The sequence below is a fragment of the Meriones unguiculatus genome, chromosome 9, assembly GCF_030254825.1.
Source record: "Meriones unguiculatus strain TT.TT164.6M chromosome 9, Bangor_MerUng_6.1, whole genome shotgun sequence".
Lineage (NCBI taxonomy): Eukaryota > Metazoa > Chordata > Mammalia > Rodentia > Muridae > Meriones > Meriones unguiculatus.
In genome coordinates this window covers 63,696,291-63,818,186 of record NC_083357.1, presented here as the reverse complement: position 1 = coordinate 63,818,186, position 121,896 = coordinate 63,696,291, and the positions used below count along the sequence as shown (strand labels likewise).

Here is a 121,896-nt window from a genome sequence, read left to right as displayed (position 1 = left end):
ATTAGCACAAGTAGAGTTATTTCCATATATCATATAGGAAAGCTGCTGGTGTCTGTATGCTGCATTTGTATCTTGATATTTTATGACAGTGTTTATCATATATAAGAGTTTTCTGGTAAGATCTTTAGTTCTCTTATGAATGGGTTCATATCATCTGCCTATAGTAGTATTCAGCTTTGTTCTTTTCTATTTGTGGTCCTTTTATTTCTTTCTCTTATCTTATTTCTCTAAGACTTCAAATACTGTACAGAATGACAGTATACTCTGCTCTTGTTTCTGACTTTAGTAGAAATGCTTTTAGTAGAAATGGGTTTTTCCCATTTATACTGTTGGTTGTAGGTTTGGCATATAAAGCCTTTATGATATTGGGGTACATTCCTTTCATTTTGTTTGTTTCATTTCTAGTTCTTTGGGGTTTTCATCATGAAGGGATTTTCGACTTCATCAAAGGCCTTCCTGCGTCTGTTGAGATGATCATGTGATTTTTGTCCTTTCGTCCATCTCTGATGTGTTACATGTAGTGATTTGTGCATGTTGAACCATCCCTGCATCCCTGGACTAAAGCTCACTTGTTCATGGTGAGTGATCTTTCAGAGAGACTATGGCTCAGTGTAACGGTGGGGGTCTGAGGTTCTGACACTGTGGTCAGAAAATAATCTCCATTGGTCATTTCTCCTTGGACTGACTTGCCCACATCTTTTCCTGAGCACTGTCTCCACTGATCTTTATATTGGCTTCCGGCCACTCAATACAACCTGCCCAGAACACGTTTACTATCTCCATGTCTGACTATAGTACTCTCGTCTCTTTCTGCTTTTCTCTACACTTGATGACCCAGTCTGTGTCTTGTGTCTTGAAGGCAGCCATTGTGCGGATTGCATGTTTATTTTCCCGTATGTAGCACAAACACCAACTTTACTAGTTTCAACTACCCACTGCCAGTAGCGCCAGCCATATTAACAGCACACAATAACTGAATAACGAAGGCATTATGTATTTAGAGAAAGAAGTTTAAAATATTTTATTAGGGAACACTCATCAATATCGAACAGAGCTTAAATACATGGCATCAATATTATAAGGGCCATATAAATTTTCATCATTGGGACAGTCACATTATGAAACAAATAAAATAAATTTTTAACAGTGGGCATGATCCATAAAGACTATATTTCAATAATTTATTCATTTGCTTAGTAGTATGTACATTTATTTTCATGAAAAACAAAAAAGAACATAAAAACCAACATGACTGTTTACCATGTCACATCATAAACAAATGGACCTGTAAAAATGGTGTGTAAAAAAATCCATAAACACTTAAATTGCACATCCCAAAGGGTATGGAGTCCATTGAAATGGAATTAAATGCTTCATAGCCATTGTAGATGTCTGGGCGTGGCCTATATGCATCAATACACAATGGTGCACACAATTCAAGGACAACAATGCACACACATGGATACATTATTTTCACATGGGAGGGAATTCCCCCCTATAGAGCATATAGCACATAGTAGGCTCTCAGCATGATTCCCCCTAACTGAAGGGAATGTGATCATCGACTCCACTGACCACAGACCAAACCTGGAGCTGGGGGCCACTCAGGGACGTAACTCCTGGGAATCGTAGGTATCACAATTGTCAAGGTTATGGGAGAGTAACGGCAGCTAAACCCAGCCAGGCAGCCCACGGCTCTGTCTCTGGCAGCATGGAAATGTTGTGTTTGTATTTTCAGCAGCTCCGAGGAAGAGGCAGGCAGAAAAGCTGCGTCAGGCCAGCAAATGTCAGGGTTCACGTCCGAATAACAGCAGCCTTATTTTATTTAGTAAGACACACTTTTCCCAAGCCCGAGCAAGTCAAACCTGTAAGCGCTGGCTGACTGTAAAAGAGTAGTCCAAGTACTTTACCTTTTCTGCTCTTTCCTTCACCTCCCGGGCTGTGTTTAGTTTGTAACAATCACCAAAAGCCATTGGCAGAACGCTTGTCCTGGTAGAACCAGCTGCCGAATGGTATTACAGGGATGCAGTTCACTGCTGTACTCTTTGCAGCCTACAACTCCATCTTCCCAAACACAGTGTGTGATATTTTTTCCGCTATGAGAGTTTCTCTACTTCTAATAGCACGGAACTGCTTTCCTTACAATTTCCTTGCTAAGCCTTCTTAAGCCTTTGGCTATTCTTTTGGATTAAATACCTCATGTTTGAGAAAATGTACAATGAGAAAGAAATTAGATTTTTTTTTCCCTGTTCAGACATCTCACTGTAATGTTGTAGAAAGCTTCGAGAACAAATGCAGGTTACTAAATCACTCATGCTTTTCCACTTTTCTGCCAGGCCAGACCTGGTGGCCCTACTGGGAAAGAGACCCTACATTCGCCATGTTCTGGTTTGTCCAGTGAGTTTTGCATTGTCTTAACAACAACAAAAAAGAGTGGGTAGGAAAACATTTGCCTGCAGGGCTAGGGAAATGGAGTTTGCTGAGCCGAGGGGCCACTGTGGTTTATAAGGCTGTTCCTCCCTGTTCCTGGCAAACTGAAGGAGAAGCAACCCCAGCCCCATACTTGGGATGTACCAGCCACAGGACCTTTGCGAGCATGTGTCCCTTCCTTTCTTTGACAACTTCCTACATTTCCCACTGTTCTTTTCTCTCAGGATCTGTTCGTGTTTTTGTGAAGCCTAATTTTGTGGCTAGTGGTCACTTCCCTCCAGAAAGCCACACAGGATCCTTCATTTGTATTTGGGTCACTGGTTTGTTGAGATGCCCCTCCCCTCATGGGGCATGGGAGCTCTGAAGGTGAGGGCTGCTCCTCTGTCACTGTTGTTCTCCACCCCGGGGTCCCAGACAGCCCACACTATAACCTAGAACAACGATGATGCCCATAGCTGGATGCAGTGGGAGCTTCCTCAGGCAGAAGGTGGAGATTTGTTTTGAACGCTGGCTTTCCCTCTGCTTCTATGGATGTGCTAGGATCTGAGGTATACTAAAGAAACTTCACTGTTTAACTGCGTTTTTGTAGTTCTAGGGATCAACTCTAGAGCCGAACTCCTGCTAGACAAGTGATTTACCCCCGAGACACACTTTCAACCTTTTGCATTTAACTTGTAAGAATGCAATGGGGAAATAGTCTAAGCTTGCTTTATGAACACTGAACTGCCTTTGCTCCAGTGTTGACAGCGGTGCTATGTCAGATTTGTGTCCCTGTCAGATGATGCTTAGAAAAGGGACAAGTCCACATGCCAGGCAGGACACAGCATCTTCTGAGGTGATCCCAAAAGGACAGAGGGTGATTTGGGGAGAAAGGACAGTGGTCACAACAGAAATCTGACTTCCTGTAATAGGAGTACATTTCAATAAAAAGCAAGGTATGTGAACCTTTGGGGAACCATATGATAATTTAAAAAATGAACTTTGTTTGTCTGTTTTACATTTGTTTGTTTGTTTGTTTGCTTATTTTGTGTGTATGCCATAGCAAGTGTGTGATGTCAGGAGACAACTTTCAGGAGTTGGTTCTCTCCTACCACAAGGAGGATCCCAGGGACTGAACCCGAATCTTCAGGTGGCAACTTGGTGGCAAGTGTTTCGCCATCTTGATGGTTCCCATATTCTGCCTTTTAGAATACTAAGCATCAACACAATAAAATTCCATCTTTTCAAACACTAGTAGTTTTTACTCCAAACCCCAGATATCCACTTTTAAGGAATGAGACCTTGGCAGAGAGGGTCCCCGGAATTGAGACACAGGTGCCCTGTCCCATGCTACCCTTCTGTCCTCTGTGTGGGGGTCACACACCAGCTTTCTCTCTCCGGGCATTCAGAGAACCAGTCATCTGGGTCAAGGCTCTTCCCTTGGCTCTTGCCATAACCTCACAGCTGCTCCCTAAAATCCAGAACTGAAATAGCCATGGATTATGTTTATCTGAAGCACAGTTGGGCCAAGAAACTCAGCTCAAAAACAGACTTTCCTCTTCTGCTTAGAGCAAATTTGAGATTTAGAGTCATGAGGGACTGCCTGTTGGCAGGGAGATGGCACCCGACCTCTGCCAGAGACAGCCTCTCGATGCGCTTATGGTCTCCTCCAGTCACGCCCAGCTGAGCTTGTGCTGTGGAACTTCCCATTAAGTCACCTGTTCAGAAGTTCCCAGAGGTCCTTTCGAAGGACTATCTGAGGAGGACATGCCGTGACCTACCGCACACATGCCAGGCACTCGGGCCCATTCAAACTCAAACTGCCTCTGCTAGCAGTTGGGAATGGCTGCCGGTCTTGTAAACATTTACTTCTGACAGTTGCCAGGCACTGACTGCTTAGCCCTGTTTCCTTGGACAAACTTAAACGGAAGCCCAGTGTCCAATCCCATCCCCCCTGTCCCAGTCTCGCAGTCAGAACGGCATCAGTTTCTTTCTCATGGCATCAGTTTTACAAACACACATGCCCCTCAAGTGTAGTGACTTCCACAGGACAGCTGCGATCGTGTAAAACACTTCCCAGCACCACGTTAGTAGCTGGGGAAAGTATGAAACACCAGCCTTGCCTAGACAGTCTGGAGCCTGGCGGAAATCTTCAGCGAAGTTCTGGGAGTTTGACTTAAAAGATATTAAAGTGGAATTTCCAGGTAAAGACATCCCTAATCCAAAAAGAAAAAAAAAATAGCACAGTGAGGAAGGGCACAGATAATTGAGAGCTTGCATCCGAGTTTCAGAGCGGCATGGCACAGCATGTTTCTAAATTTCTTTCTAGTAACAAGGAAATCCGTGGATGCTGGCGAATTCTGCAGCATCCTGAGGCAGGATAAAGGGTCAAGGAAAAACTTGCTCTCTAAAGAGTTGTTGTGTGTGGAGTGTTCAGGGCCTGCAGTTGCCTTGCAGGCCCTTTATAATTCTCATCCTGTGCAGGGAGCAGCTGGGAGGGGAAATGATGGAGATGGAGAGAGCCACGAGGACTGGATGGGTTTTATCATCTCATGAGGCATCTTCCTGAACCCACGTCTCATCTGCTCCCCATTTCACAGATGAAGGCCTGGCACTAGAGAGGTCAAGGAGCCTGCTCAGAGCCACTGTGAGGTAGGGGGCACACTGAGGCCCAGGACTGTCATCACCCCGTCTGTGGCTCTTTTCATACCAATCTGGATATCATTCTAGCTTTTTTCTTTCCCTCCCTCCCTTCCTTCCTTCCTTCCTTCCTTCCTTCCTTCCTTCCTTCCTTCCTTCCTTCCTTCCTTCCTTCCTTCCTTCCTTCCCTTCTTTTCTCCCTTCTGTTTTTCTTGTGTTCTGGGGATTTCTTGGTGTTTGCAAGGCAAACACTTAACCAGCTGAGTTATCTCCAAAGACCTAAAATCTACTTGTTATGTCTTGAGCCTTGCTTCTGCACTGCCCATCACAGACAGAGGAAGAAGTAAACTGATCTTACTATCTGCACCCTTGGGTTAACCTGCTATGGAAGTAGCTGGAGGCATGTTGTTTGTAACTTATTAGGCCCAGAGAATAAAATTACCTTCCCTTCACACCTGATGAGGAAAGCGTGTGTTTTGATTTGGGCTTTCGAAGCTGAGACAGGACAGGATGGTTGTTCGGACTACCAGCTCTCATTTGAAGTTAGGGATGAAGCTGGGGTGCAAGACTTAGCCGAGGAAGGCAGGAGCCAGGCTAGCTGCCAGGAATGGAAGCAAGAGGCTTTACCTTTCATTTCAGCTACTCCCCAAAAAGAGTTTTCCTCTTAAAAATACAAAAACAAATTTGTAGAAAACTGACACTGAATTTTTACTGAAGTACCCGGGGCTCTTAAGGAACTGTTAAGAGGAAAAGTTTATAAGAAAAAAAAAAAAAAAGGACAAAAACAAGAGACAAAAGATGATGATGGAGAACCAAAGTTGACTTTGACAGAGTGGGAAAGATGTCCAATGCATGAGAAGTTGATTACAAGTTCTGTAGAAACCATTCCAAGAAGCAGCTTTGGGGTGGGGGGGGGTGTAGGGTCCAGGTTAGGGTTGGGAGTCGGGGTGGGAGGTTAGGATTAGGGGCTAGGGTTGGGGTTGAAGTTAGGGTTAGGTTTGGACAGATGTCATGGGGGAAATTGCCCACTAAGCCTGGAAGACTCCTGGATTCACATGACTTCTGCTGACCTGCCTACCTCATAGTGCTCAGTGAGGGAAGTTCCCTCTGCTACTGCCACCTGCCTGGGAATCATGAAGCTATGAACTTGCCACTTTGTATAACAACTCAAAAAGGTTCAGAAGGTCGATTCAGTCCAGTGAATACATTAGTGACCTACTGTCAAAACTACGCTGATTACAGTTCGGTAGTATTGGCTCTATAACAGAAACTGGAGGTAGTTTGGATCAGGGATGGAAAATTGTGGCTCATGGGATAAACCTAGAACACACTTTGCTGTCTTTTGAGCTAACGATGGATCTATATTTTTAAAGGATTGTCCGTTGTCTCCCTCCAAAGAGCCAAAGCAGAGACCATCATGCCTACAATATGTACCATCTAGCAATTTATAGAAAAAGGTGGCCAACCTCTGGTATACATTAAACAGATGTTTATTTATTTGTTTTTGGTTCCTCTACAAAGGCCTCCCCATTTATAACAATGCCACTTGGAAAAACACATTCTTGACTTCTGAACTGATGAACTCAGAACGCTGCCAGCTCGTGCACTGGGGACTGTCTGCACCTCCCTTTGGCTTCATGCCAGGGTGGTGCAGTGAAGAGAGGCCACCTGGGACTGCTGACCAGAGTGTGCCCACTGACCCACAGGGTCTCTTTGGGATCTTTGTGTTCCTGAGGACCTTAGGGTGACAGCCAAGGCTGGCTTTGCCTTTACACGTCACCCGATCGAGCGAAGCAGCAGCCTTCTGTCCCTGACAATTTCCCTGGCTCTGTAGCAGCTTATCTATGGAGAAAGAACGGAATGACACGTGCCTGTCCGTTAGCCAAGAAACAAGAACGGGTGAGCATGCACTGCAAGTTCTTCCCAATTGTTGGCCAGGATGGGAGGGGAGAAGGCACAGGCAGAGCTGGAATTATGAGCTGGCACTGACAAAGGAGACTATGAAAGTCAGAGATGCAAAACACACGGCGGACACTGGGGACATGGAAGTCGTTGCTGATAAAGATTGAGCATGAGGGTGCTCAAAGAAGTCTTTAATTCACTACTTCCATTTCTTCGCACACCAAATGCAAACAAAAACTCCCTCCTTTTCCTTCTCCCACGCAGGAATGACCAAAGAAATATTTGATAAGTATGTGCCGATACACATTAAAATTAAATTCATGTTGGAGTTTCTGTCTTAGTTGCTTTGCTGTGACTTTCATATATACTTATTTTATTCAGCCTGTTTCATAGAATAGACCAGGATATTTATTCATCAATTTTTTTCCCCTAAACGCAGTGCTAAGTTGTGCTAAGACTTTTTTTTCCCACCTAATTAAGTCTGTATTTTCATGGCTTAACAACCATCACCTCCAGCTTAGACTGTGACTGCACCGAGTGTATGACAGGGACAGCCTATGGCAGTAACTCAGGCGCCCCATGAACAAAAAAAGGTCATTATTTTGCCCTTTGAAATGAATAAGCCTTCAGTTTCAGGGCAGCTCCTTGCTTATCTGTTGCAGCAAAGCATGACTAAACCTCCCTGCTTTGAGCTGCGGTCAATCTTCTCCCTCAGTGCTCCCTGCCACTCCTACAGCCTTTGTAGGTTCAGCAGCGGCGGTTTAAAACATGACACTCTCCTGCAGAGAGCAGGTGAGGCTCTTTCTCAGCTTTAGGGTCTGAGGGACACGAAGGAGATCCTGCCAATGACACCTTCGTCCAGGGGCTGCCATCATATGTTTCCTGGCCCAGCCCCACAACAGTCATGCCCACTACTTCATCTTGCAGGCAACTTGTAGGGCCGGAGCTCGCTGTTGCCATGGATTTTTGAAGACATGGCCTCAGCCCAGCTCCTCAACATTAGTTTGGAGGCCCAGGGCAGGTGCAGGGTTCAAACTGCGCTGTGTTAGAGCTGTGTCCACACAGGTGGCTTCATGGTTACAAGCCCCGGTGGTGTGAGAAAACGATGGAGTGAGCAGCGCATGTATCTCTGATGCCTGTACATCTGCTACCTCCATCTTCTCTTGTCTCCCTGGTTTTTGCTTGCCTTCCACCTGTTTGCTTTTCCCTTTGCTAATGAGCCAATCTCTTCCTGTAATTAAGTCAGCAGGCATTCATCGAAGAGGCAGCATCATATTTTGGCAAGAGGATGGGAACAGAACTATCCCCAGAAGCAATTAGGAACGTTTCTTAGTGGTGATTAAGGAATGGTGATTAACACATGAACAATTACCTGCTCAAGAAAATAGTTCCTATAACAGTTTCACTCTGAGGTTTTTTTTTAACCCCAAAACTTGCTGGTCTAGAAGATCTTCATGATGGCTCATACAGAAAAGAAAAGCAAGCTAAGATGCACAGCTGACTACCAATGGCCCATCTTTAAAAACTGCCACTGTCCCTGGCTACCTCAGCATTCTGAACCCTTCTCTCTGAGTGGCATCCATGAAAATCACATGCCCAGTGCATACCCTGCAAATTCCTGGTGGGACGCCTCCAGCCTCTTCCCTTTTTGCTAACTTGTGAAATAAAGGTCGGAATGCAGGCGAGTGAGGACAAGTGTTGGATCTGTCTGTATATCTATTTTGAAGAGGCATACTTCCTAAGTGCTCATGTAAACTGTGATTAGCAATCCAAACTATTCAATACGTGTCCCACTTATAACTGGACTTTTTCATTCTTGGCTGCTTCTACCCTGTTCTGTTCTATGCTCAGCTTGTCCTGGTTTGGTTTAACCTGCCCTCCTTGTAAGGCTTTAGCTGTATTTGGAAGCATTATGTCCTGGAGAGGGGAGAACCTCTACTAGTTAGAACTGTAGACACAGGGTTTGGTGGCATGTGTGCTAAGATCAATCTGTAGAAAAATCCCAAGGGAATAATTACATTAAAACTTGGGTGCCAACTGGTCTCCTGAGAACACTCAGTCCAAACTCTCCTGCCCCAGAGTGTGAAGCTACAGAGAGTGTGAACACCTAGTGGGAAAGCCAGGTTTGATCCACAGTTCCTTCTTGACCATGTGCAAGTCTGTACCTTTTCTCAACCATCAGAGTTTTATTTTCAAAACAGTAATGGAAGAGTTTATAGAGGGTTCGAGCCACTGATCCCTGACACGCAACAGAACAAACAAAAGCGTTAAGGGAGTATTTATTTACTCAGACATCACTGTCTATCTTGAATGAGCCAATCCAAGTCAGTGATGAGGGTCAGAGGCCTCAGTGTTTTGCAAAGTGCGTTGAATACAGGGTGATTCCATGCAGAAGCAGAATTGCCTGAGACTATGGCAAGGAAAGTGCTTTTCTCGGAGTGGTACAGCTTGGAATTTTGTTTTGTTTGGTTGTTGTTGTTTTGAGATGGGGTTTCGAGTAGACTAGGCTGACTAAGTATTCAAGGATAACCTTGAACTCTTGATCCTCTTGTTTGCCCTTCCTGAATGCTGAGTTTACGGTCCTGGTCCTAAGCCATCACTCTTGGTTTTAGGTGCTTCTGGGGACGTGCATGTAAGGCAAGCAGTCCACCAACTGAGCGGCATCTCGGATGCTGATGCCCTTGGAGAAAAAAATTTGAGTAAAGAGAGCCTTGGTTCTTCTTCAAACATACAGTCTGAATCTCAGATTAGTCTCAAATTTGCTACCTTAATGTCCCACTGATGACATGACATAGAGACAATCCCAAGGCGATCGTTTTTTTTGGAACACACAGGAGAGGACATTTTAACTGGGGTTACTCTGGGTAAATTCCTCAAACTCCAAATAGAAGCAGTAAACATGTGAATATAAATATGACAATCATTTGTTTGGCTGCAACCACTTCAGATAGTTTTTGGCACACTTAATGGTACAGACATTTTTGGTGGATGATTAAAACGCCATTCCACTTTTATGTTGTTTATCCCACTTTTGTCACTGATGTTTTGGGGGACACTATCAATTTCTTATAAGGTTGGTGTGTTTCTGCCTAGTGTCTTGCTGTTAGAGGGAGGGATACCATGGACTTTGCAGGCAATTGTTTGTGAATAACTTTACAAGGATATGATTGTCAAGGTTTGATCTGATGGCTCTTTTTCTAGTTGTTGTTTTTTTTGTTCTGATTAGAAGTGGCATCAATGACAGCTTTAACATTTGCATCTTATTCATCAGGGGATTTAAAGATCATTACTAGCGTGGATTGGTGCCCCTCTGACGAAAAGCTAAGATCTCTTTTCCCATGAAGAGGCTTCTCTCTGAAGGGATGGCAGAGCCAAGGGTGGGTTTTTTTGAATTTAAATTTAGAAGGAAGCTAACCTGAACAGTGAAGCATACAGAGAAGATGAGCCAGGCTTGCCTTCTGGAGCTCTCCCTAGATGCTTTGACACGTACATCTGGTAGAGCTGTTATGAGCTATGGAGAGAGCCCCAGAGCCTAGAATTCCAGCCAACTCTTCAGTGGCAGAAGCCAAGTTTGGATCACAAGGCCGAATAATGACCTTGCTGGCCAATAAGAAGATACGGCCCAGGAAAAGGTGGAGGAAGCAGCTCATACTCTAAGTCTCAAGACAACCAACCACAAAACCCAGTCCCACAGGCATACACTTCCTCCATTGTAACATGGAGGAAGATTTGCCTTTAGAAAGGCTGATGGGCAGAGTTCAGTTTGCCGAAAGGGAGGAAAGGGAAGGTGTGAAGGCATCTCATTAAATGAGATGGTAAATGGGGGAAGAAGTTATGCAAATGTTGGTAGTTGTTGTTTCTATTAGGGTAGGTATCACAAACATAAACCTTATTTTACAATTCTTAAGGTGGAGTGATAAGCATATTTTAATTGTTATGTGTGATTACGATAGTCACCGCCCATAATAATCTTAATTATTAAAGATTCAAGGATCTGGTATAAAATATTTGGGCATTTTTTTTTTGGCAATCAATTAAAGTGTTTGAGGGTAAGCATCAGTATGTCTGAAGGCTCAGGAGGGGTGTACCTGGCCCCTAAGACTCATTCTACATGCGATGGGTGAACTCCATTCACTATGCAGCAGTGAATTGAATGAAAGGTGACGGAAGCCATTATTTTGCCACTCCTGGGTTTCCATTATGGAGTTCTGGCAAAGGCAAGTAGCTTGTCACATCAAAGAGGCTGCAGAACAACAGGGCAGTGGGCAGCCTGATGTCGGTGCCCACCCCATTCCAGACTCCTGCTCTTTAAGGAGGTAAAAGAAGGAGCCTTCCTTCATCAGGTCTTTAACTACTGCCCCAGACATACCTCATTCCATTGATAAAAAGCATGCTGTCCAGCTTAGTCCTGGCCACACTCTTCAGATCCCAAGGACAGAGAATGTACCCCAGTTTCAAGTGTGGAAAAGCAGCCAACCAAAGAGCAAACACTGGAAAGCCCCCTGTCCAGGTCCACCCAAGCTGAGAATCTGGTGGTCTTTCCAGACTCACTCTACCTTCCACTCCTTTTTGTCTAGGTCCCCTCTCCATAAATGTCAAATGTGGTTGCCAGTGGGTTCAGCCCGAAAATAAAATCCCCTCCCTTCCATCAAGAAATAGCTCCAAACTTAGAGTGTGTGCTCAAAATATTCACAATGAAATCATCATCCTGTATTTATAGTCTTTTGGATTGTGTCTGAGATTTTCTTTCCCATGGTATTTCTTGTTGAAAGGATCAGTAGTGGAAAGCAGGACCAGAGAACGACTGAGTGTTTGAGCGGAAGGGAAATGGGCCTCCCATCATTCAGAACCGGTTGACACCAGACGCCCTGCCTCTTCCCCTGTGCCCTACCACCTGCCTGATAAACTGGAAGCCTCCCTCTCCCCTTTCCCAGACGGTCCCCTCCTTGAATGGTCCTGGCTTGTCCTTCAAGAAGAATTCACTGGCCTTCCGAGGGGCCATCAGCAGGACCTAGCGTCAACCCTCTTTCCTGTGACCTTTCCCATCCTCTAGACTTCCTCCCCGTTTTCGCCAAGGGAGATGGTGTGGATCTTAATGGTTGGAACCTGGTGATTTTCTTCAAGGCTGGGGGTCGAGGACCCCACACAGCAGCAGACCTGCAAAAAGCTTTTACTTCTCACCCGGGCGGTGGTGCAGGCAGATTGGTCCTTCGGCACTGTAATCCTGGCTGACCCCTGGGGCATGGAAGAGAGAAGCTTCCATTCACAGACTCCGTCCGCTTTGGAGATCTTATAGAAAGTCTCTCCCGAGCCCACCGGGATACGCACCATGCCTCTGTGCTGTCCTTCTACAGCCTGGCTGGGCGGGTGCAGGGTGTAGCCCAGGGCATGCTTGGAAGACGGCCTTCTGCGGAGACACTGGATTCTCAGGACATTCTGAAAGGCTTTCTTGAACTCTTGGCTGGAGCATGGGTATATGATGGGGTTGATGCAGCTGTTGAGGTACCCGAGCCAAAACACTATTTTGAAAACGGTTTCCGGAGGCTTGAAATCCGGGAAGAAGGACCCTGAAAGAGAACACGAAGGATTACACGTGTGATTGGCAAGTCAAGAAAGAGGCCGATCGGTTAGGACCACAAACCGACAGCCGTCTTTTCCTATCTTTAAAAAGTTTCTAAAGCTTCCGGATGCACATGAGTGTCTCACATTGGCTGGTAACCCCTTTGTTTCTGTTTTCGAAGCCCATTTCACACAGATAGGGTTTGCACCAGCTCCCTCCCTCGCTCTGCAGGCTTCCTCAAAGCTTTACAAAGTGCAGCATCACATTTTGGTTGAGTCTAGACCCTCCGTTTTCCCCGAGTTATAAAATAAGGCGAGGCACACACAAACCTACATCCACATTAAAATGTGATTACCTAGGCCAGGCATGGTATTGCACACCTTTAATCCCAGCACTCCCCAGCCAGAGGCAGGCGAATCCCTGTGAGCCCGAGGCCAGCTTGGTCTGCAGATCGAGTCCCTAGACAGCCAGGGCTACACAGAGAAAACCTGTGTTGAGGGTTGCCCGATCACACACCCTCTGTGAGTAGAAGGATCTAGAATGCCCAGCCCAATGTTCCTTATTTTTTCCATTCAACACTTACTAGTCCCTTGAAAAGGCCTTGTATGAATTGTGCGCCCCTGAAATGTTCCTCTTCACCCTTTACAGACAGGCCTGTAAGAATGGATTCACAGTCTTTTCACCTTCTTTCCTCCTTTCACTCTTGATCTGGTCTCCTTTCTTCCCTCAGTACCTGTAACAGTTTGATGTCCATTTACCTGAGTGGCCTTGGGGAAGTTTCATTCCACACGAGGGTCTCAGTTTTTCTTTGTGAACAAAGGGGAAGGTTGAATGAAAGTTTTCCTCATGGCTCCACGCAACATTTTCCCTTTCTTTCAGCCTGTGGTCTTTAGGATTATCATCTTAAGTTATTGCTTAGGAAGTTCATACTGTGCATATAATGTGTTTTGATAAAATATGCCCAGATTTCCTCCCTCCCCCCTCCTCCCATCCCCTCACCACTTTTCCCTCCAGGCTTCAAGTGCTCTTCCTATGAATCACAGAGCCCACTTAGTGCTGTATGTGCCCTGGAGCAGAGGCAGCCTATCAGTGGCTGAATCCCTGAGGAAGGCTGATTCTTTGTCTCTTCAGCAGTCATCAGATGCCCAAAGATCCTTGGCCAGGGTGAGATTTCATGGGCTACCTTCTCTATCCATGCCAAGAAGAGTATGGTCTTGATTTGCTTTCTTTCACTTCCTCTCTGATCTGCAGCCCCATCAGGGTCAGGACACATGACACACATGCTTGATGCTCTTACAGATGACTCCAGCGAATACTATCCTGAGTTCACTCAGAGACAAAACTTACACACCAGGGAAATCAAAACACAAGATGGTGGAATAGTTGGTAGGAAGAGTTATCGCTAAGCATGAATGTTGTTAAGTTCAATGTGTTTCAAAACACTTTCTCTCCTCTCTCTCTCTCTCTCTCTCACACACACACACTAGTTGATAGGTGTTAACTATGGAAAACCATGCAGCTGAGGAAGTTTTATTCTTTAGGTTCAAATTTTCAGGGTTTTCTAATCATTTAAAAGAAAGGTTTAGGTTAACCAATTATGTCTTAAGTCAGGCAATGTGATTAACTTTTAGCATAAATTTAACAATCATTAGTAATATTGTGAATTATATGATTTCTGGTCTGGAGAGATGGCTCGGTAAATGCTTGCCTTGACATTGGTCCCCAAAAATCACATAAAAAATATAGTTATGGTGACACGCGCTCATCCCAGCGCTGGGGAGGTGAAGACAGGTGGCTCCTGGATGCTTTCTGGTCACCCAGCCTTGCCTACCTAGTGAGTTCAGTGAGAGAACTTTGCACTCCTCCGCACACAGAGTAGACAGTGCCTAAGGAGCAAGACCTGAAGCTGTCTTCTGATCTTCACACTCCTGCACACACACATGAAAGTATAAACACATGTGTATGTATCTACACACATAAGAACCGTCACATAAACATGTACCCACATTGAATTACATGCTTGCTATGGATATTTTTATTTCACCAAAAACCTTTGTCACAAAATGAGATCAAGTAACTCAACCAACGTCATTCAGCTAGTCTCTGGCAGGGCTGAGACTTGACATTAGGCAGTCTAATATCATGGACTCTCCGAGTCTCCCAGACCAACACATTTCCTGGAAAGAGGTTGGTATACATGAACAGTGAGCTGAGTAGTCAGGGACGGCTGAATTAGAATCAAGCTTTTCAAAGCTTCCCTGGGAGCAGAGAAAGTGGTCTGTAGTAACATGAAGACTGGCTTTGTGCAAATATGGTCAATTCTCAAGAAAAATTCATTTTGCATTCCAATGTCTATATATTGTCCAATATTTCTCTCTCATGGTGACAGCAATGTGATTAAAGAAACCCATTTTACAAACCTCTGCCTTTTCCTGGGCTTAATGACTGATGGCTAAGCAGAGATGAGCTCGGCTTAGCAAAACCCACCTCATCTGGAGACTTCATTACAAACAAATCAGCTTGACATGGCAGATATTTTCCTTATTTGATGAATTTTCAGCTAACACCACCAATAGCACAGCCCATATGCCCTCTGAACACAAAACTATTAAAGTGATTTGAGAACCCCAGTTCATTCAGGGATGCTATTTCTGCTTACAGTCCAGGTTTGCATGCATAAATTTTGCTGCTCAACTTCTGATCCCCTCTCTCCTCCCCAACCCCACTTCCTTAGTCTTGGGTCTAGTTGACCCATGGCTGAGTTCTTGTGCTCCACACTGTCATCAGGAGATGCAGGTCTTCTGTTTTCATACCCACCATTTGAAATATCCCATTGGTTTTTCCTGACACTGAGGTACAAGGCAAGAAAAGGATTTAGTTAAAAATTAGGAAGAAGATCCAGACAGTCCTGATGGGACCTGATAGACTAGGATCAGACAGTAGGGGAGGGAGACTTCCGCTATCAGTAGACTAGGGGAGAGGGATAAGGGAGGAAGAGGGAGGGAGGACGGGATGGGGAGAAGATGAGGGAGGGCACTACAACTGGGATACGAAGTGAATAAATTGTAAAAAATTAAAAAAAAATTTTGGATGTAAGATGGTCTCCAGCCTCCATTCTTCAGGAACATTTTCTTTTTAATCCAAGAGCATCTCTGAATTTTGGCTGATCGAACAGTGAGTGGGAGATACTTCCAGGGCAGAGACCTTTCCATAAATAGCACCACTTGGTTTACCAGTAAGTGTGTGATGGTATCCGGATGTGTCTAAGCCGAGTCACACACTTGCTCACCCCTATTTCCCCAGAGGCAGGTGGACCACAGAGCACTGTCCTCACTTCAGAGGGGACCCATGTGATTCTCTCTGAGGAGCTGCTGATGGGCTGTGCTGAGGGGAGGGATGCAGAAAAGCACTTCCACCAGCAACTTTCCAGTGGGTGAGGAAAGATAGCAAAGGGTTATGGACAGGGTTGTGTTCTGTGAGGATGTTACCCACACCCTCAGCTCTCTTTCTTCACTTCACTTTTTTCTGTCTTAGGAAGAGTACTTGGAGTGGACATCAGGCTTGGGAAAGTTACTGCCACCTAGTTCCCATCAAAGTTCTCCATCCCACTGTCTCCTTCTTTGCCCAAACTTTTCCTCACAGACTCAGTCTTCTTTGAACTCCTCAAACTCAGTTTTTTTTTTTTCTCAGCTACCTTTCTTCCAGGTTACTGGTGATGCTTTTGAGAGTTTGAGCACAGCTAAAGAAGGCTGTTCCTGGTCCTCCATCTATCAGGAGCACCAGGGTAGAACCAGTCATGCTAAGGATGTGGGATGGTTAAGATTGGGTGTCAACTTGACAGGATCTAGAATGGCCTAGAAGAGACATCTCTGGTCACGTCTTTGAGAGATTTTATAAAGTATGTTAACTGAGATGGGAAGAGCCACTTTGAGTGTGGGTGACACCATTTCATGGGTGGGGGTCTTGGGCTGGATAAAAAGGAGGAAGAGAGCTGAGCCCCAGTATCCATCCTTCTCTGCTTTCTGGCTGTGTGGGCAACGTAACTGGCTGCCTCACACTCCTGCCTCCATGATTTACCCACCATGACAGGTTGTATCCCTCTGAACCATGAGCTAAGATAAACCCTTCCTCCTTTAAATTGCTTCTGCCAGCTATTTTGTTACAGCAGCGGAAAAGTAACTAATACAAAATATGTTTCTCTGACCCAGACAGTAGGGCGCGAGCGCCACTTGGTCACGACCTTGTTTTTGTTTGCTTACAGAGCTCTAGGACCCAGAACAATGACATGGATGTCCAACTGCCATTTCTATGGAAGGGTTGACCTGAATGAGGATGACCGTAGCTGACTGAATGGCTGAGCCTCCTTGTTTTCTCTATGCTGGTGGCCACCCTGTGGCAGGCAGCTGTCTTTGGTAACCACCCTAGCACCTTACTTTTCTCCCAGAGCTTGCTTTCTTCCTATTTGTTTATCACCTTTTCCTGGCACTTTTTTTGTAGCCCTTTGCCGTTGGCTGTCTTGGTATTTCTCTCTCATTTCTCTCCCATTCTGTACCATTTGCTGTCAGGTACCCCAGCATTTCTTGTCACGCTTCATAGAAAGAGTATGTTTTCTGAAACCCATATGTGAGAAACTCTTTTTTTTTTTTTTTAAATCACCATAGCTGTGCTTCATCCTCCTGTGACCTCTGTCCTGACTTTGCCTCTGGGGAGCCAACAGAAATCAGCTTAGTTCCCGGCACGTCTTGCCCTGTAGGTCAGGTCACCTTTTACATGTGAATTTGCCTAAGTTAATTCTTGGGCTTTGGAAAATTTTCAGTCCTTTGGAGCTTCTTATTTAAAATTTATTTGTTTATTTAAAATTCATTCATTCATTCTCAGAGTGTACTCTGTGTGTATGACCATGCCACAATATATTTGTGAAGGTCAGAGGAAAATTTTTTCATGGTAGATTCTTTGCTTCTCCTTATTGAGGCAGAATTTATTATTATTATTATTATTATTATTATTATTATTAGTTATTGTTTGTTCTGCCCTTGTTCTGTGTATTCCAAACCAGCTAGCCTATTGGTTTTGGATTTTGGCCACTTTGTCTTTGACTCCCATGTCACTGTAGGAGTGCTAGGATTATATGTGTGTACTACTGCAGGCATCTGGCTAAAAGTGGGATCCAGGGATTGAACTTGTGTGTCAGGATTTGACATAAAGTGCTTTTACTTGCTGAGCCATTGCCTCAGCCTTTGACAGCTGAATTTCTATCCACTATTAGTTGTTGCAGACTTTTGGACTCTTTCAGCCTAAACACCGTGACTACCTTAAAACCAGCTGGCGAGAGACAGGTAGAGCAGGTGCTCATGGCCAAATCCCAACATCAACAATCTTCTCACCTTTGGAAAGTCCACACTCCACTGTAGAAGCTTCTCAATTCCAAAGAGAAACAGACACTGGCAAATTAAGATAAAGCCTCCTGAACTTTCACTTAAAGTCCTAGCCATTAGGAACACCCGACCTCTCACTTTTGACCTAGGGCTCCATTGGTACATTGGTAAGGAGACACTAAAAGGCTTGGCTATTAGAGCTATGTTTCAGCTAGGAGGTGACAGCACCATTTTCCCTCAGTGCTCTCAGGAGAAGATCAACCAGTGTTTATTTCCTTACCTGAAATGGCTCCCTCAGCACTTCTCTTTACTCCCAAAGTCAGTGAGAACAGAAATGGAGTGCTTCAGTTCCAACCCAACACTGGTATTTAGAGGGCTCCCTTTTCTAACTCAGCTGTTCCTTCCTGAATCAGGGAAATGGAATACGGAAGCAGAAAGCTTTTGGCTTCCCAGTACATTTGCTTTGCGTTACCTATCCGAAAGCTTGAGGTCCTGATGACAACTTTAAGAGGCCCTAGATTGTAGTGAGTCCCAGGTAAGTACAGCCATAGAATGTCTAGGTTTCAAGGATTGGCAGGACTCTCAAGGGCAGTAGCCTCCCTCTACTCTGTAAAGATTAAGACAGTTTGAGAACAGGGCAGTGGTTTCTCCAAATTGCATGACTCTTCTGTGATTGGGTCAAAACCAGACCCAGATCCAGATCCTATTTCACTTTACCCATGGCCGCTCCCAACCTTCATGTGCCATTTAGCAATCTAACAATGACATGGGCAGTCGCAGTGACAATGCAGGCAGCTTCCATGGTGTGGCACATACAATAAGGAAGAGTGAACTGGTGTAATTAATACCTACGTTATTTAAAAGGTTAGAATGTACTGTTCAGAAAGCTTTTCAGAACATTCTTATTATCATATTTTGAAAATTAGAGTTTAAATGACTCTAGATTTAAAAAAAAAAAACAAAAAACAAAACTGATTCTAAAGGAGAATCTGATGTTTTGTGACCATGGGAGAAAATTAGCCTTGATTGTCGATTATTGTTCAACTGGTGGTCTGAGAAGAAGGCCTGGTACATATTCAATGAACACAGAAGAGAAACAATTGGCCAGATTTCTATGCCAAGGAGCTCTAGTGCCAAGTAACATCGGGGCCAAACCAGTTGGCACCTTAATGCCAGGGAGAAAATTGCCTCATCCAATCAAACCCCAGAGAAATGCTGTAGGAATGGCAGTTTAAGAACAAACTCAAGTTTCTCGGTCTCCTGGGGTCTACCAGATGACCTGTGTTGGGTTCCTAGTTGGCTGTGTCACAGTGACCTGACTGAGAACCTCATAGGGTTCATCTAGGTCACATTCGGAAAGTTCTCAATTACCAGAAATCATCAGAGTGTCCCCATGGAGGGGTGTCCAGGAATCCCTAGGAATGATGCCTGAATTAACCTGTATAGGACCCTAGGCTCACAGCTCAAGACCCATAGACAAATTCCTTGCGAACTTCAATTTGAGTTTTTTAATGTACAGTTTACATTTTCTTGGGAAGAGGCCTTCAGCTTCTGACAGTAACTTAAATTGGTCTGTGGTGATGGAGAACATGGCTAAGCCCAGGAATCTAGCCATGGAGGACAAGCTAAGCGTTTGCCTAGTACACCTCATTCAGTCTGTCCCATGACAGTGGCCAACTTAGAAGCAGGGCCAGCAGATGTAACTTGAGAGCCTTTCTGAAAGGATCTCTCCTAACCCTTCTCCCATTTAACTATAACCTGGAAACGGTCTGGTTCTTATTATATGCTTGAGTATACACAAGTGGTTCCCTACTTGAGAGAGTCAGTATGTTCGGTCTTTTCTGAACTTGCTGCAGGAAGGTGAGAAAGGGTGGATTCACGGGAGGACATGGAGAGTAAGAGGAATGTGCAAAGTGAGAGGAAGAGCAAGCTTGGGTCCTCTGAGTACATTCCCAGTGTGGGATGAAGTGGCTAGCTTTTCTCCTAGAGATAGATCCACCATCACTCTCAGATTAGGAAAGGCAAGAAGCCAAGAAATGGTAGATGAAATGTACTTCACAGCTGTCTCTGGTTACCCCAGGACAGCTCTACAGATAAAGGAAATTTCCCCCCAATACATCTAAGTTGCCCAAACCAGATCGCTTCAAAAGTCCTGTCTCCCCAGTTAACAATACCTGGAACATCACATCTCTCCTTCAAAATGGAAAGCATCTACCAGAGGACATGGGTCACACAGTATCTTTCTGTTGTTGATAATACTGGATCCAAGGTCATTAGATAACATCCTGTCACTCAAAACCCTTCATCAAGACCCTGTGCTCTCTCTATGCAATCTTCTCTTCAATCATTTTATTTTCTTAACAAATAATTTTCTGGGGTAGGCAGTGTGGTGGGGACTGGAGAGGAGGTGGTCAGAAGCAGGCATATAGGTCCTGCCTGTGGAGCTCAGAGTCTATACACATAGCCACTTAATGCCTGTACAAATGGGTTATGAGTTTTCAACACAAAGGCTTTCTTCTTGGCATGGTAGACTGTTACTGTCTGTTGATGCACCAAGACCACTACAGCCTCATAGAGGTGGCTACTGTTCTACTTTCTTTTCTTCTCAGTGATCTGCCTCCTACAGATATTTCACCATAAATGTCTTCTTCTCCTCCTCCTCCTTCTTCTTGTTTTCAAGACTCTGGTCAAAGTTCTACTCATCTATAATCCTCTCTATACCTGTAGTCTAACCTGCTTTCTCACCTTTCCCATTAACTATTGCACAGAGGCTAGTTTTTCCCTCTAGCATCCACTTCTATTTTCATCTGTCTGTCTATCTATCTATCTATCTATCTATCTATCTATCTATCTATCTATCTATCAGAAGACAGAGAATTGTTGTTTAGGCTTTGCTGCTATAGCCCCAACACTGGCAACATTATTTTTTATCATGTGTATGCTCCTGCCAATATTGTGGAATGGTATCCTTTACGACTCCAGTCTTTTTGAGGATGTATGTTACTTGTGGCCCTTTAGATCTGTCTTGGTGATGGGCACTGTGCTCAGTGAATGTTTATAGAGTCCATGGATGGCCTCTGTTGATGGAAGAAAATGGTATTTTGAGTAAAATTCCTGTTTCATCGACTCACAACTATAAATACACTGAGAGAGAGAGAGAGAGAGAGAGAGAGAGAGAGAGAGGGAATCTTAACTCAAATTCCCAAACTGTATCTTCCTGATCAAGATGTTCATATTAACATGAAAATGAGAGCATTTTCCAAGCAAGTTTATATGGTTAAGTTGCAGGCACTTCATAAAATTATTACTTCCAGTACTTATAAAAACATTTTACAGGGTCCTGAAGGAAGAGCTGAAGCCTGTAATTCAGCTGTGATAACCATCATCTCCACCCATATTTGTGGACCTGAGTCTGGAGCCAAACATCATGAATCCAAAGTGGTGACATAAATAACCAAAATCGGTCTTCCTAGGACCTTTTCAGGACTGTGTCCCTCTGCATTGAGCTGAAAGGCTGAGTGATGTCTAAGTCTTGGATTTCTCGGCAAGGTCATGGGTGAGCGGGCTGATGTCAGGGTAGTGAAAAGGCAGGAGAGCTTACAAAAGGGCTGCGGTTCTGGATGCTGTTTAACGTTTTCTGGATGATTTCTGGATGATTTACTTGGAAACTATGTGCCATGTACTTTTGATGCCTCCTGGGTAACCAACAGGCAGGTCCACTGAGTCTAGAGCCACCCTCCAGCAGCATGTAGGAATCTGGAGATGTTTTCCCTTCATGACTCCTGCATACTAACCTTTTTGTCCTACCTACAGCCCAGGATGAGACAGGGATGGGGTTGCCTTTGGCTCCCTGCCTCTTCTCTCCAGCCACAGAGAGAACCAGCCTGGGCTCAGGTTATACTGACTATCATAGTCCCTGACCTCTACTGGATATAGGTATTTTAACTGTCAGAGTAGATATAGCCAAGAGTTTTAGCAGCTCGTTTAAAAATTGCAAGATGTCTTTTAGAACCTATGATATGGCTTCTAAACGCAGTGCGGCTAGCCAGTTAAAAAATACTATAAGGAATTGGAGCAATGAAATTTTAAAGCAGCAATAGTGTAAGGTACTGTCTTGATAATAGGCTTCACAAATGAGAATTGGTTACAGCACTGTCTTTCATCACACATGCAGAATTTAGGGAGTTCAGCTTTGCTTGAAGGAGGCAATTTTTATAGTCTTCAAATTTAATAGAGTCTGCAGTCTCTCCTGTGAACTATGTGGGAATTCCAGGGAGAAGACTAAGTTTGGGGCAGCTCATTGATTTTTGCATTTTGACGTCCTTTGACCCATGGTTCTCACATCTTCTTCTTTAGATTCCATCTGAATCCCAAAGCTCCTGTCTCCAGTGCACAAACATTATCAGGCCTTCCTCCTGATGCTCACAAATTGTTTCATCCTTAACAAATCAAATTCAACTCATTGTCTCTTCTGGAACCTACCCTTCCTTCTTGATTCACATGCATTCAGTGGTAACCTTTCCCCTCAGTTCCTCAAGCCAGAACCTTCCTCACTCTCAATTCCTCCATGACAGCTAACAATGGGTCCTGACCACAGAACTTCCAATCTCCTGTCACTGTTTATCTCCACTAAGGCCACCATCTCCTTTTGCTAGGACCCTGTACTTACTCTCTGACTGGCTTTCTGTTGTTGGTCTTACCCCTTCTGTGGTGGCTGCTATTGGTTGTCAACTTGACTGCATCTGGAACTGAAACCCCAAGATGGAGGGGGACACTTGTGGGGGAGTTTCACTTCATTTGAAGCGGGAAGACCCACTTCTAATCCAGATCTGTGAGGTAGGAAGACACATCTTTATTTCAGATCTTTGGAGTTGGGAAAACCCACCTCTAATCTGGACCAAGCCTTCCACGAGGACATGGAAAAAGGAAACTTGTTCTTTGCCTGCTTGCTCTCCCTGTCATTGGCAAGACCATTCCTTCGCTGGCATTGGAGCCTACTACTTCAGGATTCCAGCCTATGCTGAAGGCCAGCTGAGACATCCAGCCTTGTGAACTGAACAACTATTAGATCCTTGGATATTATGTTTATGACAGCCATCATTGGATTAGCAGGACCACAGCCTGTAAGCCATTCTAATGAAACACACACACACACACACACACATACATATATACAGGTACACACACATCTATATTTATTCTGTGAGTTCTGTTACTATAAAAAACTCTGACTTATACACCTTCCACCATATTTTTCACATTATAGCCAGGAAAATTTAGAGAAAGAGAATAAATAATCCTGATTATAACTCTCCCTTGATTAATTAAGCTCAGTGACTCCTTCCCGATGAAGTGCAAATTCTAGATTGATCAGCCACTTTGTTTGATAACAAGTTAGTTACATTTTTTTCCAGTGCCTACCAAAGTCTCTCACAAGTATTCAAGAAGAAAAGTGAATTCAATCTACAAGGTTTGAGTACAGTGTGCTTGTTAGGTCAATGGAGCGATATAGAGTCTCTTATTCCTTATGATTGACTTAAAGCTAGAATGAGTGATGCGTACTGTGGCTGATCTGTTTAATTCTGGACTATAAATGTATTTTCTAGGCAGTAACACATGCACTAAAAATCTTCTTAATGCCAAAGAACAGAAACTGCTCAGAATGTCCAGTGGCTCCAGTGGAAGTTTTGACAATGGCTCAGAAGACGGAAGATAGAAATGAAGATTCATGGGAGAAGTGGTAAAGACAAATCTAAGAAAGCAACAGGGGCTTTCAAGGCTGCTTGAAAGATCTAATCTCAGAGCTGGAGAGATGGCTCAGTGGTTAAGAACACTTGCTGCTCTGGCTGAGGACCCAGGTTCTATTTCCTTCACCCACATCAGGCAGCTCACAGATACCTGTAACTACAGTTCCAAGGGATCCAGCACCCCCTTTCGGCCTTCATGTGCACCTGCATATGTGTGTGTACATACATACAGGCAGGCACACACACAACACGTAAATAAAAGTATGTAAAAATTTAAGGAGAAAAACCCAATCGTGGGTGCAGGATGTCACCTTTCTATTATTAAGGGCAGTCATGTTTGTCATAGAAGGTTGTTCTCCAATGTTATGATTCCTGCCTGACGTGTCACCTGATACCTGTCCCCACTAGGGGATTGCTTGAAATCACGTGACTGAAATCTTACTTATTGTGGATCACTTTACTGGAAAAAAAATAAAAAATGGAACACATGAAGTTGGTGGGGGTGAGGAGCATCAGGAAGAGCTGGAGCCTGAAGGGCAGTAATGGCAGATGGATATGATAAAAATGCATTGTGTAAATGCATATGAGATTTTTCAAAGGAAAAAAATAAAAATATGAAAATATGAATTAACGAGCTATGAAAGTGTAGCCCCTGGTAAGTTGATCATCCTACACATCCAAGAATGTTTTGGCAGCATAATTTGAGCTTAAAGGATTAAAAAAAGGGGGCGGGGCAGATTTAGGTGGGTAGGGAAGGGGGCAGATCTGAGAAGAGTTAGGAGATGGGGTAAATATCATCAAAACATGTTTTATGAAACTCTCAGGGAACTAATAAAATAAATTTGTGAAATAAAAATACTCTTTATGAAGGTTCTTAACCCTGAGGCCTTAGAACTTCCTGAAAAGCAAACAGCACAGAGGGAAAAGAAGTTAGTTGTTTAGGTTTTTTGTTTGTTTGCTTTTTATTTTTGTGTAGCCCTGGCTGTCCTGGAACTTTACTCTGTAGACCATGCTGTCCTTGAACACTGATCCTCCTGAGTGCTGGGATTAAAGGTGTATACCATCACATCTGGCTCTAAGTTGATTGTTTTGAATGTCTTGCTTTCTTTTTAATATTGTAACTAAAAATTTGTCCACTAGAAGAATTTCAAATATACCTATAAAATAATATGAGTATATTGTTTGCTATGACAAGTTACTTAGCTTGACTTACTTGCTTTTTAATTAATTAATTAATTAATTAATTTTTATTCTTTATTAATTACACTTTATTCACTTTGTATCCCCCCTGTGGTTCCCTCCCTCCTCCCTTCCCAATCCCTCCCTTCCTCCACCCTCTGCATGCATGCCCCTCCCCAGGTCCACTGATAGGGGAGGTCTTTTCCTTCCTTCTGATCCTAGTCAATTAGGTCTCATCAGGAGTGGCTGCATTGTCTTCTTCTGTGGCCTGGTAATGCTGCTTCCCCCTCAGGGGGAGGTAATTAAAGAGCAGGCCAATCAGTTCATGTCAGAAACAGTCCCTGTTCCTATTACAATGGAACACACTTGGATACTGCACTGCCATGGGCTACATCTGTGCAGGGGTCTTAGGTTATATCCATGCATAGTCCTTGGTTGGAGTATCAGTCTCAGGAAAGACCCCTGTGCTCAGATTTTTTGGTTCTGTTGCTCTCCTTGTGGAGTTCCTGCCCTCTCCAGATCTTACTGTTTCCCACTTCTTTCCTAAGATTCCCTGCACTCTGCCCAAAGGTTGCCCATAAGTCTCAGCATCTGCATTGATAGTCTGCAGGGCAGAGCCTTTCAGAGGTCCTCTATGTCAGGCTCCTGACTTATTCCCTCTTTTCTCCTTCTTCTGATGTCCATCCTCTTTGCCTTTCTGCATAGAAATTGAGCATTTTAGCAAGAGTCCTCCCTCTTGATTAGTTTCTTTAGGTGTACAGATTTTAGTAGGTTTATCCTATATTATATGCCTATATGAGTGAGTATATACCGTGTGCATCCCTCTGCTGCTGGGATAGCTTACTCAGGATAATCTTTTCCAGATCCCACCATTTACCTGCAAATTTCATGATTTCCTTGTTTTTTTTTTATTGCTGAGTAATATTCCATTGTGTAGATATACCACAATTTATGCATCCATTCCTCCACTGAGGGGCATCTGGGCTGTTTCCAGCTTCTGGCTATTACAAATAAGGCTGCTACAAACATGGTTGAGCAAATGCCCTTATTGTGTACTTGAGAATATTTTGAGTATATGCCTAGGAGTGGATATATAGCTGGATCTTGAGGAAGCGCTATTCCTAGTTGTATGAGAAAGCTCCAGATTGCTTTCCAGAGTGGTTGTACAAGTTTACATTCCCACCAGCAGTGGAGGAGGGTTCCCCTTTCTCCACAGCCTCTCCAGCATGTGTTGTCACTTGAGTTTTTGATCTTAGCCATTCTGATGGGTGTAAGGTAAAAATCTTAGGGTTGTTTTGATTTGCAGACTTACTTGCTTTTGAGAGTGGGTATAGCAGAAATGTTTCAAGAAATTTACAAATTTTCATCACAGATGACAATTTGACCTTAACAATATTGAAATTATTTACCATCCCTTCCTATGAACCCGTAAGTCGACTGGGCTACAAATAGGTGAGGATGTGACCATCCAGGAAAGGAAAGCCAGGTGAGATGCTATGAGTTTCAGATTCCTGGGTTTTAACGCCCATCCGACTCCACGGTCATTATTCAAGCCATGCTTCAACACTTGGCACCTGCAAGAGCCTTCTTATAGGACTTTTGCATGTTTGTATCACTGTCCCCTTTCCTAAGGATCATATTTAAAATGACAGAGTTTGGTGACACTTCTGCTAATCTGCCTGAAACCTCTTCCTGGACTCCGAGGTGAAATCTAGAATCCTCAACATGGTCTGCCAGGACATGTGACCTTGTGTGGCCCGTCGCTCCTTCCCATGACCGTGCTCTTGCCATTTGAGTCATGGCACGCTTTTCTTTCTTAACACCTGCTGTTTCCCTCTCGTGGAACACTCTCTACATCTCCATCATCTTTGTGATGGAAACTCCCATCGGCTGCTTAGGTCTTAGCTTAAATTCCACCTCCTCAGGGAGGGGCTCTTTGGGCCGCTGTACCCACCCACATTCTCCACACTCTAGTTTAGAAGGAGTTGTCAAGCCCTGTAAAGTCAGCCCCGGCTTTTCCATTACAGCACCTAGCACATTTGTTCCTCTCTGACAACGTGTGTGATGACTTCTTCAGTGTCTTTCTCTTTCTGCTTTTCATTAAGTAAAAAAAAAAATTGTACTTGATGCATTATAGATGTTTAATAAATATTTACTCATGAATAAAACATGTATTGAGGTGTGTGTGTGTGTGTGTGTACATATGTGTCTCTCTCTGTGCGTGCATGCATGTGCAGGTAAGAGGAAGGCACTGTTCATCTTTCTCTACTATTCTCTATCTTAATTTTTGAGCTAGGGTCTTGCACTAAACTCAGACCTCTCAGACTGGCTAGGCTGGTCAGTCAGTTATCCACCTATCTCTGCCTCCTAGTGGCTGGGGTTACAGATGCGTGCAATTACACCCACCTTTCAGCTGGGTCCTCATGTTCTTACGGAAAGTATTTTAGCCACTGAGACATCTTTCTAGCCCTTTACTGGAACTTTTGATAGGTGACAACATGTAAAATATTTTACAAGCCTTATCCCGTTTAATTCTATTGACAACTTCCTATGTGAACACTCCAGGAAAATCCATTTTATAGGTGAGGAGATTGAAGCTTAGAGAGTTTAATTCATAACTAAAATATCTGGCTGGGCTAAGACACAAATCTAACTTGGTGTTTAAACTAAGTTTTACTTTCTAAACTGTGTAGATCTATGCAATCTACCTCTGTTTTTCTGACTGTATGGTAAAACTGGTACCGTATCAGCAGTGTGAGATCAAAAGCAAGACAATCCTGCAAGAGGACAAGAAAATTAATCATGTACATTTTTGTACTTTTTTTTCCAGAAAGCAGAATTTTATACAATTTAGATCATTAAGCATAAAATAAAACCAATGAATGTTAATAACTATGAGTTCAGGGCAGACGTATTTGGATATTGGGTTAACTGCATACTTATGTTCTGTCAAAACTACTTATAAAATTTTGTTAATAAAATATACTTAAAGATAAGCAGGATTGGGTCAGGAAGTATGTTCTACCATTTTAATTAAAGCATTGGATGAGGTTCAAGGCTATAATTCAAGAGAATTACCTGTCATTTTTCTGTCTATATCTATCATCTATCTACCTACCTATCTATGTATGTATCTATGTATCTATTTAATCTATCTATCTAAATCTATCTTTCAATCATCTATTTTTATTTATCATGTACCTGCCTAATTTATAATCTATTTATCTATCTATCATCTACATATCCATTAGTCTATCATTTACTTAACTGTCTTTATCAATATCTAATCTGTGTATCCATTTTTCTTTCTGTCTATCCATCTGTCTATCATTTACTTATCACTATATTATCCCTATTGTCTATCATCTTTTTAGTTCTATCAACCTATTATCTATATGCCCATTTTTTTTTTTGTCTATTTATCTATCTCTTTTTGAGGGCCATTCTAGGAAGGTCAGATTGGCCTTGAACTTGAATACTAGGATAGCAGACATGCACCACTGTGCCACCAGAATATCTGTCTTCCTTAGATGAAAAGGCTTTTAAGAGTTAGAAATAATTTATTTTAGGTTTACAAAGTTTTCAGACACCTGTAGGAGCTCTTTAGCATTTTAGGTTGTGGTGGTGTCTACTGACAGTGGCTAGGAGTAGTGCAATTCTTCGGGCATTTTTGTACATCTGTGCCAGGGGCTTGCTCTGTGTCACTGAGTCGCTTCATCTCACCCCTAGAAGCTGCATACGGTTTGTCCGCATTTTACAGACAAGAAAACAGACAGAGGTAATTTCCGTAAGAATGAACTGAGTTCAGGGCCATGCTGCCTGGCTTCAGCCCTCCTTGTAGCCTTGCTGAGGGTCTGCATGATTGCAGCTTACTACCTCTCCCTGCTGAGTGCTCCTGAGTGCTGTGGGTGAACCTTCATCAGCAAAAATCAGGTTTCGAATCAGCAAATCAGGTTCCAACCGTTGAGTAAGATACTTGTAGAAACTCCTCAAATAGTAACGGGTGCTGGCTTTCCTTTGCGGATGAGTTTGCCTGTATCCAGGCACCAAAACCATCCGAAAGGGGTTATTTTAGCTGTCCTTAAAATCGTTGTGTTTGAGTTGCAAATGCCAAATATGTAGAGGCTGCTGGATTAACGCATGATCGCTGCGTCTTCCACCGTGAGCCTCTTTTATGCAAGAGAGCGTGTATGTGCAGGCATGCGCACGGTAAACCAGTCAATCAAGACGCTCCAGTCTGAAAGCTGGATGGGCTCTTCTCCAGAGCGGTCCTTCACTCCATTTCCTCTGGACCTGCCACACCTTGGCTGCTTCTTCTCATCCCCTTTGCCAAGAATTTGAATTTCTAAAGAGAAGTCTCACATCTGGAGACGTCGGAAATAGCCTTCCTATTCGTTGGCTGTGCTGATATAAAGTGCGACTTACAGAAAAAGTACAATTTTTTTTTTTTAAAGAAGTAGAGGAACAACCTGCCCCCTGCCCTTCCTCCACCCCTGAATAGAGAAGACCCTGAATGGCACAGTTCTGCCTGCTTCCTCTGTTCCTTTTGTGCCTCTGAGTTTGTGGGGTGGCACTTTGAGGTGACAGCAAATCAGTCTTCCCAAGGCACAGGCACCATCCCTCCCTCTCAACACCCAGTGCCCGCTCCCCCCTTCACCCCCCCCCCCCCGTAACACTGTAAAAAACCGGGATTGTATTTCTAGCGAATGCTTTTGTGACACGGCTTGCTTCATTTAAAAGCCACCAACATTCTTCTGTTTTATTTTCGCTTCGGAAAGCAATTTTTCACGGCATGACAGCGTTTCATCATATGGGTAAAAATGAAATTTATTGACCTGCTCTTGCTAATATGAATATTTTGCTTCATTCCAAATTCTGCACATTATAAGTCACCAAGAAAAAAAAAATGGTTGTTTGGTTTGCTTTTGGTTTTGGTTTTCATTTTTGTGGCTGGATTTGGAGGGGCGTTTTTTGACTATTTTTCTCAAGCTACATTTTTAGAAAAGGGCTTATGAGTCATGTAATATATCTTTTTCTAATTGTTTGAACCCATACTTGTAAATTTTTCTTTGGAGAGAGCACACCTATATACACTTGTGCCACAGGAATGAAAAACAACTGGAGTCACGATGAGGGGCAGTGAGTGTGCAAGCAGGACAAGGAGCAATGACATCACAGCAACAACTGGGTTTTCTGAACTGGGAAACGGCACCCTTCCCAAACAGGAGCTACTGCTGTGAAATTTTCTGCACTAAGTGATAGCAAGTAATGTATGTGTAATAAAACTTATTAGAAAAATTAAAATCTGTATTCAAAAGTCACTGTCTAAAATTATACACAAAACAAGCTATCTACTAATAATTTTTCAGGTGTAAAAGAAAAGTTGTAATGCTGTGGGCCAGGTAAGATGGCGCAGGGGTTAAAAATGCTTGCCACCAAACCTGACAACCCCAGATTGTTCAATCCCAGGACCTACATGATGGGCGAAGAGAACTGACCCCTGGAGGTTGTACTTTGAGCTTTACAGGCATACACGCACACACACACACACACACACACACACACCATACACATACATATGTACACACAAATGAAAAATGAAGAATCCTTCGGTGAAGCATACAAAAATAAAATTGCAACGACAGGCAACTTGTAGACTCTGACAGCGACAGCCTCATGCAAGAAGCCACAATGGTACTCCACAGAACTTTATGTGGTCTGTGTGCGGCCAGGGAAGACACCAAAGAGAGCCAAACTGATCATTAGTCTAACCAGCCTTAAAGAGACCAAAAAAACTAAAACACAGAACATTAAAAAAAAGTCTGTGATTAGAAAGCAGAAAATTATTAGGCTGAATTGACAAATTTAGGTTGACTTATTGCCATAACTCCCGAACTGGACAGTTTCCTGAGAAGCCTGGCTCTACAGAAAAGAGAATGCACAGTTGCCTGTGAATGGTGAGAAAAAAAGTGTATTTTCAAATGCTTAAAGCATTAAAGACAACTTTGGGAGAAAATTGTAGCTGATCTTAAAGTTTGGGATAATTTTATAGATGTTTGTAGAGTTTTGTTCAAGGAGACATAGAGTACTTGAATAATGGAGATGGTCCAAATTTAGCCCAGCTCGTGCTAGGTCCAAACTATTTATACGGATGCCGTATAAATATTTCCAAGTACCCCAAGTGTTTCCAAAGCTTCTTTGCTCATTTTTTTACTTTTATAAATGTAAAACCTTTGTTATTAAAAACGTTTTTAAAAACACAAAGAAAACTAAACAACAGCAAACAACAACAACAACAACAACAACAAAGCCCCAAACAAACAACAGTCCGCATTGAAATTAACCAGACTCATAGACCATTTAAATCAATGAACTTCTATGCAGTTAGATTAGCCATGTGCAGTGGACCCACTGGAGCTTCACATTGGGTTTTACACTTTGACTATTGACTGTTTCTTTGTGCACTTAGTCACCATGACAAATAAAAGCCTGTGACAGAATTAGAACTAGAAATCAGTTAACTTGATGTCCTTTTCCATAGTCCATGCTCATTGGCTGCATTCATTCTTTCCTCATCCCATAATATTTAGCTCTTTGTGGTCTCTTTCTACATGTTATACTGTACCTATACGTATGTTATTAGCTAGATTCTGCATAGGAGGGACGTATGCAGGGTATTTTTTCCCCGAGATTGTGTGATATCTCTTATAACAAAATCCATTCATTTCCTTGCACATTTTGTCATTACAGTTTAGAGAGGAATAGTATATATGTGAATTTTGTGTCTCTTTCTGTGTATACACACACACAGACACAAGCTTAATTGTCCATTTATCAGTTGATGGACAACTTAGGTTGATTCCAATTCTTTGCTGTAGTGAATAAAGCAAGTTAGGAGTGATCACTTTTAAAGACAGCAGAATTCTGAGGCCCAAAATAAGAAACATTCCCAAATCAAAGTAAAGGAAAAGTGAAATACTAATTATCCTTAATCACCAAAAGACAAACACCCCAAGAGCGTGTAGAATGGCATCAGGTTGAAGACAATATAGTAATATATAATATTTAATTACATAATAATTTAAATTTATTGAATGTATTTATATCCTTCCTGAACCACAACATGACCGAGCGTGGCAGAATCTGGCAAATGTTTTTGTGTGAACAACCAGACAGTGACTATTTCTGATTTTGCAAGCCCTGGATCTCTGTTCAGTTTTGCACGTGAAAAGCAGCTGTAGGGATGCGAATGAATGTATGCAGCTGTGATGCAGTAGCACTTTCTCTGTAGACGCTAAAATTTTAACTTTAGACAAGCTGTCATGAAATACATTCTGTTAGTTTTTTTCCCCTAGTCATTTAAAAATGCAAAAATCCTTAACTCATGGGTTGTGCAAAAAGAGGAGGTGGATTTGTCCGGAACTGACCCAGAGACCACAGTGAACCAACAATTTAGCAGGAATTAGCTCTTACTGAAAGTGGAATTCTTCTGTCTCCATTATTACAAACAGACAGAAGAATTTCAAAGTTATTTTTTTTTAAATAGCAACCAATTAATAATATCGTAAAAGATTAAACCAATGCAGTGAGAGAATGAAAACAGAAGCATAAATAAAAACTTTTCTTTCTTTTTTTATAGGCTGATGATTTGTCGCAAGGAAACATGGTATATTTAAATTTAATACAATTGTGTGTGTTTGTGTGTGTGCATGTGGTTGCAGGGGCGCATGTGCCAAAGCAAGTGTGTGTGTGTGTGTGTGTGTGTGTGTGTGTGTGCACTGAGGTGGTCACAGAACAACTCTTGAGTGCCACTTCTCTTCTGACACCTTGTAGGATCCGGCATTGGTTCAGGTCACCGGGTGAGCATGCGTGTACCTTCATCTCCTGAGCCATCTTCCTGCCCCTATGTCCGATGATATAGTTTATATTTAAAAAAGAAATCTCATTTCCTAAGTTTGGCTTCTAGAAATACCTAGAAACAATTCTCAGTGCAGTTGCACTGAACATGCCATCGGATGGCTCCATACAGTCTGAGGGGAACCACCAGGTCTGTGCAGGAAACCCGAGGTCAGACTCCTTGCCACAGGGAAGGCAGCCATGAGAGACTGCCTATGCATGTCACAAGCCCTTAACACTCATCCGTATGTCACCATTGGCCAAAGGTGAGACAATGCAAGTGTCAACAAGGATTTACAGAGGACAGATAACGGCAATGAGGATTAATAACGTGCTTAATTCCTTTAGTTCCTAATGGTTCTGATAGAAAAGAAAACTCTTACTGATTTTCTTTCAAGGCAGTTAAATAAACACCTGATAATTGAGGGATCAGATAAATAGGTAAAGGTTCAGCATTAATCCTGTCTGTGTTCATTGTCTATGCCTCAAAAAGTGGATGAGCAATGCTGTTTTATAGAGACTCTTCCGTCTAAGTAATGAAGACAGAAAACAGAGCTAGAAGTCACCACCTTTGTTAACCATTATTAATATCTTTTTAACAATCAATAAGTGGTACCTCATGAAACTGAAAAGCTTCTGTAAGACAAAGGACACTGTCATCAGAACAAAATGACAGGCTACAGAATGGGAAAAGATCTTCACCAACCCTATATCTGACTGAGGGCTAATATCCAGACTATATAAAGAACTCAAGAAGTTAAACAGCAACAAATCAAGTAATCTAATTAAAAAATGGGGTACAGAGCTAAACAGAGAATTCTCAAATAGAGGAATATTGAAAGGCAGAGAAACACTTAAAGAAATGCTCAATATCCTTAGTCATCAGGAAAATGCAAATCAAAATGACCCTGAGATTTCACCTTACACACATCAGAATGTCTAAGATCAAAAACTCAAGTGACAACACATGCTGGAGAGGATGTGGAGAAAGGGGAACCCTCCTCCACTGCTGGTGGGAATGTAAACTTGTACAATGACTTTGGAAATCAATGTGGCACTTTCTCAGACAATTAGGAACAGTACTACCTCGAGATCCAGCTATATCACTCCTACGCATATATCCAAAAGATGCTCAAGTACACAATAAGGACATTTGCTCAGCCATGTTTGCAGCAGCTTTATTTGTAATAGCCAGAATCTGGAAACAACCCAGACTTCCCTTAAATGAGGAATGGAAATAGAAATTATGGCACATTTACACAATGAAATACTACTTAGCAATTAAAAACAAGGAAATCATGAAATTTGCAGGCAAGTGGTGGGAGCTAGAAAAGATCATCCTGATTGAGTTATCCCAGAAGCAGAAAGACACACATGGTTTATACTCACATATAAGTGGATATTAGACATGTAATATAGAATAAACATACTAAAATCTGTACACTTACGGAAGCTAATCAAGAAAGAGGACCCTGGGTAAGATGCTCAATCCTCATTCAGAAAAAACAAATGGGACAGACAATGGAAGAGGGAGAAAACAAGGAACAGGACAGAAGCCTACCACAGAGGGCCTCTGGAACACTCTACCCAGTAGGTATCAAAGCAGATGCTGAGGTTCATAGTCAAACTTTGGGCAGAGTGCAGGGAATCTTATGAAAGAAGGGGGAGAGGACAGGAGCTCCACAAGGAGAGAAACAGAAACAAAATATCTGGACCCCGGGGTCTTTTCTGAGACTGATATTCCAACCAATGACCATGGATGGAGATGACCTAAAACCCCTGCATAGATGTAGTCCATGACAGCTCAGTGTCCAAGTGGGTACCCTAGTTAGGGGAACAGGGCCTGTCTCTGACATGAACTCAGAGGCTGGCTCTTTGATCGCCTCCACATGGGGGGGGGAGCAGCCTTACCATGCCACAGAGGAAGACAATCCTGATGGATGTAGATAGTCCTGATGGATGAGATCTGATAGGCTAGGGTCAGATGGAAGGGGAAGAGGACCTCTCCTATCAGTGGACTGGGGGAAGGGCATGGGAGCAGAAGAGGGAGGGTAGGATTGGAAGGGGACGAGGGGAGGGAGCTATAGCTGGGATACAAAGTGAATAAACTGTAATATAAAAACTAAGTTAAAAGAAAAAAAAAGAATTATCCACTCCTCAAAATTTTTTTTATTTTTATGTATGTGTGGGAGAGAGAGAAAAAAAAAGAGAGATATATACCAGGAGGTTGTGAGCATCCTGATGTGGGTGCTGGGAGAGAAACTATATTTCTTGTAGGAGTACCAGGTACTCTTAACCTCTGAGCTGCTTCTCCAGCCCTGTTTTTATTTTTTATTTTTTTATTTTAAAAACACAGTTTCTTTTCACAAATATAAATTCTTTATCTTACCACATGTAGGCTTATTAGTGTTGTCATTGCTGCTATTGGGTTTGTTCTCCATTATTTTAAATGATTTGTAAATAAAGTTGTCCTCAGTTTTAATTACCAATGTGGTACATACTGGAAGGCATCACCCTCAAAGGCAGAAGCTCCTTGAAGCCCTGTGTGATCCCAGGAATGCAGCAGGGCCTGGTGGTCAACAACAGGTCTAAAAACTACTGCCCATTTGTTGAGGAGAATTCCAGGGGAATTTCAAAGGAAAAGAAGTCAAGAGAGAAATAAATAAATAAGTCCACCATTGTTCTTTAAGCACAGCCTGGGTATGGGATGCTGGTGCGAAGGCAGGAGAGATAAAGTCATCTTCATGTTTTCAAGTTCACTGTTTGACTCAAAGTCAGATTGCTGCTGTTCCCACCAACAGACGGATGAGTCTTGAATAACTTCTTTTTAAAAATTAAATGTTCTAGTTAGGGTACAAAATAGCGGTTTTCATCATGAGTCTTTCATGCGTGTATATTATTGTACTTTGCTCATATTGACACCCATTTTCCTATCCTGTCTGCCCTCCTCTCTCACTGAGCCCAGACATCCCTCTAAATAGTAGAAATTCTTCTAACAATGCCTCAAGTGTCCACCTAGCTGGAAGGGCAGGCTTTATTTTTTAAATTATTTATATTTGTGTATTTAGTGTGTGTGTCTGTGGTTGGGTGTGTCACAGCTCAAGCGTGTAGTTCAAAGAACAACTAGTGGAAACTGGTCCTATCTAGCTTCTAACCTGGTCCTGGGGATCAAACTCAGGTCATCAGGTTTGGCAGTAAGTACTTTTACCTACTGAGCTATGTCCTGGGGTCAGTTTGGGAGAATGTTTGAACTTCTCCCATTCAGAAAGAGCAGTTTTCTTCACCAAGGTAAAAAGAACACTGTGTGGAAAGGGCTAAGGACACAGCCTGCAGATTTGCACGTGTGTGTCTCTCATGAGCCTTAGTGGGGCTTCTTAGCCACTTCCCGCTCACTCCTATTTACTTTTTATTCTTAGGACATTTTTTTTTCCAAATTATTTTCCCAGGCAGAGATAATAGTTCTGTCATCTTGACACGCCATGAAATGGCATGTATATGCCATGAAAGCAGGTTTGCTTCAGTCTCTCTCTGGAACCTAAAGAAAAATGGAGCTGGGATGATATCCAGAAGAATGTCTAAGATATGTGAAAGTTCACAAAAAGGGTATCTGGGGGATTATGTGGGTTACCATTGTTCAGATGGGGAGAAAACATTTAGAAGCAAATTTCTAAAACATACGCACATCAACCCCATGTCAAAACTGCGCCCTCTCTTTGTGATCCTAGAGGCCTTTGAGCATCCTATTTTACATGTGTCAGCAGAACCTTGTATGCACAAATTTCAATAATGGAGTCCAAAGTTAGTTAGTCAGAAGTTTCTAAGAGTTATCTGCATGACAGAAGAAGTTGATCGAAAGTTCAGTGTTGGGCTCCAGACGTGGTACAGTCATGGGTTCTGACATACCTTCTTGTTGTGAAAAAAATAATAATAACAGATAGAATTGGGCACTGCATAGACTTGCTGTCGTTTTCAGCTTTTAGTTTCGGGCTCCAGAGGCAAAAACACACAACTTGAGACGAGATGGAAGTGCACACTCTCTCATTCTCTCTCAGCATTTTGGATTTGTCACACAGGAAGGGAGGAAGGAGCTTGCACAGGAAGAATAGCTTCGGGGGAAGAGGCAGAGGTTGTTATTCAGGGATGTAGAGATGGATGAAGCGCCCAAGGCAGGGTCTAGGGAGGAGAAGACTGTGCAGGGATGCTCCAGCAATCTGAAAGTGAGTCCTTCTGAAATGGGCCAAACATTGGGCTGTGCAAGGAACAGGCAATGACTACAAGAGAATGAAGGGATTTGTTGAGACCTGAAGTTTTCTCCCTGCTCTTGGGTTCCTAAGAGATACTTTCCTGGGGACTCAGCTAAGTTCAGATTCTGGAATAAAGTTTCCACTCTGCTATGTTTCACTTTCCATGTGTCCACATGTGGGTATCCTCTTGAGTCACCCTTTAAGATACAGACAGTAAGTGAATATTTTGGATGTTTTCCTAATAAATTCAGTAGTGTACCTGAGCACATTCTTTGAAACAGACAAGTCTTCAGCACTGACTTAGGAAGATAAAACCTCACCTGATGGATTTATATGGATGTGTAAGAGATCTAGGATTGCCAATGCAAAAAGGGTGGTTTTGGCAGAATTAGACCAGCTTTGTGGCTTCTGAAGAAGATGTAGTGACCAGAGGATATTGTGTTAGTGAGAGGACAGGGGACTGGATGGACAAAAGAGAACAGACTCAAGAAGCAGACTGCACAAGTGCAGGCAAAATGTTTTTTTTTTTTTCCCACAAAAGTATAAAAGCAATTTGATGGGAAAAGAGAAACTGGGTATCATGATAAAAAAGATGACCATTTACTTGTTCTTTAAACTTATTATATAATATGTTTATCATACAATAAAAATTAACTTGCTGTGGATTTATGAACTTAAAGGAGTAGGCTATCAAGCTTTTTCTTTGTAAAGATCTGTTTTTATTTTATGTATAGGAACATTTGTCAGAATGTGTGTTTGCTCACTATGTGCATGTATGGTGACCTCAGAGCCAGAAAAGGTTTTAGATTTCTCAGAACTAGAGGTGAGGATGGTTGTGAACCACCAAGGAGATGCTGGAAACCTAACTTGGGTCCTCTGCAAGAGTAGCAAGTGTTCATAACTGCTGGACCACCTTTCCAGCCCCCTGACTACACAGCTGTTTACGAAAAGATACGGAAATCCTTTTGTGGTCTCAGATTTGAAGAAATTTTCATAGGACATAGAAACCAACAAACACAGTAGATCAACCAGCTCCATAAAAGAGCATTAAAAAGAAACAGATAAAATAAAACGTGGGAGAGAAGGCGGGCATTATGAACATCCACAGGTACTTGTGTCTAAAACGCATGTAGGGAGGTGACTACTCAGTAGTAAGAGCGACAATCCAAAGAATAGAAAAGCACTGTGAACAGACAGGCACTCAGGATGGGAAGACTTACTCACGGGTACACAAAAATATACATCACCTCTGTTAGTCAGCTTTCTGTTGCTATAACAGAACCTCTGAGATGCTGCCCCAATCAACTTAAAACTTGGCCCATGGTTTTGGAAGTTTTGACATTTATAATGGTTTGAATAAGAAAGTTTCTCATAGGCTTAGGTATGCCACCAACTTGGTCCTGTCTGTGGTGCTGTTTGGGAAGGTTTAAGGGGTGTGGCTTTGGAGGGAGTATGCCACTGGAAGTGAGGTTTGAAAGTTGAAAGAATCCAGCTACTTCTAGTTGGCTCTCTCTGCTTCATGCTTGTCACTCAAGATGAGAGCTCTCAGCTTTCTGCTCTTGCCACCACGCTTTCCTGTCACAAGGGATCCTAGAACTGTAAACCAGAACAAACTCTTTCTTTCTTAACTTGCCTTGGTCATGGCATTTAATCACATTAACAGAAAGGTAGCCAAGAACAGTATGTGACGTACTGGCCTCATGGCTTTAGCTTTCTAGGAACAAGGCGTATCACCAGGGGAGTGGATGGCGGAGGAGGTCTGTTTACCTCAAACCAGGTGCTGGACAAGGAGAAAGAGGAAGAAGCCAGTGTCCCATAATTCCCTTTAAGGGCATGATCCCCCATGACCTAAACCTTCTCATTAGGCCTCTACTCTTAAAGGCTTCTGCCAGATTCCTATAGCACCCCGAACTGGGTCTCTTTAATACACAGGCCTCAGAAGACTCCTTCAGTTCTGCACAACCAGGGGACCCTTAGTCATCGGGAAGGGACATGGAAATTACAATACGATATGAGACTACCATACGCTGCTATCACTTAGCAAGAGAATAAAAATGTGATTTTATGAAAAGTTAAACATATGCCACATGCCTCTCGCCTGTTCCAGCTGTTTCTTTCCTTTCTGCTTAAGGGAAATGAAAATACACAGCCACACAAAGGCTTGTACATGCACATTCAAACGTTATTTATAAACACACCAGATTGGAAATGCACACATTGAAAATTATTCTCCCTACACACATAGATTTATTGCAGAATAAAGAAAAAACAAACCGCACGCCTCACACGGATGCATCTCAATATCATTGTGGTGAGTGAATGAAAAAAAAAAAGAAAGAGGCATTTACTGTACGGCTTCTCCCATGGCCAACACTAGAAATGGATAGCTGATGTGACAATAGACAGCTCAGCAGCAGCTGCCTGGTGACAGAAATCCACATCGCTATGGATTGTATGGGCATCTGCTTTTGTTTGGAATCGCCTTGACACGTGTCACTGTTTAATGAACAAATGACCACATAAAGTAGAAATCTCTACCCTGAAATTTGGGTCTAGCTCCAGAATGACACAGATCACCTCTATGTATCGACTTGGCAGAAAAGAGGATGGCTATGGTAGAGTCCAAATGAAATGAGTTATGAAAATAATTGCAGAGATAAGTCGGATGGAAATTTAATTTATTCTTATTGCTTGATATTAACAGCTTGAGAGAAGCCACAAAATTGGAATTTCATAGCTCATCAGTGAACACAGCCATAGCTTTGTGTTTAAATTGGCTTTGAAGACTCTCTCTCTCTCTCTCTCTCTCAGGTTCCACAGATTTCTATTCTTACATTGAGGGAAGGCCTAGAATTTTTTTCTAATGCCATTGGTGATTCCAATGAGCACTGCAAGCTAGGAATCAAATCTTAAAAGATCAGATAGATGGCTGTTAATTGTTGTCACTGACAAGGAGATCTCAGGCTTGTCTAAACCACTTTTGTACCCTCATTCTCTCTTCCTAGTTTTTCCTAGGCAGTCTCAATATATTCCGGTCACCTTGTCATAGTAACTTATTGTCATGATTGGCTTTTTCAACTTGACTTAATCTAGAATCATGTAGGAAGACAATCTCAGTGAGGGATTGTTTACCTTGGGTTGGCCATGTCTTGGAATATAGTCTTAATTAAGGTAGTTGGTGCAGGAAGGAAGACCCAGTCCACTGTGGGCGGCACCATTCCCTAGGTATGGGTCCTGAACTAAATAAGAGTAGAGACATCAAGCTGAGCACAGGCAGGTGAGCAAGTTAGCAAGAAAGAATTCATTTCTTTTTGCTCTTGACTATGGATGTGAGCAATTGATTGAAGTTCTTGTCTTAACTTCCTCACAGTGGTGAGCTATAACCCAGAATTGTGAGCTGCAACAAACGTACTCCTAAGTTGATTTTGTCAGGGTATTTTATCTCAGCAACAGAACACTAATGGTGCTTTATTTCATTCTCTGTCTATGGTATCAGACAGCTGGATAACTAATTAACGTGAATAATGTTGACTGGTTAGGACCTCCAAAGAATAACCTACATCCACTTTAAAACAGATCAGCTGTGTTCTGGACTATCACATTGTTTTAACAGAGGGAGTATCACTCTGTGCCAAGAATGTTTCAAACGCTGTTGCCAGATCATCTCAGTTAGTTTTTCCAAAGAAGGATACTAATGGCTTAGAATTTCAGAGTAGAAACAGGAATGTGAGGCTAAATTATCTGCCCCAAACCTTGTAGGCACGGGAGGGTATGTACTCTGGCACCCTGGCATTCTTTCCTATGTTCTGTTCATACAACAAAGTGCTAAGTCCATCTCTGGTTTTCCTCCTTTGAAGAAAGAAAAAAAAATCTCCTCCTTTCTCCCTAGCTCTGTGCTCCCCTCCCTCCAAGCAGTACCCTGCTATGGGAAAATTACCTCTTCCCTACATATAACTCAATAAAAACTCCTCCTGTTTTAGAATCAAACTCTCTCTCCAGCCTTCCTGACCCTAGAAGCTAAACTCTCACACTTAAGTTGGTCGGCCGTGTCTGCTCTTCCTTGTGGAATGTGAACGCCAAGAGTGTAGGCAACCCTTCATCCAGTCCATAGTGCCTCTAGGTGGGAGAAAGCGCACAACTCAAGCTTTCTGCGACTTCTGGCTGAGTTAAGTGCAACACCAGGTCCTGACAGACATGAAAACTCTGCAGTGCACAGGGCCTTGTCCAGGCCGTAAATCACTGCTAAGATGGTTGCCATACACTACAGGAAAGATGTCAGGCCTCGATGCGTGGAAACCTCCAACACTGTGGATGGCTCTCTCAGTATCTTCGCTTTGGTTGCAACCAAGTTCATGCAATGTGCATGAACAGGTGCCTCTCAGCCCCTACACTCCCAGGATGAACCAGGAATGAGGCAAGGAGGAGTGGAACAGGGGCTGTGGCCAGAGCAGAAGTGCTGGATAGAAAACCTTGGGAAAGAAGAACTGGCCTTGGATCTTCAAGAGTGGCAAGTGGCTTTCTAAATCCAATTTAGGAGAAATATATTATTATTATTATTTACATTTTATTAACTCTGTATCCCAGCTGTATCCCACTCCCTTATTCCCTCCCAATCCCACCCTCCCTCCCTCAGCTTCTCCCTGCCCCTTTCCAAGTCCACTGATTGGGGAGGACCTCCTCCTCTTTCATCTGGCCCTGTTTTATCAGGTATCTTCAGGACTGGCTGCAAAGTCCTCCTCTGTGCCCTAGCAGGACTGCTCCTCCTTTGAGGGGAGTAGGGGGGTCAAAGAGCCTGCCATTGAGTTCCTGTCAGAAATAGTCCCTGTTCCCTTACTATGGGAAACCAATTGGTTATTGAGCTACCTCGAGCTTCGTCCGAGCAAAGGTTCTAGGTTTTATCCATACATGGTCCTTGGTTGGAGAAGAGAAGTATATTTTTTAAAAAATGAGAGAGGCTGTTGCCTCAGCTTATCAGAGCAGGTGCAGGAGGAAGCCATCTACACACAGGAGAGAAATGATGGCTCGGGGAAGAGGGCAGAGCACATTAGTCAACTCTCCAAACCTTTCCTATAGCTAGGGATAGGACCTTGATGAACCAAAGACTTCTGGAATTTTCTTCCTTTACTGTGTCTTTACAGTAAGGATGATCATGCCTGTATTCACAGGTCTTCCCAGTACATTTGTGTAACAACAGAAGCACAACGGTAAAGGAGGGAGACTGAGCATATGAGTGAGAAGAATGAAGACATCAAACATACACATGACTAGTGCCTTGAGGCTCCCTCACTGCACCTCCACTTCTTTCTGGCTTGACTGGAGGGGATTTCTCCCCTGGTGATTTTATGCTAATTAGAGTAAATGTCACTTATCTGGGAAGTCGTTTTAGAAGACCCTTCTGCATTATTCACTTCCTTGCCCTTCACTCCTACCCTTTTAAAGGAGGGACTGGGGCTTTTGTTCAGCTCTGGGGTTTCTGAGGTGTCTTGGGCAGGTGGAAGCTTGGGTGGATGAAGAGTCCTGTAGGTGGGAAAGGGCAGGAAGGATGTTCACTTTGCATGGCCCATAGTGAAAATGGCTCAGAAGGTTCAGGAAAGGACAGAGTAAAGACTGGGGGACTGAGGAAGAGATGAATGGGCCAAAGAGGCAAAGACACTTTTGGCCCTCACCTGCAAATTCTGACCCCGACTCTTCCTTTTCAAGCTCTGTATCTTGCAGGAAAGACAGGTTTCTCCGCGGTCACCTGTTCCTCTCTGGAAACACATGCTTCTTAAGCCCCACACACCAGACGCGTGGCAGTGCATTTTGTCCTGTCTTATTTTCCTAAAGTCATACCATGAGTAGTAACATTTCCTTGGTAAAAAAATTAGAACATTGTACACAATACACAAGGAGCTGTTTTAGCCTTGACCCTGTCTCTCCTGTTTCCTTCCATCCATAAACGTGATAATTTTCATTAGTTTCATGTTTGTTATTCTACTGTTTTATTTTACCGAAATGCAAGAAAATATGTTTATATGTTCCTACTTCTGACATTTTTTTATCAAAGAGTTAGCATGCTAAATGCTTCTACATGGAGTTTTAAAAACCTAGTACAACCCAGACGTCTTATCCTCCACCATTGCGTGAAGATCTTCTTCAGTTTTATAGGCAGTCGTGTGTGTGTGTGCTCCATTCATACTGTTGAGTGCCTAGGTTGCTTATTTTTCATGTTACATAAACTGTAGAAACATCACCCAAGCATGAAGACTTTGTCATCATGGTTCTTTGCATGCTTGTTTTCTTTCTTTCCATGATGATGTGGTTTTTCTCAGGACTCCACAGGTCAAGTCTGTGTCAATAACAAAACTCTCTTGCTCCTATTTGTCTCTTGGCCTGCTTCTGGATGTCTGTCTAATATTACAGTGTCAGGGTTTCACGACATCTCAACTGCCTCTAAACTTACCTTGATTATTCCTTTCATATTTCTCCGCCGTTGTCTCCTCACCCCCAAAAGGCTACCCTCAGGATGTCACACTAGCAGTTCTCACTGAGCTGAGAAAGTTCGGTTGTCGCCATCAAACGGAGCAATACACTCAGTTTTGATTCTTGCACAGGTCTTTTCATTCTCATTTGCTGACACCGTTCAACTACTTGGTCTCACTATGTATCCCTGCTTGATTTGGAACTCACTATGTAGGCCAGGCTGGCCTGCAACAATGCCCCTGCCTCAGCTCCTAAGTGCCGGGATTACAGGCTATAATACCATGCTTGACTATCCCTACATATTTGTATAACAATGAAATTGCAGAGAAAAAATCAGGAAGGCAATTCTAATTGCAAGGATCTCATGAAGAAAAAGATACTTAGGCATACGCTTAACCAAAGTGATAAAAACTGTTCACAGTGCAGACCACAAGTCACTGAAGGAGACATTGAAAGGAGAGCTCATGTCCATGGATCAGCAGGATCAATACCGTCAAAATGAGAACTGTCACAAAAACAAAACAAAACAAAACAAAACAAAACAAAAAAACCTATAGAGTCAATGTAGTTATCGTCAAAACACAATTACGTTTCTCACAGACTTAGAAAAACAATCTTAAAATTCCCTAATAGCCAAAATGACTGTGAGAACAAACAACTAATCCAAACCATTACCACGTGACACAAAGCAAACACTACAGAGCCACTGGGAGAACAGTTTAGTACTCAAGACTTGGTACCCAAAACTCAGTACTAAAGACTTAATACTCAAGACTTGGTACTCAAAGGCAGCAGTGGGGTGGAGGTGAGAACTCAAGACGCAAAGCTGAACAAATGTATCCCGCTGGTTCTCAGCAAGGTGCCTACACATTCCCAGGAGAAAGGCCAGCCTGTCACAGGTGCACCTAGGGAAATGGTGCATCTGCCTTAGAAACCGCATCCCTTTCTTTCACCATGTGCAGAAGCGAACTCAGAACGGAGCCAAGGGCTTAGCGTAGCAGGCTTGAAACTCCTGCAGGAAAACTTCAAGACAGGGGCATAGGCACGACTTTCTGAAGAGGACTCCTCCAGCTCAGAAATTGCAACCCAAACTGACAAATGGGATGGCATGAAATTAGAAAACCCTTTACGGCAAAGGAAACTAAGAGAAGAGACAAGGCTACAGAATCAGAAAAATACCTTTGCTAGCTGTATGTTCGATAGGATTAATACTTAGAACATACAGAGAACTAAAAATGGTGAACATCAAGAGATTAAACGAGCTGTTAAGTAAATGGACAAATAAACTGAGCAGGCAAATCTCAAAGAAGACACAAAAGGGGCCAGTTAATGCACAAAACAACAAACAAACAAGCAAACAGCATCCTAAGCCATGATGAAAGTGCATATCAAAACCACGCTGAGATTCCATCTCAGCCCAGTCAGAATAGCCTTTACCCAGAAAACACAAAGCCACACATGCTGGTGGGGATTTGGGGAAAAGGAATCCTTCTACACCAATGGTAGGAGTGTAAATTAGTCCAGCCACTGTGGAAATCAGTACAGGGGTTCTTCTGAGAGCTAAGGACAGAATTACCATATGATAAGCCATCCAGTTCTTGAGTTTCTAGCTAAAGGAATCTAATCAGCATACAGCACAGGCATCTGTTCTACCACAGCAAGCTACAGAACCAGCCTAGGTCCCTGCCAGTGAGATGGATGGGTAGCTAAAATGTATCAACACGCCCTGTTAGTATAGGAAGATGGGGTTGGGTACACATGATGGAGTATTACAGAACAGTGTTATTTTCAGGACAATGGCTGGAGTAGGAGGTCACAGTGTCACCTGGACTAAGACAAAGACAAGAAGACAGGTATTACATGTTTTCTCTCTATGTGGTGCTCAAGACAAAAGTTGATGGGAAAGTCGAAAGGGCGCTGGCAGAGAGGAGGGGCAGGAGGAGAGGGTGGGTGAGTATAAGGAAGACAAATGTTTCTCAAGGTCTGCCGTTTGGTGTAGAAAATGTCATGAGGAAACGGTGAGTTCTGGACAGTTAGTGAAGTGTGACCACAAAGCCAGAGCGCATACCCGGAAGACAGCATGATGAGAGAAATTCTCTGCCCCTCTCAGCAGGTGCAACAAAGTTTCATTTCTCTGGGATCGTCAGATCATCCTCCCCAAATCTCTTACTCTGCTCCAGTTTGGACTCGTCACCCTTCTTCCTCCCTCAGCACTAACTTCCCCTCTTCTCACCTCTGTGGTGCCTTTCCTCTGTCCCACATCTCAGAGCACGTATTGCTGCCTCTACCCAGGTTTTCCTTTGCCTCAGCAGATTCCCTAACGTTGGAGAACATGTTCTCCAGTGGCTGCTAATAAAAGTGGATACAGAATAAACTTTTTCTTGATTTTAATTAAGGTGAGGGGATACAAAAATATGTGCATCAACTTAAAAACAGTAACAACAGATTTTTTTTTTTATATCCCTCTCCTTCATGTCTCTACTACAATTGTACAAAAAGTGTTTTGGAAGAAAATCGCCACCCTCTTAGTGGGCCGGTGCCCCTCCCCCCATCATTGGAAATGGAGTTCTTGCTGGTAATGAAGGACGGTGTACTGCCGCTTACGATGAGAGTCCAAGGGCTCTCCTTGAGAATGGTGAGCTCTGGTAGACTGGGGCCTGCCCCATTCACCGCTGTCCTCTTGGCATCTGCCATGATGCAGAACAACGTACACACCTGCCCGGCACACATTTGCTGAGCTTGCCCCTACAGGGCAGCTTTATTGGGCCCTTCCATTCTCACTGCCTGCCACACCCGAGACTGAATGTTATGTCATAGCCCGTTTGGACTACTAACAAATGATGCCTCCTAGCTACCATGGCTTGGGCTATGCCATTTTCTCTGCCTAGAAGACTTCTTGGTTCTGATCTATCAGATTCCGGGGCCCAGCATCTCTGAGAGTGTTACCTTATTATCCTAAACTCACCAAAACCTGAAAGGAAGCCTCTTCCTCGGTAGAGGAATTAGAGCCAGAATCCTGCTGTCTCAGCTTCCACGAGTCTGGAATCAGGCAGGGAACCACTGTGCCGTTTCCCTACAAGCCTGTCATCTTGTCTTTGGAGGCTGAAAGGTAAGTGCTTTACAACCTTATTGGGGAATGGGGAGGCCGTGGAACAGTCAACGTAGTAAAAATTTATAAACTCACAGAGGGTTAACGAACTTCTGCCAAGTATATCATGCACGTGCAGTCAATTAAACGAAAGTATATTATTAACTTATTTTTATACTGAGAAATGTACTATAAGTGGAATCTTATCTTCTGTTGAAGGGAGGAAGGGGAAAGAGGGAGGGAGGGAGAAAATGAGGGAGGGGAAACGGGGGGGGAGAAAAGGAGGTGGGAGGAAAAGAGGGAGAATGAATTATGGCTAGTAGTTAGTCTCAATACATTCCGACCAATGCCACCGGCCCACTTTGATAGCAAAATGACAACCCTAGACATGGCTTCTGCCTCCAATCTACCTGCTATGGATGGTTAATGGAAGTTCCCTTAAGATCAGTGCTCCTTGCTCAGAATGGAGCTCCCGACTTTTGTCACAGCTGTGGAAGTTCTGAGGGGACTGATTCCTCCTTGACAAAAGCTGGCTGTCCTGCTACTTCCTGCCTTTCCTTGAACAGCGTTCCACTGGCTTGTACGAGCCTTTTCCTGTGGCCTGACCATTAACACCTGACTATGTTCAGAGGTCATAGCAACAACTCCAGGATCTTGACCAATGGAGGTCCCAACCAGAGCAATTTTACAAAGGGTCCACCATGTGAGTTCTATTAATTCAGACGAACTTCACTTCAGGCTGATTTCATGCTGCATGTCTGAATTCCCACCGAGTCAATCAAGACTGCGGGGGTTTTGCTTCCCCTTGCTCCATCTGAGGACGTGGTGAAAGGAAACAAGCCCGAAGCAGCTGCTCTGCCTCACTGGGGAGAAAGGCTGGCATGCGTTTCCTGAATAGAGACATCTGCTGGAGTCTTCCAGCCACGGGCAAAGGGATGAAATGGTGGCGAGTGCCTTCAAGAAGCTCAGTTAAAGGCCACTAATTACTCAGGTAATGTTCTGAAACACTCAAACCAGAAGGAGCGCTACTGGACGGCAAGGTGGCTGAGAGGGTACAGGCGCTTACTTTCAAGCCTGAAGACCTGATCTGTGTTGTTCTCTGGGACTCCGATGGTGGAGGGAGAGCACCATCTCCCACAGGTGGTTCTCTGATCCACACTTGTATATCATGGCATTGCCTCCCCTTCTCCCAATAAATAAGGAGAATGCAAAATAAATAAATAGATAGGAAGGTCTTCATAACCCACTGATATGTTGTGGTATGGCGACAGCATTTCAGTATGTCCCAGTTTAGAGCGTGCCCTGTGGTTTTGTTTGCAGAAAAAAAAATCAACTATCCGTTAATAAAATCCACAGACTCCAGAGCAGCCGTTCTCAACCTGTGGGTTGGGGTCTCTTTGGGGGGGGCAAACAGCCTTTTCACAAGGGTCACCTAAGACCATCAGACAATACAGATATAACGTCACAATTCATAACCACAGCAAAATTACCATTATGAAGTAGCAACAAAATTAATTTCATGATTGTGGGTCACCACATGAGGAGCTGTATTAAAGGGTCACAGCACTAGGAAGGCTGGGAAGCGCTGTGCTAGAGAGTACCAGAAGATACTTTTTGAGGTCTACCCTCCTACCCTGGCATGCCCACCAAGCTAGCTTGTAGTGTTAACAAAGGAAACTCTTGACTAAGGAATAAGACCTCTCACCCACCTTCTCCCCTTTTCTTTCTTTTTCTCCTCTCCCCTCCCAACACTACTTCTATTTTTGAAACAGGTTCTTGTCGTAGCCTAGGCTGGACTGGAACTTGCACTCCCCTTTTCCTCAGCCTCCCAAATACTTGGTTGGTAGGAGTGCATCACTCTACCAGGTAAGAAACATAACTTGTAGGAAGCCACATTGGGAAGAAAGATGACGTCTGTGATATTAGGAAATATGAACTGTGATCCCTGACTAAGAGCTGAGAGCCATAGAAGGAGAAACTTCCTATAGGAAGTTCAGCTGACTGACTTGAAGGACCCTTGTCCGGGTCACACCACAAAAGACTGCGCTGTGTAGAGAACTGAATGGTAGCAAAACACAGTGCATCAAAGCTTATAGAGTACAGCCAAAGCAGTCCTGGGAAATTCACAGCCATATGCATTTCTTGTAACAAAATTAACAGGAAGAATATTTGTTTGTGTGCCCTATAAAATGAAGACTGAAGGAAGGGTGGAATGCTAAGGCATTACCTGAGAGGTTGCCCCGCAGGACTGGGAGAGCTGGAGCAGAGGCAAATGGGTCAGGAAAAGCAGAGGGGCAAGGAAAAGTGATGTGTCCTGGCGCCTGGTCCTTGCTGCTGCTCTGACAAGACCAGCCTTGGGCTGGTGTACCTATTCAGCCACCCATGTACAGCTAGGGTAAGGCTAAGCAGAAGACAGTGGTTCAGTCAGGGTCCCGAGAAGCACTTGGCCCAGCACCCCCTCTGGAGGGTGCATTTGCACCTGATGAACATCTTGCCCCTGTTTCCAATGGAAGAAGAGCCTTCAGCCACAAACCCTTTCACTTAAAAAATTTTGGAAATACCATGGAAACTAGGAAAGTGGTGGGGAAAACTTCTCTTTTGGGGAAGGCGTTCTTGCTGGTTCAGACTGAAAGGATGCAACGAGTCAGTATCAATGAAAACCAAAGACAGAGGCCTAATCAGGACACCAGGGTACACCCATATCTGGCTCTCCTGGTGCTGTCTCACAAACATGGAGTAGCAAGTGACAGTGGTTTCCTTAATCTGCCTTGTGCTGCCAAGACACAATACTGGAGACTAATTTACTAAGGACACAGCCTTTACAAAATAGTTCTGGGGCTGCAAAGTCCAAGGTCAAAGGGTCCATGTACTGTTAAAGGCGTCTTCATGCAGCATCATCCTGTGGATGCCCTAGAGGACAGGATGGCAAGGCGAGAGGGTGTGAAAGAGAGCTCAACCTCAAGCGCTTTGATAATGACATCAATACACTCAAAAGGGCGGACCCCTCAGGGTCCTGTCACTTCCCATTAGCTCCCACCTCCCAACACTGTTGCATCATATGATTTGTGGGGAGACCTTAAACCCTAGCATCGCTTTAAAGCTGGGGGGAGGGAAAGAATGAAAAGAGAGGACCTGGGGAGGCCTAAGCTGAAGATACAATCACACATTAGCAAGCTTGGTGATGGCTCGGGGGTTAAAATGATTGCCATGCAAGTGTGAGGACCAGAGTTAGAATCCCAGGAAGCCTTATGTATTCCACGTGAACAGAGCAACAGCCTATGATTCCAGCCTTGGAAAGCAGACAGGAGGGGACTCTCAGAGCACGCTAGCTAGCTAGATTGGCTGCCATCAGTGAGTTCTGGGTTTGATAGAGACCCGGCCTCGATGAATAAGGAATTGAGGATGATTCTGGACTGCAACATCGGGCCTTCAAAGTCTAATGCACAAAAGTGTTTCTACACTAGCACACACATATGACAACTGTGCCTGTGCATATATGCATATTCATCAATGTACAACTTCTGCCCTCAGTTCAGCAAAACCTGTTGCTTTTCATGCCCACTACAAGAATGGAAGGCAAGCTACAGATCGGGAGAAACACACTTGCAAATCGCGTCTAATAAATGGCTTGCATTCAGACTACACTAAAACCCCCAAAACTCAACAGTAAGGTAACAGCTCAATAAAAAGGGACAAAAGATCTTTAACTCACAGTTCACAATAAGTGACAATACCAAATAAATTTTTGGCTCCATCAGTGGTCATTAGGAAGATGCAGATTAAAACAATGCAGTATAATTATACATGCACTGGAATAGTCAAAAACAAAACAGTCCTCCTCCTCCTCACCATGACTGAATATGAATATTCAGGAGTTGAGGACTTGTTCTAAACTGGATGATGCTGGCGTGGGAGGTTCTGGAAACTTCATTTAGCTGGGGCATAGCGGAAGGAAGCCGGTCACAATGGGCATGTCCTTTTGGACTGGTCTCTTACCCCAGTCTCCTCTCTGTGCCCCTCTCTGCTTCCTGGCTGTGGAATGAACAGCCTGAGTCACATGTACTGCCGTGATGCATTGCCTCCCCAGGAGCCCACTAAGGACTGAAACCGACGACACCTCTGAGACAGTGAGAAGACACGAATCCCTCGTCCTTCGGTGTGAAGTACATCAGACATCACAGTGTGAAGTGTCTGACTTAGCACACCCCAACAGAACCTCTCCGAATTGCTTATAATAACACAAGACCGTCACTATGAAAAGCCGCTTGACAGTGTTTTAGGATGTTTAATCTACACTTATCAAAACAACCCAGCAATTCATATGTAGGTGTTTTCTCAAATGAAATGAGAACTCGTGTTCTTTCAAAGAATGGCAGCTTCATCACTATGAGACCAAAGCTGGGAACATCACAAGTGTCCCTCAGGTGGGAATGATGAACCAGGGAATATGCCTCAAGTTTAACGCGAAGACTCCTCTACACAACACAAGATGTGGAACATGGATACCTCCCTGACTACACTCCTGTGGCATTCTTAGAAAGACAGCATTACAGAGACAGGAAAGTCGGTGATTGCTGGGAGTGCGGGTGGGTCCGGGGTAGAGAGTGAGAGCAGGGGAGGAAAGAATGGAGGGAGGGAGGGAGAAAAGGAGGAAGGGAGAGGGAGAGAACACAGGTACCCTGTATCTGTCTGAAAAGGAGAGTGAAAAAAGTCTCATGGGTGACAAAACATTTCTATTCCTTGATTGTGGTAGTGGTTACATATGCATTTGTCAAATACCCATAGAATGCCTAAAACTTAGTAAATTATATTGACTATAAATTATACCTCCATATAATGCCTAGTGGGAATTTTCTGTATGGAACTCCCTAACTGTTATTAATGACTTTTGACACGGTAAGCACTACTTAGCATTTCTACGTGCTTCCTATCATTTAATTTTCTTTGAACTTGTCTCAGGAAAGGGGTGTAATTATTAGTTACGTGAGAAAGGTTAGAAGAGATACTTCCCTCACTCATTTCCTTCCTTCTGGGTTTACTTAGGTTGTATAAAAAGCTCTTAAATGGAATCAGGAAGTGGGCTATGGAATAGGTTTCTCCCTGTTTCACCTTATCCTCACAGAATTACCCGTTTTAGAGCTCAGAAGTCCACTAAGGTGGTCCCATTACTCTGTTTCCCCTGCGGCAAAGATAATCTGTGGATAGGCGCCCCTCAGGGCTCAGGAATGGTTTCACTTCACCTGGGTTATTTTAAGGGTAACACGGAGCCAAGAGAGATCCCTTCACCCCACAGAGGTTAACACAAGACTCCCCTAGTCCTATGGGACGCTGTGCGGAAGATCCATTTTTCATTTTACCTTGAACACAGAGGAGACCTGAAGAGTTGAACAGTCTAGTGGCAGAAAGGAGTGAGGAAAAGGCAAGGACTCACAGCAACTGGGGTACAGAACTCACCTCCCTTTCTACCGAGTGCCTGTGAGGGTCACCATGAAGCCCACCCACGAACCCCAAATCACACATCACATCCTTTTCAACTAGTCCCCCAAGGACCCCAACACTCAGGGCTTCTTCCCCACAAAGCTGGCAGCCATGCATGCAGTGCTTTAACGTGACTCCTAAAGAAGGCACCCACTGAAGCACAGCAGAGCACTGGCCCCAGGGGCAAGAAATAGGCTCACTGAGAACTTCCGAGGTCCCCAGAGGACCAATCAAAAACGATGGTGGTAACACATATCATCAAAGGGTCAAAAGACAAAGACAAAAGGAAATGTGTGCTGCTCATTATGTAGATGGCAGATGGCATCCAGCTACTAACAGCTCACCCAGCAGGAACACTGAAAAACGGAAGAATGGTGTGATAGACCCAAAGTGCAGAAAGAAAGAAAAAGGGAAGGAAAGAAGGAAGGAGGGGAAGAAGGAAGAAAGGGAAGAAGAAAGGAAGGAGAAAGGAAACACCTTGCCAAATAAGAACACTATGTCTCACCAAGTTGTCCTTCAGAATTGAGAAACAAAAACCTTTGAAGGTAAGCTGAAGCTGTGAGTTTCTGTTTCACCACACCTGCTTTACAAGAAATGTTGAGGGAGCCCCTCAAGTTGAAGTGAAAGGACACTAATTGATAACAGGGAAAACAAACAAACAAAAAAAAAACAGGACAAATTGTTTAAAGGACAAGCTTTTAAAATATGAATGAGTGTTGAAGTTCAGAATACTCTTATATTATGAAGATAACATGTAAATGACCTTTCCCCTAGTGTACAAGCTCAAGGCACTTTTAGTTTTTTAAGGCAGGGTTTCTCCTTGAAGCCCTGGCTGTCCTGGACATGCATTGTAGAGCAGGCTGGCCTCGAACTCACAGAGATTCTCCTTGCCTCTGCCTCCTGAGTGCCGGGATTAAGGGCGTGTGCCACCACACCCGGCTAAGACAGGTTTTAAAATGACTATAGCCATCGTGAGTGAGGTGCGATTTAAACAGGCTTAAGGTGGGTCTGGCTGTGGTGGTGAAGGTGGTATCCTCCAGTGCTGGGAAGGCTGAAGCAGGAGGCTACGGGCTCCAAGCAGCTTCAGACACACCTCGAGGCCCTGCACCAGCTGAGACACTTCTAACTCATAAATTCTTTTGACATAGTTGAGTTAATCTTTACTGTCTATTTTACATGTTTATTTGTTCTCTCTCTCTCCCTCTCTCTGTCTCTGTCTCTGTGTGTGTGTATGTGTGTGTGTGTGTGTGTGTGTGTGTGTGCATGCCACAGCACACATGAGAAAGTCAGAGGACAACTTGTAGGAGTTGGTTCTCTCCTCTCTTCTACCACGTGGGTCCTGGGTATTGAACCCAGGTCGTTAGGCTTGGGTGGTAAAAGTCTTTACCTGCTTGAGCTATCTTTCACGGTATTCTGAGATCAGGTCTCATGTAGCTGAAGCTGGATTTGAACTTGATATCTAGCTGAGGACTGCTCAAAACTCCTGATCTTCCTGCCTCAACTCTGAAGTGCTGGGATGACAGGCACCCATCACTGCGCCCAGCACTTTTCTACTTCCTATTATTTTGTTGAGGGCTTCTGCATTGTATTCACAAGGAGCTGTTAGATTGCATTGCTGCTTTTCTCGAACGGCCTCTTGTTTCATTTATTATTTTATTTTATTTTATTTTATTTTGCCTCTTGTTTTAATAACAGGGGAAATATAAGCTTGAAGAGAAGTTGTGAGGGAGTCTACCTTCTAATTCCTGGAAGAAAATGTCTGTAATTGTTCTTAACTTTTCTTCAGATTGAATTCTTTGGTGAAGCCGTCTGACACTGGCTATTTCTTTTCTGGCAGTTTCAAAATTCAATTTTAAACTTGAATTCAAGTTCTCAAGTGGTTAATCGCAGGTCTGCTTAGCTCATCTATTTGAGGGAGTTACGGTGCTTCATCCTAAGCTCTCAAGCTGACATGTGCTCAGCTGCTGGCATTAGCTCTGTACCTTTCAATATTTGCAGAGGCCAGGGGGCCATCTCACCTCACTTGTGATATTTGGGGTGTATGTCTTCATTCTTAGTTTCTTTCTCAGACTTGTTGAATGTTTGTCAGTTTTATCGATCTTTTCCAAAGGCTTAGTCCTTTCTGTCATTGATTTTTCTCTTTTCAATTTCAACGATTTCTGCTTTTTTTCTTTCATTTTTTTTAAACTAGTTCTAGTTTGCCCTTGTTCTCCTACTCTCTTTCAAAATATTACTTATTTTTGTGTGGAAATATTTACCCTATGAGTATGTACACCATGTGTGTGCAAATATTCGTAAATGTCAGAAGAGAGTAGCGGAGCCCTGGGACTGGAACAGGCAACAGATGTGATACACTCAGGAGAGAGACAGAGGAGACGGGAAAGAATCAATGAAGTGGAAGACAGAGCAATACCAATGATCCAGCTGAAACAGAGAAAATAATCTATTTCTTTTTAGACTTAGCTTCCGGGACCAAAACAACCACAGATAAAGGTCTAACATTGTGTCACTAGAACCTGGGCTCCCTGTTAGAACAGCCAGGGCTCTTACTGAGCCATCTCTCTGTCTCTCTTTCTCTCTCTCTCCCTCCCTCCCTGTTCCCTTTCCTCTCTCCCTCTCCCTCTCTCTCAACAGTTTTACAGTATCAGTAGGAGATTGGTCCTAGGCCTCCAGTCCATTGGTTACAAGAAGACTAAAATCTGTGAGTGCTGAAATTCCTTGCATAAAAAGGTAGAGTGTTTGTATGGAATCTATGTGCACTTTTACTTCTTTCACAGCATTTCTTGGGGATTTATAATACATGATGTAAGCGCTGGAGTTATACCAGGGCTGGAGAGAGAGTTTAGTGGTTAAGAGCACTTGCTGCTTTTGCAGAGGACCTGGGTTTGGTTCTCAGCACCCACAGGACAGCTCACAACCATCTCTAACTTCCGTTTCAAGGCTTTCAGTGGCTGCTTCTGGCCTCCAAGGCACTAGACCCTCATATGGTGCACACACATGCAAGCAGGCAAACATTCATACACATAAGATGAAAAAAAAAATCTTTAAAAATAGGAATGGTTAGACCATATTATTTAAAGATTAATCATGGGGCTGGAGAGATGGCTTAGTGGCTAAGGGCTCATACTGATCTTGCAGAGAACCTGAGTTCAGTCCCCAGCACCTATGTCGGACAGCTTACATCACTTGTATGATTAGCTCCAGGGTGCTGGATATCTCTTGTCTCCTGGGTCACTTGTGCTTATGTGCCCCTGTACCACCCCTGTCCCCTTACACACTTAAAAATAAAACAAATCTGAAGAAGTAATCGTAAGAAAAAAATCGTAACGATATAACCCCACACATGTTCAATAAGATGCAAACAGAACACCCTAGTCTAACCAAGCCAGGACAAGGCAGAAGCAGCAACCCACCCTCCCTGGCTGCGAGTGGAGAGGACTCCCTGAAAGACATGGGGTCAAGGCTACCCAGGTGTCTTTATTAAGGTCATGGTGCATACGGTGAAGAGTTTTTTGCCAAGTGATGGAGATGAAAGTCCCACACCCTAGACCAGGGTCAGGTACCTCATCCAAGCCTGGCATGGGTGGAGTCTCGGCTACATGCTCAGCCTTTGCTGACATTGGTGGGTGTGGGGCTACAATTTTTCCTTTGTTGTTTATTTGATGCTGAGAAATTACTGTATGAAACTCTGTCATACTCCATCTGCTCCTATCAAGGACGTCTGGCTGAAGGAAGCAGCCTTGGATCACAGCATCTTTTACTGAACCCGAGTTTCTGCCTGGCTGGCTTCTTTAGCTCCAATGAGATGATTGATGTACAAAAAACAAAAAACAAAAAAAAAACAAAAAAAGGAAATCTTAAGGGATCACTCCTCAGGACTCTAGGTTTGTGGCCAGTCTACCTTTTGTCCAACTTTCAGAATCTTTTCACATTTATAGTATAAATAGTGCATAGGGCTTTCCATTGTGCTTTCAGTGAGAGGAGCAGGTAAAAGACTGTGTGCCCACCTCCCAAAGCTGAATTTTCCCGAAGCATTCAATGAGCATCCTTGTGATATGATTCTTCAGCAAGGGAACTCAAGAGCCCAACTAGCCAAATCTGCCACACTTCTGTTGTATGCTCTTTGCTCCGAAACTCAGAATCTTCATCCATACAAGCTGTACTTGCTTCATGGGCCATTTTGCCAGTCTTGCGAGGGCTAAAAATGATTACACAAAATACACTTACTATTTCATGCCACTACTGGGAGCTTGAAATATGGCCAGTGAGTGAAGAAGTGAAGCTTTTCCTTTACTCGGTTTTGAAGTCATTTAAAATTAAAAAGCCACATGTGGCTAGTGGCTCTTCTACTGGGCAGACCGACTAACATTGCTATCAAACACGGTTCTAATAATGTCTACAGGGTTGATGCAGAACAAACACGAAGATGGAACTGTGCTTCGTAAAGATCTCCACATAACAACTAAAAGTGATTTTGCGGTCAAGGATGTTTTGGGTACAGGATGACTCTCAACTGTATTGAGAGCCTTTGCTATAGGCATGGATAGAAAAGCAAGAGCTGAGCAAAACGAGGGAAGGTGGTGGAGGCCAACAATTTGGCTAGCCTCTCTTCAAAGTGTGCCTTTGCCTGTCATTCACACCCACGAGGCCACGTACTGTAGTTCCTGCATCCCACGTTTTGTCAGCTGCTGAGTTTTGCCTTATGTGGTAACATGGGTGATGGGGGGGGCGGCTGGGCACTGGCAGTGACCTCTACTCAGTCTGAGAACCACTGCAAGATAATTGATTTTGGAGGCAGATGACCAATGAGAATGTAATCAGGCATGATTCCCCTGGTGAAACCCGTCTCTAGAACCTAAAGGAGCCAAGAAGAGTTATAATTGTATGTTGGTGAGTTCACAAATCCTCTTTTTAAAAGGTGTGTTTTTTTTTTTTTATGAAGAGGAAAAAAAAAATTCTTTCTATGCTCTTAAAAATGAGAACAAATGAGCTGGCAGAGTTTTCCATAACTGAGGCTACCAATGTTTATGCAGCACCAGGAAATTAACTCCTGCTTTTCCTTTCAGTAGAAGGTTGGAACTAGGAAGCCTAAGAGTGCTGGGACTATAATCATTTACACCCTATGTTTGTTGGATTTTGTGACTTGGAGGGATCAACCCCTGTTGTTGTTTGGTTCCTATTGCCGTGATAAACACTATGACCAAAGTCAACTTATGAAGAAAAAGATTTATTTTATTGTACAGTTTGTAGTCCATTGTGAAGGGAAGTCAAGGCGGAAACTCAAGGCAGGAACCTGGAGGCAGGAACTAAAGCAGAAGCCATGGAGGGATGCTGCTTACTGGCTTGCTCTCCATGGCTTGCTTAAGCGGAGTCTTATACAGCTCAGGACCACCTGCTCAGGGGTGGCAAGGCCCACAGTGGTTTTGGTCCTTACACATCATTAATCAAGAGAATGCATCATAGAATTGCTTATGGGCCATTCTGATGGAGGCACTTTCTCAGTTGAAGTTGCCTCTTTCTAGGTGGCTTGTGTCAAGCTGACAATACGTGTGTGTGTGTGTGTGTGTGTGTGTGTGTGTGTGTGTGTGCAGGATAATAGCTCTTGAAGATCATAATTATATAATTATAGCTGTAGAGGTGACAAAGAGCTAGAGGTGTGATAACATGTCTAGTGAATGCTCCTCAATAATAATAATAATAATAATAATAATAGATGGTGAGAAACATACAGAAATTTCACATCTCGTTCCCGTAGTGTTCATTTAGAAGCAATGTTGTCCAGCTCTAGAGAATACTGTAATTAATGGAACTACCCCTCTCTTCTTCCCTTTCTTCTCTGCTCCCCTCTCCATCCTCTGTACCTGTTGTCACCAGCTCTGGTTTGAATGGTGGAGGAAGGAGAAGACTAGCACAATGGAGGGAGGGAGCAAGGAGAGGGAAAGTCAGGCAAGATGTTTAATATCTTCCACTGCCCAGAAAGAAAAACACTCAGATGCCCAGCGGGACCAGCATCTGCACAGAACCACAAGCAAAGCCAGCAAAGACGGAGGGTCAGAGTGTCAGGTTCTGGAAACCCAGGTGGATTTAACAGGTGAAACAATGGATGGGAACGCCAAGGATTCAAGGTCAACTAGAACTCTGGTCCCACTCTTGTTATTTCCCAGCTAGGAAACCTTGATCCGGGCATCCTCTCTGAACCTGGTTTGTGCATCAGTGCAAAGGAGGGCACAATGCCAGCACTGCAGGGTGTGGGTTAAGTGAGATGAGCACGTAATGCAGCCGTCCAAGGTAAGAACATAATAGGAGAGAAAGCTTATTAGTTCGGACGAGAACTCAGTCCATTTCAAGTAATTCTCCTGACATTATAAACACTGCCTCTCTCTTGCCTCCCACACCCCTCCCATGCCAACTGCTCCCTTAAGCCCTCTAATTAGCTAAATAGAGAGTGCAGACAGGACCTATGTTAAAAAAATGATTTCTGAGCCCAGTGAAATCCCCAGGGAAGCAAAGAAAACCACATGGCCAATTACCGTGGCATCATTTCATTTCCTCGGAGTGACTAATACTCGGAGACAGTCACTTAAACACTAATCACAGGAGAACAGGTAGAAATTATGTTAAATGAGCCCATCTTTATTCCTGAAAGAAAAATCAGCGATGCTCTCTGATCCATGAGCATGCTTCTTAATCATGGGCGGAAAGAGAAGAGGACGGCTTCCATTTCCCATCAGAGGATAGATCTCAGTCGCGTTCAGGGCTTTTTCTTAAGAATAGATGGAAACATCTTCTGTGTGGATCTCAGTCACCCTGTAACAGAAAGGCTGCTCCATACCATCTGCTTTTGCTTTTTCTGAATTCAAGAACTTTACAAAACTGTGGTGACTACATGTTTCAAGGATGCCACAGAAACTCAAATAATCCACCCTCACTTGGCCGTAATTCAAACCTTTGGTTTATGCATCTGTGTTGAGAGAGACAAAGAGAGAGAGGGATAGGAAAGAGCTGCATTTTCCTGGAATTCGTGTGTGTGTGTGTGTGTGTGTGTGTGTGTGTGTGTGTGTGTGTAGGCCAGAGGTCAACCTCATATGTCAAGCACATCACCCCACCTCACCCCCAGCTATTTCTGAAGGCCTCTTATGGAATGTTTTTAAAGGCAGGGTTTATTTACTAATGGCTTCTGTGGGTCATCAATCTCTAACCTGTTTTCTTCTTTCTAGCCCCCCCTGCAGTTTTCTTCTCATTCCTGCTCATTATGAATCAGATCTTCAATGTCCCCCAGAAGCCACAGGCCAAGGGCTCAGTTGCTACTGAGCAGATGGTGGAAAATTTAGAAGGTCTGGTCTGGAGATCTTTGGAATCATGTCCTTGAAAAGTATATTGGAGCTATGGTCCCATTCTCTCTTTGCTGCTTTCTGGAAGTCATGAGGTAAGCAGTTTCTCCTACCGTATGATCCATGTCACCCATAATGCACTGCTTTGCTACAGCCCTAACTAGGGCATGTGGCCAGTGGATTGACACCTCTGAAACTGAAGAACAAAATAGTGTTTTCCCCATTTTTAAGTTGTTTGTGATGAATACTCCATGATGGAAAGGTACCTGTGGCTATTCTCCCATCAAGTACCAAGGGTTTGGGTTTTTACCAAAACCCAAGGAAGAAATGGAAATGGTGAGTAGAGAAGAAGATAGTTCATTTTCTCACTTCAGAAGTGGTCATGGGCATTCTGTGTTGGTCATCCTAGAGGCCTTTGTACCCCAGAGCCTTATTGATCTGTCAACCCTTCTGGCCAAAATATCCTAATTCCTACTGCTTATGTCTCCCAGTCACCTCTTTAGTCTAGATCTGAAATTAGCTCATAAACTTTATCCAAATTGTACGTATCATGGGTGTCAATCCTGATCTGATGACCTTGTGAGAAGGTATCAGCCTTCCCTGGTAGTTACTTATCTTTTCGCTACAATCAAATAGCTAACACAATCATCTAAAGGAAGAAAGGGTTTGTTTTGGCTTACAATTAAAGTGCACACAGTCATCATGGGGCAGGCATGACTGGAGGAGCTCAGGCTGCTGGTTACATTGCATCTGCAGAAGCAGGGAGACAGGCGAATGCTCATCTTTCTCCTTTTTATACAGCCTGGGACCCCAGTCCTTGAGTGGTGCTGCCCCCAGTCAGGGTGAGTCTTCCCATCTCATTTAACCTAATCTAGAAAATTTTTCCCCGGCATGATTTGCTTCCTAGTTGATTCTAGAGCCCGTGGAGTTGAAAAGCAACGCTAAGCACCATACCTTCCACTCCTCCGGTGCTCTGCAGAGGCTGTGTTAGCAGAGTGCTGGGCAATGAGGATTGCCTATGAAATTGGCTACTTGCGGCGGAAAGCCTAGTTGGCTTCTGAGAGTGCTCACTGTGTTTGCACGAGGGAGCGAACTCCACCTTTTACTTCCACCAGTGTTCCAGATACTGCTCTAGGCTCTGGCCATGCTGGATTTGGCCATTCTGATCTGTGAGTGCTTCCCTCCCTGTCCCTTGGCTGAGTTCAACACCCCCATTCTCCTTGTGAAGTTGACCTCATTCTCCTTGTGTAGACAGGGACCACAGGATGGGCTCCAGCTGAGCTACCGCTTTCTGCCTGTCGTGGCTCAGAGCAGACAGAATTTCTTTCTGTGGCTTTCCTCAGAACGTCTAACTCTAACACTCTCATTTTGTCAGGGAGAATGATACAAGGAATTCTAAAGCAACTGATGAAGGTCATGAATAATCTCTTGAGTCTAGTTTGTGAGTGACAGGTACGTGTGCCACTGGAGAGACTCAGACTCCTCCTACCTATGGCTACGCCACTCGCCACTCTCTAATTGGCTTTAACTGATCAGCACTGAGGAGATCACAGGAGGATGTCATGCGATTTTGTGACTGCTACAGCTCTGACTATTTTTGCCTTCATGGGACCCTTCTGCCATGTCGAATGCTGGCAATTATATTTTATAGCTCTTATTGGCACAAGGATGACCTTGTTGTGCATTGGCACACTTTATTTGACATAAGGTTTCTTTTTATTCTGAGAATAAAGCAATAGAGAATGTCTATTCTTTAAGAATGTCTACTTCTTTAAAATATTGTGGTATATAACTGGATAGCTCAGTGGGTTAAAGCGCTTGCAAGGCAGGTGTAAGGACCTCACCTGGATTCCGTCACCCATGTGAAAAGCCAGGTATGTCCAACATATGTACCAATAACACCAACACTGGGGGATGGAGCCAGGAGGATTGCTGGAGCTTGCTGGCTGCCAGCTCAGCACTAGGTTCAGTGAGAGACAGTCTCAAGTGAACAGGGCAGAGAGTGATAGAGAAGGACACCTTATATCATCTCCTGGCTGAGAGAGAGACAGAGACAGAGCTAGAGAGACAGACAGGGAGACAGAGAGACACACAGAGAGAGCACTGTCAGATGTACACATATGCCCATCTAATTTATGCCTGGTCTCACCCAGCTGCACATCCTTAGCATCAGTGCACACAACCTTGGTTTGCTGCCTTCATTGACATCACCTGCCCCCGACAGATGCAAGGGATGGGTCTCTTGCTTGCTTTCCAAGCACACTGTGTTGTGCTTTTTCTAGAGAAAGGGTGCATGGCCATGCATGGTTGAACAAGTTTGTGAACCAGTGTCTGTGGGGCTGAGGAGCCATGGAGCCATGGGGAGCTGTCCTGGAGCAAGTCCAAACCCCAGAAATCTCATCTTGGGATTGGCAGGAGTAGGATCACTCTGCCCACCCCCAGGCCTGCATGTCCTGGCGCATGTAGCATTGTTGCCCCCAACTTCGGCCTCATTTTTGGCCCATCGGAGGAGCTCACTTAGCCCGGTAGCCAGTTTAAACTTCCTCTCCCCTTATAAGGTCATGTCCTGCAGCACCTGAAATTCATCCTTATACAAATGAAGTACCCTCAAAACCCGGCCCTGGCCAATGATGTACACTCACTCCATAGCCCCTACTCACCCCCAAAAGGTTTAAACAGCCTTTGTTCTTCCCTCCCCCATTAAAATGAGCTGTCTCACCGAAGCTGCCTCCCTAGAGTCTGTTCTGCACTCGCTCACTGCTGCCTGAGGTCTCTTCTCTCTTGGCCATTCTCGCCTTGCTTCTCCTCCCAGGATCCATGGGTTGTGATGGGTGCTCAATTACACTGCTATGGGCTGGGAAGCAGAGCCTGAACGGCAAGTGTCTCCACCTATAAAATGGGGTACAAGAATGTAATGCTCTCGTGGCAGCATTAGCGTGATCCTGTACCCCTGTGATTCAGCACAGTGGCAACTTGTAATTATGGCGTGCTTAGCCTTTCTAAGAACTGTCACAGTGAACAGCAGGCTATAGTTTCTGGGGCTCACAACAGCAGACAGTTTTGGACAGAGAGAGCTGAGGTTTTGTAGAAGTGTTTTGGAGTAAGACAGACCGATTGAGATTTCAGTTCTGTCACCCTCCAGCAAGGTGGTGTGCGGGTCCCCATTTCTGTCTTGGTTCATTCAGGTGTCTATAACAGAATAGCTTACCATATGTGGCTGAGAAGTCTAAGATCAAGGTACTGGTAGATTTGAGAGACCAAAAAGATTAAAAATTAGCAGCTATTATTAAGGTCTGAACTATGTGGGTGGAGAAGTCTAGTAATGCCCTGAGGGGAAGGACCGCCTTGCTGCGTTCTTTCCCCACCCACTAGAGATACAGTTGCTAGGAAACTGGACCATCCCCCTAGGGAGAGACACCTGGTCAATGGTCTGGGAACCTTCCTATAACCAATTGATTCAAAATGTAGCACCTTGACCAATAGATGCTTGCCAGGCAGGAATTGCCCCTGCCTTGGGCATGCTGGGATGGACCAGAATCTATAAATCACCCCACTAACCTGGGCGCGGCGCGCTCAGCTCCCACTGCTTCGGCCGTGGGGCTGCGTAGGCCCCAGCTGCAGCTTGTAATTAACAATAAAAAGACCCTCATGTGTTTTGCAACGGAGTCGATTCCTGGAGATCTTTTGGGGGCTCATGAACTGGGTATAACAGATTCAATGTCTAATGAGAGTCAATATTCTGATTCTTGTAGCTGTGTCCCCATAGGTGAAGGATGGAAACAGCTCAGTGAGGGCCCTTAGTGAAGGCAGTGATCTAAACTAAACCATCAGGGCTTTGTTTTCATGATCTCATCACCTCCTAAAGGTCTCAGCCCTTGCTACCATCACACTGGTAGCAAGGGTTCATCATATGGGTTTAGGGGTTCAAATATTCAGACCATAGCAATGAGAGCCCACCTTCTCACCTGTGAAGCTTTGTGATACTAACATAGCAGTTCAGACAAGGATCACAAACCTGTCCCAGGTACCAGACACATATTCGTTCGTTCATTTATTCATTCATTCATTCATTCATTCATTCTCTTTTATATTAAGGAATATTGGTGGTGAAACAAATTCTTCTTACTTATTTGTGGAACTTAATTCCCAAGCTGTCACTGGGCATCAGATTTGGTGCTAAGCTCAGGTATGCTAGCTCTCTTCCCTTGATCCCACCTCTGCTAAACAAAAGTGCTCTTCCTGGATGAGGTCATGTCTGTGCCCTTCATCAGGCAATAACACTTTAAACCACATGTGCCTCTCATTTCCAGAACAAGCTGGGGGGCTGGGGAGTGATTTGGTATGGGTGTGCTAGGGACAGGTATGGGTGTGAGAATACAGGCTTGGGACAGGTAGGGATGTGAAGATGTAGGCTTGGTACAAAATAATTGAGAAATTGAGGGTTGGCTTTTTTTTTTTTTCAGTGACACTGGCATTTGCACAGTACAATGAAATTCACTTGTTTTTAGAGGCCCTCACGTATTGCAAAGCCCTTTGCTATAAAGTCATGGTTTGCTTTCCCCGTTCTTTCAAGTCCTTGTGATTTCTGGCGGATACTTAGCTGAGATGAACAATGAAAACACATAACGAAGCAATGCCTATGTGCCAGAGGCATGTGATAATCGGACAGACGGCACTGTGGGTAAGAGGCCAGGGCCTGGTTCAAATTCTGCTTTTCTCGGATGCCAGCTCATACTGTCTTTCTGTGCCTCTTCCTCTACAGTGCCTACCTTAGAGGGCTGTATGCTCAAGGTGGTGCTTGACAAGTATCCTATGTCTGATGTACATGACTTTGCAACAGTCTCAGCACTGCAGAGCCACAGAAGATGGTGACTTCTGGGATCTCAGATGCACTAGTAATAGTGGTGGTTTCAACCTGTCAGCAGAGTCGGGGTTGGGCCATTATCCAGCCTAGGCAACCTGTCTGTCTTGTTAGCACCAGCTTCCAGATAGATCCTTTCCCCACAAGATGGTGTGGAAAGGGGTGAAAATATGACCACAACCAAGACAAATTCAAGCGTGTACTGGCATTGTCTATCACCGAGAATTGCCCCCAGCTCACTGACAGTCTTTCTAAAAAGCAGGAAAACAAAGACATACGTATTCCTTGAACGATATAGCATATAAGGAAATGGGGCAGTAGCCAAGGCCTTGCTGTACAAACTCAGAGTCCTGAGCTTGGTCCCTAGAACTCATGTAAAATCTGGACATGTGTAAGTCCAGTGCTAGGAATGGTTGAGGGCGGGAGTCAGGGAGGAGTCAGGGGCAGGAGCATCACTGGGATTCCATGACCAGTCACCCGGCTTAGCCAAATCAGTTAACACTAGAACCAGAGAGAGATCGTGTCTCAATCAGTGAGGGCCTCTGGCCCTCATATGCACACACACACACACACACACACACACTTTGTCACAGATGATACCCTAGAGTCAGACAATATTCTTTTAATATAGAAATGAAGTATTGATACAAAAGAAGACCAAAGACGGGTTGGCTGGAGGGACAGCACGGTTGGACCTTCCCCACCAGTTGTGGTAGCAATAAGAGTGAAATGTGTACATTTGCATTTAGAGATACGATGGTTTGCCTAAGGGATTAATTAAGAAATGAGCCATTCTGTCCACAGTCATTTCTGCAGCCAACTCCCAGGTGATTCTCCTCTCCTAGATGATCCCAGAAGTAGCATCCAAACTCACGGAGCCAGCTCTACCCTTGAATGTTGTGGGAACCCCTTTGCCACCTACCAGAGCAGGCCTGCATTGCCACAGCAGGCTCTGAGAGGGGATCAAGGCTGGTGGTGGGGGTCTCTCTCTTTCCTTTTGCTGTTTATCTACTGATTTACATGAGATTGAATGACTTGATGAAAGCACAAGCTGTTTCATGTAAGTGCCTTGGTTCATCCTGACACACGGACCCTCTCAGATTTCATAGTTTCCCACAGTTAAAGAAACATGGGGTGCAGATGGCGGGGGAGGAGAAAAACCCCAGATTGTGGAGTTATAACCCAATCACGTTTCCTTGGCAGCCACACAGAGAGAGCTCCTGAGTATCTGTCAAACTCACATGGGTTAAGAAAACAGCATGCCCAACACAGCTAGTGAGGAACATCTAAAACAACTGGCAAAAAAATAGATGGAGTTATGAAATGCTTGTTATGGATAATGACTCTGCCACAAATCAGCCTATAGGGGCAGCTTCACTTCACACGCTGATGAGGGGAGGGAAGAGGCCAACAATGCCACAGCAGAAACACAATGGCGGTGCTGTGCTCAAGGCTCGAGCAGAGAGAGGCTGGCCCCGAGCCCTTCTGAGCCTGCCTGGGAGCCAGCGCCTGACAACACCTCTTCACTGAGGATGACCAGTTTACGAAAGGCCTAGATGGAGCTCACCTTATCCTCTAGCAGGTGAGAGCCCTGACTGGGAAGCCAAGTATGAGGACCTGAATTTGAACTCCCAGCTGTGATCCTGCACGTTTGTAACTCCAGCACCGAGGGGTGTGGGGTATCAGAGGCTGGTCACTGGGACTTGCTGGCCGCCAGCCCCGCTCCAGGTTTGGTGAGGAAGATTGTCTTAAGGGGACAAGACAGAGTATAGTAGAGCAGGACACTTGACATCTTCCTGTGGCCTCTGCATGTGCTCATTACGCACGCACGCACGCACACACGGTTTAGGGGTCATGGGAATTCCAGGTGATACTTGGTATCTTAGACATTGGAAGAGGTGCACCGTGCCTAAATAGTGCAAGTGGGTTTTCCTAAATTTAAGAATAGTCATCCTGACTATCACATTCCTGGCCTGTTCAGAGGAGAGACATCAATGTCCTCTTTCTGTCCCCTCCTCCCCCCAGAGGAGAGGAACATAGAGGGACTGAGGACCCTGTGGGTGATGCTGCATGCCGCTTTCAGCCCATCCTTTCTCCATCTTCAGTTTCTTCCCTTCAGTGCTCCCCATCCCATTCTGGGACTGTCAGCAGCAGTAGCGGCCCATGCGCTACGGGCACTCTGCCATGGAGGGCCTCATGCTCCAGGCTGGCTCACCTTTGTGCCAGGGGAAGGGAATGTGTTCTGCTGGCTTTCAGTTGCTTAGAGAAAAAAGCCACCCTAAGTCTTTTCCTTGCTTTGGGACCACCAGCCTTTCTTTTCTCCTGCCAGTTTTCTCCTGCCATCACCAGAGGAGCAGTACCATGTGAGGCAGCTGTGGCCTGGCTTGCCCTTTGGTTTGCAGGTGGAACCCTGACAGCAGGCTGCTCTGCTTCATGGCTAGAGCAACGTGCTCCAGCCTCCCGAGAAAGGGAGCTGGTGGCATCTCTTCCTGCTGAAGGCATGCATGCCCCCTCATCAGGCACTCTCCAGGCAGAAATCTATCTCAGAGTAGTAAAGACACCTTTGCCCAGTGAGGCACTGTTAGTGGAGTCTAGAGCAAGGTAAGTGATGGTTACAGAGGAGACAAAGTCTTCAAGACACTATGGGCAGTTTTCACCGAAAACCTGAAGAGGAAAAATGCAGGTACAGATCAGATTGTAGGTGAGACAAGAGTTTGGGAGAAATAAAAGGTAGGGGTCTGGGGAGAGAGAGAGAGGAGAAAGAGAGAGGAGAAAGAGAGAGTTCAGTTGCTAGAGTACTTGTTTTGCAAGTTCCAGAGCTTGAGTTTGAGCCCCAGAACCCATGTAAGAAAATCCAGGTGTGGTGCCATGAGCTTGTAAGCCCAGTACTGGGGAGGCATTTCCTTGGCTCCAGGGCAGGCTAGCCTATTTGGTCAGTTCCAGACCAGTGACAGACACTATCTTTAAAAAGACCAAGATGGATGGCATTTGATTAAAGACAAGGAAAGGTGATTTCTGGCCTCTGTACGCATGTGCACACACACCTGTGTACGTACACACACACACATACAAACGCACACACATGGGAAGATACATGAATGTATACATGTACACACAAAATGATGTCAGACTCTAGGTTAGGGAAGGAGGATGAGTTGGAGATTCAGTTTATTGGACCCGTCTCCCGGTGATATACCTATGGGAAGCAAGGCAAGAAGAATGGGGTAGAAGAAAGAGGTGGGCTACACCTAAGCCAGACAAAGGCCTTAGCCCATCTCTGGAGAGTGGGCATCTGTGCTGGATAGTCTTATGTAAATTTGACACAAGCTATAGTTATCTGAAAGGAGAGAATCTCAGTTGAGAAAATGGCTCCATAACATCTCACTCTTGGGCATTTTCTTAATTAGTGATTGATGAAATACTAATAAGTGGGAGGAGGGCCCAGCCCATTGTGGACGTTGCTATCCTTGTGCTGGTGGTTCTGGATTTTATAAGAAAGCTATGAGCAAGCCATGATGAGCAAAGCAATAAGAAGCATCCTTCCATGGCCTCAGCATCCATCACTTCCTCCCTCCATGTTCCTGTGGTGCTTGACTTCCTGTCCTTGCTGTTTTGGATAATGAACTGTATATGGAGCTGGGTGAAATAAACACTTTCTTCCTCACGTTGCTTTTGGACATGGTGCTTCATCACAGCAATAGTAACCATGGCAAAGACAGCATCCCTCTGGATATAGATAACCAGTAAGGGCATGGATTAACCATTGGGATTTCTGCCCCAAGGAAGGAGGTAGTTCCCCTCTGCAGAGGGCAGCCATCAGGGCAGATGACACCCAGCTACCTGCTGCCCATCATCCACACACTCTGGAGTGGGGTGGATGTGCGTAGGTGGATGGCTCATTGAAGAAGCACTCAGGTGTGAGTACAGGTTGTATCTGTGAAGTAATCGACATGTGTGTGCAACTGTACAAAAAAATGTAGGCAGAAGAAAGCTCTTTAAATCTTGAAGTATAAAATGCACCAGTGCCAATAACTCTAAGGCTGGCAGGATTCCTTCTCAGTGAGAAACAGACAAGCTCCTGGCTCCTGCTGTTCAGGTACTGTCTCGGGACCAGTGGTTTCCTTTGACCTTGTCACAATGGCATCAGGTGCTCAGCCTCCTGTCTGAGTGCACACCAGTTCCTGAGAACTCGCTGCATTCTATTTTTTAATAGGATGAAAATAGAACCAAGGGATGAATTTTATCTCCCTTTGACTTGCCTGGAGGACCTTGACTATGGATTCATACTGGCACCAAGAATAAAAGACAAAGTAAAGACCCGAGGCAGACCCCAATGTCGTTTGCCCTAGGCAGAAAGTGACTCAGAGTACTGAGAAGTGAAGGCACTTGCTCTGCCTCTTCCCTAAGCAAGCAGCCCTGTGTGACTCAGACTCTCCTCTTGAGACTAATTAAGATGCTATAAAAACAGAAGGGCCTCATCACTAGACACTTTCTCTCCCAACTACATAGTCAAAGCAAGTAGAAATGATGCATTCAACCTGTTAGTTCCTCTCGAATTGGTGTTCAGTGTGAGATTCTGCTTTTATTAGCAGGTGTTGGAGGAAGAATGAAGGCCAAGAGGAGACTCTCACACAACCTCAAAGTAACCTGTTGCTTTTGACATGGAAGGAACAGTTCAGAAGATTGCCATATTCCAACTGGAAGTTTTCCTGTATCTGGTGCTGGTGGGAGTGTCATCTTGATAGAATCTAGAGTCACCCAGGAGATGAGCTTCAGGACCTATCTGTGAGAGATTATTTTGATTGCAGCAGTAGGTGGGAGGACCCGCCCACTGTGGGCGGCACCATTCCCTCAGCAGGGGATCCTGGACAGCACAAAACAGAGAAAGCAAGCCGAGCACTAACACACATTCATTGCTCTCCATGGTTTCTTGGCTGTGGGTGTGACATGACGTGCAAGGTCCAAGCTCCTGCGGACTTGACTTCCCATCATGATGGACTACCCCTTGAACCAGGAGCCAGAAAAAGTCCTTTCTCCATTAAGTTGCTTCTGCCAGGGTATTTTATCACAGCAGCAGGAAAAGAAACTAAAACAGGGCTGTTCTGGAAATAACAGCCAATGCAACCAGCCAAGAGAAAGTCCAGTTAATGAGTACTAGAAAGGAGAGGCAGCTAGTACATTAAGACGGTATTTATATACTTGGATAACCCACGAGGATCAGCTGGAAATAATTAACAGTATAGTAAGAAAGCAGGAACGTATCTGGCTAAACAACAAATTCCTAAAAACCTGTGGCTTTATTTAGTAATGACAAGCAGAGGACAAGATTCCATTCATGTTAGTAGTAAAGACATGAAACACCTAGGGATACACTTAGCAAAGGGGCACTGCACAAGTAAGAAGGAAAACCACACGGATGGACTGACTTACAGGAAATGATCGCATTCTTGAAAGAGGCATGACCATACTGTGAACAATATCAGTTTTACCCTCTTGACTATGTTAGCGACGGCATTCCAAACCACAGTCTGTTGCACACTGGAAAAAAAGCATTTTTAATTTCACCCGGAGGAGTGAATATGGATGAAGAGGCAAAACGAGATGGAGTAGGGAATGAAGGATCTCAAATGCCTGTTGTCAGTCTCCACAGCCAGCACTTTTACCCAATGGACCATCTTGCCTGCCCACATGCAACTTTAGGATACATTTCAAGATCTATCCAGCCAACATTCATTCCCTACCCCAAGGTGAAAGGAGGCAAGATCAGCAAAGTTGTCCTTTGACCTTCATATATGCACCATGGCATGCACACTCATTTGCACACTGAATAACACACACACACACACACACACACACACACACACACACAAATAAATAAATGAAAATGACGGCGTGTACATTTATAGATATTGGCTGTAAGCTGCAGGTCAGGCTTTCTCTCGGTTCCCCAGCCAAAGTTTCTGGACACAGAAATCAGCACTCGCTCTTTCGGTAACTGTGGGTTCTCTTAGAGATTATTCGGCACAGGGGATTTCTCTACCCCAGTCCTCCAGCCCAGGAGGGTCCTGTCCCTGAAGTCCTCGGGCTTTATCTTCGATAGAGCAGTGCAGGCCTACAATTTAAACCTGTGTCTGTTGAGGACACCGAGAGTGTCTGGAGCTCAGTGCACATCCTGTGTCTGGGTCTCCATGACAACAAACATCTGGCTGAGGAGCGATCCATCCAGATGGAACACTGGGTGCCTCCCACTCCCTGAGAGCTTCGTGCTGTGTAGGTGAAAGGCATAGGCCCCCGTTTTAATTTTTAATGTGTCTGCCAGACTTTTGAGGCCTCACCTGACGGCGACGGTTACGTCTTTTGTGTGGAGAGCTGGCATTTTCAAATATACCAGGTGCTCATTGTACATGTAAGAGAAATAATTGCAAAAATGAAGTAGAGAGAGGGAGAGAGAAAGAAGAGATAAAAAAAATCAGCTGCTGGTTTTATGTGCAGCAGCTGGCAGAAAGTTTGTCTCCTGTTGCTATCTGTGTCTCCAAACATGTGGCTTTCTTAGGCGGCCCTTGCTGATAGTTGTGTAGCTCATCAGAGAGAGCCTGGCTTCCTTTGGAGTGGACAAACCTTCATGCCCCATGTCTATGCAACACTGTCCTTCCTATACTTCCATAATGTTCCACTGTTTAAGACATGCGCATCACTTCTCTTCTGGGAGTCTCCAACAATTCAGCTCTGGGCCCCATGAAGAACTTGTTACAAACCCCATTTTGTGGGTCCTCAGTGTAGATAGTGTCAAAGCTAGAATGTATACTGTCATGTTCTCCTTCATAATCTCACATTCCTCCTTCTCCTTAATAGAGTCAAGTATGTGGCCATGGGCTACAGCCTCTAATCTATGGCTCAGTGATCAGAACTGGCTGCTATGCTGGGCACATGGTCATAAGCACCAGTATTCCAAAGCCCCTTTCCTGAGGCCAATGCTGAGGCTCCCACGTGGTAACACTGTGTAAGAGGAAGTGGCAAATGACCTATCAGTCAGAAAGCATGTGTGTTTCAGAAACAGTAGACTATGTCGCACTGTGGCTAAGTTACTGAAGGCTCTTAGTAAATGCTAAGAACACAGATGTGGCTGCAATCCTAGAGCTTGGGAGGCTGAGAAAAAGCAAGAATTTGAGGCTAGCCTGGGCTATAGTGACACCTTTTCTCAAGAAAATCAAAATGAGAGACACACAGAGAGACAGCTGTAAGCAGGACAATTTTTGCAGATTTAGTATCTGCATGATTGCATGTGAGAAAAAAAAAAAAAAAAACAGCAGGTTTCCCATGTCAAGTTACAAACCACATACAGATAGACCCCAGAACTTCCAAGCAAAACCCCAATGGCTGTTCACAAGGGGTGCTCCCCCCTGTGTTATGCAGGGGTGCTCCCCTGTGTTCCGCACCAGGGGCCAGCAGTAGTGCTTGTGTGGGTGCTGAGTCAAGGTTAGTGGTAAAGTCACACTAAGATGTGCACAGTGAAAATGAGGTTCTCAAGGGCAGAGGAGTGATCAGAGGCCCATAGATAGGGAGAGCCACATAGCTAGGAAAGGCTCTGATCCTAGACTCTGGAGGTCCTGGTTAGAATCCCAGCCCAGCCACTTCCTAACTTCATGATATTTTTGCCGTGCCCCACAAAAATATTATTAGTAAAGAAAGAGAAAAAGGAACTTGACTGACACAGAGGCACCGAAAAACAGCTGACCATGTGAATTGTGATTAAACTAATACTCGCAGACTTCATCTTCCTCTGCTTCCATGCCTTCAGCCCCATCCAAAGAAATTGCCAAGTTATTTTTGGCCCCTTGAGTTTTGTCCCATGTAGCATGAAAAAGTGTCAGGAGGACAGATTTTATATGTAAAAATGTCATCCACAGAAAGATGAAAGAAGAAGCAAGAAGATTAATATTAAATGCTCTAACAGGCACTGGAACAGATGGTCTGATGGCTCCTGGACATGTGGTACCACCCAGTGACACCAGCTTGAAGAGAGGAGACTGCCCTGTAGGGGCTGTTTACCTGCACTGGTGAGTTAGTGTGTTTTTAGCGGGCTCTGTGAGTCAGACATGTGATTTAGAATTGTCCCAACTTCAGTGGCTCCTCCCTTGCTGTGCATGGTCTCTCTGTCTCTGTCTGCCTCTGTATCTGTGTGTGTGTGTGTGTGTGTGTGTGTGTGTGTGTGTGCGCGCGCGCACGCGTGTGTGCGTGCAGAGGCCAGAGCACAACCTTAGGTATTATTCCTTAATACTGCCCTTTCTGTGTAGGAGGAACAGCCCTTTCCTGGCCTGGAACTTGCCAAGTAGTCTACTCTGTCTGGCCAGGAAGCTCCAAGGATGTTTCTGTCTTTCCCTCTGCAGTGATGAGATTTTTAACATGACTAACTGAAGGTCTCACAATGATAGGGCACACATTTTACCAACTGAGCCATCTCCCCAGTGACCTTTAGTAACCTTGACGTCTGTCTTTCTGTATTACTTTAGCCTTTACAGAAGTACCTCAGATGGCAAGGGAATAGGATTTGTCAACTTGTGAGCAGAACACACAATCAGGACAATTCAGATCCACCCCTCCCCTCTGGCTTGAGTTGTTCCAGTTGGCTGTCTGCACCAATCACAAGACTCTTGCTTCTCCAAGCTGTGTAAAGTTAAGCCAAGTAATTGAGTACAAATCAGGACAGGCAGTTAATCATACAGATGTTTCACACTATGTTTTTCTCTTTCCCCCCTTAGGCTCCGGAAAGCTGCTAAAATACTTCTTAAGGTTATAGGACCATATTTAAGCATCTTGGAAACTTGGAAAACTGACTTGTTTTTCCAACGTGTATTCACATATTCAACAACAGATGGCCCAAATCCAGGACTTGTTTGAATCTGCATCCTTAAACAACAACTTGGACCTACTTAAAGATCAAATCACTGAGGACGCTGTTGGAGTCTAGGTGACAGGCAGAGAGCTCAGGCGGCTCATATTAAATAAACCACAGCTGGCCGCGGGCTCTCCGAGGAAATACAATGAGACTTTGATTCTCTTTAATTTAATTCAATAAATAGTTATTCAGCACTTACTACCGATGCCTAGTAGGTCTTGAGAATTCAAATATGATTAAGACAAATCCAGGTTAGGCCTGTTGAATAGCCGCTGGGGCTTAAGTGCTGATGGCCTAAGTCAGCCCAGTGTTTCTGTTGATGGAGCACAGAGGCCTGGAGACAAGGAAGCTTCCCAAGGGCTTTGAGAAAGAGAGAGTTCAGGCAATTTAAATGTTTGGAGCTCATGACTGCTGTGGATTACATAAGCATAAAACAAAACAAACAAACGGAAAATGATGGCAGATAAAACACTAGCCCAAGGTGCTCCTCTGTAGCCGTGGGGCTCAGGGAACCATCCATCTGTCCTCTGGACACACATCTCCACACAGTATGGGGCCACCTCCTCTCTGATTTAAGCTGCCTATGTGTTCCCCAACTGATCCCCTCAAAGTATTATGACCTTGATTATATTCCTACCTCTATTCTGGGTAAGTTAGATATTGAATTCCAATTAATAAAGACTTTTCACACTCAAGATCTGTTATTAAAGGATAGATCAAGTCCAATTACATATGGACGTGGGAATCTAAAGTAGGTGATACAGGGCTGGGGAGATTGCTCAGTCAATAAAGTATATGACATATAAGTACAAGGACCCAAGTTTGAGCCTCAGAATCTATGTTTTCAAAAAAGGCAGATGTGGGGGCTGGAGAGATGGCTCAGTGGTTAAGAGCACTGTCTGCTCTGCTCTTCCAAAGGTCATGAGTTCAATTCCCGGCAACCACTTGGTGGCTCACAACCATCTATAATGTGAACTGATTCCCTCTTCTGGCAGGTGTCAATGCAGATAGAACACTCACAAACATAAAAAAAGGCAGATGTGTGGGTAAGCGCTTACAGTGTCAGCGCTGGGAAGGCAGAGCCAGGCAGATCCCAAGGACTCAATGACCACCCAGCTTAACCTGTTTGGTGAGTGTTAGGGTAGAGGAAGACCCTGCCTCAAAAATGCAAGGTGAACAGCACCTGAAGCAAATACACCTGAGACTGACTTCTGCCATCTATAGGCTCATACCTCCTACCATGCACACAAAATAAGCATATGTGCTTACCACACAAGAAATAAGACATGAGTCTGGATTCTCAGTCCCCAACTCCAGAGCTGGGTGTGGTAACATGGGCTTGTAATCTAAGTGCTAGGGAGGTAAGAGGATCCATGGGGTTTGTTGGTCAGCTAGTCTAGCTAAATCACTGGTCTCCAGGACCAGTGAGAGGCCCTGTCTCAAAACATAATGTGGAGGGCAATTAAGAAAGGCTCCCAACATCAACCTCTTATCTCCACAAGTGCACACACACACACACACACACACACACCCTGCTAACTATCCCAGAAGTTGATAGGTTGTGAGCCTAGAGTGACACTCTGACCTCCTTTTACTATACCATCAGAGCCCCGTGTTGAATGGGGTCGGTCACAGGCTAACTGTGAAGGCAGAATCTTTAAGAGTTTCTTAAAGATATTCTGAGAGCCTAGTCCAGTCTGGGGTGGCTTCCCAGAAGAGGTGCACTAGGATTCATTTTAAGAAACGGAACTGATTTGGTGAAAAGGGCATATATTAGGAGACTAGGAACTAGAAGAATGGAGGGCCTGAGGATAGACAGAAGGGTTTGGAGTTGGGGAGAAAACACAAACTGATCTCCTCACTTCCCTGGAAATGGAGAATAAGGCATGTGGTTGACCAAGGTCAAGAGAGAGAACAGGCCCCTTGGCATTACCTCATACCATATGTTGTCCATATGAGAACCTTTGTATGGACCTTCACGCTGACCCTGGGCTTCACTTCCATCTGCTTCGCTTGTGAACCACAAGAAGGCGATATGCAGTTTCTCAAGTTTGTGTTGGGATCCTGCTGTCAGATCTCCATGCTGACCCTTGTGAAACACTATTACCCAAGAACACTGAGAGAGAGTCGGTGTTAGTAAACCGAGAGCCTGTTGGCTAGAACTCCCTTCCAAGGGACACAGTTGGACTGTAGCGATGCTCACGGTTGGGATGCAGGCATTAGGCTGACTTTGAGAGGACAGTGATTCTGGGTAGCAATGAGGACAGTAGCAGAGCGCGGGAAGGTGGTGAGTGGGTGGGAGAAGAACAGTATGCATCGAAGTTTTCTTTCTGGTGTTTGTCCCAGAAGATCCATTTCGTGACACCTAACCCTTGACACACACCCAGTTCTTGCCAATGGCTTCTACACCAACATCATGATTCAAATCAGCTGGGATAAAGGCAGTTACCGTGAAAAACCCCAGACTTGAGTTCGGAAAATATAAGTGATATTTATGATGTCCACAGTGATGGTTTCTAACAGTGCACTCATTGGGGGCATTTTTTTTTTCATTCTGGACATTGGCATTCTTTCCTTCTTTTTTTAAAAAAAAACATGTTGCCCTGTGGAATTTGGCAAGAGAAAATTTTAAATCAGATTAGGACTATCACCTTCCCAGTTACATAGCTTAAACAGGAGGTCTTGATTTATCCAAACTATATTTGTTTGAAGATAAATTTAACTCTAAATGGAGAAACTGCTCAAGGGTCAAGCTTTGCCTTGGTTACTTTGAAAGAGTTGCTAAAGCACTCTTGTCCCCTGTGGAGGCCAGGGTGACACTGGGAGGTGTTACTTGTGTTATTTCCCACACCCATTTTTCCACCTCTCAGTAAGAAGGGAGAATTATGGCTGAAGAGAGCAAACGAATCCTTATGTGGGCATGGGCACAGCTATGGACAAGCCACTCACCACAGCAGGAGTAGACTGGCCTCTCTTAGCCTGCTTGCCTGGAGGCCACAAAGGACATGACAGACGTGAGATTTGGCACCAGGGAGAGCCAGACTCCAATTCTTTCTCTGCCGCTCACTTGTTGCATGGCCCTAGGTGAGTTACTTCATTACACTCTGCCACACTGTCTTTCTTGAAATGAGAATCAAAACACCTATTGCTCTAAATGCCTTCAAGGATTACATGAGTGAAGATACATAAAGCATTGTGAATCGGACTGCAGTCAACCAAGGTTGAAGAGCAAAACCATCAAAAGGAAGAATCCAGGGGAACGAAATGATCAGATGTGCTGAGATGTTTTTGTCTCTAGATTTAGATAACCAAGGTGAAAAAGACCCACATTAAATGTGTGTGTGGGGAGGGGCACCATTACAAGGGACAGGGTTCTGGAATCAATGGAGAAAGCAAATATGAATGCCCCCCCCCCCCCCGCTTCCTGACAGCCCTTATGATGGGACCAGTTGCCTGGTGTTCCTGCCACTGTGGCTTCACCATTACGACAGATTGTAACATCAAACTGTGAGCCAGAGTAAAGCCATTTCTTCCTTTAGTTGCTGTCTCAGTAAACTTCTATTGCTGTGATAGAGCATCATGATCAAAAGCACGTTGGGGAAGAGGGTTTATTTCATCTTATAACTCTTAGGCCACCACTGAGGAGAGAGGCAGGACAGGAACTCAAGGCAGGAACTGGAGGCAGGGACAGAAGCAGAGCTATGGAGGAACTCTGTTTACTGGCTTGCTCCTCGTTGCTGGTTTAGCCCGCTTTCTGATACAGTTGAGGACCCTTCCAGGGTGGACTCCCCACAGTGAGCTAGACTCTACTACATCAATCAAGACAAATGCCCAACAGTCTTGCCTATAGGCCAATCTTACAGAGATATTTTCCCAATTGAGAAACCCTTTCCAGGTCCTGAATGCTACATAGCCTGAGAACTGGGGCCATCCTGCCAGGGAGAACATTTTACCACCCTGCATGGGGTATGATAGGTTACAAAGGACCTCAGGTTACAGACACAATGCGTCTGTTGTTTTCTTTCCTTCTGGCTTTGTTGCTAAGTTTGACTATTGTCTCTTCTTTTTCTTGTCAGGCCTTAATGCTGTCCTAAATGTTCCACTCTGACTTGGGGTAATTTCTGTTTGTTCTTTCCATGTCCTAAGATGCATCTCTCTGTACTCATTGAGAAATGCCTAGTGTCTTATACTAATGGTTTCCATACTTGGATCAAGAGCAGGAAAATGGGCCCCTAAGCTCTCTCTTCCCCAGAGCATTGATACTGGCTTCTAAACTCTAAACCAGTCTTATTCAAGAGAATGCTTGGGAGAGATGGACTACTCTCTCTCTGTGCTGTCCGACACGCGAGCCACTGGCTCCGTGGAGAGAAGGAACACTTGAGATGTGGTGACCCTGACTTCTAGCCTTATCTGATTCAAATTTAACTTACATGACTCTTGGGAAGTTACTTAACCAGATACTATGTGTCCAGGGGCAATCTTATAGGGTAGCACAATTGAAAAGAGTTTCACTTCTACATTATTAATAGCAGGTTGAATAATGCCAAAACTCAAGGCTTCCTGAACTCACTCTAACACTATTTCACTATGTTACTTAGCTGTCTCCAAACTCCCAGCGATTCCTCACCTCTTCTTAGCTCTACTCAAATCATTATCTGGTTTTCAAAGAGACGTTAAGGACAGTGTCCCAGCAAATCTGATCATTGTTTACTCCTTAGTTTTTTTTCAGTCTAGATAATACCTCTCTCTCTCTCTTTCTCTCTCCCTCTCTCACACACATACTACTGATAATCTCACTAGGCCATGATCATGCATTTCTTCATCCTGCCTTGGCATTTTGGCCAACTTTTCCAATCCTCTTTCAAGATCTCACTGAGAACTCACTGCCTCTATAGAGTATCCTGTGACTACCTATACAACAACTCTTCCTCCTGCTATATCTTATCTCTGAACTTCTAGACAATTCCTCATAATGTTCTAATTATTACTAGGCCTAATAATGGTTTAATGACTTTGTCCTGTTGACTGTTGGTTAGTTTGAACAACCTGTCTCTGAAAGTAGGCCGTGAGTCTTTTTCCAAGTACCTCACGAGACTCACCTCAGGACCAAGGGCATAGTAAATGCCCAGTGCTTCAAAAACCCTTCACGATTAATCAGCAGATTCTGGATTAGCACAGAAAATGAAAACGTCTGAGAAGTCAGTGGACATTAGACCACAGAGTTAATCATTGGCTCTCTGCTCCCCCAATTCCCTACTCCTCGAGGCTTTCTCCGGTTTGAACTCATTCGTCTTTTCCCCTTCATGCAGGGGGCAGTACGGGCTATTCACGACAAAGGTGGAGGAGAACATGTTGGGTTGTCTGTTTTCTCCTGATGTGACGGTCACAGTTAGCGCTTCATTTGCCAAAGAAAGTGAACAGGATATAGAAGTAAAAAACTGGCAGAGCTTCAAGTAACAGCTTTGTAACATCAGATAAATGATTTATCCTCTATGAGCCTCATTTATAGGACTAGAAAACATGATGAAAAACACTGTTTTAAGTCTTGCTGGTAACTAATAGAGTGAGCAAAGTAAGCTATGATATTGGACTGGTTGTTCCTGAGGCAGAACATACGCACCTCAAGGATGGCCTGGGAATGAACGGATAATCCAGAAGGGTAAAGCTCAAACAAAGAAACTGATTAAGGTATAAATTTGAAGGCTGTTAAGTTAAGCAGAAGGAGGAGAAATGTCTGGAACCACAGTGGATCCAGGAGTAGCACAGAAGTCCCTGATGCCTTGGCCAGCAGAGTTCAGTGTTGCCATCAAAGTTAGTTCCATTAACCAAATGTGACTGTTGGTTATCTCGGTGTTTTCCTAATTGGAGTCTGGAAACCATCAGAGCTCTGAGCACTGTGAGGTAACCACCTATGGTTCCTTTCTCCAAATCTTTGGAATTAAATGTCTCTTGGAATTTAGGTTTTTGTAAAGGTAAGGAGTTACGTACTATATATGGTGTAATATTTCTAGGGACATCTATGCTCAAATAAAATAAGAACAGTTGGGAAACATGTTGTGTGAGTTTAAAATATATAAATAGATTCATGAGTTCAGACTGGATTCTGTGCTAAGGGTTTTTTCCTCAGGTCTGGCTACGGCTCTCAATATTATTATTATTTTAATTATATCTATGGATGAGGTAAGTCTTGATACCTTACTATATATAGACACTGAGAAATCATATCAGAAAAGTTAGCATTTTCACCTCTTAGAACATTTAAAAATAATTTCAGCACTTTTACTTATTAATATTGAACTTTCTGTCTTGGTAGGTTCCGAAATTGGACATTGCAAAGAAAATGTGTTTTCCTGTTACATTATAAAATTTTGTATAAAACGTAATCATTTTTGAAAGCTTCTATTTGGCATCCAGAGATGCAAAAAAATAGTAGGTAGCAACTTCCAAACCTCACAAAACTACAGTAGTCAGAACAGTCTGTTGTTAATAAAGATAACATAGCTATGGAATATGCAATGGATTTCACATAGTGGGATGGAAGTTCAGGAAATGGCTCAGTCAGTAAAGTACCTCACACACAAGGCTGCTGCAGACCTGAGTTCTGATCTAAAAGGAAAACAAAAAGGAGAAGAGAGCTGGGAGTCGTCCTCACTCCTCACGTCTGTAAAGAGTGCTAGCGGGGACTGAAGCAGACACAGCCCTGAAGCTCATCGCCAGCTAGCCTAAACAGAAGGATGAGCCATGAGTCCAGTGAGAATCTGAGAGTACTGTGGACAGCAACTGAGAACTTAGCTGGAGTCACCCTTAAACATGGAAATAAATCTTTCTAATCTTGGGTTAAGCAGTAGTTCCGGTATATGGCAACCCGACACAAACAACAAAAGAAAAGATAAACTGCGTTGCATAAAAGCTAAAGACGGATGTACATCAAAGGACGTTATTAAGAAAATGGTACCATGCTCTACATGCCTGATACTCCAGCAGTCGGGATGCTGAGGCAGATCAATACCGAATTTGATGTCAAAAGAGGTTATATATAAAAACTACAGAAAGAGGAAGAAGGAACAAAGAGGAGAAGAAAGGAGTGAAGGAAGAACAAAACAGAAAGAACAAAAATGTCCGTGAACTCACGAAACTGATAAGTACCTAGTAAGGGACGCAAGTAACTCCTACGACTCAGCAATGAGTGACAAACGACTCAGTTACTAGTGCGCAGGTGCCTCAAGCAGGTAGGTTTTGCTCCCAAGCTGATGGACAAATGCACTGTAAGTACAAGAAGCCTCCGACATCACGTGTCACTAGGAAATGACGTGCAGGAACTGGGAGCTACTGCACGCTCAGTGTCGGTTGTAACGATTACCGGCAAGGAGATAAGTAGTGGGCGGCTCTGTTGGAGAGACCCGTGGCCCTGTGCATCGGGGGGGCTGCAGAACCCGGGGCAGCCGCTGTGGGGACCGGTTGGCAGACCCTCTGTAAGCTAAACAGAGAAGTCTCCGCTGACTCAGCACTTCCGCTTCCGGTTACGCATCCAAACGGACGGCCACAGACATTCAAAGACAGATACGCGAATAGTCATCCTGGCAAACAGTCAAAGCTAGCCCAAAGGCAGAAACCATTCAACTGCCCGCCACTGGCTGGGCAGATAAGTCAGACATAGCATATCCACACAATGGAATATTAGCTTGTCACAAACGACAAGTGTCACGATGTGGGTGACTTTCAGAAGAGCGGGCTAAGAGTGGGACTGTGGGACTCCGTATGGACGCAGTATTAAGGACAGGGCGATCATACAGTTGAAGAAGGATGGATGTCTGCCAGGGGCAAGGGAGGAATCACTGTTGATGGATACAGTTTCATGTGGGGGAGATGGAGAAGAGCTAATTAGTGATGATAGCTGCGTAACACTGCCAGCACACTGCCCAAAGCTGACACTTTAAAATGGTTAAAATGGCAAAGAATGCTCACAATTAAAAACACGTGCTCACACACACACACACACAATGATGAAATGACTTTTTAAAAGAACCTCCAGGAATCTGGGGATTTAAAGAAAATGTCATTATTCAAGATGTAGGCTATGGTGGCACATGCCCATCATCCTAACATCTGGGAGATGAAAACTGGAGGATTGGAAGTTCAAGGTCACTCTTAACTCTGTAAGGAAGTTTACACCAGCCTGGGATGCATGAAATACGGCTCAATTTTTTTTCTATTTCTAAGATCACCCATTGGTAATTGGCCAGTAATAGTGGAATCACAAAAGACAAGGCAGCACTATTGCAGACTGTAGGGATCCTTCTAAATTTTTTTTTTTCTTAACGAGTGATGGAACTACACAGCCAGTTTGTGAATAGCAGGTTTCTAACTTGCAACTAGATGCCTGGCAATAAGCTAAATGTGAACAGCACATAAAAAAAAAAAAAAAAAGTGAGTGTGCAAACTGTTCCCTTCTCAAACCCTTTTTGGGCAAAGGCTACTGCTCCGCGGGCATTCCAGAATAACGACAGCCCATGAGCCCAGGTCAGCTTTCCCTCCTTCCCTCTGGAAAAAGGCAGGCTGCTTTCCTTGTCACGGTCCTCTCAGGGCCCTGTCCTGAGTCTGAAATTTAACACCCTTGGCAAAGAGCAACCTGTGTCCTGATCTTCTTGAGGGGCTGCCAGCAGGAAGGTGGGGTGGGGTACAGCTTAGTGCTCAGGACGTGGGGTCTCCAGTCTGCTGTCACTAGCAAAGGCACCGCTTACATCCAGTTTACGTCTTGGATTATAATTTGCACAGAATTCTGAAATTTGGCCTGAAAGCTACCAAGCCTGATGCAACCCCTTCTTCCCTTGAATGAGAAGGCAGGGTGTAAAAGGTGGTCAGCCTCCCGTGGGTGATAGCTCACAGCTTGGGTAGGGTAGTGAGACCCTTTGCTCTGTTTCTGGGAAGGCAGATACATGGGGCTGGGGAGTGTCCCAGTTGTGCCTCGGTTTCCTCACTTTACATCAGTGTTGTAGCTTCTATCCGGAAGTCTAAGAATTGAACTGACGCCGTTAAGGGACGTATGCACACCAGCGACACAAAAGGACACCGTGCTCATGTTGCCCACTGGTATGTTGAAGCGCCGGTGTGATGGACTTTGGGCAGACGGGAAGTAATTAGAATTCAGTGTGGTCATGACGGTGGAGGCTCTCGAGGGGACTAGTGGCCTTATAAGGAGAAGAGGGTCTAAGCCTCCTTTTGCCACGAGTAGACACAGGGAAGGTCTGGAAACTGATTGGACCTCCCCCTCACAACCTCAGCCTGAGAACTAGAAGTCCTCACAGCCTCGGAGCTTCGAGGAGTAAATGATGCTATTTAAGCCACTAATCTGTGCTTCTCTGTTATAGCAGCCCCAGGCTGACAAAGACAGCTTTCCATCCTGCTGCAGAGAAGTACCCACAAACAACTCAGGAGCCGTGGGAGTTCACCAGTCCTTGGAACATTTGACAAATGAGATAATAGATAAGGGCAAAAATGAGAGAAACAAATCGTCAGCACACATCTATTAAACACCAAATCTATCAAGCATGTGAATTATTGATCGTCTATTAATTCCAAAAGCTTCAATTATTTCCATAGCTAAAAATTACTGAGTTTACATTTTATGACTAGAGCAGAGTAAATTAGAATTAATTTTAAGAAACTAGGCAATAAAATACCAATTATTTTCAAATTAACTGCTACCACAAGGATTTCTTTGATGTCTGCACAGAACAAAAGAAAAAAAAACCCCACAAAATTAGAAATACAGAACAAGAAGATGAGAAAACTAGAGAGTAAGACATTAGGGGAAGATATGAAAATTTTCTTAGAGGAAGATGAATAGCTCTGATTATTTCCAATCTTCAATAGAAAGAACCAAAATACATAAACACTAACATGGAAAAACAAAACTATAACCAGAAAAAGAAATGAAAGAGAGAAATTTCTAGAAATTTATTAATTGGAAAACAGGTGAAAGTAATAAATCCAAGAACCTGAATTTCTTGAAAGGAAAAAAGAAAAACCTAATAAAACCAACCAGTTTGTCACAGGAAACACAGAAAGAGGTTGTGGTGTCTAATGAGGGAGATGAGTGAGACATCCGAGAGAGGAGACATTACAGAATGTCATGCACAAATCCACACTGATATGTCCAACTGAAAAGAGAAGAAAAATGAAAAATAAAATAAAAATTATCACACCTGATAATAGATCAGTATCTGTGGAAGGCCTAGAGACGAGTCTCAAAAATTCACATCCATAAAAGGAGCCGAGCCCAAGTGTTTTATGGGGCAAATTTTTCAGAGCTTCAGGGCACACATAATTCTGACATTAGTTTAGCTGTTACTGACGGTCAAAAGAAAAAAAATTCAAAGTGTCACAATTTGCTTTATAAAGCTGGTACCCAAAAGGAGTAAAGATGATAGACAGACTCCAACTGGAAGCAGAAATACAAGCATGAAGTAAATACTTAGTGGAGCGTCATCCTGATCAAACAGCATCTAATCCAAGCATGTAAGATAGGTTGATGGTATAAAATAAAATTGATTATGTCAATGTCACCAAAAAAGATTTAAAAAAAAAGAAGTCTGTGTGTGATGAAGCTGTAGATCCAGCTTTGATGAGTTGGCATTTCAAATAAATTAAAATGCATTCTAAAACTTGGCCTGTATAGTTCTATAAACTAGAGAAAGACCCTTTCCTGATTTCATGGGGTGTATTGATCCATCACCAATAGATACTGTCACATGTATGTTTTAAAAAATATTAAAGCAGTAGCTTTTAATGTCCCTGTGACAAATAGGTTTTGGGAGATGTGTGATCCAATTAGAGTGAGAACAACAGTTCAAAAGTGGGCCCAGAAGCACAGCAATGCCAACAGCCCCTAGGTTCCTGGGAAGACTGGTCATCCAAAAGTGCATGGCATAATTTTATTCACCCAGGAGTATTAAGTCAAAAGGTCTTAAACTGATCAAAGTCCTTACATATATGTGGGGCACAATTATTAAATTAATGTGGCATCAACACTGGAGAGACAGATGAATGAGAGAGAAACAAAATAGATTCAAGATCCCCTTTGCTATGACAAACAGCATTTTCAACGTAAGATAGGATCTGATGGGTTATGCCATAAATCTCTGGAGACAGATCTAAAACCGTTTCAGAATTAATACAGTTATATGTCATCTACCAAAATACAAACAAATACTTCCAGATAGGATATGCACGATGCTCTGAAAGAAATAGGCTATCTGACTCACACTGGGGAAGCGCCTCCAAGTATCCCCAGGGGACACATTCCATAAAGAAACAGATTAAAATATTTGACTGCATAACTGTTTTCTATGTCTACATGATTGAAAAAAAAATAAATCCCATCAAAATGCAAATAAAAATGGTCACTGAGTATAGAGATTACATAAATATATCTCCATTCTTCTTTCTAAACCTGTTCTTGTCTCTCAAAAACAGTCTAGCGGTCATGGTTATTCTACAGATTCCGGGTACCACCCTGGGAATCGGGGGCAAGATTCAAAACAGAGTCCTACTTATTTGCCAAAGGAAGAGGCCTTCGCAGTGTCTACTCTGAGCGAAGAGAAGGGGAGGAGATGGTGGGAAAGGGCAGCTCCCTCCTCGGCACAGATGGAGAGGCTGTTAAAATTGTCTGAAGAGACAGCAGGGGAAGTTTCTGGAACTCCTCATTCCCTGTGTGTAGGGAAGGCAGCCGAGAGCCGAGCACCGAGGGCTGTGTACTTGAACAGGGAAAGAGAGAAGCCTTCGACATCCCACACCTGCAAGGAGCCCACTGGCCTCTCTGTGCTGAGACCAGACTGAAGATGTTACTGAGAATTTGACTCCTGGGGTTAGCAAAGGTGGGCAAAGGTGCTCTTGAGACCAAGCGATGCCCTGCCCGATGGCAACAGAGCAAGTGGACCCTAGCCAGGGGCCAGTGTAATCATAGTCAGACCTTTCGGGTCCATACTTGTAGTGGGGATAGGGTGTGGCAGGTTCATCAGGCTAGGGTCGGTCACTGGGTGAGCAGCCTGAAGTTACTCAGGTGTGAGAGTTAGAGACTAGATAAATGAGGGCTAACCACTGGGCTAACTGACCTCCCCTTGCAGAACACTAAACAAACAAACAAACAAACAAACAAAACTGCAAGCTAAAAAGACAAATTTAGGACCATCTTCTGTATGCTGAAACATCCTGTGATTGGTTCCAGAAAGGCTTGCTCCCTAGACTGGTACACTGGGGACCTCCAGGAGGCGGGGATTTACAGAAGGTCCTAACGTCACTGAGGGTGAGGCCCAAAGTGGGTAGAGGATTCCTCTTCTCTCATCTCTAGGTTGATCTTCTGGCTCCTGGAGTTAAGTACTTGCTTGGCCACACTCCCCATCATGGTGCACTGTCTCTATCAGAGGCTCAAAGCAATGAGGTCACCAGACCTTGGACTACAACCTGCTTAACCATGTAGTCTTTGAGATGTTGAAAGATGAACTTGTCATCTCTGTGCCCTGGCCGTCATCGGATTAAAAACAACTTGTAAATACCCCCCCTTTTTGTTTTTCTTTAGAAATTAATTGCCTCGGACACCCATTACAGTGACGGAAAGCTGACCAACACAATCCCTTATTTCCTGTCCTCGACAACCCTGGAGTTCTACAAGAATCCAGCATGGTCAAGTATGTTAGGGGAAAGTTCCGAAAGGCCAGGCCCTATGCTCCGAGGGCTCATGTCCTCCAAAGTGTGTGTGTTGACATCTCAGCCTTCAATGGAATGGTATTAGGAGATAGGGGCTCTGGGATGGCATGCGGTAAAAGGCCCCCAAAGCTTCACCATGACAGCTAGAATGATATATGAAACAGAAGATGGGACCTCACTTCAAACTCAGTCTGATGGTGCCTCGATCTTGTGCCTGCCAGCTTCAGAGCTGTAGGAAATAAGTTTCTGTTGTTTAGAAATGACCTGGTATAAAATAGGGTCGGTGTGGACCAAGACACTGAGTCAGGAGAAGGATACAGGGCAGGTAGGATTATACAGAAATGATCATATCTGAGGGAGCTAATTCAGGATGCTATTAAGGGTGAGAGTGTGGGCCTGTGTGTGTGTGTGTGTGTGTGTGTTTACTGCTGTGGAAATCTGAAAGAAAGATCAAATGTTTCTCTGGAAAATAACACAGCTACATCTTCTCAGCCCATCTGAGTTCTGCAGGAGGCAGACAAGCCAGTATTTATGAGTGATTACCGTCTTCCGTGGATGAAAGACAATAAAGAAACAGAAGAGTGTCCTCAAGGCACAGGCAAGCAATTTTGTCAAAGGAAAAAAAAATAAATGACTAATACAAATGTGGAAAGAAATGTTCAAGTAGCAGAGAAATCTGCTATTAAAAATGAAAGGCCACTATGTAAGCATCAGACTGGCTAAATACTAGGGTGGGAAGAGAAGACGCTCATTAGACAAAGAAAATGCCTCAGAAAATATCCTCTTCCCCACCTTGAAGCTCTGAGGTAAGGTCATAGCAGTGTGTTCCTACACAATCAGGCATCCTCAGCCCAGGAACCTGTCAGGCTACACCCTCTTTGAAAGAGACAGCTATTGTTGAAAGCACTGCAGGAGCCAAGGCCGACAGCTCCTGAGCCTGCGGTACATTCTTTTGAATAAGATGGTATATCTTCAAGACAGATTTGTCTTGTGGAGGGAGCCGAAGTTAATTTAAAGGCAGCTGTGGATATACTATTTGCGATGAGCCATGTTTTCTTGTAAATTAGAGCTCTAAAAGGAGCTGACCAAAGAGGAAGCCCAGAGGCTTGCAGTCCGTGCTTCCCCCCCCCCCCGCACCTCCCATCCTCCGGGAAAGAACACGTGATACAGAGCGTACCTAGCAGGAGATAGCTCAGCCTGTCCAACTCGAAGGTCTCCCAACTGGTCTATCCACAAGCTGAACGTTCATCGAGTCTTTGAGATGTTGAAAGATGAACTTGTCATCTCTGTGCCCTGGCCGTCATCGGATTAAAAACAACTTGTAAAACGGCTCTCAAACCTTGCCTGACCTGGCATTTTTCTTTGCAGCTTCACCTGACACCCATTAACTCCGGCCATAGTGACTATCTGGAAAACCGCTGTGGGTATCCAGTTGGCCCTGCTGCATTCTTTGCACATTCTATTCTTTCCTCTGGCTTTTTTTTTAAACAAGGTATCATGTAGCCCAGGCTGGCCCTTGAACTCATTATATAGTGGATAATGGTCTTGAACTGTTGAACCTCCTGCCTCTGCCTCAGAGTGTTGCAATTCCAGGCCGGCCCCACCATGCCCGGTTTAGTCAGCATTTATGCTAGGTAAACACTCTATGATGGAGCCAGGTACCCAGCTCCTCCACTTACTTTTAACTCCTAATGATCATTTATATAGATCTTTGCTCAAAGGTTAGGTCATTCCATGAGAGAACTTCAGCTCTTACTGCTTGGGGCCACCACCCTCATCCACTGTCTAAGTTTTAAAGGTACCATCTAGACCCACTTTCTAGCATTTCATATAGTTTGGGGTTGTTTCTATGTGTCTGTCTAGAAATTGGAAACCCGCAGGAAGGTTAAAAAAAAAAGAGGGGGGGCTTGGCTGTTGTGCTAAGTCTAGTTTGTGGGATAGATGGAAGAGAGAGGGTATTTGATATGCTCAAGATCAGTACTTTCCAAGAAGACATCAAACATTCCCCCATGCCTAAAGGTATTCATTCTTTCCGTATCGAGACACCTGTCTGCTTCTCTTCCCGTTGGACTTAGGTAGGTCACCTGACTTGCTTTGACCCTGAAAAAGAGAGAGCAGTGGTGTTAGGCCAGATGTTCCACACAGGCCTCATAGCTAAAGCTCTGTCATAGAGACAACAGTTCCAGTATAAAAAAAATTGAATAGATTTAGAGCATTGGAGGAAGGGAGGCCACCATGAAAGCCAGCCAGTTCTGACCATCAGCCAAGCTGGGTTCCGACTTTATGTCCATTCTCACATGCAGTTAAGATGGGTGCTGCCTTTTGCCACTGCTGGGGGTACTTTGTCTCATAGTTTGAATACCGGAACCACCGGTCTTTTGTTTTAAACCTTAGTCACTATTAGATTGCCTTCACACCAGTAAGACTTTAACCTTTTCTGCAGTAGCCAGCTGCCACGATTGGGAAGCAGTGATTGCCACCTGTTATCTGGGCACCCATTGAGAAACCAGCCATCACATGACACGTAAAAGCCGTTCTACGCCTCAGTGCTTCCTCCCTGCTGTCTTTTCACTCATCACTGCCTGAAGCTTTGCCACGTATTTAATTATTCTGACTTCCAGGGATTCGCTGTCATGATCTCCAGCGATTCTCTAGCCACCCAAAGCGTAATAGGTAGGTAGTCTATGAAATTTTATTGGTAAACAAATTGTTTTCTCTGCTTCCACTTGGTAAGCAGGTCATCAGCTCTTCCTTCGCCCAGGCTTCCCGGCTTAGAACACATTCTCCCTCATTGCCGTTGTGAGTCTTCCGGGAAGCACAATTCTCAAATGTCCTCTGCCCTTATAAGTCAAATTCCAACCCAATTTATGGCCCCCTTCAATACAGAAGCAATGGATGTCCAACAGCAATGACAGGCGTATCGAAATTGGGTACTACCTGCAGAATTCAGACATGTAACTGTGTGTTTGATAAATGTTGTCCCCTTCACTTCTTGCTTTCCCATGCTCTCTCTCTCTCTGTCTGTCTTTCTCTTTCTCTCTGTGTGTCTCTGTCTCTCTGTCTCTCTCTCACCTCAGGAATATTCACACACACCCCCATGGCAACAGCCATAGCCCCATGGCAATGCCATATGTCAACACAATCATAATGATTTGTAGCTCATGTAAACTCTGATAAGATCAGTAATTACTGTCATTTGCTCTAAGCTAGGCACTACAGGGAAACCTGGTTTGTATGCTGTCCTCTCTTTTAGGAATAGCAGAGCTGAGGTCTATAGCTCAGTGCTCAGAAAGTAGTAGGTGACAGACAAGGGATCAAGTACCAAAGTCATGCAGCCCCTGGCCCATCCCTAAGTCCCCATGGGACAGTCTTCCACGCTTCCTTCCCTCCCTCAGTTCAAGGCTGACACTCTTCTAGTCTCTGCTCATCCCTACCACCAACACTCACTTTTTACAAGCTGTCACTGCAATGTCAGAACAGCCAAAAGCAGTCTTCAGTGTGATCTCCTTCAAGGGGCTTCTGAGTTTCAACCAGAAGCTTTTGACTTGCAGAAAGGAAACAGGACAAGCAAGCCTTAGATTCTCACTGAAGCCACACTCTTTAATCCAGCACACACCCCAGGCTCGGTGAGAGGTTTGAAGGAAAGGAGCCTACCCTAGCAATGGCAGAATGACAGAGCCTCCTCCTGGTCTCCAGAGGGGACTTTTGAAAGACAGGGTTTCACTTAGCCAAGGCTGTTCTCCAACTCACTGAAATTTGAGTGTAGAGCAGCGGAGGGTGACCTTGAACTCTCGGTCTTCCTGCCACCACCTGTCAAGTGCTGAGATCACAGGTATGAGCCACCACACCTCAGTGGTCAGGAATTTATGGTGATGCAATGGAATCCACTCTGATTTTTCCTTAGTCAGCCTGCATGTGAGTGCTGCGGTTGGCAGCTTGGCACACCCCCTTCCTTCCGGCCTCTGCTTTATCTCTCACCATTTCGCTCTTGAGTCGCCTAGTGCAGATTTATACCTCTTCTCTTGGGGATTGATAACATAATGGCATGTTTGTTTTTCTGTTCACATCTTGTGCGGAAAGGGCCACTTAAGGCTACTAATGAAAACAACATCTCACTTGAGGGCCCAGCCGGAGCAGTGCCGTCTTAACCTCCTCCATCAGCAGTGGCACTTCTAGAGGCTCCTCCAGCGACTTCCAGATGCGAACAACTGCTGTATTCCTCAGCACAGGACACTAATACTGCTCGAGCATCAGGCTTTCGGGCCCACGTTAATTACTCGCTGTGTCTCTTTAGCTTTGCCAGGCCCTGGGAAGCAAGGCTGTCCTGTATGCATCTTTTCATTTTTTTTTTTCTGCTTTGGTATCTAGGACTTATCACCTGTTCATACCTCTTGGGAGAAATACCTTCCTATTCCTTTTGTTGTTAAGAGGAAATGGCCAGTCACACATTGGTGAGTTTAGGGATCTCCTGCCCCACTGTACTTCTGACACACTGTTAACTGCAAGTTTTCAGTTGCCCTCTTGACTCTGTCTGTCTGTCTGCCTGTTTATAATATCACCAGTCCCTCCGTAATAATATCTTTACTCCAGCATTATCAACTCCTTGAGAGTCCCAGGCATCTACCTGTCCTCCAGGACACCAGGGCCTGGGTAATCACACCCCATCTCCTTGAGGGCCCCAGTCACCAACACAACCCTGAGGTCACAGCTAGTCATCATTTCTGACTTTTCGCACCACCTGCTCTGCATGGGTTCTGATCTGACCCCGTTTCTGTCCATCCTCCCAGGTGTGCCCTCTTTACCCTGCTCTCTAGAACTCCTATCCATCCTCGACTACACCCCAGTGGCCCTCAGCCACCTAGTTTTGAAAGGGCATTTCATATTCATGACCATAAATTCCAAATAGACCCTCGAGACTTTGCAGTGTCTTGGCTAAATTTTCATAATATACACACTCCCATTCCTCAGATAGTTAATGTCTTTTTTTCCCCCCTCAATGGACATCACATCCCTTGACTTTTTTTTGTCTTTACCTTCTCTTGGACACTTCTCTTTGCTCTTGCCTAGGCCATAAGATTCCATTTCATCACCAAAGGCTCCAGATCACTAAGGTGGTGATGGCTTATACTTGTATTCTCAGCACTTGACGGGTGGTGGCAGAAAGAGAGATCAAGGTCACCCTCCACTACTCTCCACTCAAGCTACAGTGAGTTGGAGAACAGCCTGGGCTGTGAGAGACCCTGTCTTTCAACAGTCCTCGCCGGACACTAAGAGGAGGTTCTGTCACTCTGCCAATGCTATGACATGCCCCCTTCCTGCTCTATTTGATCTTTTGCATCAGAATGTAAACATTATGGGCAATCTTCCACGTTAGAGAATTGCCTCTGGATCCTTTCAAGCAACATCCTTTCTCTGCTCCTCTCTAGCAAAAGTCTTCCTGAGAGTCGTCTGTCTTCACTCATCCCACTTCCTCTTCCATTCTTCCTCGAAGATGCATAGTTGGGCTTTTGTTCTCAGCACTCCACAGAAGCTATGAGCCTCTCTTGACCACCGTCCATCACTTATGACCACCTCATCACCAAGGCCATTGCTAGTGCCCACCTCCTCCACTTGCTTTACATGGGAACTGTGTGTGACACAACTGACTATTCTTGTTTTTTTTTTTTTTTAACATTTTTTTTCTGCCCCAGGGATACTACATTCTCCTAATTTCACTCCTACCTACTGAGTCACTTTCCTCCTCTCTTTGGTTGTTGGCTTTCCTCCCTGCTTGACACCTCTGAGACTTAATTCTTCTCTGGTTTTTGCCCCTGGCTGCCTCCTCTCAGGCAGACCTCCCTGGCCTCTCACTGTACACATTGGTGCATTCACGTTTTCACTCTTAGCCCATGACCCCTCAAATCTCCAAGTTCACATAGCGTCTGCCCACATGTCAGTTCCACAGATGTCAATAGACATTCCCAGCATAGTGAAAAAAACAATGCTCCCATGTCCCCCTTTCCCCAGCCCCTCTCAGCTTTCTCCTTCTCCATTTTATTCTTCAATCTCTGCCAAACATGTCATCATTTACCCAGGTATTCAGGTTCTGAACCTAGAAAATACACTTGGCCTCTCTTCTTTATGTCCAAGGTTGTCAGCACTGCCTTTGAAGGGCGTGTTGAGTGTGGTCACTCCTTACTGCCTCCACCTGCACAGAACTCCAGAGTCCAAGGCCTTATTAAGTCCTCTCTCCTGAACCTTTCTAAAGCCTCCTACCTCGTCTCCCTGTCTCCACTCTTGCTTGCAATAGGCCATTCCCAGCTGAGCTACCACAATAATCGTTAGGAAATATAACATGAGCCACTCAGTGGCTAAACCCCCTCCAATGGCTTTCAATCACAAATATGCCAATTTTACCTTGACCAAAAAGGCCTCAGGTGACGTGCCCTTCAGCCTCTTTTTGCCCTTGCCTCTTGCCCTTGCTTGAGCAGGTGAGGCTTTCTCATCTCTGCAGCCACTGTTCCCTCTGCCAGGATTTTACAAGCTTTGTTCAGTCAGGGCTCTGCTCAAATCCACTGAACAGAACTCCCCAGACCGCCAGTTCCATCGTCTTTGTGCCATCTGGCCTCTCACTCTGCTGATATTATTAATCCTGAACTTTCTAAGGACATATTTGCACACATCCATTTCATGGGCAAGGACTTTCTGCCTTGTTCACTCTTAGTGACAAGTAAGCACTTATGGAGTGAGTGGCTGCAGCTGTAATAGTCTACCCTCAGGAGGCAGAAGAGGAGGAGTGTGGGGAAGGGAGGTAAGCAGAGAGGGTAAAGGTGTTGCCTCAATAAACGCAAAGTTCCAACATCCTTCCAGGAGAAGAGTTAGGAGCAGGGACAGGTGGGCACAGAGAAGGCCACGTGGTGGGTGGGCCAGCCTCCCCACGAGCCCCGTTCCATAGAAATCTTGCACTAGTAGAAATCATCTGTGCCTCTACTGTCTGCAAATGTAGCTACTGGTCGTAGCTGGTCGCTGAGCACTTGAAAAGTAGCTAGTGAGATTGAGAGATGGTTATAATTTCATTTTAATTCACATTCAGACATCACCACGTGGCGGGTGGCTCTATCGTTAGAACTTGGAAAGTGTCTTTCTCCCACCTGCAGTGGCAAGATGACAGCTGTTGAAAAGTCTGGCCAGCATCTGGGGCACAGTTGGCACTGGAATAACTAGACCTTTCATTCTGACCCAGGGTTGCAAAGTGGGATGCCGCAGTTGATACTGGGCTCAGAGGAACGTTAGAGGGATTGTGTTACTATCATTTGCTGCAGTTTTGTTTTTCGTTCGAGTTAGTGGGTAACCTCCACTAACTCAGCAGCGTGTGAGTCTGCATTTTAGCTTACAAACTAAAAATAGTAAAGAAGTGCTTTGGGATTGCATTTGAAGGCCTTGTGGAGACAGGCGACTCTTCCCAGTGTGTTGGCTTGTTGATACGTCCAACAGGCTAATTGATTTCGACAACAGCTAATTTTGCATCTGCAAAAATTGGATTTGCTACATTATTGTGCTGTTTTCAAACTGTCATCTGCAACTTCCGGCATGATTTTGGATGTGAGTGGTGTCTGTTTTCAAACTCACTGCTCCGGTGAAAGAGTATTTGCTTACCAGAATTGTCCATGGTGGATTCTTCAAGGTTGTTAGTTGGCTTGGACTTAAAAATTATATATTTCTGTTGTGAGTGGCTTACCATAGTCTCCTTCATGCTAAGTTCAGAAAACAAGACTAGCGCAGACACTATAGCTAACACAATGGAGTGGACCATCTAATCCAATCCTGCTGTCACACATTTACCCAAAAGCATGGTGGGTAATTTCAAGCCAAGAGGACTTTCTTCCCCACCCATAGCAGAACACAAGCAGTATTCAGCAGTCTGCTTTGGAAACTCTAAAGAGACTGAGTGGATTTAAGTTAAACAGGCTTAAGAGCATTAAGAAAAGTTGACCTTAAAGAGACCATGAACCTGTAAGCAGCCTGGGGCCCTCTTTACTGCAGCCAGTAAGGACGTGCTCTAGGACCCAAGGCAGAGGAGATTGGAATAGAAAGAGGAGGAACTAGTTCCCACCAGGGAGGCCTTCCTGTGCCCTTTGAACTGCAGATCCCTCTTCCACCAGGGAAGGTGGGTCTCCATAGAGACTCCCCTCTCCATAAATGTTACGCCGAGATCACTCACCAATGGGCATCACTAGGAAGAAGGGCAGCCAGCAGAGGACAAAGCAACCCACCACGATGCCCAGCGTCTTGGCCGCTTTTTTCTCCCGGGAAAACTTGAGCAGCCGCACGGAGAAGTGAGTCTTATTCTTGGCACTGCTCAGCCCTCCGCCGCCTTCTGCGGGGACATTTTTCCGGTGGATACGGAGCGTCACTTGCTCTGAGTCCGACTTGTCGGTCTTGAGGCCGGACTTGAGGCCCCGGCTTTCCCTCTTGGCTACCACGTAGACCCGACAGTACATAACCAGGATGATGGCCAGGGGCACGTAGAAAGAGCCCAGCGCGGAGAACAGCACGTAGCCAGGCTCCTCATTGATCTGGCAGATTGTCTCATCCTCAGGAGCCGGCTGCCTCCAGCCGAACAACGGTCCGATGGAGATGACCAGGGAAAGCGCCCAGACGCAGAGCAGAGCCCTGACGCCCCTCCTCTGGGTGACAATGGCAGGGTAGCGCAGCGGGTAGCTCACGCCAATGTATCTGTCGATGGAGATGATGCAGAGGCCCATGATGGACGCCGTGCAGCACAGGACGTCCACCGCAGCCCAGATGTTGCAGAAGACCCTGCCAAAGGCCCAGTAGCCCAGGATCTCAAAGATGGCGGAGAAGGGCAGCACGGTGGAGGTGAGGAGGAGGTCGGCGACGGCCAGGTTGACTATGTAGTAGTGAGTCACTGAGTGCAGGTGCCGATGACAGGCGACCGAAAGGATCACTAAGATGTTCCCCAGCACCCCGAAGATGATGAGGCCCCCCAAGATTACCCCAAGCAGAATGGCCTTAGAAATGTTCACCGGTGCTGGCTGGTGGGTGCAGTTGGAGCCTTCGGAAGCATTTTCAGAGAGAAGCACCATGGTCCCAGGGGGGTGGGGGTGGGGCAAGGTTCAGCTTTGGACGGCCACCCTCCACGGGGTAAGGGGTGGGGGCGGGGTGGGGGTGGGGCGGACGGAAGCAGGAGTGAGGGAGCCAAGTCAAAAAATCTCAGCTTGGGGGACTCCCGCGAGCTGGGCGGGGCTGGGGGAGGGAGAGGACACACCTGTTGGAAACCAGCCTAGGCGGCCCTGGGGACCCTCAGAGGGCCACGCTAAGGCACAGAGCATTAAAGGTGACATGGCCAGGGGAGCTCTGGGCTTCCGAGGGCACCTTCCCTACCCGAACCTTGCAGTGAGGTTCAAAGGAACACGCTGCGAAGGCAAACAAAAATCCGCTTTCCTGTGCAGTCTGACACATCCTGTCCATCCACACGTAAATCAGAAATTCACAAGTCCGTGGCCAGTCTTCAGGGTTGAAACGGTAGCTAAGTGTGGCTCAGCCGTCTAAGCTCATGTCAGGGACTCGGGCATCTGAGCGCTGCAGCCGGCTGGGGGTTGCTCTCAGCTTGGTCTCCCAATTCTGGGCTAGTGCTAGCTCCAGCTTCAGGTGTTCTGGCGAGGTGACAAGGGTCGGAAATATTCGCTGAAACCGACGTGGCCCCGGAGCTTCGTTTATCTGAATCCAGCTGGAAAAAAAAAAAAAAAAGCGCAAAGAAAAAGGCGGACCGTGAGTCAGGCTCCCTGGACAGCCAGGCCCTGCTGAGCTCACCCAGCCCAACAACCAGACTCCCGCTGGGGGCCCGCAGCTCTGCATTCCAAGAGTGGGTTTGTGCCTCTTGCCCTGACTCAGACGACAAGGGACAAGGGAGGGGACCTCCTGCTCTGTCCCCCAGTCCTTCCCCAGTCCTCCCCAGTCCTCTGGGAAGCTGCCTCCTTCTGCTTCCCCTTGCCTTGACTGACCAAGTTCAATATCCCAAACAAAACCAAGCAAAAAATAAATAAATAAATAAAAATAAAAATAAAAATTTACCGAAACGGTCTCCCCACCTCAAATAACGACACCCACACCCCAAGCTGCAGTGGCTGGACGCTGCATTTCTAAGAGAGACAGGACGGAGAAAACAAAACCCCGAAACGCCCCCTTCCTGCACCACCACCCCGGCCCCGCAGGCTCCACTGCGGCTGCAGTGTCGCCCTGAGGCAAGCCGGTGCAATCCTGGACGATCCTGGAACAGGTTGCACCGCGGTCACCTGGAGAGGGCGGCCTGAAGAGCGAAGCTCGGAGAGCGCGGAACCGCAGGGCCCCGCGCACGCTCACTCCCGCGGACCTGGCGCTCGTGGGAGCAGAGCGCGCGGGTCTGCCCACCAGCCAAACCACCCACGAGAAAGGGCCAGGGTCCCAGCACAGCCCATCCCCGGACCCTGACGCAGACAGGCAGGATCTCCAAGGGGCGCCCCCCCTGGGGATTTCAGCCTCGAGCCACACCCGGGCTTCTGGGGACCCGGGTGGAAGCGCAGCCTTCGGACCAGGCTTTGCGAGTAGCCGTCACTGCGGATCCCCTGAGGGACTTTAATTAAAAAAAAAAAAAAAAATCAAGCCCGCGTGCCAGCAGTCGAGATGTCTGGGATTTGCTGGGCTAAGGGTCATGGTCTACCCAAATAACCCGAAACCCGATTTCTACAACTGCAAAAAAAAAAAAAAAAAAAAAAACACAAACCAGATGTGGGACAGCGGTGCGAGATCTGAGGGCACGCATACTTGATCTTTTGGGGAGGTTGAGCCCCAGGGCGGGATTTCAGGAGAAGAAAAAAAAAATCACAAGTCCAAGCCCCCCCCCCCCCCCAGGTGATCCCCAAACCACGCCACCGCTGCGGAAACCCACTTGTTAACTAGAAGGTAACTTGTTAACCAGAAGGCGGTCCCCACCGCACATCAGGGGAAACGCGGTGGTTTGCGATGCGGGTGTCAAAGTCGGTCCCAAACCCGGAGACGCGGGGCTGGGCGGGGGTCCACGGCACCCCAGCCCACTCCCCAGCCGGCCCTGGGCGGTGCTGGCTCTGGCCTCCGCTGCGCCACTCACCTGCTGCGCGGATGCGGAGGCCCGGGCGCCCGCAGACCTCCGGTCCTCGCCGCCCAGGCAGCTTCTCTGCAGGGAGGAGAGGGGACGGTCTCCAAAGATCCAGTCCCGGTCCTTAGCACCCGCTGACTCACCCCACCGCTGCCGAGCGCCTCAAACTCCGAGCTCGCTTCTGCTCCTCCTGGATCTTTTAAAATAAAGGCTGAAAACAGAGGAAGGGAGGGTCGAATACGACGAGCCGGTAACTCCACGATCAACCGGTTTGGTGTTCAGTTCCCGGACACCAGAAAAGAGCGGCTAGGAACTTTGCTGCTCGGGTTGACGTAGTACAGGCGCTAGCCCAGTACCGTAATCTCCAGCTGTTACCGTATTCCTCTGCAGCAACCCGCACAACCTCGTAAACTCAAGGGTGTTGTCCTTCTCCACCCTACCTAGCCGCCCCTCTCCATCTCTCTGTCTCCCTTCTGTCTCTCCTCTTCCCCTTTCCCCCTCCACTTTTCTCCCCCATTCTTCCACTCTAGATCCCTTTCCCTCTTTCCATCCTTTCTCTAGGTCTCCACCTATCAATTTCCTGAAATAAACTTTTTTTTTTTTTTTTCAAAAAACAAGCAAACAAACAAGCAAGCAAACACCACCACCAAAAAAACCCAGACTCCTTTCTAAGTTTTTACTGGATAGATACTTTGTTTCCCAAAGGTTGCTTTGAAAGATTTAGTTCAACTCCTGGCCGGGCTTTGTTTAAGTCAGGAAGCGTGTGGCTGCTGGTGGCAAATGCGCAGGTGCATTATTTGCAGATGTTTAAAAAGTACACAAACCCAACAAGAGTCCTTGGATTTGATTGCGATAGTCCCAAGAAAATAAAGTACTATCCACCTTTCATTTGGTTACACAGAGTTTTTCTTTTAATAGTTTGAGTAGAGGGCGCACACGGCCAGTTTTATTTATTTATCTCTCCCCGACAAATTCCATGCCCTGCTTAACCTAAGACCAAGTGAAGCCAAAAGTATTTCAGAATATTAAGAACAAACAGGCATTTTCCCAGCGTGTTTCCCCTTTCCTAGTCTTTCATGGTTACTGACTCAGACAAAGCATGATTATTATTATTTTTTTTTTGAAGTGCTTTCTAGAATCCCTTAAGTATGGTGACACAAAGGCAACCTTGGGAGCATGGGACTGCAGCGTCATGTAGTAGGTACAGTTTTTGCTTGCACAGATTCGTGAAACCCCACGTTGGATCACTAGAGCCCTTCATTTCTGTTCTCTCCCCTGAGCAAAAATGTGTTAATATTATTTATTTAAAAAAATGTTTAGAGACTTTTTAGTAGCAATATGCCACAGAATGCAGAGACATATGTGAAATCGCGGGTCCTATAACACTGAAGACCTCGTAATTAGCTTTCTTTCACCTTTATACATAAAACTCCCTACCCCCATGCCTAGAGACATAATATCCACACTTATTGCCTTTGATTTGTTTTTGGCTTTAGTGGCGTCTAAAAGTATATGTTTCTCCACAAACTGAATCTTGGGGTCTAAAAGGAGCCTATTCCATGCACAGACAAGAAAGAAATTTGGCTCTTTTAATCCTAACCTACTAGAGACCAAGTCACATACTCTCTGAGATCCCTCCCCATTTGGAGGAGGTTGATCTACAACCCCTAGGATTTTCTTTTATTAATATTATCATTTATTACAATTTATTCAATCTGTATCCTGGCTATAGCCCCCTCCCTTGTCTCCTCCCAACCCTACCTTCCTATGCTCCTCCCCTAGTCCACTGATAGGGGAGGTCCTCCTCCCCTTCCATCTGACTCTAGTGTATCAGGTCTCTCTCATCAGAACTGGCTGCATTGTCTTCTTCTGTGGCCTGGCAAGGCTGTCCCCCCCCCTCCCCGTGTGGTGATCAGAGAGCCTGCCCTTGTTCCTTATCCTTCCACCCCTAGGACTTTGACTCCTTATCAAATAAATGCGGAAGAGTTCTTCTTTGGGAATCTCGCCCCCTAGAGGGAGAGCCATTATTCAGTTTTGTATTCTCTTAGCCTACCGAATGAACATTCATTCTCTTGAATATCTGCTCCATGGTAGATAAGAGAAGCAGTTTTGTCTGCAAGAAAACAAGCTCTGGAGAAAAAAAAAATGAACAAAGATCTGTGAAATTCCTAAATCTCTAAGCCCAAAATGGGAACACATCCATCCCAACCACTAACTAGCTAGTGCCCAAACCCCAACAGTAACTGTTCACTGCAACCAAGTAGGTTTATCAAACCTCCTCAGCATAAATTCTCTTTTCAAAGCTTCTTGTAATTAATTAATTAATTAATTAATTGTAGTCAATTAATTATAATTTATTTACGCTGTAGCCCCCCTCATCTCCTCCTAGTCCCATCCACCCATCCTCCTTCTCCCCATATGCCCTTTCCCTAGTCTGCTGATAGGGGAGGACCTCCTTGCCTTCTATCTGACCCTAGCTTATCAGGTCTCATCAGGGTTGGCTGTATCATCTTCCTCTGTGGTCTAGCAAGGCTGCACCCCCCAGGGGGAGGTGATCAAAGAGCCGGCCAATGAGTTCATGTCAGAGACAGTCCCTGTACCCCGTACTAGGGGACTCACTTGGAAACTAAGCAGCCAATGGATTTCCTCTGAGCAGGGGCTCTAGGTCCTCTCCATGCATGGACTTTGGTTGGAGCATCAGTCTCTGCAGCCTTCAGCAGAAGCCTTCCAGTTGCTAACCACCAATCCACAAATCAGAAGCTAACCATGTGCTGCTTTTAATTTTTCATCAGCTTGTATTTATTATACAAAATGATAGCTTTGAAATAATTTTTTTTTTATTCAAAATGTCATGTGCTTCAACCATATTCACCCCTCAGCAAGGTTGTTGGTGAGGTTGAATGAAGCTAACTGTCTGAAGAATGTTGCTTGTGGTCCTTACTCTCCCTATTAATCTAATGAATGAATTAATCTTGCGATTTCCTTTTCCCCCCTTGCACATTTTGGTTTACTTTAAGTTGAAATATACATTTAATCTAACCTAGGCCATGGATGTTGAACTTGAAATTTTATATGGGGGAAATGACGATGGCAGAAGGATCCAACATGGCACACTTGGAGAAGCTGACCAAGGACACTGGCTGCTCTTTTCCTCTCCCTGTGTCTGCATGGGTCATGCAAATGTGTGTTAAGTCCCTTAGCCCAGGCATTTTGAGAGCTTCCTACCAGCAGTGGACCCTGCCAAGTACAAACCTGTGGTGTTTATCCAGAGAGGACTGAGACAGGTGAAATTCAGGGTTCAGGCACTGATCAGACATACGACTTTAGCCCCTTTATACCAGTGAGAAGTCTGTGGTTACGGAGACTCAGAGGTGTACTCTCTAAACACAGACACCCAAGAAGAGGCTCCTCTTGCTTCACTCTGAATTATGGTGTGACCAGGAAATGCAGTTGATGGCAAGGGTCTGGGAGAGCTCGTGGGTAACACTACTTGATTCGGAGATTGCAGGATAAGCCAGATTTGGGTTGATAGAAATAAGAAAGGCAAGTGGACAGAGCTGAGTCACGATGTGTGTGTGTGTGTGTGTGTGTGTGTGTGTGTGTATGTGTGTGTGTGTATGTGTGTGTGTGAAAGCATTCAGTAACATTGGAAGAACCGTTCTAATCGGGGAAGGACTGGCCAATCATCAGATATCCGACACCTTTGATTGCAGCCTTGACTTAATGATTAGTGAGAAAGTAAGAGAGCAAGATTTGGAGGCTATAAAAAGAGATGGTCTGCCAATCAGCTTCTTAAAACAGTGCACAAAGAACTTAGGAGCGTTTTCCGTGGTTTATGATTTGAGGTGGAAGAGCAGATGGCTTAATGTTAGCATCTACCACAGTGACCTGGCCTTATCCCTCAGCACTCTTGAGGCTTAAGAAGATGAAAAATGTTGCTGAGAAGGCCGAGGATAAAGGGGGAAAACACAGTTCCCCAAATGAGCACGAAAACCCTCACAGAACATAGACACTGTGGAAGGGGGCTTTGTGAGATCGTAGTTCTGTCTTTGCTATCAGTTGGGCCCAACCACAGCAACCTGGGAAAATAACCTACTGGAAACAGTACAAGTCAGCCTGCCATCCTCATCCTATAGAATAGTACAGTAGGGAGTCCAGGCAGCCCTTGGAAGTTCAGGCAGCATTGTTCTTGTGGAGCACATCTGGTCTGAGCCATCCCAATCAAGTGCTCTTGGGCCCCGTGATCAAATAGTATCTCAAGCCTGCAAAGACTGAGCATGTCTGACCCTCCACCGGCCACCCTTGCTCATTCCCCTCCACTCTGTGGCTTGGATTTGGATCTCCCTGGCTTCTCCATCTCCCTTTTCCTGTCACAGACACCTCGTCAGCAAGTTACTTCTATGCCTAGCGACAGCTTCTTGTCTGCTTCTTGGAGGAGTGAAATGAATACGTAAACTGAGCATTTGTGAGAGTTCTTTTTTCTTCTTGTCGTAGACATTTAAAGAAACATGTTATAAATTTGTTTGCAGGGGGAGACTCTCCATGTTTGCCATCCCATAATCATCACAAGGTGTCACATGTATGCCTAGGCTACCGAAGAGCTGCATCTGCTTGTACTTCATGCACGTGTTACAGGAGTTTATAAGATTTCCCTCTGTGATGAGGAAGGGTGACCTCATGGAAGACCTTACCCTCATTGTCTTGACTCTGATTTTCCTTTCCGTGTTTAGGATTTATTTTAGGACTGAAATTAAGTCGTGTGAACCAGATGAGAGCTGACACTGATTTTAAAGATTCTCCAAGGGTCAGGAGAGATAGTTCAGTCAGTAAAGTTCTTGCTAAGCAAACATGAAGATCTGAGTTCAATTCCCAGAAGCTCTGTGAAGAAATTGGGCAGGAGGGCACACACTTGTGGTCCCAACACTGGAGAGGTAGACACAGGAGGATCCCCAGAGGTAGATGGCCAGTCAGCCTAAGAGGACTCAGCAAGCTCCAGGCCAGGGAGAGACCTCCTCTCAACAAATATGGTGGACAGTGAGTGAGGGATGTGTGAGGTTCATTGACCCCTGACCTCCAAAAACACATGCACATACATATTCACACAAGAACATATTCTAAAAGAGGTATACACATTTACATATAAACACACACACAATTCTTAAACTATTTCTGGAAGTCTTTATGAAATGAAGAGCCTGTAGAGAGGGTGTACAGGAACAGAGAGGCTTCTTAGCTTCTTTTAGCCTCTGTTCAGAAAAAAAAAAAAATGACATCATTTGAAGACTTGAAACAGGGGAAGCTTTTGTTCTTTTTATTGAAGGCTAAGCCCGCACTCTGGATCAATACCCAGACTTCTATCCAGTCTTGTTAATTTAACTGCCAATGATGCAGTGCATTCACCTTCTAGAAGCCAAGAGACATAAATTGGTAAGACGGTCTTGTTCCTCATATCAGCAAAAATCAAGACAACAAATTTTACTGCTTTAAAAAAAAAGTTCTGAAACTGTCTATATCAATATTGCACTCAATGGGAGCAATCAATGGCCCCAACAGAGAGGACTTTAATAAGCTTAAGGGAGAAGAAAAAGAGAAAAGAGAAGTTTAAAAGTCAGGCTGGGTTTTATGTCCTCTCCATGCAGTGTCTTCGGCTGGAGTCTCTTCAGGGCCTAAAGGCCCCCCTCCCCCTTTTTTAAATAATTTTTCATTTTTTTTTTAGCTCTGTTGGTCTCCTTTTGGAGCTCCTGTCTTCTCCAGGTCTTTTTATCTCTCCCTTCTTTCATAAAATTCCACGCCCTCTGCCCAAAGTTTGTCTATGAGTCTCAGCCTCTGCTTCAACACCTCAGTCAGTAGAGTTTTTCAGAGGCCCTCTGTGGTAGGCTCCTGTCCTGTTCCCTGTCTTCTCCTGTTTCCAATGTCTATCGAGTTTGTTCTTCTGAATGAAGATTGCGCATTTTTTCTAGGGTCTTCCTTGTTGTTTAGCTTCTTTAGGAGGATAGATTTTTGTATGCTTATCCTCTTTTATATGGCTAATAGAGGTAGCCCATAGACTCAGTATCCAAGTGGGGTCCCTAGTAAGGAGAACAGGGGCTTTCTCTGCCAAGAAGTCAATGGTGGGCTCTCTGATCACCTCCTCCTGTATGTGTGTGTGTGTGTGGGGAGGTTGCAGCCTTGCCAGGCCACAGAGGAAGACAATGCAACCAGTCCAGATGAGACCTGATAGACTAGGGTCAAATGGAAGGGGAGGAAGACCTCCCCTATCAGGACTAGGAGAGGGGCATAGGGGGAGAAGAGGGAAGGAGGGTGGGATTGGGAGGAGCTGAGGGAGGAGGCCACAGCCCGGATAAAATTGAATAAATTGTAATAAATGATAACGATAAAAAAAGAAAACAAACCTAAAAAAGAAAAGTCAGGCTGATCTGATTTTTGCACCAAGAGTAACTAGGAAGCCCCTGAAAATCTGGTGAAACTGTAAGGCTCAAACACTCTTTCTGCTATAGTTGCCTTGGTTGTTTCTTATCACAGTGATAGAAAAACAACTAAGACAGAGGGTTACCTAGTCAGCTGAGAAAAACAAGTAAAATGAAGTCTTGAAAATAGGTAATGCTCAGTATCTATTTGCTATGTTCAGTGATAAACGTGTTTTCTAAACTATGAAAAAAAAAAAGACAGTTTGTAACGAAGTAAGTTAAACAGTATTTCAGACTAACATATTTGGGGTCGATAATCATCAGCTTCCTAGAGATGACCACACTCAGTACTCAAAGTTTAAGTTAAAGTAATGTCTTCATCTTTAAAAGCCAGCTTCAAGGTTAGGTTATAATCTTTTCTCCCATAAAAATTGTTTCTCAGATCCAGCTCCAAAAATTCTGCAGCTAACAGTGGTCCACAGTGAGAATAGCAAGATGGATGGATAAATCAAGTTATTGATTATAATGAGTCAGCATGTGAGATTCCAAAATGATTATATGCAATGGTGAGTTAAGTCAGCTTACTATTTCAGTGTGAGTCCAGATATCAGCGGTGAGTAGATTGGACCCAGAAGGCTTCACCGGAGAAGGATGGTGAAGGGCCTATTGGCCACACTTGAGATTTTTGGATAATTGGGATTAGGAAAACACATTTTCAACAGGACATCAAAACCAGGACTTCTGCGTGGTTCAGCAGAGGAGGAGCTTGCTGCCAAGCCTGAGGAGTAGAGTTTTATCCCTGGGATAATCAAGGAAGAAGAAGAAAACTGACTCCTATGAATTGTTCTCTGACCTCCACACACAAGCTGGGGCACACAACAAATCATCATAAAAAACCCAGGAGTTGCTTTAAAAAAAACCAGTGACTTGAGCTATGTTAATATCCAAATTTTCATTATAATAAAAGAAAGCAGCAGTGTTGAATTACATTTTGTTTATTTATTAAAATTCTCTCTCTCTCTCTCTCTCTCTATCTATTTATTTATCTACTTTACATCCTGATCATAGCCCCCTTCCTTTTCTTCTCCTGGTCCCACCCTCCCTCCATCCTCTCCCATCCCCACTCCCCTACTCCTTAGATAAGGAGCGTCTCCCCCCCCCCCCCCGAATCTACAAACCCACACCAGCACATCAGGTCACACTAGGCAGGACTGAGCACATTTTCTTCCCCTGTGGCCTGGTGAAGTAGCCCCACCAGGAGGAACTGACTGATAAGCAGGCAACAGAGTCCGTATCAGGGACAGCCCCATGAGAGGGAAATCTTTGAAATAGTTAACGAACGAGATTATTTTTAGAATGTATATATTCTCTTGTTTTCTGGGCACCACTGTCTTGGGAAAGCCAGTCCAGTGTCCACCGCTGTCTTCCCGAGGGCAGCAGACTTTGTTTCTCTTCTGGTTCTAGCAGCTTCTTCGAACTTGATCTGCTCAGCTGGGATGCATCCGTGGTTTTGCGGTGTTCCTTTTTGAGCTTCTTGGATTTGCATGTTTAGTTTCCCTTTCATTTCTTTCCCAATTCCACATGTATATGTCTAATGTTCCTTGACTATACCTCTTCCTCTATTATCTTTTCTGTTCTCTCTCATCCTCCCTTTAAGGCTCAGACCACTACTGTACCAGGGGGCACATCTTGACTTGCAGGTTGTTAGTGCAGCTCTGGTCGTCAGACTGTGGGGTGTGTGTGTGCACACATGTGCTGTTCTTCACTTTTAATGAAGAGAACGCCTGGGGACAATAGAACAACAGCCTGGTGAGTTCTCAGGCCTTCCTGACGCACTGAAGACCCACGGAATAAAGGAACTGGAAGAATCAAGTTTCAAAATGTCAAGTTTTTTTTTCCCCCTAAAGCTATGGATGTTAAATGCTACATATAAATAATGATAAAGCATATTGAAGATAAAAAGACAAAGTGTAGAATTAGAGAAGGCTTCCAATACATATTTTATAAATGGCCTCACTCTGTCATCACTATACCCTTAGAGGGTTGTAAGAAGAATATAAAGTCAGTTTTTGTCAGCGGCCACAGCTCAGTGATGTTTAATGCTGTTTAATTCATAAATGTATTAGGCAGGGAAGCAGTGCGGTTACAACTATTACTCATTTGCATATAATTTTTTTCTTTACTGAGGTATGTTGTGCTAATTGCCAGCAAGATCTAAATTCTTTTCTAGAAATAAGTCTTCAGTCACTTTAATTTCCTTGGCATTTATAATTGACTTCTCAAAATATTTTTTTTTTACAGAAATAATTTTTTCTTTTGTGGTTTTTAATCCATTGAATGTGGAAAATCAAGAAACCACAACCCCCCCCCCAAATAGTTTCCCATGTAAACAAAATAACAGTTTCTAAGATAAGCTCATAGCTTGGTAATAATTTATGATTCAAACCAATATTTCTTTAGGGTTTTCCCACACTCTATCACTGGAACCATAGCCACACAAACTAATCCATGATGTCTTCTGAGAATTAATATCTTCTTGGAGTTCAATGATATTCGCAGTCCCCACAACAAGGGTTTGAGCACAGTTTAGAGTTTGTGAAGAATTTTCGCATTCCTTCTCTAAGGCAATGGACCGGGGTTTTAAGATAATTCTAACTATATAGAAGTTCACTGTTAATAGACTTTGAGTCTGGTTAATTTTGGTGTGTGATATTTTTATTTATTTGCATCTAAAAATAGTAAAGTTTCTAATTTTTTTAAAGGCAACGTAACTGGGAGCTGGAGAGATGGCTCAGCGGTTAAGAGCATCCAATGCTCTTGCAGAAGGCTAGGGTTCTGTTCTCAACACCCGCATGGCGGCTCACAATCAACTCTAACTCCAGTTCCCAATAATCCAACCTTCTCCTCACCTCTAGGGCATTGCATGTAGGTGGCACACGTATCTAACTGTGGGCAAAATACTTAAGCACACGTGATAAAGATAAATTTTGAAATCATTAAGATAAGATAGCTAAATCTTAGAGAAAGCAAATGAGCCAAGGGCTGAATCACGAAGTAACTCAGGGAAGGTCAGGTTTCTGGAGACTAAACAAGAAGCTCTTTTCAATACGAAAACGCCCAAAATAAAACGAAATTCATATTTTGTTGCACGCATCATCAAAGGGACAGAAGAATGCCATCTTCTAGCCACTGATTTGACATTTCCCAGGAGTTAGTAAGCCATACTTCATGGGTAAGGTATATCCCTCTAACTTATTTTTATTAATTATTTTTGAATGTTTACATTTGTGTGTGCGTGTGTGTGTGTCTGCCACTGCAGATGTGTGGAATCAGGAGATAATTTGTTTGACATCAGTTCTCTTCTTCCACAATGAGTCCCAGGGATCAAACTCAGGCGGTCAGGTTTGGAGACAATCCTCTTTATCCACTGAGCCTTCTTGCCAGCCCAGTGAATATTTTATATGTAAAGTGACAAGTTTCATCATCGTATTTTCAGACCTATGTGACATATGCTGCTGGAATGTACCCCCCCCACACACAGCTCTTGCCCATGCTCTCTACATCTCCCCCAGCTTTCTTCTTTCCCCAATAATCTCCCTTGTGCTTTTGTTTATTCTGTGTTCCATTATCCTCTCCTCCCCCAGTTCAAAGCCCCTCCTCCCTCTCAGGGTCCCCTTTCTAGTGTCATGACCCTTATCCACGCACATAAACAAACACAAGTATGCACGTACCCACACATGTCACACATATGTAATTTAAGCTCTCTGTCCCACAGTGAGAGAAAATGTGGTGTTTGTCGTTTGCGTCTGCCTTGTTTCACATGATATAATGATTCTAGTTCCATCTATTTTTTTTTTCCTGCGAATACCGTGGTTTCATATTTCTTCTCAACAGTTTAAAATCCACCGAGCCTATATTGCTAGTTTCTTATCTGTGTATCCGTTGGTGGCCATCTAGGCCGGTTCCCTCCCTGGCTACTGTTACGAGGACAGCAATGATTATGCGAGTGCTGTAGAGTGTCATCCTAACATTTTTTATGGTTCTCCAACTAAGCATGTTTTATATATTTTTAAAGTTTATGATAACAGTAAGCACTACCCCCCCACCCCCCAAAAAAAGAATACACAACGGAGGTGTTTGAAAGCCATAAAGCCTAAAATAATTATGTTTTATTTTTACTTTTTAGACTGGTTTTTCAGGATCCTGGCCTCGGGTGCTGTGGGTGCCAGGCACAGCAGGGGCACAACACCTGTCTGCTGGCAAATGTTCTTGTAGGTTGACATTTTCCGGGGGGAAGATCGCCTGGGGTGTTCTCAGTGCAACACTGAAGGCGATGTGCATGGAGGGACATAGCTCGTTGGAAATCTCTAAAAATCAGCACGCTGTGCAGTTCTGGATTGAAATGACAGCACCTTGGTAAGAAAGGGTCATTTGTTTGGGGGACCTGGTTTCCCCTGGGCTTCTTTAGGGGGCTCAGGCTGGCTGTGTATTTACCCCCACAAATCCCTTGGTTCTCTGTGTGTGGGCAATCATGAAACTACTGTATATTTTCAACCTCTCTAACAGAGTTCTAGAATGCCTGGTGCAGAGCCCTGCAACAGGGTACCAGAGGGGACGATTCTCAATAGTGATTGAGTACGAAGGTAGTCTTGCTCACTGTGGAGTGAGAGATGATGTAAAAGAGATGGGACTCAAATAAATTTTCTTTGACTTGGCATAGTCATCTGAGGTTATTGCTTCTATTATTTAACTATTTAGCATGAGGCAAAGCTTGGTTAGGATGTCTTTTTCAAAAGACTTTTACTTAATTCCTGTTTTGAAAAGCACTGTGCTAAATATTAAGAATGTGATGGTGGGAAAGACGCCCGAGGACTTCAGGGACACCTGTAATGACATTAATACATTGTGGAAATACTGAAGGAAAGTTTAACGGATGTGATCATGTTTCAGGCCTTGAAGATAGCTGGAGTGTGACACCTGTTGCTCTTGTATCTTTTTGCTGAAAGAGTTTCCTGCTATCAAAGTCTGGTCAGTGAAGGGACACTAAATCCTACAATCACTTATGAAGTACCCATTGTTCCTAGGCAAGCCCCAACTGGTCCATCTAAGAGAGTTTAATAATACGGTGACAATCATCCTTTCAGTCTCCAGTAGAGTATTGAACCAAAGATCTCACCACTGGTTGTAACCACCTCAGACAGGAACCATCAGATATTAAAGCTATGTGCCATGCTGCAGAGGGCACGAAGTCTTTGTGCTCACAGGCAAGACCTGCAGAAACCAGGAATGTTAAACACGCAGGGCTGCCTCTTCAAAGGAAGAGATGTATAACATTTTTTCCACCCAGAAAACTGGGAACAGATGTGGTTCATAGCCGTCTGAACTCCTCACTATCTGCATAACGTGTGTGTGTGTATGTGTGTGTGTGTGTGTGTGTGACTATATAACTTGCTTTCCCTGACTCACTGGAAACGGTTAATAGCCTAGGTGACCTCTGTGCTATCTGTATGACTGAGACCACATCGGATCCTCCCCCAGGTCTTTAAGATGACACATGTAGTTTATATATAGAATTCATCTTCATGGAAAAGGTAACATGTATTTTGAAAAGAGCTTCAATGGAGCTATGCCTTATTCTTGTGCATACAGGATTGTGTTACACCAGAAAACTTTTTTTTTTCCCTGAAACTTTCTGATGTCGCATTCTAGAAGTTTGAGCCAACACCGTCCACTGAGTTGTGTTGAACCAGACATCCTTCTGGATTGACACTCTGCTGGCCATGGTGTTTGCAGAGACACCCCCCACCCCATGCTTGGTGGCAGTCTATACAGCTCATAGCTGACAATCAGAGCTCCATTACATGTGTTTATATTGCTATACAACAACTCCATAGAGCGGTTCCATCCTCAGTGTTTTAAGTCACATGCAAATGTGATCTTCACCTGCTGCCATCACAGGCTGGCTCTGCTTTCCGAAGCCTGTTTGCACATCAACTTCAGACTTCTTAGCTTCTACTTTGCATAAGAGTGAAGTCATTTCCTCCCTACCAGCCCCACCCCACCCCAATCCCTGCCATCAGCACTTCAACTCCTTGAAGTTCATCTTCCCCTGTGTCTGAAACTCCAGAGTGAGATTCCAGTGCAGTGTAAACATGACCCCAAGAATTTCTCTCACATTCTGGTGTTAGTGTTGGCCACCAAGGCCCTTTGAGCCATTCGAGGTTTCTGGAGGAGCTATGAGAATTGTCGGTGAGAGAAGAGTTGATGCCAGCCCAAATTCAGATAGAATGATGTCTGCCATTCTCCTTCAAGGCCCTTGCAGACTTGGGATTGTGCAAAGTACACACAGAAGGCCTTCCTGCTCTGCATCATCCAAAGACAGACATAGGCTCCTAGGTCACTGCACCCATGGACCAGAAGATTCTCTTCTGTAGCAAAAGAGGTCACCTGGAGCAAAGTCAACTGGAAAAATAAGAGGATTCAATTACCAAAGCAAAACTCGCAGAAAGACAAATCAAGAGTTCTTGTGTTTGTGGGAAGAAGCGCCTATGTCTGCAGGAAAGCACATCCCACATCCTTGGTAAGCCACAAGCAGTGTGCGGTGGAGAAAGCGGCCACAGCTGTCACAGACAGAGCCGAGGGGGAGAGCACACTCTCAGCTGTGATGAATTCAGAGTTGCCAGGAGAAGGATTTCCTGTCTTTAGGTTGCGTCTGACTCAAGACCGCTCATTCCGGCTCATTTTCAAGGCTGTTAAGTAAAGGATGACTCAGCAGTTGAGGGAGCAGTCAGTTACTCTTCCGGGGACCAGAGTTCAATTCCCAGCATCCACGCTAGGTGGCTGACAATTGCCTAAAAGTCCAGTGCCAGGAGATCCGATGCCCTCCTCCGGCTTCCAAGGGCATCTACAAAATATGTACACACTCACCCACATAGAAATTATTTAAAAAAAATCTTACCTATCCAGAGCCTAGTGCCGGACAACAGGGTGAAACAAGAGAGCTGGAGGATGCAGTTAGAGAGTATCACCTTGGAAACCAGCAGGGCAGGGTGATGGAGTCTGTCTGTAGTGATTGATGCTTCCCTTGTTCCATACTTACCTGTTGGCCAGGGATAGGTACCACATGTAGCTAGAAAGAAGCAAGAATCTAACAGCAGAAATTAATCCTTCATGGAGGTAAGGAAGTGAAAGTTTCTTAACAAAATATGAGACAGGAAAGTGAAAGTGATAAAGGAAAGTCCTTTTCAAGAAAGAGGAGGTTTTAATGTTTTTTTCCTCTCTCTTCCACCTCCCTCCCTCTCAGAGTGCAGCATTTTGCTTTATCTTTTGATTCATTTTTACCTTCAGTGACTCTCCTCATTGAAGTGTAATGGGGAGGCAAAGGTCACAGACAAGATGGTTTTCATAGCACACGGCTGAAAAGCTGAGGTCTAGGACCAAGAAGAGATGGATAGTTCACAATCTTTCATTATGTCCTGAAAATTTGCAATGACGAAAACAAGAAAAGGAGGTCACTCTATGAGGTGACAAATACGTCGCTTTCCCTGACTATAGCAATCATCTCATTCCTTGACTGAGTGTTGAGACACGATGCTATACACTTCAAAGATGTAAAGTATACCAGGAATAGCTCCCTGAAGTTAAATTGCAAACGAGAAACAGAAAGATGAAAGGAAAAATGGGGATGCAGGAAGCAAGATTTAAATGTAAATATGTTAAATCTAGAGTTAGTATATGAGAATTGAATTTACAACTTTGATTTTTTTTTGTTCTTTAAATCAAGACCAGGCAGGCAGTAGCACGTCTGCCAAGCCTGACCACCAAGTTTCATCCCCTAGCTCCAGAACCCACTCGGTAAAAGGAGAGAACTGACTTCCAAAGGTTGTCCTCTGACCTCCATCCACGTGCTGGCTGATGGACACATCGTTCTGTCTCAAGTAAATAAATGTAAAAAATTTAAGTTTCTTCATCAGCATGACTTGTGCGACCATATTTGGTTTTGTTTTACAATTTTTAGACATTTTGAAATTTCCCAGCCCATCTTAGCAGGGTCTTCCTGCTGAGGAAGCAACACATTTATTGTCTGGAAATCTCCTCCCTGCATATCACCCCCCCCAAACAGGATCACTTATTAGAGAACTGCAAAGTCAGCGCAATTCATGTATCTCTTGGGAATAAAGCAATTTTGGAGGAATTTTGCCTTGCTAAAAAAGAATCCTCCTTTGACTCTGGTAGAACTTTGGTGATCCAAGATGGAAGCAGCCCGATTTTATAGAAGAGGGGGCTGGACTAGCTGTCTCACTGTAGAAGTGCTCCTGGGGACAGACAGCACCTAAGGTGACACGGGTCAGACGTGGTGATTCCAGGGCTTCTGTCACTGTACAGAGGCAGCAGGAACAACCCTGGTGAAAATGCCTGAGGCTGGCAGGAAAGAGGTGGAGCTGATGGCTCTGCCATGGCAGCCATGTTGGGTTGGTCTTAAGCCTGAGGTGGTCAGTCGCTGATTCTAAGCAGCAGAATGTAGCTGCAGAGCTGAACCAGGAATCAGGAGAGGAAGCCTAGTTTCTCCTCTGAGTTCTTCCTTACATAGTTCGTCAACCTTACATAGCTTTGAGGAATGTGCCTATCATTGGAAACAGCGATTTTGACATCTTTAAAGTGAAGGAATTGGAATATGCATTCTTTGGGTGCCAGGGAAAGGGCTCAGCAGACAAAGCAGTTGCTTTGCAAGCATGAGGACCTTAGTTTGGATCTCAGAACCCGCACACACGCTGCGGGGTGTGTTTTATAGTCCCAGCATTAGGGGTGAAGGGACAAAGACAGGTGGATTTTGGAAGTTTGTTGGCTGGTCAGCCAAGTTAAAAATGGTGAGCTGCTGATTTCGTGAGAGACTCTGGTCTTAAAAACAAACAAACAAACAAACAAGTGAAGAAATGATTGAGGGGGGCATCCAGGCAGTCCAGGCATCACATGTACCTGAACAGGCAAGCAACACACAGACACACACAGATGTTCTCTGAGTTCCCTTGGAGCTCTAAAAAAAATCTACCTTTCAATTCTACCTTACCATTGAAACCCAAAACAAAACAAAACAAAACAACAACAACAACAAAAACCCCAGCCCAATTGCTATAATAATCACTCCAAATCTGACATCAATATTCAACAGCAATTTACATCTTGCTATATCTCCCATTAGCTAATTTTTGACTATTTTTTTTAAAAACATGCATGTCTAGACATCCACCCTTACTAAGTTCTTCAGAATGCTCTTCTGAAAAGCAGCTGCTTTCATTGAAACATACATACTATCATTATCACAATGAATAAGACAGTAACTTTTACATTGACTTATGCTCTGAAGCAGAAATTTCTGGTTTCTTTGAAGACTGAGTTTTGTCATATGATGTTTTGCCACAAGCTGGGCATGTGATGTTTTGCCCAGGTTGGCTTGGGAGAGGGCACATGATTTTTTTGCTGTGACCGCTCACATGAGAGGGGTGTGACTTTGGCCAGCTGAGAACATCCATGGGTAGACTTTGAGGAGAGGACACAATACATAGAAGCCCAGGCAGAGTGAGACATTGCTTTTTGGATTGACATCACTGGACTGATCTTTATGCTTCAGAACTTGGCTTCACAGAGAGAAATGTTCCAGAGAGCTTCCCCAGGCAATCCAACTAGTCTTTTGGCTTTCCCTGCTTCGTGTTGGCCTTTGGACTGGACTGCTGATATCCTGATGTCTGAGTCTGGTAATCCCCTAACGACCCATTGACCCTGATCAACAGGAAGTCGATTCAAATCGACTAAAGCCCCTTTCCCTACTAATCTCCTACCTAATGTTGCAAGGGTTTGAAACAGAGGTAAAGGTGCTTAGGAACCTTAAATAAAGTAGGTTTGGTGAAAAAAAAAAATCTAAGCCTACAGTGCCCAGTCAGTAGTTGAATTTCCTAGCTCTCCACAAAATATTTCCTACCTTTAGCTCTAAGCAGTCAGTGCCCTCTTACTGCATTTGATCGCTGTGTTTTAAAACTCTTTTTTCAGTAACAACCAGTCTTGGGGCTGGAGAGATGACTCAGTGATTAAGACCGCCTGCTGTTCTTCCAGAGGACCTGGGTTCAGTTCCCAACACCCACATGGTGACTCACAGCCATTTGTAACTCCAGCTCCTGCGGTTCCAATGCCTCTTCCGGCCTTTGAGAGCACCATGTGTGCACACAATACACAGACATACAAGCAGACAAAACACCCGTTCACATAAGATAAATAATACATACCAATTACAACAGGTCCCTTGGATTTGAGAGCTATCCGAGCCCATGAAGTGCTTGCTATGCAAGCCTTATGACACAGCCCACAGAAAAACTCTAGGTATTGATTAGTAGCTCATGCCTATAATCCCAACGCTGAGGAGGAAGCGGCAGTTAGGTCTCCCGTGGCTCAAGCGCCAGCCAATATAGCCTATTTGGCCAGTCCTAGACCAATGAGAGACCGGTCTCAAAAATGCAAGGTGGACGGCTCCTGAGAAATAAGTTCCAAGATTCACCTCATAGGTCCACATGTACCCACACGCACATGCATGCACACACATCTTTTTCACCTTCTAAAAGAAATTAACTAATTGAGGAAAATGTAACTTTGTGACACATAAGCAACCGGCCTGCATCATCTTGTCAGCACAGGTGCAATGCCAGGCCGCATCCAGTTGGTTTGTAAATATCACTGAACTTAAAGTCCTGTTTCTGGTAGAAACAGGACGGAACTGACATCTTCGTCTCAGACAACTGTGGCTCAAAGCAGCAAGCTCGTGTCCCCAGACTCTGGAGTCTCAACTGGTCAGTGAGCCAGACTGGGGAGCAAAGGGTCATGGCTGGCAAATGCACGCGGAGACAGGAAGAAGATGTTTTCCTTGCAGAACAGGGAGACATTTAATGGGAACATTAAACCTGAAATATCATTTTAAGGAGTTTTGATTTTATTAAATACAAGCTTCTAGTTCCTGCCGTCCCAGAGGAATTCTTAAAAACACCCAGTTATGCTTTTTCCATTACAGAAGCTATAACTTTTAATTTACTTCTTGAGGATAATTTAGAGAACGATTTTGATTTTTTTAAAACGTTATTGAAGAACATGAACATGCTGAGATTTTGGGAGGGGGGACTTTATCTAAACATCAATCAAACCATTTGGAACCAGACTATTCTCTCTGTAGGCAATTCCTTAGAGTGCCCTATGCCCACAGTAGAGTGTGAATGCCCGTATTTTGTCATTCACTGCCATGTGAACACTTGAATCTTTGGCACTAGCCATCCACAACCTGTTTAAACATGGGCTTGTCCACTGTAGCATGGAGAATCTGTCTCTTGTACCCCCCCAAAAAAAGTGACTCTTTTTCTCAAAATTGCCAATCTCTCGAAGGGTGGGGCTTTGGGAGTCCTTCAACCATGGATGCTGGAATTCTTTCTTAAAATCATTGTTTAAATAAACTTCATATACATCTGTGTATGTGAACATGCATCTATGTATGTGTATCTGTGTGTATGTACCATATGTGTGTACATGTGTGTGCATATGTGTGCTTGTGTGTGAACACGAGTGTTGGGGATTGAACTCAGATCTTGTGCTTGCATAAGACTGACTGAGCTGTCTTCCCAGCTCATGGGTACATGATTTTTAACCAAAGTCTGGAGCTACCATTGTGGGTAACCTTGGTGCTATGTACTCTAATGGTCTGAGTGGAAGTGTAATGACAAGTACCCATTATGACTGGGTCAAAGAGGACTTTACTTGGCCTAGACATCCCAGAAGCTTCATCTACTTGTCTCTCTTTCGCTCCAGCCCCTGGCAATTACTGGTCTTTTGTCTGTCTAGTTTTGCCTTTTACAGAATAGCACATAGTGAGGCTCTGCATTCCTTCATTATGTTCCTACACAGTTTGTTGCATCAAGCATCCATTCTTAAATCACAAGCCTCATTCTTCGTGCCCGTGGCCCCAACTGGCTCATCATCTTTTTCCTGAGCTGTTCCCCTCACCATTCTTAACCTCTTATATCCCGTATGTGCATTTTTGTACCCACGAGATGTGCAACTTAGCTCTTGGCCTGGACCGTCACAGTTAGACAGACAGTCGTTAATATTTATCAGTGCTGCTCTTGACAGTCTAGTGGACGCTGACTTCTCCTGTGGTGTGGTTGAAAGCAAGACAATGGTGTGATGATCTCAGAATCCAAGCCTTCAACTTCTTAATCTATCTAGTCTGTTTCAGACATTATGCCAACTGTGAGGGGCAACGGGGCTTTTCAGCAGGACCCTTAAGAGTCTCATTTAATACATTTATTCTGGGCCACATTCAACTCTAGCAATAATATTTAGCTACTTCTCAAAATGAGAACATTAAGCAATTTAAAAGTGTCTTCCTCAGTGTTCTATTGCTGTGAAGGGACCCCCATGGCCGCGGCAGCTCTAATAAAGCGTTTAATTGTTTCTGGCTTACAGTTTCAGACGCTTAGTCCACTATCTTATCCATGGTAGGGTACATGGTAGCACATAGGCAGTCATGGTAGCTGAGAATCTGAATGAGAATAAAAGCCTATCTCCCTGGACACCCCTCCCCCCGCACCATATTCAGCTTGTGCCCAAAGAACAGGACAACAATAGGGAGCTATTTAAATCTCTTCTGAGATGTTTACCAGGCCTGATGCTGGGAGCTGTTGTGAAAGTCAAGGCATCAGGAAGTCATTGGGCATGGCTTGGATTTTGCCACCTCAAAACCCACCCCCAGTGACACACTTCCTCCAACAAGGTCATACTTTCTAATTCTTTCAAATAGCCATGCCCTGGGGACTAAGCATTTGAATATAAGAACCTATAAGGCCCATTCTTACTCAAACCACCACAAAGGATATGCGTTTCCTTTAAGGGAGGATGAACGAACAGGAGGGACATGCTAATTCTGCTCCCCTTTGACAAAATTGTTTGGTGAGAAGATTCTGTTGTGTTCCATGAGAACGCAAAGGCTTCCCTTACCATGAATTAAGCTCTGTGGAAAGGTCCCTGAAACATCAATGGAAGATGACATGGCAGTCACCAAGAGAAAACAAAAACTGAGGTGTTGTAGTGTGGATGAGGCTTAAATGTGTTCCCACTGCCTGGGTCAGTGTACCACAACCTTGTATTTTTTTTTTCCCAGAGGTCTGTCAGGAGGATCTCATGCAGCTCTCTCAGGTTCTGGCCATGCTGCTTTTGAGGTCATTACAGTAGCTGTCACTGGGCCCTGAGTTAGTTCTTGTGACAGTGAGTTTTGGAAACTCTGAGCTTGACTCTGAACCCATCTCTGGTTTCCTGTCTTGCCATGTGCTGGCTTCCCCTCAACTATATCTTCCCATTGTGGGGCCATCCACCATGACGTGGAACAGCTCTGTGGGCCCTTACTGGAACCAGTTACCACACTGGGTTTTCACCCTACAAGTGAGTGAGTCAAACCAACCTTTCTTATTTGTAGACCTTCAACCTCAGGCACCTCATTACAGCAACAAAATGTGGACCTATGCAAGGAATTACCTGTTATGAGGAAGCGGCAGTAAAATCACCGGTAGAATCCAAAGGACAAAATACAACAGAGGTAGCATCATACCCTGAGAAGTCTGTGAAGTGTTTACAGTTAAGTGTGCACAGTTTGAAGTCTTTAACTCTGTGGAGTAATGTAAAGAGACTGTGATGCACATGAAGTAAAACACAGAGAGTGAGCTCGTACTACTATAATTTCATTATCCAAGTTGTTTTCATTCCTCCTAAAAGCGCCAAGCATTTTGCAACACATTACTATGAGAACGGTATTGGCTATTAGATTTTTAAGTATTCTTTATTATACCCAAATGTCATTTTGATATGGCTCTCATCTCATCCCAGATGATGGGATGAGATGAGAGCCATATCAGCTTTACTAATACATGGCTTGGGCTGAGCCCAGAGTGTTTCTATCTAAATATCCCTAAACCTAGGACTTGAAGCTTCTGGACTCCATACAATCTAATCTGCAAGCAGGACCTTGAAGGCTTCAGGTTCTAGCCTCTGTCTGCTAACTTAGGCTTAGAATGTTTTCAGCCTCTGAGATTTACTGCTGAACAAGCTCACCCTTTCTAGTTCTTTCTGAACTCTGGCTGGCTGGTTCAGCTCAGCTGTTCTGGCTCAAAACTCCGCTCCAAGCTGATTGATTCAAACTGGCTACTCTCCACTTATTGAATTGCTCTGCTTGGGAAAATCTACTCTGAGCTCTATGTTCTGAACCCACTGCCCTTAACTGTGCTGTACTCTCGAACATTACTGATCTGTATTCCTGTATTGTAAACTTTTCTTTTCTATTCTGTCTGCGCTGCACTTAAATAGCCTCTGTCTCCTGAGAGTTGGGTGTACCCTATGTCTGACTCATTCTGTCAAATCTTTTTCTGATTCATCACTTTGTTTGCCCCTCAAATTAGACTTCATTTTTTGGGGATTAAAGGTGTGTGCTAAATTCCAGCCAGAGGGATTAAAGATGTATACACTAAGGATGTGTTTGTATTTCAGCTGGATCACACAGACCTAGGTCTTTGTGATATGTTCCCTTGCCAGAGTAGTCATATTGCTGGATTAAAGTATCTCTACAATTAGGCAATGAATATTACTTCTCTGACTATTTAACATATATGTTGATATTTTTAGACCCCTAATGGGATCATCTCAGTATTTTCTCTTTGCTTTGATGGTGTGATTAGTGTGAATAGATTTCCAAATATAAAGATAGGATTTTCTTGATCATTGTCTGCTATTCTTTAAGCTACCTCATCATATCTTCTGTCGTTTTTCTAAGGTGTTATACCCAGTTCTCGAACCCCAAAAGACCAGGAATGAATAGACTCAACTGTAAATACATGAGGTTTTTTAATTGCTTTCAAACACGGGATGAAAACCTCCAGTAGAGGAATGCAGCCCCGAGGTCTAGAGGTACAGAGTTTTTAAGGGAAAAACAAACAAACAAACAAATGAACAAAAACCCTCAGGCAGTGATGTACATGCTTTAGCATTACATGATGGGGTTAGGGAAATTGACTTTTGAGATGATTGGTCCACTATAGGCTCCAAGACTACAAACAGTTCTGTCCTGGTCATATGGGCCGGTTTCCTAGCAACTGTATAATTAGAGGGCAGGGAAAGAATGCAGCAAGCCTAGTTCCTCCCCTCAGGGCATTACTGGACGTGTCTCCACCTAGCTAGCCTTTAAAACAATACCCACTAATTTTAAGTCTTTGGTCTCTCAAAAGGTATAATTTTCAGGATTGGAAGCCAAAGAATGTTAGATTCATAAAACAAATTGGGAAAGGTCATGGACCAAAGCTTTCCTTTGCTATGCTTTGTAGTTGTTATGTCACATAAGAATAATTTGTGCTAGGACGTTTTAGACACTCATTTGTATGTAATTTTAGTAGCATATTGGAAATGTTTACAAATATGTGTGTATTATAATCCCAACAATATTTGATGTATTTATCTATCTTATTTTTTTTAAAGAATTTATTTTTGTTTTTAATTGTATATATGTTTATGTATAGCTTTGTGCACAATAATACAGTGTCTGTGGAGGCCAAAAGAGGATGTCAGATCAGCTGGAATTTGAGTAACAGGTGGTTGTAAGCCACCCAATGTGGGTGCTTGGAACTGAACTCTGGTCTCATGCAAGAACAGTATAAGCTTTTAATCACTCAGCCACCTCTTTGATTCTTGTTTTGACCCCAGAGTCATTTAAAACATTATCCAGGAGCTTGAAGATAATTTTGTATATATGATTCTCTCTCTCTTTTTTCTAAAAACATTGACTATATTTGCATTGGTCAGGGGACTGGGATGTGGACCATTTCTACTGTGTGTTTTTTTTTGTTTGTTTGTTTTGTTTGGAGTTTCGTTACTTCCTACTAAAATGGTGCTGGAAAGTTTGCCAATAACTTTTGCATGCTTAGAAAAGAAGGTGGTTTTGTGGTTAAATAGCACTGTGTCATAGATAACCATTAAGTCATGCGTATTCTGTAGATCTATTTGTCATGGACCAGGGATATTCCATAACTGAGGACTTCCCAGTGCTATTTCATTTCTGTCATTTTCCTGTCATCTTTGCAGCAGATTTTGCTGTACATATCATGGCACAAGCTTCTAGTGCAGGAAGTTTGTGTTAAGGACATTTAAATTTTAGTCACATATTCAGTCATATAATCTTTTTCCTGATCCTCCTACTCCACTTCCTAAGTGCTAAATACAGGCATTTAACCTTTTTTCATATCTTAATTTGTATGTTTGTTTCAATCATTTCTTCTGGCTTCTAGAATTATTTCTGGGTTTCCTGTCTATGTTTTGGGATCTTGTGTGGCATCTGCTCTGTGTCAACATCAGACCGCACCTTTCCATTCAGGGTCTTCTGTAGTATATATCTTATGGTCACCTGCCCTGGTCTTACATCCACAGTACCGCTTTGAACTGACAACAAAGATTGCCCTATTTTTAAAACATGCCCGTTTGGGATAACTCTGTCTTGGAACATGATGTCTTCTTTTGATATAAAATGTGGCAGTTTTTATGGGCTTTCTGCTTGTCCTCCCAAAGGAGGGTTTGCCCAGTGTTGGCTTTTAGACTCCGATTTGATGGCATGTGTGCTTTGAGACTAGACAAACAGGGGCTGGAAAAGTCGCTCAGTGGTTAGGCACTGCACATATACATCTGCACACATGTGGACACATGTGTGTGCATGTGGCACTTGCTCTTCCTTCCTCTCAAACCTTTACCGGCATTTTGGTAGTGACTGAGAATGATTCCGTGTGTGCAATCACGTCATCTGTACCTCTTATCATCTTATCGCTTTTGGATGCTCTCTGGGTCTCGTGCTCCCCATGCAGCAGCTAGCAGAGAACTGAACACGTACCTCCTTCCATTTCCCATGGCCTAAGCAGAACATGATAAACAGTTACATTTCACTAACACGGGATACACAGAATTCTAATACACATCTTCTCAATCTCCCTCCTCTGCAAATCCAGGCTTTAAATATCAGTGTTTTTGCCGGTAGGGGATTCTTAAAGCAGCTGATAAGAGAAATTTTCTGTAATCCATTTAGTAAAATAATTGGGTTAATATGCCTGGGTGTGCGGCGTTAGGGATAAAACCCATGCTTCACTGCTCCTGCACTGGGTGAATTGCCCAGGGAAGCTGATAGACTCTGGGCGAGAGAGAATAACAGCCTGTCTCCCCGGCCGCCCCTCCCCCCCCAGTCAGCTTGTGCCCAAAGAACAAGACAACAATCGAGAGCTGTTTAAATCTCTTCTGAGATGTTTACAAGGCTTGGATGCTGGGAGCTGCTGTGAAAGTCAAGGCTAAGCCAGTGAATTACTTGAACATGTCGTCTATGAAGGCTGTGTCTGAGAATGTGAGCCCACTAATGATGGCTGGCCTTAGGAAGGACATTACCCCGAGAATGACAGGCTGCCTTCTGGCCCTTTTATTTTATTTTATATAATTAATTCAATTAACATCTTGGTCTTAGGCCCCTCTCTTCCTAGTCCCACCCTCCTTCCTGCATCCTCTCTCCCCTATTCCTCAGAATAGAGGATTTCCCCCCCCCCCGACCCAGACACCCCAGCTCATCTATTCACATGAGGACAGAGTTCGTCTTCCCCTGTGGCCTGGTAGGGAAGTCCCATTAGAGGGAAGTGATCAAAAAACAAGCCACATAGTCCATGTCAGAGATATCTCCCACTCCCCTAACTAGTGACCCTACATGAAGCCTAAGATGCCCATTGGGCTTATCTTCTTGGTGTCTGTGCATTGTAGTGTGTCTATCCTGTACTACATGACTAAAATCCACTTAGAAGGGTGTATAAACCATGTGTGTCTTTCTGGGTCTGTGTTAGCTCACTCAGGTTAGTCTTTTCTAGTTCCATCCATCCAGCAAATTTCATAATTTCCTTGTTTTTAACGGCTGAGTAGTATTCCATTATGTAAATGCACCACAGTTTCTTTATCCATTCTTTGGTTGAGGGACACTTAGGTTTTTTTCCAGTTTCTTTCTATTGTGAATAAAGCTGCTATGAACATGGTTGAGCAAATGTCCTTGTTGTATGGTGGAGCATCTTTTGGGTGTATGCCCAGATGTGGTATAGCTGAGTCTTGTCTTGAGGTATGGTTATTCCCAGTTTTCTGAGAAAGTGCCAGATTGATTTCCACTCCCACCAGCAATGGAGAAGCTTTCCTCTCTCTCCACATCCTTGCCAGTATGTGTTGTCACTGGAATTTTTGATCTTGGCCATTCTGACAGGTATCATTTTGATTTGCATTTCCCTGATGACTAAAGACATTGAGTATTTCTATAAGTGCTTCTCCACCATTTGAAATTCCTCTATGGAGAATACTCCTCAAACTATTCCACAAAATAGAAACAGAAGGATCATTACCAAATTCATTCTATGAAGCCATAGTCACCAAAGACTCAACAAAGAAAGACATTTCAGACCAATCTCCCTTAAAAATGTTGATGCAAAAATACTCAATAAGATACATGTGAACTTAATTCACATCAAACACATC

At 44.4% G+C, this 121,896-nt stretch overlaps 1 protein-coding gene across 4 annotated transcripts; it reads right to left on the bottom strand.

The window, feature by feature from the left end:
- Positions 1–989: 989 nt before the first annotated feature.
- Adra1a (adrenoceptor alpha 1A) lies at positions 990–97,198 on the bottom strand. 4 transcript variants are annotated; one of them, XM_021654666.2, is made up of 3 exons: positions 96,899–97,198; positions 93,974–95,503; positions 990–12,518 (listed from the first exon to the last, which is right to left on the bottom strand). In XM_021654666.2, exons 2-3 carry the CDS (start codon positions 94,857–94,859, stop codon positions 12,001–12,003), a joined length of 1,404 nt encoding a protein of 467 aa, XP_021510341.1. In that variant the 5' UTR covers positions 94,860–95,503; positions 96,899–97,198; the 3' UTR covers positions 990–12,000. The 4 variants fall into 4 exon arrangements, with proteins under 4 accessions (XP_021510341.1, XP_060247348.1, XP_060247346.1 ...); XM_060391365.1 differs by having other exon boundaries at positions 97,030–97,198; XM_060391363.1 differs by lacking the exon at positions 96,899–97,198 and adding an exon at positions 96,069–96,350.
- Between the last annotated feature and the right edge of the window lie 24,698 nt (positions 97,199–121,896).

What these genes read in the sequence shown, in the direction of transcription:
- Adra1a (XM_021654666.2), bottom strand. Translation starts at nt 94,859, where the DNA reads ATGGTGCTTCTCTCTGAAAATGCTTCCGAAGGCTCCAACTGCACCCAC. An exon ending in CTTCCTAGTGATGCCCATTG is followed by an intron (nt 12,519 to 93,973) that starts GTGAGTGATCTC and finishes GTTCTCTTTCAG; the next exon opens with GGTCCTTCTTCCCGGATTTC.